Here is a 121896-nt window from a genome sequence, read left to right on the forward strand (position 1 = left end):
GTTTTGCTCACAAAGCCCCCAGGCATTGCTTTACTGTACTGTTGACAATGTATGTCAATAAGGCATTTTATTGAAGTTTTTTTAATTAAAATTCTTTAAAAAAAAAAGTTACAAGAAAATAGCACTGGAAAAAATAAACATAAAATTGAATAATAATAAATTTCTCGTGGCCACTGATGAAGGTTATCAGCAAATTCGAAAGCTTTAAAACAAATTGTTTTCTTTACAAATTGAATGTTTTCTAAAGGAAAACTAAACAGGTGTTACTCAGTAATTTTTACATTGCTCAATCAACTCACAAAATATTTTGCTGTTTAGTTAACGGTTGAAGCTTTGTTTCATATCGAAAGCTCTGAAAATAATTTATAAGGGATAGCTAAAATTATGGAAATCTGGAACATTTGTGAGCAATTCTTTACTTAAATTTAAAATTTTAATCAATATTGATTCATTTAACGACAATGCAAGTTTTATGGATGATAGACAAGAATAATAAGCTCAATATTCAACCTGTTAGAATTCATCGCAATTAATTACATATTATGACGTTTCGGACACGTATAGCTCCTTCCTCAGGCCTGTTTTATTATGGAAAATGTTCAATACATTTCCGAAGCGTTGTAATAATAAAAATGATTAAAACTGAGGAATTTTGAAAGGTCAAAACCTCTGCTTTACCTCTACTACAAGAAAAACCGAACCTTATTTGAAGAAATTTTATTTCATTTAAATTGATTTAAAAGTTTCAATAATTATTAAACTGTTCCTTCATTTGAAAGTCCTATTTTAATTTCTTATTCTGCAATTGCTGTAATCTTTCTTTGTATTATGCTCTTCTTGTGTCAACAAAAACCACAAGACGTCACTGGAAAAGATAAACCGTAGGATTTTTTTTTGTGATGTTTACTTATCATGTTAATGATTAGTTTTTTTTTATTGTTATCATTCTTAGATAATTGAAAGTGAAGTATAATGTATATACAATTTCTATATTATGTATAAGCAAATCATTAAGATTATATGTTTGTTTATTTCTTCTTAACATTTTTTTTAAACATTGCTTCGCCACTCATACGAAACTTGAAACTCAACTCTCTAATAAAAAATAAATAAAGGAGAGAACTTTTGCAGCTTCAACTGATCGAATTTTGCATGTTTTCTCCATTCTCTCTTTTACGTTGAGGAGGGTGGTGGAGTAATGTTGTGAATTTCCACATGAAGAAGCCAACAGCTGAGAGTTTCTGGGCACTATTGATTTTCTTCTTATGTATTAAAATTTAAAGTAAATGGTGAAAAAAGTGCCCGCGTTTCATGACAAACCACTAATAGGACACTCAAAGTTGATTGGAAATTCACACGACGCAACATGCTTTTGTGGAAGTTATCACAAAAAATCTATGGGGGTGTTTTCCATTTTTTTTCTTCAATTATTTCCCCTTTCATTTACATACAATATCAGAGGGATACATTACAAACGAAGAAATGAAAGAAGGGAGAGAGAAATTTTGAATAAATTATAAATTTTTCGTGAAATTCCAAAAGAAAAAAAATTCTGCTAAAAGGTATAATGCTTGAATAATTAATTGAAAGAATTTTTTTTAATGTTCGTGTTTCCAGCATTTGTGATATTAGTCGTCAACTTCATCCTAGCCACCGTATCACTCTCCCTTGTGCATGAGCGATTACCTGATAGGGAAAAGTACGGACCACTCCCGGACATTGTCCTGGATAATATCCAACAAATTGACTGGGCGCTCGATGTCAGTGAAATTCTCATCATGATCGGCGTCAATTCATGCATTATCCTCATAATTTTCCACAAGCATCGGTGCGTATGGATGAAGCCTCTAATCATGCATTAAGATAGAGACAATAATGTTTTTCCCTCCATTTGCAGATTCATTGTGATGCGACGCGTTTTCCTCCTAATGGCCATGCTTTATATGCTACGGTCCATCACAATGTACGTGACAGTACTACCTGTACCCAATACAACGTACTACTGTAGCCCAAAGTCAAACTCAACAACACCCCTCCTCATTGCCAAACGCGTCTTTCAGCTCCTCTCCGGCTTTGGGCTTTCCATCAATGGCAAGCATACCTTCTGCGGAGACTACATCTATAGTGGTCACACCGTCATGCTCGTACTTGCCTACCTCATCATCAGTGAATGTAAGTCAATCACTTTTTGCTTTTTTATTAGATTTCTCTGCAAAAGTGATTAATCAATGTCTTCGGAGATTTTTCTTTCTTGCCAAATATGATTGAATTGCTTCCATTTTCTAATTTGTTTTCTTGATAATAATTTAAATCAAGTGAAAATATTTTTTTTACAATTATGCTTTTGGGTCATAATTTATTAAGATTTTAACTCGTATGTCTAGGAATTTTTTTTTTTTGAAATTTTTACAAAATCTAACTACAAAATTATCCAGTAAAGCATAGTATTGACGTCATTGCTTGGAATTTTATTCAAAATTTGGCGATTTTTCCTAACTAATATTCTACGAGTCTAAAAAGAAATTATTAGCCTGTTGATTTCTGAAACTTTTCGTTTCTCTACGCTCCTAAACTATATAGACTAAACTATGTATATTATCTCAATAAGTAGTTTTGACAAACATCCTAAAAATTCTACGGTAAAGGAATTTTTTCACAATTTAGGGCAGACCGGGGTTAAAAAAGTCACTTAAGGGTTTAGAAAAAGCTCAAAATATCATATTTCCCAAACAGATAAAGCGAAATGTATAGCTCATTTCTTTACGAAATTTACTGCCCTATACAACTCTTTCTCAGATGATTTTGTTCTATCTAGCTAGGAAATATGATATTTTAAGCTTTTTCCAAACCCTTAAGTGACTTTATTAGCCCCGGTCTCCCCTATCGTTTTTTTTTTTTAATTATTCTTAAACCCAGTTCATGCAAAAATAGTTTTGTAGATAATCGGAAAGCATTAAAGGAAAGAACTGAACAGTTTTCTCGGTTTTTTTTTCATTAAGATTTGCTGGAAAATATCCGAATTGATTAATCAAGGAAAAACAAAATCCACGCCCCTATTTTGCCATTTAAAACAAAAATGTAGAAAATGCGGCAAAACTTCATTTAGAATAGATATTTTGTCATAATTCAATAGAAACTGGCTCTAAAGAAACTCAATAACTTATAATTCTCAGCATTAAACTTTAATGAATTATTTTTATGCAAATGGAGTCATGTAAAAAAATATATACAAGACATTCATTGTCAATCGTTTACCGGTTTCTTATCTATGTATTCTACATTATATAATTTTATTATTGCATTAATATATATTTTTATTAGATATTTTGCATTCGAAACACAAGCAAAGGAAATCGAATTTATCCAGAAAGAATCAAAGCCACGCAGGAAGTTCAATATAGCGAAAGTAATAAATAAATTCATGCGATTTTTTCCGCTATTCTACATCAAGCATTAACATTTTTCCCCATGCTGGAAATTATGCAAATTCCCCTCCAAATTAACGCAAAAAATAGCCTTGTTTTTTTTTGTTGAAAAAAATCACCTTTTTGCATGCAAGAGAGCGGATGTATTAATAGATGGTACAATTTTTTCTAATTTAACATTGCAGATTCACCGAAACGCTTCTATGCCATTCACTGGGCAGCCTGGCTGAATGCTCTTGTCGGAATTATCATGGTGAGTTTGCTTTTACATGACATACATAAGTATTCCCTGGGGATTTTCCTTATCAAAAACCTCCATGCCGATTGTTTGTAGTGGGTGATAAAAGTTTTTATGGAACCCAAAGACCCAAAGAGGAAAAGTCATCACAGCCAGGTCATTGGATTCTATATTTAAACAGATTTTTGTACATACTAAGCTAGAGCAGCTTGAACTAAAGCTTTAGCTGAGCTTGGGCAGATGCGCTGGCAAGTCAAAGGAAGGTTTTGTATTTTACAAAATTCTGTGGTTTGAAGAGATTCAGTAGAAAAAAAAAGAATTGTGTGCAAAAAATTGGCTTAGTCATCAAAAAGTTTATTGTAATAAAACAAACGAAAGAAGAAAAAACAGAAAGACGTTTATATTGTTTGGTTCGTTTGGCAAAAGTATTTGTTTTCACCTTTTAAATTATCTACCATGAAAGCGATGAAAGTAGATTTTATTTTATTAATGTAATTTAATTTGGGTGAAATCCAAAATCCGCGGAAATTCTTTGCAAAAAATATTTTTATGTATTGAAGTTATTTTTATTTTCATTTTATATAATGTTTTATAATAGGTTACACCTTTATTTATTTTTTATTAATTTTGAAAATATATTGCACAGAGAAGATTTGGACAAAAGGATCAGTCTACAATAAATTAACTTAAACGACTTAAACTAATAAAATTCTAAAGACAGCCTGAAAAAGATGTAAATAAGACAATAAGAAAACAAGAGAGGCGAGATAGTGGGGCTGTGAGTCGAGATTACTGGGGGAGTTGTCCACATCTCCCATGTGGCGCTCACCAGATCGGAGTGCCACAAAACAAATTAAATTTTTAGTTTTCTAATGCTTAAAAAACATTCTCCAAAAAACTCCAATTCTGTGAGAAAAAAATATATAAATCTTACACATTTACATAAATTTTTCTATTTTTTTTTCGTAGGTCCTTCTGGCACATGGGCACTACACAATCGACGTACTTATCGCATATTACGTGACCACCCGCATTTTCTGGACGTACCATGGGCTGGCCAACAACAGCATGCTCTTCAAGCAGTCGTCCAACAACTACCTGGGACGCGAATGGTGGTTCCCGTATTTTAGATATTTTGAAAAAAATATCCGCGGTCCCGTCCCGCGCCAATACGAATGCCCCATCTCCTGGCCACGGCGCTTCTTTAGTAAGCTACCAAGTCGTGAGAGTTAACACGCGTCCGTGCCACGTTTCTAGAAGTCGTGTGATGAACAGTGTGATGGAACTTCAGAAGACAATTTTTTTCTTACATTGCTTTCGCAGAAAAAAAGCCACAAATTGATTTTTTCTTCATTCATTTTTTATAGGAAACATAATTTATCAATTTCCCTGCGTGTGGAAGTATAAAATGCGCGACAAAGAGAATTTGCTTGTTCTCCATTTAAAATGTATAATAATTTCTTTGTGGAATATAAGAAATGAGATCATTTGCGCAATTTTTTTTTGAGGGAAATTAAGGTGATTTATAAAGATATTTTTGGCAAATAAAATGAATTAAAAAAAATGGAAGGAATAAAACAAGAGAAAGGGGCGATGCTAGAAGAACCTACAAAGTCTGAATTTATTATTTTCTAGTGTTTTGAGTTTAGATTTTTAAATGCTAGTTGTAATTATAGAGATTAAAATATTACTGTAACGGTCATCACTGCTGAAATTTGAAAAAAATTGACATATTAGGAACTGCTGTCAAAATCCAAATGTCATTAATATGTCAAAACTAATCTAACAAAGCAGTATGGCAAAAGAGCCTTTAAAAGAAAGAAAGATTTATAATCTTTTAAAAAAAAGATCATAACTTTTTACAAATCAAAGGAATTGATTCCAAAAAAAAAACAGAACGAGTTTGTAGAAGTTTCTTAATTAGTGATAAAATGTATAAAAATTAGTAAAGTGATAAAAACTAATTCCCTTGAAAATAAGAGAACTAAAACAGTAATGTCTAAATATACAGCCTTGAAAGAAAGAAAAACGCTGCGGAGTCACGAGATATTTTTTCTCGTGCCTGAAACATGAAATAGACCAAATCTTCATCTCTCTACCCCCACTTTATTCTAATCTTCGGCTGAAAATCATTCTTTCAATCAACCCATAGGAACATCCATCATTTTCCGGGTGCACATGATCATGAAAAGTACTTGAGGAGAGACAAGTCAAAGTGCAATTAAAAGAGCCACGCGATAGATGAGAATTTTATCGCAAAAAAAACCAAATACACCAAAAAATGTCCATATCATCCCCCAAAAAAAGAAGATATTTTTCTATCAACAATCTTTATCTGAGAATTTCATTTTATCTCTTTATATATTTTCTGTGAAAGAGGAAAAGAGAGAAAAGAGTTGTACTAGAGACAAAAATAGTTTGTAAGTGAAATAAAGAGAAATTAATATAAAGAAAATGCTTTTCTTTCAATTTAAATGAGATCTGGTATTTCGTCTTCAATATCCTTGCAGTCCTTTACAATGTTCCTGTAGTCAACGCACTTGCTTTTGTTGTCATTACTGAAAGAAAACAAAAAAGGTAAAGAATTTAGAAAAAAAATACAATGAAGGGTTGATTCTGTTAAAAAAAACTTTTCTATTCTTACAAATTAACATTTATATTTTTGGTATTCTACATATAATTAAAAAATATAATATTTTGACAGTTTGTTACATTCTTTAATCGTCTTTATAAAGAAAAATTAAACTTTTAGGGCTCTTTGATCTTTCTAACTAAATACTTTCAGGAACAAACCATTTGTTTTTTTTACTTCTATGAAACGGCAATAGAACAATTATAAAACATCAACTGTCAAAATCAAAAAACAAACAAAGAAAATTTTTATATTATGAAAAATTTTCTTTGTTGATTTTGAGTGCAAAAATAGTCTCCGGAGTCCGGATATTCTGATGGTATCAAAGGACGATGCAGTTTTACTTAAGCAAAGTGTTCACTCATCCAACAAAAACGATCCAAAGTGGCAAAACATAGTAAATCATTCCGAAAACAATTGTTTATCCAAATTCGGTCCTTCCAGAAAGAGAATGTTTTTGATAACTTTGGGAGATTCCTCCAATCAGCTGTATCCAAAGAACTTTAGGAAAGAAACACCAAAATACGGACTATTAATTTGCAAAGAAAAGGAAAATTCTAGTAGCTTATTTCCAAGCTCCTCATAGATAAGCTGATATTTACAGAATAATTTCCGAAATAATTGAGCAAAACAGCCTGACCTAAACACAAATTGTAGCATCAATGACCGACAATGCATTAAACTTGGTCAAAGCATTCAAGGATTTTAGAGTATCTCCTTTCACCATGGACAAGTGCGATGAAGCTCTGGAGATATTTGAGCAGGATGATGCAGAATCGGAGATTGAAGAGGAGCAAGGGCAAGACATAGAAAATGCAGAAGAAAACTGAACGGATTCTCACGTTGTGGATTCAGCAAAGATCCATAAGCATCTTGATAATCGACGTAAGGAGAAGAGTGAGACAATTTCCTCCTACCATTTAACTGGTCTTTACTACAAGAGCTGATAAAGGCATTATGCACTGAGAGAACAAACAACACAATTGTGGCGTCATTGTTTGCATTTTTAAGCAAACTTTCGTCAAGTTTTTCTAGGTAACACCATGAGAAAGTGCCCAGCTACAAGACAACGCATGTCCCGATTCATTCCTCGAAGAAGGTCGACACTTAAACTAATATACGTAAAATTACTTGCTCTAAAACTCAAATAATTCATGAAAGTTCCCTCTGAACCATCCAGGAACAGCCAATTACAACCAGGCTTACAACGCGATCTGGGAGGGTGATTAGAAAACCCGATAGGCTTAATCTTTTCCCATTTAAAGTATTTTAAAAAAAAATTAAATTGAATTTAAATGCTTACTTTTTGTCCTTTTCAACCACCTTGACGGCATCCTTTGAATTAAAGCCGGATTCCTTGACAATTTTCCCATGCAATTTAGGCATTTTTATGAGCAAATGTCCCGTAATATCAGACCTCTGGGACGTGGACTCATCACACTTTACCTCCTCATCAAGAGCGAGCTGGAAGATCTTTTTCTTCACGCTAACTCTTACATAATTCGGCTGAACATCAATGGAAAGGTGTGCTGTGTCCAGGAATCTGTAGACAAGGAGCTCCAGTTCAAAGCTATCAGGTTTATCGCGGAAGTGGAAATCAATTTTGGGCTCATTTATGCAAAAAGCCCGTCCAGAGGAGGAGAAGAGTTTGAGGGTTCTCTTTGGTGGAGCTAGAGGATCGCATGTGGGAGGAATTTCATGGGCTTTGCTGTGCTGTCGTGCGATCTCAACTCTCATCTCGGGGCTGTGTTCACTCTTTGAATCCCAGAAGTGTTTTGTGCGTTCCTCGTCACTGAGATGCTGCCTCGCTTTGGCATCCTCCTCGAGTTGCTGCATGACACGAATTTTCTGCTCATCCCGACGAATTTTGTACTGAACCTGACGCTGAATGATTCCCTGGCGAATGTCCGGAAAGCATTTTGCGGCAAGAATTCTCTCAGTTCGGGTGATATCGGTGCAATCGAGCTGCGTGAGTTGTGGAAGGACAGTCACGACAAATTCGCGGTAGCCTGGGTAGTCTGTACATGGATTACCAGTTAAAATCAATTCTCTCAAATTGTAGTTATCACGCAGACTCTCCACGCTCGTGAGATCTCCAATGAAATTCAACGTAAGATCCAGCTTCTGCAGAGATTCAAGCTTCTCGAGATTCTCAATGATCTCAATGTTATTAATTGCTAAATTTAGGTATTCGAGTTTCTTTAGCTTCCAGAGATTTTCAATTTTGCTAATTAGATTGCTCTGGAGTAAAAGAATCTTGAGATCCTTGCACCAGTTGTGAATATGTTCAATCTTTTCGATGTTTTCTTGGTGCAGAGACAACTCCTGGAGGGTTCCAATCATACGCTCATTGTGCTCAGACCTTTTCCTCACTAACTCTTCAGTAACTGCAAATCGTACCATTTTTAATTTTATAGAAAAAAAAAACTACAAAAAAAGTCCTTTTACTCACTTTTAACCATTTTTGTGTGGAAAATTTCTATTCCTCATCTCACAGACTTATTGATTACAACAAAATTCTTAACCTACGTTGCTATGACTCCACAAGAGAGTCCGGAAGACCCGAAAATTATATCGTATCATCGAAATAGTCCTCTTCAAACTTCTTAAAGTCTTCTTCCGTGAAAATGGAATCTGGTTCCACAGTTTCCTGCTGCGGAGGAAGGACGTAGTGACCGGTTTTGGCTCTCCGGGCGATCTCTTCCGCATCCTCATCCTCCAATGCGGATGAATGAAGTTTCAGTAGCTTATCCACAGTTCTCTCCACCCTTTCCTTGGACGTTTCCATGCGCCTTTGTACATCTCTGATTGTTAATTTCCTTCCACTTCCCTCAATTTGATTTTGCTTATCTGAAAAATTCCCAAACGATCAGCAACATCAGCACAAATCAACTTCCGGATGTATATTCGCACCCCAAAATCTCAACTTACAGATTTTTCCTTTCTTTTTAACAACCTTCATTATCTTGTGGGATTCAGGAACAAAATTTTTCCCCTTTTTCTTCGAGGAATTGCCTGTAAAAATGAGAAAATATGTTTTTTATAATATAGAAAAAAACATTAAAAGTTAGGTTATAAATAAGATTTACCTTTTGAACTACTCGCTTCTACTATTTCGAGACTTTTCTTCAGTAAGGCTGAAGACATTTTTGTCTTTTTCACAAGTTTTCACTAAAGAACTGATTATTTTTTTATTTTTTATTGATTTTGAAGGAAAAATTGGAATATGAGAAGATCTCAAAATAAAAACAAAACAACGTGACTTTTCGTTAATCTTCGTTTTCGCATTCGGATACCGAAGTCTCTCGAAACCTCGAATCGAATAGAATTTCCGGAAAAATCACAACGCGCCAATTTCAAATTTTTAATTCAAGGGAATTTAATTAAAAATTTCAGAGGATTCAGAGCGAAAAAAGCATTCCAAAAAAACAATAATTTTAATATATTTTTATTTAAAATTAAAATCTTACACAAGTCCTTCCCAGTCGGAATGATTTTACATTTTAAAATTTCTCACCATGCTGGATTTTCTGGAAAATAAATAACAAACTTCTTTTTTTTTAATATATACTTTGCATAAATCTTTTTTTTTTTCTCTCTTGAAAAAATGCCACTAAAGATTGCTGAAAAACACGTGGATTATAAGCTGGGTTGTTGGCGGAAGATACGGGAGAAATCCTACATTATTCGCTTCACTGCTTTTTGCTTAGCTTCTGCAGAACTCTCAACCCTTGCTCCTGGTACTCCTGTTTGGACATCCAGAAGACATCCCGATCCTTTGTGACGTCCGCCAAGACAGCACCCCCAATGAAGACCATGTCTTTTCGTCGTGGTGGATCTTCAATGCGTATTTTGAATTTCTGCAAAAAGAGAGGTTACAACGGTTTAGATTGAGAAGCAATATAGATTGCAGATTTTGCGATTAAAGATAAAAAATTCTTCATGAGCCATTCATAAGATTGCTTTTGCTTTTTTTTCATTAATTTTTTTGTTAATTTGCTTCTTTTATTTAGCGTAATAGGAAATCACATTTTTTTAAAAAAAATTTTAATGAAAAACCTCAAACTCTTAAAATTTCAATTTAAAAAAATAATAAGCTTAGAAAAAATGTTAAAATTTTATTCAGCAAATTTTTCTAACTTTTTTTCTTGTATTAATTTTAAGAAATAGCATTGAATTCAAGGCACAAACTCAAAACGAATACAAAGAAAATAATACATAAATAAAACTACCGTAATTGACGGAGCAGCACTCATTATCGAATTTGTCTAATTAAAAATTAAAAATAATAAATCATTTTTAATAAAAAAAAATAATGTTTTGAGATTGATTGAGTTTTCATGTCTTATTTTTGAGAACGGATGAAAGTTTTCTCGCGAAAAATGAGTTCTTAAAAGAAAAACTATGAAATTCTAAAAGAAAAATCATCTACTGAAAGTTCGACATTACCATTTTTCCACTTGACTGGGAAATCGGGTAGATATTCACGAAAAAGTTTATCATAGTTAGTTTTACGATATACACGATTTCATAAATAACAAAAATACCTCTAAATTTTTAAATATTCATAAAGTATTTAAAGGTCTAAAAATATGGCAAACAACTCACCGAAAGCTTATCGATGTCATTCTTGAGCACTCTCTCAAGATAGAGCTGCTTAATCTCGCGCTCCAGGCGACTAGGTAGCCCAGGGTACATTGTCGAACCACCGGATAGAACAATGTGCTTATACAGCTCTGACCTCATATCAATGTCAGCGGCTTGAATTGTTGAAAATACCAATTCGGCAATACCCTGACCTTCGACATTGATTAAATGCGGCTGGAAGAGAGCTTCAGGAGCCTCAAAACGCTCCCCGCCCACCTTAATTACACGCCCATCCGGTAGTGTATACGACTCCACGAGTACAGTCGTCTCCAGCGCCAGGCGTTGCTCCATCTCAATGTCGTACCTTTCAAACAAAAGCAAAATACCTTCGCTACAGAAAGACCCCAAACGCCAAAGAGAAAACATTCTCAATAATTACCCAATGTAGCACAGTTTCTCCTTCATCATCCTCACAGTCTCAAAATCTGCTGAATGATTAAATGCATATCCTCGAAGTAGGAGCAATTTAATGAGATAGCGCGTTATATCTCGCCCAGCAATGTCAAGACGTCGTGTGAGATGCGGAAGGGCAAATTCCTCGTAGACAGGACAAATATGCGTCACACCATCTCCAGAATCAATTACAACACCCGAAATAAGACCCTGAGCGTAGAGCGTCAACACTGCTTGGATGGCAATGTAGGTGGAATCAAAGCCATATTGCTCAAACATCACCTCAATCATCTTCTCACGATTCTTCGTGGGATTCATTGGTGGCTCCGTGAGGAGTATCTTTGTATTTGTTGGGTCAATATTCATCTTCTTCGGACCAAACGTGTAGTCCCACACGTGACACATATCCTCCCAATTTCGTACCACACCATTCTCCATTGGGTACGACACTTCGAGTAGTGAACGCAATTGACTTGCTTCATCACCCACCATTAGATCCTGCAACAATTCCCTTTCTTAAGAATTATAATTTCTTTTTCTTCTTTATCGAGAAGAAATTATGGGGTGAAGATTTGCAAAAAGGAATAAAAATAAAACAACAATGACACCCTCTGTGTCCACAGGAGGATGCAGTAACAAATAAATAGGTAAATAAGAGGAATCAACTACAAACGGTGCTGGAGTAGAGTTGGAAGTGAATTTCTATTGCGAATCATTCTCTATATTTTATTTAATAGAGATTCTGGGATTGATTCTATCAAACTTCGTTCAATTTCTTCTCTTATAGCTTAGAAAAATTGAAAATTTTAAGATTTTTACGGTGGATGTTTTAAAATTGTTCTATTGCCGTTCAAAAAGTTTACTAACAAAAAAAATTACATTTATGTAGTTGTTAAGCAGCTCTAATTATTAAATTAAAAATTAGAATTAAAAACCTCATTTTAAATCAAAAGTTATTAGCTGCGAAAACCAGTAACTAACTTTCAGGGCACTTTACACATGAAAAAAAAAAGTTGTTTTGAAATTGACATATATCCAAGCCAGAAATTCTTTTATGTCTCTGCCACGCATAATTTGTACTCGAGCCAGTTATAGCTCCAGTCTCGGCTACAAAAGAATTTTAACTGTCTCACAAATTTTGTCAATTTTTTTCCAATACACACATAAACATGGTCATTTTCATAAATCATCGGGAAAACTGTGAGATTTTCCGACAAATCATGAGATGTTACTGTAAACGGGGCCACAGGAAAATTGTACTTCTTCAGAGAAAGTCAACAACACCATCCCATAACCTAATTTTTGAATGTTTTGATTTTTCTCTAAAATTTCTGAGCTAGAAATTTCAAATGTCTGGGAGAGACATAATTCATTTCTACCCTGGACATTATTATATTCTAACGCCAAATAGCTGGGAGAAATATTTTTTGTGTCTACCTTGGCTATTTATTTTTTTCCGTGATTTTTTTTTCAGACTCTTGAAAAGATTTTCATCAAGAAAATCAAATAGGAAAAATGCTTTTTTTGAATTCCAATTAGAAAATTTGATTAAAAAAAGTTTAATTTTGCTTCATTTTTTTTAATAAAAAAAAATAGAGTAAATGAAAAAAAAATTATCTTTTATCTATCTTTCAATGCACTTCCAACTCGGGTGCGGTTAATAAGAGGCAATATTTTCGCTGTTTTTTAACAAAACAAATTCAATAGAGAAACGCATTAAAAGAATAAAAATTTATAAGAGAATAAATCAGAGAGTGAAAAAAACTTAATAAATTGTTTAGAAGGTATATTTTGGGAAAGAAATAGAGTGAAAACTATTCCTTACTTACGGGAAGGTTGGCTGAACCAGCGTCCTTTCAACGCAATTTTTTCGAAAATGTTTTCATGTTTATTTTTTTGAAATTTTGGTAATTTCGTGTATTTTATTGAGTTTTTAATTCATTTATTTCAAACGTAGCGTGCAAAGGAAGGCAGAAAGAAAGACATTTAGAGAGATAAGATGCGTTAGAGAGCCATTCCTGCACTCAAAAATATTAAGTTTAATATTTTCTTATCAATTTCTCAGCGTCAACACTGTGATAGTTTTGACTCTCAACCAGTGAAAATTTATCTTTTTTTTAATAAAAGAGTTTGATGCCTTCTTGGAGGAAATTCTTTCGTGTGGAACCTTCGGAAACCAGGATAAATTTTCACTGATTGCAAAAATTTAACAGCAGAAAAATCCGATCCTTTTACAAAAAAAGACAAAAAATAAAACATTGAGGAGTGTTTTAAAAATAGAAAAGGTAAAATCAAGACAATAAAGGCATTAACTCCATTAACTATTTCAAGAAAACGCAAGAAACCAAGAAAATTAACAAGAAAATGCGTGTAATTTTGTGTGTTTTCTGAGGGGGGGTCTGTTTAAAAGTGAAGAGATAAAACAAAGACTTACATCGACATGTAAATCCTGCAAAATAATATAAAACTATTACAATAAAACCATTTTCCCTCCCTTCCGGACATCTCTTTACAATTTCTCTGGCTGTTTTTCCCCGGACTCCAGTAGCCCGGCTTTTTGGGAAAAATCTCTTGTAAAAAAGTAGGAAAACTCACCTTCACTTCAATGTCTCCTATTTTATTGACGGCCCTAATTATGGGTCTCCCGACCATTGAGGGGAAGATGTGGGCTGGAAAGTTGCTTCCGGCATATCCACACTTAACAAACTGCAACAAAAACAAAAGAAAATTTTACCAACAGCGCCCCAATAAACATAACCTAAAAAAAAGGGATTTTCAAAATATCACAAATCCCCCATTTCTCATCACAGACTCTTCCCTGGCACGCCGGAGGTATTCAAGGAGATGGAAATTGTCCGGAAACAAGTAAAAACTGCCCGGGGATGAAGTTAAAATTTCTTATCTCCCACAGAGCCCAACCCAATGTGTCATCATCGACACATTTTTCCACGAAACAAACACATTTTCCGGCTTTTCCTTCACCACCCTACAACTTACCCCGGTTCCATTATCACATACAATTACATTCCGACCTTTACTATCCATCTCCCACCGTATTTATTTACTTTTTAGGACGTAAACTATTTTTTATTATAAAAAAAATCTTTAATTTCACTCAATTGAACGTAGTTTTATTTTGTGGTATCAGTCGGTGGTATTAACCTAAAGTTCAAATTTCAATATTCGTTGATACACTGTTAACTGAACTCGTTAAATGAGAATCTTTCGTTTCAGAATCATTTACTTTTCATTTTGAATATTGAATGTTTGAAATCATTTAAAATAAATTACAAATCTTATTACCTACATGTAAAATAAAAATCAGTCTGTTTGTAGCAAGTGAACTCCTCCAAAACGGCTGAGCCGATCGTGATGAATTTCGATATTCGTTGATACACTGTTAACTGAACTCGTTAAATGAGAATCTTTCGTTTCAGAATCATTTACTTTTCATTTTGAATATTGAATGTTTGAAATCATTTAAAATAAATTACAAATCTTATTACCTACATGTAAAATAAAAATCAGTCTTTTTGTAGCAAGTGAACTCCTCCAAAACGGCTGAGCCGATCGTGATGAATTTCGATATGGTGGTAGAGAGAGCAAATACGAGTTGCAGGCGTTGTACTTATGGTATTTCGCCCCTTTGATCCATTATACTGCTACAGAGACAAATCTTTTCCTTTAATACTGGAAGCGTAAATCCTGTAATGTAACTCACCAACAGAGCAAAGTTTCTTCAGTTAGGGGTAGTTTAGTAAAAAGATAGCTTTATTTACTTCAAATGTTTAACAAAATTAATTCACTTCTTTTCTATATAAACATCTTTCAACAGATTCAGTGATTAGTGACAAGGGTGACAATTTCGTTACGTCGAATCTTCAGAAAATCATTCAGTCTTACAGTTCCATTTGAGATGTAAGTTTGCTGCATAGTCTTAAGATGCATTTTGCATGAATCATTTGTGATTTGACTTTGGCTTCCAACACTTTTTGAGTGGGTGTGAGCAATTTTACTCCAAAAGCATGCGTAAGGTATGTAGAGGAAAGTGACTGACTTTATAAAGCCCAAACAGTACATTGGATTTTCCTCAATGGTTTGCTGCACCTTTTCAATTCGGTCGAGGATACTGCTCAATATAGCGTTGTACTTTTTGTAGTACTCACTGTCGTGAAAGGGTATGCTACAAAAATTACCAGTCCGATGTGAATTCGTACTTTCCGGATTAAACTCAACGCTTTCAAAACTCGTTGATTTTCTGACGAATTCTTTGAGTACTGCTGAATACTTATGAATTTCTTTGTTGAAGAATTCACTGCATGTGACATAGATGAGAGCCTCGAAAATCTCATCAAATTCTTTTACATGTGTGGAATTTGCGAGTGCGATGAATGCTTCCAATATGAGTTTGGATGATGTACCAGGAATCCGATGTTCTTTCATTGTCATGGTGATGGACTTCAGAAAGTCATTGTGGCAGATGTAAATGGGAATAAGGTCCGGATCATTCGTAAAACATTTGTTTATGTACTCAATGAGCGTTCCAAATCTGAGGGCTCGAAGGATACCATGAAGCAGCGGTGTATTCAAATCAGCAACAATTCGTGAGAAAGGAAAATTCTCAAAGTGCGACAAGTAGAAACTCAGTTGACTTCTGTTGCATCTGGACGTACCTGCGAGATGAGATTTAATTAGTATTATCCCTCAACGTCGCCGATGGTACGGGTGGCCGAAAGATGTCCAGATCAACGAGATGTTAGAATAGAATTGTTTTACACACTCGATACTTTAATTCACTGATAATTTATTATAAAAAGAATTCAATACATTTCATGTCTTGACGCGTGAACGAACAATAGTAGAATGACAATGGCGGGTAGAAAATATTAGGATGTCCCATAAGGTTACCATCCAACACCTCCCCCGCCTAAGGAGAATATCGCAGCGGACGTCGGAGGGTATCACGGTTGCGTAGTCCATAACGACGTCGAGCTGATTCGAATGGTGGGCGTTGTAGCGGTGGTGATTCAGGTGTAGCAGGAGTAGGATCCGGTTGCGCTGGTATTGGAGCTGTATCCTGGTGAACCAACCACAATGGCAAATCGTCATCACTCTCAGAATTTTCTGGGTCAGCAGTCTGAGATGTTTGATTTGAAGGAGACTGTGCATCAGAAGAGTTGTGCGAATCCTCGTAGCGTGGTCTCATTTGATTGACATGAGCGCGAATAATGCTACCGTTGGGCAAGCGTACGGTGTAGATAACATTACCCTTTCGCTCAATGATCTCTCCTTCAACCCATTTGAATCTTCCTCCGGGAAAATACTTCTTCACATACACTCCCTCCTTCCTTTCAAAAGTACGTCTCTTTGCACCATGTTTGGCATTGTACTGTTCCTCCATCTTCTGATTGCGCACAGGGTCAGTCGGTTCAGTAGGTGGTGCGAGGAGATCAAAGATTGTCCTCGGTCGACGTCCAAACATGATCTCAGCCGGAGATTTTCCATGAGGAACGTTCTCGTTAGGAGTAATGCGATAGGTTGAGAGAAACTTTTGTAGAGCCACTTCAGCAGAGTGGTCGTTGTCCATTTTCTTCAAAGCGCGCTTGAGAGTGTCCACGAATCTCTCTGCCTGTCCGTTGCTGCTTGGAGTATACACGCATGTACGAATGTGGTTGATGCCATTGGACTTGCAAAATTCACTGAATTGAGCGCTAGTGAATTGCGTTCCATTGTCTGTGACGATGACTTCAGGCAAACCAAAGCGTGCGAAGGTTTCCGTGAGCATGGAGATCGTGTAGCTTGATGTAGTGGTTGTCGTGCGAAAAATTTCTGGCCACTTGGTCAGTGCGTCGATGACCAAGAGGTAGTAACTTCCATTGACAGGTCCAGCGTAATCAATATGAACACGTTGCCATGGACGTGTAGCAAGCGGCCATGAATACAACTCGGATTTGATTGGTGATTTCGCTGCTATCGCACAATCCTGACAAGTTTTCACGACATGTTGCACATCTGCATCCAATCCAGGCCAATAGACGTAGCTCCTTGCAAGCGATTTCATTTTGGTGATTCCCGGGTGTGATGAATGCAACTGCTTAAGGATTTTTGCGCGGTATTGCTGTGGAATCACAATCCTTTCATGATAAAGCACACAGTTGTTGTTCAAAGACAAGGAGTCTCTGATCTGGTAGTAGCGCTTGAGTTCATCATTGGTGATGGATTTCGGTGTACTAGGCCATCCTCCAACAATGTATTTTGAGACCTGCTGAAGTGTTGGGCAATTCTCCGTTGCAGAACGAATCATCTTGTAGCTCACTGGCAAATGAGATACGACGTCATCGATGATCGTTGAGTCAAGGTGCTCTTCGAGTTTAAGTTGGGCAATGATGTACTCGTCTTCAGACCTCGGATGATTTGCAATCAATCTGGACAGGATGTCAGCGTGTCCAAAGTTCTCCGTTGAGATATATTTGATGTCGAAATGATATCCCAAAAGAACCAATGCCCAGCGTTGCAATCGATTGGCTGTATGAACGGGTATGCCTTTCTTTGATCCGAAAATTGTGAGCAATGGCTTGTGGTCGGTGTACAGTGTAAACTGTCTGCCATAAATGTATTTATGAAATTTCTTCACAGCATGGACCAGAGCTAAACCTTCCTTCTCGCTCTGAGAGTACGTTTTCTCAGCATCCGTAAGTTTCCTCGCAACGTGATAAAAAGCCTTCATTGATCCGTCAGGGAACTGATGATAAGCCACGCCACCAATTGCGTGAGACGATGCGTCGGCAGCGATGAGGATTGGCAACTTCGGATTGTAGTGAGTGAGAAGCATTGGAGATGTGAGGATTTCTTTAAATTTCTGAAAAGCGCTCTCACATTCCGCAGTCCAACGGAAAGGTGTGTTTTTCTTCAGCAGAGCATCCAGAGGGGCGCGAAGATCACCCATCGATTTAATGAATTTTCCCCAAAACTGTATGGCACCCAAAAAACTCTTGACTTCGGACGCGTTTTTTGGTGCTGGCATGTCGCGAATAGCAGCGACTTTCTCTGGGTCTGGATGCAGTCCGGATTCATCTACGACGATGCCCAAGAACTTGATTTCAGAGGAAAAAAATTTGCATTTCTCCATCCTAACGTGAAATCCAAAGTTTTCGAGTCGTTGGAGAACCTTCTTGACAACGACAAGATTCTCTTGCTCAGTTTGGGTCGCTACGCAAATATCATCGAAGTAAACGATCACGTTATTTATTCCCGCCAGCATGGTCTCAACAAGTTCCTGAAAAATACCTGGGGCGCATCGAATACCAGGTGGGAGTCTGTTGAATCTAAACAAGCCACGTGTGGTGTGAATTGTCAGAATTTTGCTTGACTCTTCGTCAACAGGTACTTGCAAATAAGCGTCTGAGAGATCGATGTGGGAGAAAACGCGAGTATCAGAGAATTTTGCGAAAAGTTCATCTGGGCCGGGAATGGGGTAATTGTGCGTTTCGATTGACTCATTCACACCTGTAGAGTAGTCTCCACAGATACGAATGCGACCATTTGGCTTGCGAGTCGCGAGAACTGGAGTAGCCCAAGGTGAGTACTCAACTGGGGAAATGACACCAGTCGCTTGAAGTCTTTGGAGTTCTTCATCCACAAGCTCGCGTGCGTGAAAAGCAACTTCTCGTTTCGGACGAAAAATTGGAGTGGCACCCTCCTTGAGATGAATAGAAGCCGTGAACTTTGTACACATCCCAAGTTCCTCATTGAAGACAGCGGGAAAAGAGTTTTGCAACCCTTTCACAGCAGCATCCTTGTCGAAATTCGCGTTGACAGCGTTGCAGAATGCCGTTGGTGCAACATCCCACAAATTGAATGCGCTGATCCACTCAATGCCAAATAGGTTTGCATTTGCGGCTTCCGATACAAATGCGCGAATACGCTTTTCCTGACCACGGAAAGAAACATTGCAAAATAACTCACCGGAAATGTTCATCGGGTTGGTCTGTGCGTCCTTGAGACCAATGTGTGTATTCTTCAAAGAAGGCGAGCCAATCTGTTTCCATGTATCGCGTGTGATGATCGTCACATCCGCAGCGGTATCAAATTGGAATTGGATTGCGTTGTTGTTGACACGCACTGTAAGAAATTTCCTGTCCACGAAGGAAGCAGCATTGATAGAATAAACTGCGTTTGCGTTTCCAGTCTTCTTCTTCTTTTGCTGAAATTTCTTGGGTTTCTTTGATGAATCGTCTCGCGTAGGTGGACAATAAGACGTTTTATGGCCCACTTGATTGCATTCGTCGCAGCGAGAGTTTTTGTGGGGACAGTCAGCTACGAAGTGCATGTCACCGCACTTGAAACATGGGCGAGGCGGCTTCCCTTGTTGGCCAGAAGCTTTGCTTTTGGGTTTGGACGCATTCCCTTTTGCTGCAGGAGGATCCTTTTTGATGGCTTTTATCTCTTTGGCGCCAGAGACACCCTGTCGAGAATCCTGTTTTGCATTGGCCAGGCGTCGCGCCTCATCAGTGAGAAATTCGAGATTGATTTGTTCCGCGGGGAGCGTTTCAAGTTTTGTCAGAAGTTGTTCGCGAATGTACACATCCTTCTCACTCTGTAGACTCAGCACAAAGATAAGTGCCTTGAAGTGATCTGACGGGCAAGATCTGACTTGAAATTCTTCACAGTGCTTGTTGACGATACCAGCGTGCGTCGTGAAATCGTCGAGATCATTTTTCACCAGTTGCAAACACTTGCGTCGGCGGCAAAAAAGAGATTCTCCGCGACTGAAAAGTTTTGTGAGTTTCCGCACCGTATTCTCAAACGAAATCTCTCCTGGATTCTTCGGCAGGACATTGTTAGCGTATCTGTCATAAGCTGAAGCATCAAGGCGTCGCATGAGCAATCGTACACGGGCAGCGTCTGTCAGTGCTTTTCCGTCTTCAAGAAATGTGTCGCGATATCTGTTGTACCAAGATTCGAACGTCGAGCCACTTTCCGGATTGAATGTGAATGGCGTGATAGAACGCGCAAGGCTGTCCACCAAAGCTTCAGGTGTGGCTGTGTGAGATTGCCCAGCCTTGAGATTTTTCACTTCCTCCGTGAGAACACAGAGAGTTTGAAGCATTTGCGCCTGCACTTGAGTTGGGTCGCCCAACATTTTTGCAAAGTGAGGTTATGTGCGTCCGGGAAAGCGACACGTGGCAAAAATTTCTCGAAAAAAGTATCCGGGCGAGTGTGAGGGATCAGTCCAGGTCCTCGTTCGCCAGATGTTGCATCTGGACGTACCTGCGAGATGAGATTTAATTAGTATTATCCCATCCTCGTCGCCAGATGTTGCATCTGGACGTACCTGCGAGATGAGATTTAATTAGTATTATCCCTCAACGTCGCCGATGGTACGGGTGGCCGAAAGATGTCCAGATCAACGAGATGTTAGAATAGAATTGTTTTACACACTCGATACTTTAATTCACTGATAATTTATTATAAAAAGAATTCAATACATTTCATGTCTTGACGCGTGAACGAACAATAGTAGAATGACAATGGCGGGTAGAAAATATTAGGATGTCCCATAAGGTTACCATCCAACAACTTCCAATTGTTGCTGGATCATTTGCTTCACACAATATTTCCACGACAGGAAGGTTTCCCCCCGATCCTTCGACCATACCAAGGTAGTACAGGAGTGAAGAACTGGGATTTGATGCGTGATCATGGCAGGATATATTGGGAATCATAGAAGTTGTGGCACTTAGATGAAGAGCGCTTCCCATGTTGCGGTGAATAAGGTTGAACTGGTCATCAGTGAACAGAACGACGGCCAGTGGTAGGGTCATTAGTCGAATGTACTTATCATTCCTTTCTTCAGCATGTTGAACGCAAATATCAATCCATTCGCATGGCTGTCGCAAGTTATCAGAATATTCGGTGTTTGATACTACAACCGCTTCAGAATACTGCAATTCATATGGCTCTTCCTTGACATCAACTAAAAATACCTCGTCTTCATTGTTAATTACATCCATATTTTGAGTTGATGACTCTGTCGCTTTTGCCAGTTTAGCTTTCCATTCCTCATGCATCTGAGTGAGTTTTTGTTTAATTTTATTTTTACTCGACAACAGATAACGGAGTCGTGCTCGGTTCGTTTGGTCGTCCTCTATGTGACATTCTAAACATATTTTTCTGAGTGTATTCTGAGAAATTTTTTCCTTTTCTTCTGGTGAATCTTTTGTATACTTGAAGAGTACTTTTAACAATAGAACTTCTGAGACATAATTAAGGATTTTTTGTCCCTAAAAATGGAAAAAAATTAAATTACTTCAATTGAATCAAGAATCAGTTATGTGAATCCAAAAAATCTAATTTTTTTCCAGTATAACAATTCTAATTTTTTACAGTGTATTCCCACCCCATGGCACTTGCTATTATAATAACCGGCAGTTTTGTTTTTCTCTAAAATGAAACATTTCGTCTTACTTCTGGTCTTCCGACTCTTCCTCTCATTGACTTCTTCTGAGACTTTTCCGCACAATTTGATTTTTCCATTCTATTATAAAGTTGTTTGTTCCGTATGAAAAATTCAAGTGTACTTGCACACCGATAAATGCAAACTTTTTGAACTGACTTCGATTCTTCTTTTTTTGATTGTCAGATATTTCAGCTGTCAAGTCAAAACCCCATAAAGAGTGTCCATGGACAATCCAATGGATTGTCCATGGATTCGTCCCATGTGTCCCATGGAAATTTCTTGTTTTTTTCTTATATTCTGTCCTACGACAAAATAAGACATCCTCAAAGACATTTTCATGACTTCCGAGTCTTGCTTTCGTACGACAGATTTTGGACAGATCATAGGACTTGTCACTTATTTCCGGTTAGGATTTGTCCAATGTTTACAAAATTTTTTATTGGACACGTCAGGGGACAGTCCATGGACAGCCTATACAAAGAACATAGGACATATCCAGTGTTTAGAAAATTTTTAGAAGACGAGTCAGTGGACAATCCATATGAATAGCATAGGACAGATCCGTGTAGAGTAAAAATCTAGCAGACACCTCAGAGGACAATCCATGGGACAGTCTATACAAAGAGCATAAGACATATCCAGTGTGCAAAATTTTCAGTGGATACATCAATGGACAGTCCATACGAATAGCATAGGACAGGTCCGTATTTAGAAAAGTTCTAGCGGACGCGTCGTAGGACATTTCATACGAATAGCTTAGGATATGTCCAATTTTTTTCTATTTTTTTTTTACTAAAAAACGCTTTGAATTATTTTTTTATTTTTTTATTTAAAAATTATATATATAAATCTTACATGTATGATACTTTGTCCTTCGGCGGTTGAACTCTGACGTCCTGGGTCTTTGAGATGTTCTGCAACTCCTGTATTCCAAGACACGGGATGCTCTGCAATTTCTGTTTTCCAAGACACGGGATGCTCTCCTACTTCTGTTTTCCAAGGCACGGTCTGAAAAGACAAATAATTTTATGAATATTAAGTAAAATCTTCAAAATAAAATGAGATATAATCAATCAATGATAAGTACCTTTTCTTTTCTCCATTCCCTTCGTCATAAATGCTGATAGTTCTCTTTGGCGAGCTTTTGTAACGTGGGAGTATCCGTAAGATAGTTGTCCGGGAACGCCGGGAACATGTAGCTGTAAGAATATTACAGAATATAAGAAAAAAACAAGAAAAGTCCATGGGACACATGGGACGAATCCATTGACAATCCATTGGGTTGTCCATGGACACTCTTTTTGGAGAGCCTGGGAGAGTCCGGAGAATAGAAGTTGTCCGGGAACATGTAGCATGAAAAGACGAATCAATGAATAATAATGGAATAATAGAAAAATTTGTCAAATATTACATACATAATATTTACTACTACTACCCCGACTACTTCTACTACATACTACTGCTACTACTACTGCTATTACTACTACTACTACTACTATTTACAGAAGAGCGCTCTTTAATAAAAATACTTCTCTTTTTACCTGCTTTTATTCGAAAAAAATCTCTCACCTGGACTTGTCGAAACACGTAACCTGTAAAAAAGAAAATTTCTATTTTCGCGTACAATTATATAAATTGCAACTTAATTTCTTATACACATCGTTTAACTATATCCTAATTAGTGTATAATGTACTTACTTTGCTATTTTTCCGGATATTTTTCCCATTTTTCCATTTTCCAACGCTGCTACACACGCACTCTTCACAGAACAAAGACATTTGAACAAACGTAAGACATATCGATGGAAGCATATGTCGAAAGTCCAATGAAAATAGTTGGACTGGCATTAGATATATGAAATTTTAACGTCCTATGATATTCCTTTGGATTAGCTTTGGACGTCTGAATTAGACGTCTTAAGAGATATCGTAGTACAAGATATTATACAATCGTGGGATATATCCCAATCGAATGTTCAATGATGAACTAATGGACTGGCATTGGATACGTCTAACGTAAACTTTCCTCTGAAATTCCTTTGGACTAGCATAGGACGTTTGAATTAGATGTGCTAAGATAAATCGTAAGATTAAACGTTCGACCATCGTTGGACATATCTCAAACAAATGTCCAATAATAAACCAATGGACTGGCATTGGATATGTCCAATTAGAATGTCCTATAAATTTTCCTTCGACTAGCATTGGATGTCTGATTAAAGTGTCCTGAGGTAAACTGTAGGATTAAACATTAGACTATGGTTGAATATATCTCAATCGAATGTCCAATGGTAATCTATTGGACTGGCATTAGATACGTCCAATTAGAATGTCCTATGAAATTACCTTGGAGTAGCATAGGACGTTTGATTATGGTGTCCTAACATAAATCGTAGGATTAAACATTAGACTACTGTTAGACATATCACAATCGAATGTCCAATGATAATCCATTGGACTGGCATTGGAAACGTTCAATGTAAACGGAAATTGGACTCATATAGGACAAGTGAAGGACACGTCCCAAGAAAAATCATTAGACTAGATATAAGACTGTAATTGGACATATCCCAAACGAATGTCCAATGATAATCCTTTGGACTTTCATTGGATATGTTCGCTGAAAAAAGATCACATTGGATTGCTGTTAGACATGTCCATAGACATGTCTACAATAATAGGACAACTCTTTATGGGGAAGAAAGCGCCACCTGTCAGTGCTGTCAGCAAAATTTTTTTTCGTGTTGTAAAAAGTCTTTTTTTGTGAATTTTCCGTGAGAAAGAGCCCCGTTATTTGAAGCATGGACGGAGTAACGCATCTAAAGGAAGCTCCTCCACTGTTCGACAATGTAGATATCACGAGCCCCGACGAGGAGAACGATATTTTTGAATCTGCCGTACAAGTAAGGACTAACATTCCTCTGCAAAATCCTTTCTGGTCTTTCCTCCAGTGCTTCCGCCCCCTTTTCCGGGAACCCATCGCCACGTACTGCCCTCCAAAGTCTGCGGTATATTGCGATTTTTCAATTAATAACCCCGCGTGAAGGTGACGCACGTGAGGAGAAAATCCGTGGCAAGGACACGGTAATGGGACTATTGGATTTTTTCATTGTTCCGGAACGAAAAAACATCCAGGGCGCGACTTCCCGCATCTCTCGAGTAACTTCCCTCAAAAAAAAGCGGAGAAGATGCCGACACGGTGTCAGAGTCATGGGCGTATATCAACAATCCACGATAATTGAATTAATGCAGCTCGGAGTGCCTCTCTGTCGCTCGCGCGTCAATGATAGTCAATGTTTTCTCTCGTTTGCACGTCTTGCGATAAGATATTCTTTCCCCCCGGGGAGATTAATCATATCCTCACCCAGTTGCCAAACGACAAAGCAAGGAGAAGAGGCCAGAAGGGAAAGAATTCGGCTTGTTGTAACATTGTGATTTTTTTTCTTTTCCGGAAAGGAGCCCCTTTCACCGACAATGGAGGAAGTGGAGACAAATGACAACACTGACCAGTACATTGAGATCACAGTCTCAGAGCCACAGAAGATGGGAGACGGAATTGGCTCATTTATTGCCTATAAGTAAGTGAATATTTTTCTTTTATTTAATTTATAGGGGAGACCGGGGTAAAAATAGTCAATTTGCATAAATCCTTATCTGCCGGATTCCCCAAGGACAAGAAAATTTCCTCGATAGGTCATTCTTATAGGAAATTTCCTGGCCTACAACTTTGTCTCAGACCACTTTACTCTATCTCCACGGGAAATATGAGTTTTCGAGCTTTTCCTAAACCCTTCCGCTTCTGACTTTTTGTAGACGCGGCGGGTAAATATAGTCACCAGTTGGCTAAATAAAGTCGGTCGAATTTTCCGACATTTCCAATGATTTTCCACCTGAGAGATTGATAGTAGTTGATAGCTAAACTTCTCACCTTTTGATCCGCGACAAGGAATTTCACTTTTATACGCACTAAAACAGAGAATTTTACGATTTTCTCAAACACGCCATTTTGCAACAAATGAATAGAAAATATGCCAAAAATTTCGATCTCCCATATGATTTACATGGGATGACTAGATCTACCCCAAGGGGTATGTTTTGATTCAAAAAATTGTAGAGTGGTAGGGCTTTCCACCAGAATTTTTTCCGATTTTTCCGATTAATAACTTCGGAGAAATTGGCATTTGAAAATTCGAAAATGACTATTTTTACCCCGGTCTCCCCTACTTGGTAAAGAAAAGGAAAGGCAAAACGAAGATGTTTTGTAGAGAGGTCTCAAGCTACTTGACCCAGAAGATTTCCATCTAGTTTATTTCACCTTAATTTACTTGGGGTAGTTACTCAAAATATAATGAAAATTGTAATAAATATAATTTTTCAATTTGTTTAGAATGTTGTGCAAAAATATTGCTATAAATTGAACGTTTAAAAATTTTATTAATAAATGAAGAAATAACTTTTATTACTCCGGAAAAATTGTTATTAAACATAAGATACTTTTTCATACGATTCACTGTTTTATCACTTTATCTGTATGAGCACTTCTGTATGCGTTAGCTGACTCATGGTAGAGTTGGAGGATGGGTAGAAATTTTCTTTAACAAACAAAGTTCAACGTGGACAGATTGACTTTATGCGTTGTTTTCTCTTCAATACAAAGCTTTTCTGCCATCTCCCATAGGGATGCTTTTACTTATCGAAACTTTGGCACATTTATCCTCTTCCTTACATGGGGTGGGGGGGGGTGAGATGGCCAGCATCCAAGAAGAAGCGCGTGCGAGAAACATATTGAGTAAATTGCATGCATTGCAGGGTAACAACAAACACGAACATAATGAAGTTCAAGAAGCGCCAATTCAGCGTCATCCGCCGCTTCAGTGACTTCCTCGGACTGCATGACATTCTTGTGGGCAAGTACCTTCGCTGCGGTCGGATAATCCCGCCAGCACCGCAGAAGAACATCATCGGCAGTACGAAGGTGAAGATGGCACAGCCACAGGCGGAACCCGGCACAGGGCTCGGTATGGAGTGGGTGGAGAATCGTCGAGCAGCCCTTGAGCGCTATCTCAATCGTACAGCTCAACATCCTGTGCTGTGTGTCGACACGGACTTTATAAATTTCCTCGAGAGCGAACAGGATCTGCCGCGTGCCGTGAATACGGCCACCCTCAGTGGCGCCGGCGTCATGAGGATGTTCAACAAGATGGGTGAAACGGTGAATAAGATCACGTATAAGATGGATGAGAATGATCCGTGGTTCGAGGAGAAGGGTGCCGAAGTGGAGAACCTCGATATGCACATGCAGAAGCTCCATGCATCCATTAAGGCGCTCGTTACCCATCGGCGGGAACTGTCACAGCTCACAGGTGGAGTTGCCAAGTCGGCAGCACTGCTCAGTACGTGTGAGGAGCACACGGGACTCTCGAGGGCACTATCGCAGCTTGCAGATGTGGAGGAGAAGGTGGAACTGTTGCGCTCTGAGCAGGCCAATTCAGATCTCTACATCCTGTCGGAAACACTAAAAGACTACATTGGGCTCTTTGGGGCCATCAAGGATGTCTTTCACGAGAGAGTCAAGGTAAGATTTTTTTATTTTTATGTTCAAATACATAAAATTTTAATGACAGGAAGTGCTATGCAAAATGTTTACAATGCATTTATGCAAATACTAAAAATATATAAATTTGTGGCTCTGAAGTTGCTTACGTTGAAACATAAAGCCTCTCTCTCGCTCTCTTTATATAAACGTTGTGGTTCTCCTTTTGGAGCAATAGTATGGGGCTTACGAGATGCTACAACGTGAGGGCATTTTTTCAGATTAGTGTTTAACTTCTTTTTAATTATTAGAAGTTAATTTCGCTTCTGAGTTCTTTAAAAAAATGATAAATTTCATTCTAAACTGACGAGAATTAAAAAACTTTGATCTATGCCTTCGATTCATGAGCTAATAGATGAATATAAAGCCATCTCTCTTCGTGTTTAAACGTGAAAGAGAGTAAATACTCTTAATACGATTAGTACAACCTCTCGTTTGTTCGAAAACGAGTAGAGTTCCATTTATCTTTTACCTCGTCTTCTACACCACCTATATACGTAATTAATTGAAAGCATTCCAATTGACTCCACCAATTAATTGCAATCAGTAGAACAAGAAGAAAGGTAGGACATTTCTTGAATTTTAAGTGGGGCTTTAGAAACTATTATGTTTAAATTCAAACTGTGCATTTTATTACATTATTGACAATTTTGATTCTTTAAACTAAACAAAAATTCCTAGGAGAGTTTTTTAGGGAAAGTTTAAGTCTTAAATTAGTTGCTTTAACAAGAAGATCTTCAGAGTATTTAGGATAATTGTTTATCTTTTATTTCTTGCCTGAGAGCTTTTGCTTCTTCACAGGTTTTGCTTTCATTTGAAGTAAAGAAATTTTGAGAAAAACAATCTATTTTCATAAACTGAGCTACTGAAGAAGAGTACACGGATAAAAGATATGGAGAATGAGAGAAATGTTGAAGACTTTTCCAAAATTGATTTTCAACTAAATAACTACGAGAGTTTTCAACAGATATTAGTTGGTATACCACAATCGTGGCATACCAAGTATTGTAATCATCGGAAAAACCGACCACCTCAGATCGGACTCAAACTTGGTATGAGCACGTTTTAGACTTCCCACATTACGAAAATGGTGGTGGAAAACTTGATCCGGCCGGCCTTCCGAGCGATGGTCCAAACTTTGCCTTATAGCTCGAGAACGGTAATAGATAGAGAACTCCGGTTTGAAGTTTTCTATGGAAATGTGGGTGTAAATTTTCCTTTTTTTCGCATTTTTAAAATTCAAAATGGCCGCCGTCCGCCATTTTGAAATACCATCAACCAGTTCCCTTATAGCTAGAGGTCTGAAATTGTAGTTTGTTGTAGAGCTCAGTGAGACGTTTTCATCAACAATTCATACTTGAAAATCAGTCAAGCCGTTTAGCAAATATGGCGACCTAAAGCAAAAAGTGTTTTTTCGATATAACTGGAGAACAGCTTGGCCGATTTTGACCATCTTGGTATCAAATAAAAGGTTTAAAGAAGCCCTACAACTGTCTGGAACATTTCAAGTTCCAAAAATTGCCGCAAGAGGCGCTAAATTCAAAAACAAAAATTGCCTAACTTTAAGGGGCAATATCTCCAAACATCTGTTATAGATTTCCTAGTAGCAGGACTAATAATCTTGTATCAGTCCAAAAATGACGAAAATCTATGTCGCCGTTTAGAAGATAAAGCAGTTTGAAAAATTCTTAAATTTGAAAAGTTCTAAGAGCCATATCTTTTGAACGGTCTGTCCGATTTTGCTCAATTTAGTATAAAATTAAAGGTTTTGCAAAACTTTATAACTTTCTAGAACATCAGAAACCTCTAGAAGCTTTCATTGAGGACAAAAAGTGCAAAAAACTGTTTTGGTAGAACAAAAATCCGCCATTTTGTGTTCTGGAGGTGACCTTGAAAAGTATCGAAATATATGTCAGATTATAGCTTATTTCAATACCTTTCTATAACTAATCAAGAAATTTCTGTAGGTCTAATAGAACTTAAGATATAAGCATTTTAATCTGTCAAATTGCTAAATTTTACAAAAAATAGACTTTGCCCACTAATACTACTCTCAAATTAAATTACAACGCATAGACTGACTCATCCGCGTTGTGGTATACCAACTCTAATAACTGGACGCGTTATGATTGACTTTCACTAAAATTGTTTACTTCTGCTGAAGACACTGTACTTTGGATAGAATCTAAAGGATCTGTGGGTAAACTTTGGTGGGAGTACAGCGATGTTACTGCAAATAAAATTAAATTGTGCCTCCATTGCTGGATAATTCCTTTACTTTCCTCCAGCCACATGCAAAAGCAATCTAACCAAAAACTATAACCCCATTCCTTGTGGCATCAAATGCCTTACTTTGCAAAATTCAATTAGATATTGAAGAAAGGGGGGGTTGGGAAGGAAATTTATTGATAAAGTAATTTTGATGTGATTGTCATGCGTTTGGTTGTAGGTCTTTCAAAATTGGCAACATGCCCAACTCCAGTTGACAAAGAAGCGGGAGAACAAGGCAAAATTGGAGCTGGCGGAGCGGAAAGATAAATTGGATCTGGCACAGAAGGAGGTGGAGGAGTGGGAATGCAAAGTACAGCGCTGCCAGAAGGAGTTTGATGATATCTCGGCGGAAATAAAGCGGGAGATGGAGAGGTTTGAAATCAATCGTGCACGGGACTTCAAAGCGACCATCATTAAGTATTTAGAAGATCAAATGGCCCATCAGCAACAGGTAAGCTTTTTATCTTTAATATACCACGTTTTTTTTTTCGTTTGCCAACAAATTTCCTTCCGTCCTCTTTTCCACCCACAAATGCAAGCTAATTCAACTTTTTTTTTTCATTAAATCTCTTTCCTTTTTGTGGTGTGCAGCTGATCAAATACTGGGAAGCTTTTATTCCATCCGCTCGAGAGATTGCATGAAAGTTGGAGGATGATTTGAGTGCATCTGGTGTAAATAGACGGCAATCCAATAAGGTAATTATTTCTACACCTAGAAATAACCTCAATGCAAAGATCGTTATGAGTTAAAACTTTATGAATGCATATCCAAAATGAGGATATAAAATTAAACTTTTTTTCTTAAAATTAAAAAAAAAAGAAAAGAAAAATAAGCAAAAAACGATAAATATTTTGCATTATTATATTTCCATTAATTCAACATTGAATTAATTTATGAGAAATGAAAAATATTATGTGCATACCTAATGACAATTTATTATTTTCACTTTGTTGTAAAGAAGAAATATTAAGGTTAAAAAAAAATATTGTTAGAACTTTTTACAAATTATCCCTCCATCGCACACAATAAGATTATCAATCACAGAGATAAAAAAAAATTGAAAAATAAAATATTTTCTCAACACTTCACACTCCCACTAATTTATAGCTAAACTTTATAATACAAAAATTGATATTTTTGTAATTTTTGAACAACAAAAAATCGCCAAAATGCTGATGCTTTTCTTAAAAAACAAAAATTCTCAGCAAGATTTTTTCTTAAATCTTACTGCAAATGAGAAATTTTCCTCCGGATAGAAGTGAAGAAAATCATTCGACAATTGAAAAAAAAATAATATATCATTCCATACAGTAGCAAGAAATACCTAAAATAATAATAAAAAAAAGAAACTTGAGAAAAACAATGAATATTGCTATGAAAAATATATTGTATTTAAGATTTTTAAAAGAAAAGCTATAAAAATAGATTTAAAAAAATCATTAGAATAATGAAAATATATATACCTACATATAATTATATTTTTCGTCTCGACTTTTTAATTTGATGTAGAAATTAGAAGAGGTAATAATGAACGAATGAAAATACGGACTTTTTTTTAGAGTAAATGTAGTGTTTTGTAATTTGGAGGAAAGTATCGCAAAAATATTTTTAATTTTTTGTTTGTAAACTTTGCAAAAAAAAATTAAAAAGAATTTTTGCGTCTCGAGAACCTCGAGAAATCGAATAAAAAAAGAAAAATAATATCTCTCCAACATGAATGGGAAAGGAATGAGAGAAATGTGAAATAATAGATTCCAAAATATTAATTGTTGTTTCTTGTATAACGAAAAAAAAAGAAGAAATGAAAAATATATTATGAATGATAGATGTGAGGAACTCGCAAAAATTCTTCTCTTGAAATTTTTCAAATTGCGATAAAATGCAGAATATTGTAGTTAAATGAAATATTATATATTCATTTTTTTTTCCTCTGTTGATACTTTTTTTTGCAATATAAGAACAAAAATCCACTGATTTTACAATTAAATAAAAAATAATTGTGAATGGAAAATATATGTTTTTTTTATTAAAAATTTTCAAGATTTTCCTTAAAGCTTGTTGTTTTTCTGTAAAAATGTAGTAGATTTATCAAAATCGGTTAAGTCATTCGGTTTTGGAACTTTTTCCCCTAAGCTTTCGACAATAGCTCTATGAAATGAATGGTTAATACATATAGCAATTTTGGAAAGCTTTCAAAAATCTGTGAAAATTCATTGGGCAGAAAAGACTGTTATTCGAAATGTACCGGACGGAAATGTCTAAAATCGGCTAAACCGATTTAAGGAGGGTCTCTTTTGAGAGCTGATGAAATTCTATTTTTTTATTTTTCTTAAGGTTTTTTTTAAACTTGATTTTCAAATGTTGGTCTCATTTGAAGACTTATTATTGAAGAATAAGAAAATCACTTTCCGCCATCTTAGATGCGACGCCATCTTGAGATTTTCTTCAAAACACAAAGGTAGGTTTTTCTCAGGATCTACTGGATGGATTTTAATGGGGTAAAAAGCAAATGAAAGAGGAAATACCAACGCAAATTTTGATGTACCAGAATTTTGAAATTCCGTTCTGGGACTGAGAAAAGTGGAAAAATGTGACTTCTGTTCAGATTTTTTGACTTTTTTCCACTTTTCTCAGCCCCAGAGATTTAAGAAGATTTTTTGCTAAAAATGTCTTATTTGAGCTCAAAGGAACCCCCAAGAATTATTTTTAGTTCAATCAGCTCGCTAGATTAATTGTGGACCTTAAAGGGTTAATCATCTTTGAAGCGAATTAATTTTTATTAAACTTAGATATATTTTTTTTAATCATGAGGTGGTAATTTACAATTAAATACCTAATTGGGTAGCATTCTGCTTCAAGTACATGTTTAATCAATCTAATTAGGTTTTTTTGTTTCAAATTATCGAACAAAAAATTATAGTTCCCTTTCATACAAAATATTTGCGTACCTAATTATATAAAGCCTCTTCTCTTTTGTTAAGGGAAATCTTCATTTACCCATCTAAATAATAACGTAAAACAAAACCACCCACATTCTCTTACATGAATGACCACTTTAAATTCTATTCAAATGGGAGATCCTTTGGGAAATTTTCTATGAAACAGTGTTCTGTTAGTATAGCAGCAGCAGCAGTTGGCAATTAGAATGGAGAAAATTATCAAGTTAAATACCTTTTATCGTCACTTCTCAATCTCTTTCTCTCTCTTTTTTTCCCTCCCTGACAATTTCCCCAAAGGCAATGAGGAAATAAAAACCATTGCCAAAGGGAATGAATTTCAATGCTATAGAAATGCAAATTTCACCCCACAATCACTTTCTTTTGGCGGCAGAATAAATGATGCGGTTATGGTGGTTTGGATGCAACGCGCAAAGGGTAATTCCAGCCACAATTGTGCAGTAAATTTATATTTTGAACCTTCTCAAAAGGAGACCGCAGGGGGTATCATAGCTAGAGATTAAGATGGAAATGCATTCGGCATTTCATATGCATTACATACATAATATGTGTAGTTCTGCATATACCATGAAATTACCTTCAAAATTGAGTGACAAACTACACCAAGGACTTTCGATCAGACCTACGGGATTACATCATTTGCAATCATTTGCACATGTTAATGAGAAATTCAAGTTTGGTGGATTGATTTGTGAGCTAAACTATAATATGTAGGTAGGTACATCAATATGCCATTTTCCTATATATTGAAGAGATTCTGTGCAATATTTGTTTAATTGAAATTCAATATGGTTTTTCATCCTATTCAGTCATTTTCCAATGAAAATTGAGTTTCCTTTTGCTCTTTAGAATTTAATTGCAATCGATGATTTATATTTTTAGCATTTTCCTGGAAAAGATAAAAATTTCTTCTATAAAAGTTTGTATGCAAAATTAATTGAAAATTTAAATGAATTGGGACAAAATATTTACAAGTTTATCACAAATTAAACTTAAAAAAAAATCTATTTTATTTAGCTCTACTAGGTAGTGACGTAAGAAGACAAATTAGCTAATCAGAGAATTCATTTTCTTCATTTAAAATATCTTTTGATGTGATTTAAATAAAGTTTTAGCCAAAGAAAGGTGTAAATGTCCAGTGCAAGGTTCGTTTAAATAGAGAACATGAACTGATTTAGTTTAAAAGTCGCTTTTCAGAGTTCGGGGCCTATTTTGGGGAAGCCGACTCCTGACTATTAGACACTCTATTATTCCGCAAAGGCTCAGGAAGTGGTTTGTATTCGCGATTACAATTGCTGGTTTAGCAAGTGTTGGGATGCAGACTTCCACTAGCCTTTTAGTAGAATTAGAGTAATTAAAAGAATTAACAGAGTTATCAGAGTAGGGTAAGTTGACTTTTATTAACAGTGTCTCTTGGATATGCTTCTGGATAGTGGCATTGCAGTTTGCAATTTAGATAGGTATCAGATCTAAACCAGGTCTTCTAAAATTAGCTACTTTTCGGAGGGGTATTTGAGGGCCTGTTTTTAGGAGATTAACTCCCGATCAATAGATTTTACATTCCGCAAAGGCTCAGGAAGTGGATAACTAATGCTGGTTTTATCAAATGTTGTAAAACGGGCATCCACTAGTCTTTTAGTAGAATTAGATATATCAATAGAATCAATAGAGTGATTAGATTGTTTGAATAACTGAATGTGAATAAAAGAATTAGGCACAGAAAAATTCAGGATCGTAGAGCAGGAGGTGGCACGAAGAACACAGCAGAGCTCAGCTGCCGATACCTTCAACTCTGCCAGTCAACAATCTACCAATCTACCAATCTAGTTTAAAAGAAACACGACACTTTAATTGAAATCTCATTGTGGCCTGAAAGTCATCGCATTGAATTAAGTCTTATTTTTTTTTAATTGGCCATTAGAAGAAAATTAACATGTTCCTGGAAAGTTTATTTCCCCGTGAAAGCATCCACGTTCCACAAAATTGTGGTTCTACGATGAAATTCATAATGTTAGAGTGACCCTTGTTAGAAGCTTCTACCACCATGGCAGCGGAGAATCCTCTTCCTCAAAAACTCTGCAACATGGGGCCAAAACATAGGGCTCACAGAGCAATTTGGATGGGAAAATATTTAATTAGTTTTAGGAGCAAGGGGTGTTTATCTGAGAGAAAATATTCGGATCTTCGGAAATATTCGAATGATTCGCGAAAAAGAATCAAAATAATAATCGGCAGATAAACATCAGTTTTTTAGTCATAAAAGACAGATTATAGAGTAGAAGCCTTCAAAGTAGCCTGAATTCAAGCTTAAAAAATACTGAATTAAAGCCGAAAAAAGTTATTCACATTTTAGCCTTAAAGATGCTGAAATTTAAGAGGAAAGTTATTTGAAAGGTTCTTAATTTAAATCTAGAAAGCAATAAAATCAAACTGATAAAAGTTTTTCAGTTCTAAATAGGTTCAGTTTAAAGAAAAAAAGCTTTGAAGAAGTTTTTTTAATTCAAGATTGAAAAGTACTAAATTCAAGTTGAAAATTTTATACTGCGTTCTACTAGTACTAAAAAGGTTCAGGTTTAAGACAAAAAGCTTTAAAAAGTTCTGCATCGAAGCCTAAGCAGTACTAAATTCAATCCAAGAAAATAATAAATTAAGACCTAAAATATACTAAATTTTAAGATCTGAAAGTGCTAAATTCAACCTGAAAAGAAGTTTTCCAGATTTTCAGTTCTTAAAGGTTTCAAAATTAAAAAAATCTTATAAAGCTACTAAATTTAAATCCTAAAAAAGAACAAATTAAAGGGGTTTTTAGATGACGGAAATATTAGGATTTACCAATCTTCGGATGATTCGCTGAATTAAATCAAAATATTCGACAGATAAACACCCCTTGTTTAGGAGTAAATTACCACATTAAATGTATAAAAGAGAGATTTCGTGTTATATTGAAGTGACAAATAGTTGGGATATATTTTAAGTTTATACATCAAAAAGATTATCATTGAATTTTCACCTGAAGGATGTTTCCCATGAGATATTTTGTGCATTGGCAACAGATAAATTTCATTTTGGGAAAAGTTGCTTTTTGATTTTACCCAACAAGTACCAACAATAATTCGATTTATTCGTTACCATGGAAAGAGTTTCATTCGTAAACGTATATCAAATCATTTCCGGTACTGCAGTTTCAAAAGCTACTCGTTGCACCCGTTGCACTTAACTGATGGAGATGACATTCTCTGTACTTTTTCATACATAATGGAGAACAAAGTTATTTTTGATGCTTTCAATATAAAGAATTTTTCAAATATTTTATTTAATTTTCCCTTTTATTTAAAAATTAAAGTAAAAATCTCGATTAATCTAAAAGTGAGACCGGGGCTAATAACAGACGAGGTCTAGTGAAAGTTCATGGTTGTATAGTAGATCATATTCTATGTCTTTTGCCTTATTATTTTGTTAATTCCCTTATTCTTACCTATAAAATTCTTCTAAAGTAACAAAGCTGATGTTGTTATGATGATTTCGACTTTTATGTTCCTAATTACGTCTTATCTCAGCTTGAATAAGTCAAATTCTACTAAAAATTGAAACATTTGCGTTTTTGAATTCGACTTTATTTAAAGGATTTTTTGCAAAAATATATATTCAAATTCTTCGAAATAATGTGAATGGGGATTAAAACCTAAAATATTTAATACCGAAAAGACCAATATAGCTACTTAAAGTTTTTGGCAAGTTGCTGCAAAAAAAAGAGAATGATGTAGGGAAAAGAGAGACCTAAAACCAAGCCCTTTTGTAATATAAAACACAACCACATGAATATATTTTATATCCATTCCATTTGCAAATTAATTCAAGGATACTTTTTGCATTTATCTTACATTTGGTGGTATATAGCTCCTCTGTGTGTCTGGCTTTTGTATGGTTCATATAAAACATGCTCTATTGATGATTTTCCATGTAAAACATCCCTCATTCTCCCAACCTCCCATAGTACCTAAAATGTGCCAATTTCCGCATTTTACCCCACATTTCAGTGCACCCCCGAAATTGGAACAATTGCTCTTGAGTGGAGACATAGAGTTTAAAATGCTGTCAAGCTCTATTGGTGCATTAAAATTAACTCGATAAAACTCTCCGCACTTGAAAATTTTCACTCTGTGGCTTTCATTTTGCAATTGTAAAGCACACCCTTTAGAGGGAAATTTTTACCAATAATTATTCGATGTGTGTCAAGTATTAAGAAAAAAAATCTCCTTAAAAATTACAATCATGGATTTGGTTGGAAAATTGAGAGTTAAAGGGCGTCAGCTGTTACACAGTAGGTAAAGTTTCTCATATAATCTACCTTACGTTAGCAAATCATTAACAAAATGCAACGCCTTTCCTGTCCTGGAAGGAAAAATCTCATTAAAAGTTTATAAGGTATTTGTCTTAAAATTAATTCAGCGCACGTGCCGTTCTCTAGAGCTTTTTGCATAAGGCATTTTGAGAATAAATTACTGGTGTGTTGGATTTGTTGTAGGAAAGCTTCCTCTTTTAGTATCTTCTATAAGATATTAAAACGGTACAAAATCGGATCCACTTAATCAAGCCAATCTGCTTCAGTACATTTTGTAGAGAAATTTAATTTTAAAAGGGGTAAATGATCTTTTATTCATATAAAGAAATTTTTTAGGGAAATTAATGCGAAACAGACCCCTTAAAAATCGTTAAATTGACCTGATTCGGTCAAAAGGGCAGCAATCTAATTTTTAATTACTCATATTTTGATTCCTATTAAATAAAACCAAGGATATGCTCCACACATTACTCCTTCTTTTCCAAAACAATGACATCTGCACAGAAATATAAATCACCGCTCGTAAAAAAAAACTTTGTTGGAATAAAACCGCGAAAGCTCCATAAAAGTGCTCAACGAAGCTCTTTCTCGAAATTCTTTAATCTCCAACACATGCTCCAAAGAAATCTTTCCAAGCGAGAAAAATCCAGCATAATTTGGTGTTTCGACAGAACGAAGGAATGTGTGCTTGAGGAATTTGGAGAAAATTCTTCTTCGCAATCTCCAAGGCGTTTTCCCATAAGCACACAAATGACTCGCTAACAAAACATTTTCATTCCAATGAACTTAAATTCCTCACACCATGGGGTGGAAGAAAAACCCTTCTATATTGAGTGAGTGGTGGGAGGAGAGGGGGTGGTATGTAAAGCAAGATGTAGGCGAAAATGGGTGAGAAACATGAAATTCATAAATGGCTTGATTAGATAATGGCAGTTTGAAACACCAAAATTGTATACTGACTTAAATATTCAATTAAAGCCTCATCCTTCGTGAGGAATTTGAGGTTGTCTCGCTGTCTCTCTGAGGATTCTAAGAAGACATTTTCTTATTGCGTCTGGGTGCGACAAACTCCAAGAGAAAGCGTGTGAAATTGCAGAGAAATTAGGGGTTTATTTTTCTTTTAGGTGCTCTCATTACCATGGTGGGTATGTTAGAGGTATGTTTTCTTAGCTCTATGGCAAATTTATTTCAAAGTGAATTTCTAAGAATAAAAATTGAATTTTTACTACACAGATTTTCTCGAGAATTTGCAACAGTGGAAAGCTATTTTGCAAAGGAAAATCTCCTTTTTTCATTCCTAAATTTAGCATAAATTTTTATTGATATTTAAATCGGTTTCTTGTTGGAAGATTATATTGAGAATACATATTAAGTAATAATCTATCTTCTCATAAATATTGTAATTTTGTGTTTTAAGCATTTATGGGGGGAGCACTGCGCAAGTAGATTCAGCACCGCAATCCCGCACCACAACTCATCCCTCCGAGTAACACGTTAAAATCTCTGACGCTTCTATACGACAAAGATTTTAATAGTATGCAAATTTGTGTTTTGAGATAAAATTGGCTGATGGGGAGAAAATCTTCGCCAAAGTTCCAAAGTCGGGCACAAAATTTTCTCCAATATCCATAGCAAAAGGCAGTTTCTCCTTTAATGTTCTTTGCGTGTCAATTTCGGATTGTATTTTCACTTTTACCTTATACATATTGTTTCGTATAGAGCAACGGAAAATAAGGGAGGAGGAGAAACAAAAGGAAAAATCAGCAATAAGCTCCGGTTGTTGATGGTTTTATTCCTTCTATCCGCTTTCACTCTCGCCCAGAAAGCTCAAAAGTTTTCGCACTTTACCATCGCACGTTTTAGGGGCTGTCTGACTTGGGAAGAGCTTTTTTTTTATTCTCTTCTCTTGCCCCTTGGTAAGGTCTTTACCAAGTTAATCTCCCAGAATGAATCGATTAAAGTTGAATAAATATTTCTTTCCTCTTGCGAGCATAAAAGGGCGTTGAAGCTTTAAAGCTTTCAATTGAGTTTTCGATTTCACGTTGGCTGTGTTGAAAAGCAAGGAGGGAATTGTATTTGTTTGATGATAATATTGTGCAGTCACTTGTGCTTCCCACTCTCAGTGTTTTCATACACGCTGTCTCTCTTTCCCATCCTTTTCAGGTGATTCTATGTGGCCCCAATTCAGCTGACAGCCATCCTCTATATCTGCATGGAACTACATATGAAAATCTATATACATATATACCCCAACTGCTCCATGTGCCACCTCATACAGAGTGCTAAAACACGAGATGCGAGAGGCAAAGCAAAAGGGGATGGTGCACAGAGTTAAAGGGGTTAAAGATGAGAAATATTTTATTTTTACATTCAAAATTGAATAAAATTAATTACATTCAATGTATAAAGTTTTTATTTTAAAATCTTTTTATGCAATATGTACCTTAATCTTTTAGTAATTTTATTACACGTTTTTTGCTAGTAATTTGTAATTAAACGAAAACGAAATTTTGTTGTAAACTTCAACACCTCTTGCGGTCATGTTTGACCTTTTGTAATCTATGTAGCTGTAGAGATTTTAAAATGCTTTTATTTGAGTCCAATTTCATCATAATCGGACAAACAGAACCAGAGAAATAACAACTTTCGATGAAAAATTCAGACATTATATCGGCTAAAAAGCTTAACCAATTTAAGGCAGAGCTTTAACACATCTGCTATAGTACTTCTACGTATATTTTTTATATCCTTCATTTCATGGGAAAATGGAGAAAATATCTCTTGGAAAAATTCTGAGAAAACATCCCCCCTTTTAAAGAATTCCTAATTTTCTAAAATTAAAAGAAAAATTTATTGGAATAATTTTTTTTAAAATTATTTCTTCATGAAATCTGATTTTATCTAGTCAAGGATGCTCTTTAGCTCTGTGCGAAAGTCAGTGGATGGCAACTGACATCTCATTGTGTGTATATAATGTTCAAATAGTGGAAGAACGCCAGTCAGTTGGTTGGTAAGCGTCGTAGTCGAAGGTTCTCGCGCGCAAAAGCTCACTCTCGCTTTTTAACCCCGCACATAGGAAGGAGAGAAAAGCTCGTAACAGAGACGAAACATTCTCAAAGCATGGTGCTTCTGGATGCATCTCCATATTATTTAATTCAGTGCTGTGGTGCAAATTAAATTTTCTCTGAGGGTTAAAAAGGAGTCCCTGACTATGGGCAGGATGGATTCAATTGCTCTTGAGTGAAAGTTTCACAGGCGCAGTGAATTGATTGTAAGTGATGCATATCCCCGAGGTTTTGGGGTAGGGAATGGTGGATAGAAAAAAAAGAGAAGAAAATGCTTCACATCAACTTGTAATTTGCTGCTGAATGAATTTTTTTCTCACCACTTGGGGCTCTTTTCCATTTTCGCTCCCTTTACTTTTTTTTCTTTTTTGTTCCGCCGTCTGTGTCACTCCTTTGGCGCGGAAATTTCATTTCCGTACCACTTTTGCAGACACTCCTCTGTATTTTTTTTCCACGTACAATTCCCCCACTTTTGCTGGTCAGGAAAAAATAGGATGGAGGTGGAAAATGCAATCCAGTGAATTAAATGTAATATAAGTCAATTGATGTGAATTTCTGCCACGATGAATGTGGTTCATGGGGTTCATGTTGTAGGGTGTGAGATTTTGTTGGGGGTGAAACCCTCCGGAAGGGGCTAGGCGAAGGAATTGACGTCTTTTCCTTTTCGAATGCTGCTGACGCCAGAGAATGCCTCAGCTCTGAAAGGCAAATCAGTCACGCACATTGGGCATTGCGTGAATGTGGCAAATTGAAAGTGGGCCAAATTTGGGATGAGAAAAGCCGAATAATTTGCATCTAAATTCCAAATTCAACTCTCTTCCAAGAATGTACATATGTGGGGTGATATATCCCCAAATTGATTGAAATAGGGCAACTTTAGATAACCCCCGTAACCCCCAAAATAGCACCAAAATATTTCCACAATTTTCATAATGGAAATTTTACTTCAAACCTCTCTTTTCCCTCCCCCCAAAAAAAAAGGAGAAAGAGTTTCGCGTGAAAAATTAAATATAATTACCCCTAATTTATTATTCTGAATGAGGACTCCAACTCTCATTTGCAGAGGTGGAATGAGTTAGACAACGCTCGCGGGGACGAAATGGAAAATCCCAAAAGAGTTACAAAATGAATTTAATTACACAAGAATAAATATCAACAATTTTAATGATTTTTCATCTCACTGCTTTTTGTCCGTGCAAAGCAGACAATTGGAGCAATTTCGTAAAACATTTTATCAGTCGTCCGGCTACAGCATTTGAAGTCTATACGGCAAAAAGAGCATTTATGAAAATTAATTTGGAAAATATTTTAATGTTTAATTTAGTGTATTAAATTTTTCGCAACATTCTAAAATGTTTAGACTTTGTAATGGAATTAGTTTATGGTTTATTCTTATGTAAGTTTAAGAGTTCTTGTAAAGGTTTTTAATGATCGTTTTCACATACAAATTTTTGGAAAATTTCCATGAAAAAATGCCTTTTAGCTGTGTTTCTTTCAGACACAGCTTTTGTGTACCGAGCAAAATCGAAAGTCGTCAGATCGGGCTCAAACTTGGGATGAGCACGAATTAGGGTCCCCACATTCCAAAAAACGTATGCGCCAAAAAAATTTTTTTCCGGCCGTCCGGCCGTCCGTCCGGCCGTCCGTCCGGCCGTCCGTCCGCCGTGGTTCAACCCTAAATTGCAAGAGAACGGTAATAGATAGAGACTTGCGGTAAACGGCAAAGTTTAAAAGTCGACTGGAAGACGTCCGATTATGATGTCAAATTTTACCCCCCACCCCCGCGTCCGCCATTTTGGATAACCTCAAAATTTTGTTTTCGCTATATCTCAGCCCCTGTAATAGCTAAAAATCTGAAATTTTGATATGTTGTAGGGGCCATCAAGAGCTTTCCAACGATGCCTCATTTTCGAAAATCGGTCAAGCCGTTTAGTCAATATGGCCGCCACAATTTTTCATCGAAAATCGACCATAACTCGAAAACGGCTTGACCGATTTTGATCAACCCGGGGTCAAATGAAAGATCTCAACAAACCCTACAACTCTCTAGAACATCCGAAGTTTTAAAAGTGACCGCTAGGGGGCCAAAAATCAAAAACAAAATTTTCGATGAGTTTTCGATGAATATCTCGAAAACGCCATTATCGATTTGCTTCATTTTTTGATATGTTATAGCTGACTATATTATCTAGCTCCATGCCAAAAATGAAGAAAATCTATGTCGCCGTTCTCGAGATATAGCCTTCCAAAGTTGGCATGTCATATCTCGGGTTCTACAAGTCCGATATTGATCAACTCAAGCACAAATGAAAGGTTTCGAGAAACCCTACAAATGTCTAGAACATTGAAACTTCGAGAAATGACCGCAAGAGGCGCTAAAGTCAAAATCAAAATTTTCGAAAATTTCGAACTCGAATTTTTCGAAAATGCCATTATCGATTTACTTCATAATTTAATATGTTATAGTTGAGGTTAAGACCTTTCCAACGATAGCTCAAACTCGAAAATCTATGGAGGCGTTCCCGAGATATGGCGTTTTAAAGATTTCTTGCGGGATGACTTCAACTTTTCCCGACTTTGCGCGTATTTAAATGAATTTGCGTTCTAGTTTGCTCTCACAAAATTGGTACACTGAAAGAAACACAGCTCTCGTAAGCTTGGTCAGCTTACCAGTACATTTTTAATTTATTTATTTTTTCATATAGATCATAAATAGGTATTTTCAGAAAGATTTAGAAATTAAATATTGTATTTTTATCCAATTCTACATTTTTGAAAAAGAAATATTACACCCCTTAAATTCACATTTTCCACAATAAATTTGAAATTTCATGCAAAATTTCACAGAGCCCATCTTTCATTATTTTTTAATAATCCACCCCTTGCCAGAATTTCCTACCCTTCCTCTTCAAATTTGCTACATTTATATTTGAGAAATGAAATGTCTCTTCCAAAATGGATTTTCCTGCTGCGTAGCCGTTAGGGATGTGAAGATTTTGTCTGAGAAGGAGAGTACTGAATGCAAAAAGGAAAGAAAATTGGGTTGAGTGGGGTTTTTCAAATTGACGAAAGCTCTCAACAAACTTCTGGCTCTGACTTATACAAAAAAAAAGTAGAACTGAAAATTTATATCATTAAGGAGTCGCGTGATTGGAGGGAAGAAAATTTCCGCCCTTGCCGCGAAGTGTGCAGCATCAGCATGTGAGAGATGTTGCAAAAAGAAAAGCCACACAGTGGCTTTGGCGCCATACACCGCAAACTTTCAACTTTCCACCCCCAAACTTTCCCTCATTCACCCCATTCTCCCCATTAAACCCGAGGCATGTGTGTGGCTTCTTCCAACTTTCTTGCGACTCACTGTTTTGTAGTGGCATCCCCGGAAAAGGGTGTCCTTGCAATATGCACTTGACTTAATGATATTCGCAATTTTAATGAGACTTTCAAACTCAAATGGAGGATAAAATGGTTAAGTGAGGAATATGAGATGGTATACACATAATATACCCAAGATATAATGTCACCAAGAGAGGGTGGATAATCCACCTTGTCTCCTGAATTAATGACAAAAAGGGACGAAGGGAAAATACGGGATTTCCGAAACAAATTTCCTCACTCAGTATTTTGTGGAATTTCAGCTTTTTCTCGTGTGAGAATTTTTATACTCCCCCTGGGGGGCCTCGGAAAGCTTCAAAGCTCAAAATCAATTGTAGACGTTTTGCGTGTAAATTTTTCCTCTGGCTCAGTTTCCTTTTTTCCTATGTTTTTCTTTTTATTTATATACCTTGAGAGCCCACCTCATAAATCCTCCAAATGATTTTGGTACACGAACAGCAAAAAACGAGAGACACGTGAATTGCGTGTGATGTCAATGAAGCAAGAAAAATGTAAATCTTGTGGATTTTTTGCCTTTTGCCAGAAAAAGAAATGCCTTCTTTAAACACCACCATGTTTTATCTTCTATCTCCTGCACTTCATATTTTTCTTTTACGGCGCCCCCCCAACTCCCGTCACACATAGTGTGTGTCTCTCTGTAGAGGACTTGGGCGGGTGGGTGAGCGGAAAGCCAGCGACAAATCTCGAGAAAAAGCCAAAAGAGGGATGTGAAACCAAAAAGAAAAAAAAAAAAACGTCAACCACCCCCCTTATATTTTTTGTGGGTTTTTTATGTCTTTCAGAGGTCTTTCAACTTGCAAGGCGCGCTGGTTTTTTGTCCACACCCACCATCTTCAGAGGGGAGGATTTTTATTTCTATTGAGTCACCAAATAAAAGCTCTCCCTGGGAGTATTTATCTACAAAACCATGGGTATTTTGCAACTCATTCACTGGTATTCAGCCCCGCGCTTTTCCGTTTCCACCCTCCACATCCATGATCCTCGTGTTTCTCTCACTGTTATTTGTTCAAGCAGAGATAAATTTTATTACGTTGTTGAGAGACTTAAAATTTCATCCCTGAGATTCCTTTTGGGTTATTTTTTCATGTAGAATCAGAGTTGAAGAATTTTGGCGCGCTACGTGAAAAGTTAGACAAAAGTTGCACCTTTTAGGCAAAAAAGTAAAATACATTTCATTTAATATCTGGCGGAAAATCATATTTGTTGAATGAAATTTTTGTACAGTGAAAGATAAAGTGAATACATAAATAGATTCAAAGGAAGTTTGCTTATTTCTTTCATGATATCCTTGAGGATATTTATCTAGGATTATATATCAGGACGCAATATTAGCAAAGTTTCTCTTTTTATGATTTTTCAAAAGCGTTTGTACTCGTGGATTTGAAATTTCATTAAGATAATTTCATGATAAAAGTGTGGAAGGATATTTTTGAAAGAAAACAAACGCTAGAAATAATTTTGACGGAACTCTTACCAAAAGTTGTTTAATCAATTAATCAAACATGCATTTAAAGATAGAATAAATATATTGATGACGTTATTGTTAAATTTCTGGGTAATAGTGATTCTGATTTTTTTTGCGTGTACCCAAATTGGTCCAATGAATACGACTTTCTTCATATAGAGGTAGTGCTATAGTTATTTTATTTAGATAACAGCAAGAATTTTACGGTTCGAAGTATCTACGATCTTTAGAAAGAATAAACAATAAGATCTTCAAGAATCTATTTTTCCACTTTTTCAAATATTTCCTTAATCGATTTTGCGTCACTCTCTAATAATTTAAAAATGTAAAAAAATATTTCAATTACTAATTTTTGAAAGTCCCAGACATTGCTTCAGCAAAAATGGCGAATAAATAAATTAAATTAAATGATTCCTAAAGTAGGATTAACTTTATAAATTCGTGCCAATCTGTTCAATTTTACTAATTCGTGTATTTTTGAAAATTATTCATTTTGATTATATTAACCCAAATTCAATAATCCCATTTTAGCTCTACATATGAGCCGACCAACTCCCGCACGTGGAGGATGGATGATTTTGCTTTTGCCAATAAAACGAAAATTCACCAAATTGAAAATCGATTCATTTTCCACCTTTTATCGTATATCCGTGAGTTTTCCAACCTGTCCCCTCATACCCCAGTCGCATTTCCTTCGCCACGACAATCGTGAGGGTGAAATGTAAACAAATCTCATTGCTTTTCATTGGGGGTGTAGGTAGCATTGGAAAAAGTAGAGCACGAGTGGCGTTGAAAGGGCTGTAGGGGGGAAGCAAAACGTAATTTCATGCAATATTTTCCAAGCAGCAAATACACTACCCAACCTCCTCATTATCAGTTCACTGACGCCATTAAATTGCGGGAGAAATTTTCCTCGTGCAAATTTTGCCTTCTATAGGGTAGTAGGGGTGGTGTATCTGTTGGGAGATGAGGAGGAAAGCCCCTTTTCGATCGCAGTTTCACTCCAATATTTGTGGAAAAACTTTCTTTCGAAATTCATCCCATTTGATTTTCTCGAAACAAGGTGCTCTCACAGGTTTATCTATTATTTAGATAACAGGAAAAGTTTTGGATCATTCTGCGAAAATTGCTGGATATGTGTTTCCCAAGAGGAAACTGCACAATTCATGGTTTTACTTTATCTTCTCTCATCCCATTTGCCACGAGCTGTGCTAATTGATGTGAAATTTGAGAAAGACATTGAATGGAAAGAGAGAGAGTGAAGCCACCATGCAAGGAGAATGAATTCCTCGTATATATATTTAATTATAACCCAGAATTGATATTTCTAAGGATTCTTCATCAAATTCAATACATATAAAATTGTTTGGGGAAGAAGTATAAAATTTTATACACAACACGAGCAAAAATGTGTAGTCGAAAAAAATTGTATGAGTGAAGGAAAAAGTTGTGAAAAAGTTTGAGGGGGAGTGTAACAAAAAAAAAGCACACAGAGATGGATTATATAAAGGAATTGGATATACGCCTGGACAAAGAATTCTACTATGCTGGCGAAATACTCGTGGGACGAGTGATACTGGACACTTCGGAGAACTTCAAATTGAAATGTAAGTGGAACACAAAATATTCATGCTCTTCTCATTTCTTTTTACTGATATAATGCTTCAGCGAAACAATTTTGGTGCTTTTATATTAAAAATTTCTTCTTCGAATGTCAAGAAAATCCCACAGGGTGTTTTTAATTCCTCCTTTAGAAATGCTTTGAAACCCTTGTATATACCTACTACAGTCACTGTTGCAGAAAGATATGTACGTACATACATATGTCAAATGGGGAAAATAGAAAAATCTTTATGAATACAAAGAACTACATATATTTTCAATTTTAATGCTTTTAGTTTCTCCAAAATATTGTTAAGAGAATTTGGACTAATAAACACTGAGCTCTAGAAGAGTTTTGCTTTTATTCTCCATATTCAAGGATGTAGAATTTTGGGTGCTGTTTCAAATTACCCCAGTTGACAGTAGATAATAAACTAAATATAATAAAAAAGACATGTGTACAAATATTTAGCACACATACCTTTAATTTTTTTAAACAGAAAAATAATGCTATAGCTTCTGACAATTTGAGATTAAAATAAAATAGATATTGAAAATTCGACAAATATGCAATCAATTTTGAATTGAATTTCCACACACACATTAAATTGACTATAATACCTGCGTGCAGCTTTTTCTATAAATATAATCACGATTTATTATGATAAAAGCTCAAAGTTCACAGTAGTGCATCGCACTGCCGAATGAATGCATAAATATCGTTCACGCTTCAGCTACACCAACACAGATAGAATTTATCATTAATTTTAATTCCATCAAAAAACCATTATAATTATAAAATATCAAAAGTCAAATTAAAATTATCATAAAATGAAATATAAGTTTAACCCATGCTGGTATATAACTCTTTTATTTATTATTGATAGGAAAAACCAAAATTTAGATTAAAAGTTCACAGTTATCTTTTAAAACGTTGTGCACATATAAAGTAAAATCTAAGATTTAGAAGAATTTTGATGATTTAATTCTATAAATTTAATTTTTGAGAATCAGTGGTCAGTCATGGCATATGGGCGACCCAAAATTACTTGTTCAAGAAAAAAAATTTCAGATTAACTAAAGTTTTTTAGCACTTCCACAATCTTTTGTAATTCTAGTGGCTGAAGTGACAAAAATTTCATTATGAAAAATAATAAAGATGAAAAGACATTTTCTTAAAATATGTATTTTATCCATTCTTCCAAGTGCAGAAGGCTCAGGCAGCACCTAAAACTTTTGAAAAAAGCTTTTTGTTAAAGAAAAGACTTTGTTGTAATAACTTCTTCATTACGACCTCCAGAAACTTCATCACCTCATTTCCAATATGAAAGTTTTTCACTAAAACTTTTGGTCGATACCACAAACTTCTTTAAATATTGAGACATTTTACCTACACATATTTTCCATAAAATCTTCTGTTGTTATGTACAGAAAACCTTCCTCCTATCCGGTTGGGATTATCGAAGTTTAATCCCCCAAAATGTTTCGCAAACTTTTAAGCAATTCCTCGATTCTTCCCCTCGTAAAATTTTCCCAAATAGTTACGTGGATTATGGGGAAAAATTCATCTGAATAATTTTCCAATTTTTTTTTGTGACGCTATTCGAGTTTCCCGCGAGCGTATACATTGAGTTGAAAAAAAAAGCAATAGTCTGTGCAATGGCTGCGTGTCTGTGGGAAGGGTGAGAAAATCGCAGGGGAGCTTTTATGTGTTATTAGGAGTTAATTGAACACATAAATTCACGTCGTGTGGTGAGAATTTGCTCAATAAATTTCACTCGCATTATATCCACTTTAAATATTTCAACTCAACTTTCCTCAGCAGTTGATGAAAGTTTGTCTATGAGAAAGTATGGGAAAGATAATTCACTCCAATCACATTTTTTTCTCAACCAAGAAATCCGATTTTTCTCTTCTTGTGAATTTATTCATGCGGGGGTGTGGATTATGCTTTTGTCTAAAATAAATAATCCATGTTTCACGGAATTTTTCTCCCTTGTCAAACAAAATCAATTTATTGCGAATTTTCTTATCCCCCTCTTGCAAATAATTAAGAAATTTCACTCAATCTCCATTTGGTGACACCCCCCTCCCCCAATTAATATTTCAATTGTGCTGAAATACTCACAGAAACTTCTTGGAGAAGTTCGTGATTGAGATCTCATGAGAAATTTCCCAGCAATTAGGAGCAATTTCTGCACGCATTGCCACCCTCCCACCCCATCGTTATGGGGTGTGAGAGGAAGCAGCAGACAGTGAAAAATATATACACATATAAAAGTAAAGTAAAATATATATAAATGCATGGATATATACATTATATATACATATAAAAATGCAAAGATAAATATATATAACTGCAAAGATAAAAATTAAATATAACATGGATGGAACAGTATAAAGCGAAAGAACGGTAAGTAAAACTTACGGGCTGTGATTCTTTCTTTGTCAGTGAAATGTGAAATTGACGGAAAATTGAGGATGGGCAAATTTTGAGGAAGGCTTTCTCGCGCACCGAATCACAGCCAACGCGCAGATAATTTGTGAGAAGCCTTAATCGTGGGCGTTGGCTGTGATTCGGTACGCGAGAAAGCCTTCCTCAAAATTTGCCCATCCTCAATTTTCCGTCAATTTCACATTTCACTGACAAAGAAAGAATCACAGCCCGTAAGTTTTACTTACCGTTCTTTCGCTTTATACTGTTCCATCCATGTTATATTTAATTTTTATCTTTGCAGTTATATATATTTATCTTTGCATTTTTATATGTATATATAATGTATATATCCATGCATTTATATATATTTTACTTTACTTTTATATGTGTATATATAAAACGCCCCGCTTCGCGGGGCATTGGTCTTATGTAACTCAAGATATAACATGTTAACTTTAAAACGCAATATCTCCGGAACGGCTACATAGATTTTCTTCATTTTTGGCATGATGATAGATTTTATAGCCAACTATAACATATCAAAATTTGAAGCAATTCTATAAAGCGGTGCTCGAGATATTCATCGAAAACTCATCGAAAATTTTGTTTTCGATTTTAGCGCCACTTGCGGTCATTTTTTTAACTTGCGATGTTCCGAGCAGTTGTAGGGCTTGTTGAGAGCTTTCATTTGACCCCGGGTTGATCAAAATCGATCAAGCCGTTTTCGAGTTATGGTCGATTTTCGATGAAAAATTGTGGCGGCCATATTGACTAAACGGCTTGACCGATTTTCGAAAATGAGGCATCGTTGGAAAGGTCTTGATGGCCCCTACAACATATCAAAATTTCAGACTTCTAGCTATAATAGGGCCTGAGATATAGCGAAAACAAAATTTGGAGGTTATCCAAAATGGCGGACCGAGGGGTGGGGGGTCGGATTTGACCTCATAATCGGATGTCTTCCACCCGATATTTAAACTTTGCCGTTGACCGCAAGTCTCTATCTATTACCGTTCTCTTGTAATTTAGCAAAAGGTTCCGGACGGACGGCCGGACGGACGGCCGGCCGGACCATTTTTTGGCGCATACGTTTTTTGGCGCATACGTTTTTTGGAATGTAGGGACCTTAATTCGTGGTCATCCCAAGTTTGAGCCCGATCTGGCGACTTTGCATTTTAGAGTGTACACAGAAGCTGTGCTTCTTTGAAGAAAGAATCACAGCTAAATTCTTTGAAGAAAGAATCACAGCTAAATTCTTTGAAGAAAGAATCACAGCTAAAATGGTCTATTAATTCGCCCTTCCTGCTGCGTCATCAATTTTTGCGTGAGCGGATGACCGGGAAAAAATCCCATGAATTTATTAAAAGCTCCCGAAAGCAAAAAATCATCCCGAAGTCTGTTTTTTTTCATCCCATGTCGCTCATCCTCTCTGTGTTGAAATTCAGTGTTTATGCGGAATATCCAAAAGGTATATATGGCGAATTTACTGATTTTATTCCTAAATGCGCACGGGGTTGGGGAATAAATTTGGAAAATGTTTTGCCCGCATCTGTTGTTTTTATGATCCATTTTTTATAGCAGAGTTGATTATGATGGCAGAAATTGTAGGTAGATAAATCAATTATGAGATTAATGAATTTGCTTTTGACATTTTTTTCTACCTTCATTTTTTTCTATTTTAAAAATTCATTAGAATAATGTGATGAAGTATCTTCATTAGGACATTAAAATAGAAACACGAATGAATGAAAATAATCTTTCAAAGAATTCCTAGAAATAATTCATACTGCCAAAGTTAAAATATTAAAATCCATATTTAATCTCTCAATATAGAGTTCGCTGTATGTAAAAAAAAAACATATAAATAATGTAATATTCCATTTCCATGTTGGCAGAGCTTTTTTATGAACTTTCCTTTATCAAATCCCTGCAATTTTCCGCATGTAATAATTTTGAAAGACAAATAAAAGTGCAAGCAATAAAATTGAGAGAAAGACATTCGAGTGGAAAAAATAGAGAACATGCAATAAAATGTATGATTGAATTTCCAATGGGGATGTTCTTTGAAGTTATGCACTCCTTGGGAATATTTCATGTTGCTCCCCATAAAAGTTTTGCTCCTTTTGCTCCACCTTCTCCAACACTATATACTTGAACACACACACGACTCAAGAAGATATTTTGATTAAATTGAAAAGAGAAAAGGAAGATTTTTTGGGGAGTATCTAAATTTTCTTTTAAAAAACTGGTTTCGCAATCCCATAAATTTTCCCACAGCCATTCGTTTGGTGCTGCGCGGGAAAGCCCATGCAGAGTGGAAGGTGATTGTATCCGGAGACAAGAGAACCGTGAAGGATGATCAGTACTACATTGATGAGAGGGCAGTAATTTGGGGTCAGCAGTCAAATGATGGGGATCACGGAACAGTGCCCATCCTCCAGCGTGGGCATCATGAATTTCCATTTCGATTCTGCATCCCAGAGACGAATCTTCCGTGCAGCTTTGAATCCCGCGCGTGTCAGATTCGGTATTACATAAAGGTAACACTGGACATCCCATACGCTTCTCCGCCTCAGGGCATCAAATACTTCACCATAATTGGGCCCCACATTGATTGCATGGAGGAGCAGTACCTGGTAGGATTTTTTCGTTTAATCTTCCAGATCATCACTGGACAGCTTAACATTCACATATATTTTTTTTTTAATTATAGAAACCAGTCAGCGGCCAGGATAAGAAAGTTAAGTGCTGCCTGTGTTGCGCAAAGGGCCCCGTTACGCTCAGGTGAGGTATAAACCTCTCACAATCTCACACCAGGTGCTGATGGAGTCTCTTTTCTGCAGCTGCTCACTGGAACGAAGCGCCTACTGCTGCGGTGAGACGCTCAAGCTAAAGGCCGTGATAGATAACCAGGGAGAGGACAGTGCAAAGCTCAAAGTTCGATTACTTCAGGTCAGTGGTATATACACATATGTTTGAATTTTCCACCCTGACCTCCCCATCCAAGAAAAATTTCACGCTGACCTTTAGGATGGGAATGAAGTAGAAGGCGCAATTTGCAAGATTTACGGAACCGCCTTCTTTCTCTTTGCAGTTTTGTGACTTTTTTGTAGAACGTGGCGTTCTGGGCGTCACGAAGGATGTGGAGCATCTGGTGCTCGAGTACAAGGGAGAATCCATAAATCCCACGGAAAAGTCGGACACTGTTACTAATCTTCGGATCCCCACACTACCCACAACCATGATTAATGTTTGTCGTCTTGTGCAAATCTATTATCAATTGGTGGTGAGCATTTTTCTCTATTATCTATTTCCAGTCTAGACTCTTACGGATTAGAGTTGCTGCTCAATGCGAAGAATATAGATAAAATCGGATGAAATAATTCTTTTTATTTTTTTAAATTCTATAGCGAAAAATTTATAATCTTTTTTTTATATCTCTTATTTTATTAATTACAAGTTTTTGATAAAAACCAGCAAATATATGCCTAAAAATGCATAAAATGACGTCACTTGTGTTATTATTTACTTTTAATTCATGATGCGCATGAAGCATAAAAAAACTTTGTCAGCCTTAACATAATTGCTTCGTATGCTTTCTTTTATTCAGCAAATTCTCTTTGTTTAAAAGTAAAAAGAATAAAATGATTAAGAATTTCTTTAATCAAATTAAATCTTTGCAGGTCTGCTTGGAATTCGATAAGACTGGTGACGATTTGCAAATAATATTTCCAATAACAATCGCAACAGTTCCATTCAGAATACCAAACAGCAATCTCCAGCCGATTCTCGGATACGGTGAGGGTGCAAAATATGATTTATTTATCGATCTTTTTTCTTTCTTTCTCCCATCTATGTACATATGAGCATTTAGGAGGGAAGTTTAATTAAAATTGACCTGATTTTTGCGGGCTTCCTCTGCATCCATTTTGCCTTCCAGATTTGGCCTGTGATCATGTTGAGGGTGGCATCTATATAGGACCGGAATTTTTATTAGGCGAAGTTTATGACGGTTTTACGAGCAATGAAAATGAACCACGTGAGATATCACCCCTCTATCGTCCCGTCTACATCACAGTGATTAAAAGTTCACAGCAAATGGCATCAAAATCTGCTGATAAGAGACTCAACAAGAATTAATTTATCGAGAGTGCGCCGGGAAACATTGTTAACCATTTCACACACGCAATAAAAAGTAAATATATAATATGTATTATGTATTGGAGAGATGGGAAAAAAAGGATCCTCCCTGTGTCCCGTTTTTGTGTATCTTTACACCCACACAGCAATTGTTACGAAATGTATTTTGACTACATTGTAAAAGAGATCGACATGATAAAATTAAATAAAGGATATTTATTCGCAATGAATGCCCCAAAGGAAGATTATTTTTTTTCTTGGAAGGAAACAAAAATGGTAAATATTGAATGGATAAATATTGTCAGTATTCCAATATTCCCAAATATTGCAGTATGAATGATAAATTTTATCCATTGATTAAAATGATTTATTGATACCCCAGTGCAATTCACGCAGGACCTCCAGGACAAAGGGGAAAAATATATGAGTTCAATTTTGTATAGGAGAGGATGACCCAAATGGTAAAATGAACTACTTTGACCACTCTGACCCATTTTGAACTTTATAATCTCTTTGTAATCCTTTTCGGTATTGTACATAAATAGGGTATAGTGTATTGGAAATCTCATATTAGGCGACTTTACCCTATAATTTGATGGAAAATTCCTTGGCCCCTTTAACTGATCCACAACATTTATAAATACTTTAATTGTTATAAAATAACTTTTTCTCTAAATTCTATTTTATTTTATAATGTTTTAAACGATCTATTATAATTCTCTACATTCTCTTTGAGAATATGTTCTGTTCTTCTAATAGTTCTTATTCAATGTTTTATTCTTTTCCACATTTCTTTCCTAAGAATTAAAGAAAAACCGGAAAAACGCATTAGTATCCGTTGTAACGGACATTTTTTTCAAAATGATTGAACTGAAAGCATTCAGCGCCACAAGTGTGGGTTCTGCAAAGTAAAAGTGACACTTTTCCCAAAATGGCTAACTTTCTATTTTTTTCTTAATCATTTTCCAATAACCCACGTAAAAACTCTTTTTCCCGTGGAAAAACCCTCGAATTAGTTGTCATTTTGGTGGTGAGTGGATAGTGTGTGCTGTGGAGAATCTCAGGGTGGTGGAGAAGGGCATTTGGTGTGGCTGTGCGTGCGTGGGGTGAGGGTGAAAGTGGTGGAGTCCCGGAATGGACCAAAAGTCGTCACCATCGAACGCAGCAAATGGACGGGGAAAGCTCCTGACGAACGAGAAGACGCAGAAGGCACCCGAGGAGGCACCAACATCCGACAAGGCACCATCGGGCAGTGGCAACACAGCAATGACAACGAATACAGCTGAAGCGGGAAGGTCCGGGAGTGTTGTGGATGACACCAAGTCCGGAGAGAAGCGCGTTGGATGTGCGCACTACAAGAGGCGCGCCAAATTCGTGGTAAGTAATCCCCACGTACATTGGGGGTGATGAAGGAATTTGTAATGGTACAATTTGGGATTGTTCTTCCAGACTCCATGCTGCAATAAGACGTACATGTGTCGCTACTGCCACGATGAGCACGAATCTCACTACTTCAATCGCCGGACTGTCACACAGCTCATCTGCACGGAATGCGAGACACGCCAGCGTGTCCAGTCAGAGTGTGAAAAGTGTGGTGTGCGCTTTGGGAAGTACACATGCCTAGTGTGCAATCTCTTTGATGACGAAGAGAAGGATCAGTACCATTGTGATGGATGTGGCATCTGTCGTGTCGGCGGGAAGGATAGATTCTTCCACTGCGAGGTGTGCAACATGTGCTTGCCGCTTCAGCTGAAGATTGACGGGCACAGGGTAAGTGTGATAGCAATCATATTGCTTCTTGGTGACCTTCAAGCTCTAACCATCCGTGACCTCTTGCAGTGCGTGGAGAATGTTTCCAGATCCAACTGCCCCGTCTGCCTGGAGGACATTCACACTTCAAGGATTCCCTGTCACATTCCCGACTGTGGCCATCTCATCCATCGTACGTGCTTCGAGGAATTGGTAAGAATAAATGCATTTTTTTTCTTTCTTTATGTTATGTGAATCCCCAAAAATCCACCCACACACGCACGCCAAAATGCAGCCGTGTAATTTTTGCACAAAGTGCCAACACGGAAAAGAAATTACCCAATGTATATTTGGTGAGGCAATGCGAATTTCTCACGAAAAGTGCCCCATTTCGCTTTCCTATTAAATGTCTCGCGTCTGCAGAAGTGAATTAATTGAGGTACGATTGCGTTTAATTGAAACAAACATCGTGCCTTTCATTGATATTGTGTTGGAAAATTTTCGGCGGGACGGTGGGATATTTCTTGGTAATATTGTTGGTTGAGGAAAGGTAGAGTGCCTCGAGGCATCCCCAGAGTTCATTGGACACAATAGAATTTATATCTTAAGAAGTCACAAAGATTGCATTGAAGAAGCAAATTCTGATAAGGACGTCCAGGGGTTATTGACCCGAATTCATCAACAAGTTCAAGGCTATTCTGTACATGACAATAATTGGTGGTTTACCACTGGAATGCAAAAACCTTGTAAGCTTATTAGGCTTATTCGTCTTATTTCTCTTTCCTCCCGCTCCTCTCTTTGTGGTTTTGCAATCAACTGGATTACTAATTGAGATATCTAAAGAGAAAAAGAGAATTTTAGCAACGAGCTTTATCCCTCTGCGGTATTTCCCTGAAGTGTTTTCATTTCTCTGGTGTAATTTATGTTTAGTTTTGATTCAAATTAACTTTGCACTTAAGCCCTACCTTTAGATAGAACGTTCATTTAAATTAACCCTCCGTATACTATGAGGGGTAGGTGACCGACCCCAGAGCTATATTTCGATTAATTGCGCTTTAGTTCTTAAAGGTATAGAACCAAGCTTCTGGAAATAAGTACTTTGGTTATTTAAGAAGATTCTGCAAAAATTTCAGGTCAATCCGACCACCAGAAGTAAAGTTTTTAATAAAAATGTAAGAAGAGGGAATTCAAAAATTGGGGTAGAAGATTCTAACCTCAAAAAACTCATTGAAAAATTTATCAAAAAATCCTTTTAAAATTTATTTTTGTGTTCTAAAATGGACAAAAGACTTCTTGGGAAGTACCAAGGAGTCTATTAAAACTCATTTGAACGAAAGAATTTACTTTTTTGTGAAAAATTCTATGGGGTCAGTCAGCTACCTTAATAGTAATGCGCGTAAGTGTTTTGGTCACAGTATACGAAGGGTTAAACCTGCAAAATTAATTGTAAATGACAGATAAATGAAAGAATAGTTTTATTAAAAAAGAAATCTATTGGACAAATTCAGAATTTTCATTGGCTTCCACTTGCCCATAAGGTGGAGCCTCAATGCAAGCTTAATTTGAAAGGAGTGTGTTTATCGTAACTACCCTACAGTGACCTTCACTCTCAGTCCTCACTATTTTGTGTCAAGACTCATGAGCATGAAAAACTGCTGATTTTTAACAAAAAAAAAAGAACTTCAATCTGAGCTACAAAATCCACCTGATCTCTATAGAGCAGGTTAACATTCACTACAATTTTTTTTTAGTACCAATGAGTGTTAAGAGTAAGAAAGAAATCTCTAAAGTCTTTTTGTGTTAAAAAAAATCTAACTTTCGGGTATATTCTTTTGTGATTTATTTGCAAAAGCTGAGCTCTGGCCACTATGCATGTCCCACGTGCCAGACATCAATGATCGACATGTCAAAGCTGTGGGAGTATCTCGATCAGGAAGTGGAGAATTCGCCAATGCCAAAAGAATATGAGAACTACATGGTGGACATCCTGTGCAAGGATTGCCACAAGGTGAGACGATACTTTTCCTTCGCAGCTGTGGTGGAATTATTTTACTAAAAGAAAGACCAAAAAAAAATAACTTTACTTTGCAGGAATCAAATATTCCTTTTCATGCCGTTGGGCTCAAGTGTTCTTTCTGTGGCGCCTACAATACGTGCCAGACAACGAGATCCGCCGATCGTGTAGCCTCTGCGGCAAATGCCGATGGGGAAGGCAATTGAGAATGCTATACGAATGTTTAGAGAGTTTTGAATTCTGATTGCACAAAATTCCGCATTCAGAATCCCATCTAAATGTTCTGTACAAAAATTGTGTACACACATTTCCCGCCTATCGCTGTATCTTTACAGGACTTAGGCGTTTCTTTTTTCTTCAAGCATGTTTATTTTACAATTTTTTTCTTGTGTTAGATTTTACTTCCGATAGGGAAATTGAAAGAAAAAAAAAAGACGATATGAGGATATTTCCTCAGGATATTACTCAAAATACATCTTACAATATAATACCTAATGATAAAATGATAAATGAAAACAAAGAATTAGAAGACACCCAAATTGATGGTGATTTATTTTTATGCAAAGAGACAGTTTGAGAAATTATATTAGGTAATAAATAAAAAAAAAATAAATAAATAAAACTCAAAATGATAAATAAATAGATCTTTGAAAAATCAATTTGAGTGTGTTCATTAAAAAAAAAGAAGAGAAACACACTCAATATTGACGAATTACCTTCTGTTAATAGAAAATATATAATCATGATAGATTTATTGATATAAGAGTGCAGAGAATTTTTCCAAAATCTCCCTTTTTGGGATTAACTCAATTCGGGGGGAAGACGAGGCAGGTGTCGAGCGTGCTGTTGTAGAGGAAAAAGTGGATTAAATGCCCTGAAAAAAAATAGGGTAATAGCGCTGATTTCCTCTAAAAATTTTGAAAGGGTGTTCCATGGTAAATGCACAATTTTAATTACATAAATGTTTCTTTTATAAATTAATCCGAAAAACAATAACAGAGTATGGAAAGTCCTAATCTCAGTCCTAAAGCAATTTTTGTAGGAACTTTGTTGGGTGAAGGATTGGTAAGATAAAATTTGTTTGGAAGGTTGATTGTAAATTACAATTCGTAAAGACCGCTTTGAGGGTTCTGAGACTGGTTGGTTTGTATGAAATTGAATCTCCCATTATCTAAAAAACTTAATATATACACTATATACATGAAAAACTATTCTTATTTCCCCTTAAAATAAATATTGGATTGTACATATTCTGATAAAAATCTTTTCTTTTCTTTTATAACAACTTAAAAATGGTTGCAAGATTTTGACAGATGGTTTTTTATTTTAATCGTCCTAAAAAGAAAGACAGAATTTTGTCGTTCTAGAAAACAGCTAGAAAGATCTTTCTTTAAGGATCCTTGGAAAAGTAATTTCCCTTCAAAAATACGATTAAAGAGAGAAATAAAATGTCAAAATCTTTTAAAATTATTTTCAGAATACCAAAAATCTTATAACTGACGAATTGTAAGGAAAGAAAAGAAAAGATTTTTATAAAAATCTACCTTGTTGATTAAATTATTTCTATAATAGGCCCACTGGCCTTTTCTTTCTAAAAAAATCTTTTAAAAATGCATAAGATTTTAATAAAAATTGATGACTAAAAACTAAAATAATATAAAAAATGCTTGAATTTAATGCAAAACACATGAAGACTATTTTCTTTTCGATAAAGTGAAATCTTACAATCATCGAACTGTTAGAATATACAAGAAAAGATTTTTTTTTTAAATTCTTAAACATTCTAGAATATCAAGTATAAAATTATAAAATTCAGTAATTAACCCGTTATTCTCTGTATAAATATTTGGAGAGAAAAATGACGTGAAATTATTTTTGTGCATTTAACATGAGCCACCCTACATTGTGTATGTATAAAAAAAAATATTTCTTGTTATTCAATGTATAGATTAATGATGCCACTAAATGTCATTCAGAGAATGAATAAGATTATAAAATATATTTGCTGTTACACTGAAGGAAAATGATTACATAATTAAACAAAAATAAATATTCTAAGAGTTAAAAAAAAATGCAAAAAGGACTTTACATGATATTCAATTACTTTTGTGTGCAAAGATCTTTTTTTTTTACATGCCTCAATGTCTATAAAGAATTATATAGATATGATTAAAACACCATCCGTTGAATCTCTGCAAATTTCCACCTCATATTGTTGATTTATAATATATTTTTGTTTTTATCTTTTTGTTTTGTATTTTAAGTGCTAAACCGAAGAATCAGCGGATTCAAAGAAGCAAAAATTAATTAAAAAAAAAAGTAAAATTCTTAAAAATACAAAGAAGGAATGAAGCGAGGCAATGTTGATGTGATGAGGGGAGTGATGATTGTTAGTTGATTTTGATTTATTTAAGAAAAAATAAAAAAAAATATTTCTTGGAAGTTTCGGCTTCTTTAAAGCTTTCATCAGGCCTAAAAACATAATAATTAATTATTGTAAGAAATCTCGACAAAAATTAAAATAATAATCTTTTTCTACTTACAAATTCGAATCAAAACTTTATAAAGAATCCTCATGCAGCAATAATTTTTTTTTTCTTGTAAAAAAGGCTCTGATGAAGATCTGCACAGATTTGGCAGCTTTGAAGTTTTATAAATGAAAATTTATTAACAGTCTATGGACTCTCCTGCCACACATCTAATCCCGATAACGCTGCAATTTCTTCACAAAGCGATGAAGATTTACTTTTAGAAAAAAAAGAAGAAGACTAGAAGTATAAGAAATCACTGCAAATGAAGCATTATTGATATACTTTTAGTGTAGATAATTTTTTTTCTGTTTTATTTTCATGTAGGTATGTAGAATGAGAGAAAGAGAATTAAATTGATAAAGAAACATTCCTAAAAAAAATATTGTATAAAAAACGATGATATCTCAATAAAATGATTTTCAGTTGATCCTGAAAGACTTTTCTTAAAGAAAAAACCTTTTTTTCTTCTTTTCATAAACCAATTTATTATTTCTTAATTTTTTCTACAAATTCATCAAATTAATTGGGCATAGTTTTCACTGAATTTACAAAACAAATCACATTTCTAGCTATGAAAAAAAAATTGATGGAAGAAAAGTGTTTGTATTCGTGCTAACCTTCTGACTAAATTTAATTTTTACAGCTTTTTCACACATTTTTTGGTGGCAAGGCTGAGTATTGCATGTCATTCATTGCACTCTGAATTTGTCTTTTTATTTTACTATTTTTTTAAAAATCAAATCCTAAAAAAATGCAATCAAATGAAGATTAAAACTTTTAAAATAAAATTTAAAAATCAAGCTAAGAATAATGTTTAATCGTTGATGAATGAAGACTGCAAAATTATTTTTATTTTAATAATATATTTCGAATTTATATTAACGTTTTTTTTTAATTTGTTTATTGTTAATATTATTTTTCTTACGTCTGAAGAAAATTTGATGGATAGGTACTTGAAGAATGAATTTTTTTCTTTGTAAACTGGGAAACTGATCAAAATCAATTCGAAATTGTCAAAAAAAATCTTTAAAGAGTTTATGCATAGGTCATGTAAAAACTTCCTCTATCGCAGAACAATTTTGACCCATATCATCTTGTCGAGAATAACAAAAATAGAAGAATCGCGAGAGAAACTCCCCAAATATCCACTAGGATCGCATAGTAAAAAATGCAAAAAAAAGATTTCCAAAAAATACGAAACATTACGTCGCCATTTGTAATTTTTGTCCCTCTAAAAAATGTTTCAAAACTTTTTAGACTTGTTAAACATTTTCCATGGAGGTGTTCTTTTTCAAATTAGTAATAAACATTTATTACATTAAAATTGACGCTTTTTTATTGATTATGCAAAATTAATTTGAAAAAAAAATCTCCGCGGAAAATGCGCGATGTCTACAAGAGTTTTGAAACAATTTTTAGAGGAACAAAAATTGCAAATGGCGACGTAATGTTTCACATTTTTTAGCAATCTTTTTTGCACTTTTCTATGCGATCCCAGTGGATATTGGGGAGTTTCTCTCGTGATTTTTCAATTTTTTATTTTTCTCTAGAAGATGAAATGGGTAAAAATTGTTCTGCGATAGAGGAAGTTTTTACATGACCTATGCATAATCTCCCTTGTTCATTTGACACAGATTTGCTACATACCGTTTTGAATCATATTCCAAGATAAACAATTTACCCTACATTTCTCACTCGGTAGGGGTAACTGGGGTAAAATGGTGAATTTGAAAAAAAAAATAAAAATTAATATCTCAAGGAGTGAGAGCTAATCTGTCTAATTTCGTCAGTAGTTACACTTCCTACCCCTGCCTAAGCCTAGAAAGTTTCATAACAATTGATCCAATATTTTGGTTTTTATTTGAAAAACAAATTTTTCGAACCTCAAAGTTACTCTGACCACTCAACTATAAATTCAGTTTTGGCGAAATTCTCTGCAATATTTTTGATCCAAATGCATTTTCAGACAGAGTAACTATTGCTAAACACGAATCTAATCTGAATTTTCCAAAAAAATTTCCGAGTTTTCCCGTAAAACACTGATAGTAAAAAGTACCGCTTGGGGCAAAATGGTGAATTTGGTGTTTTTTTTTAAATAACTTTTTAAATTTTTGAAAAAAATAATTTCTCTTAATTAGTATAACTATTATATACAATTTGGGATGGTTAATCACTTACTATTACCAATTTTTATAAACTAAAAAAAATAAAAAAGGCAATTTCTTAAATTTAACGTTTTTTTTAATTTTTTGTATTTTTTTTATTAAAAAAAAGTTTTAATTGGTACACAAATCCCTCATTCTCAATAGATATTATAGTGTCTTGCTAAAATAATTTCATTAAATAAAGATTAGCGAACAAAAAACGCAATTAACCGTTTTACCCCAGGATTTTTGGAACAGGCAAAGGAAGGGTTTGGAAAATGGCCTGAAAAAGCATTTTCCCGTTGAGATAGAGAAAAATCGTCTAAGACAAAGTTGAAGCCCGGAAAATTTCCTATAAGATAGTTCTCATGGGAAATCTCAAATATTTCCATGGAACTCAGGAAAAATTATCTCCCAAAAATTCACCGAATTACCCCAGTTTCCCCTATGTTGCACATCGTCATGGGTCATTTTAAAGTCACAAATTTTTCAAATTTACAATAATCCAATGATTCAGAAAAATTAAACAAAATAATAATAATAAAGAAATAAATGAAATAAGTTCATAGAAACTGTTTAGATATTAATGAATTCCTAAAATATCTTTTAATTAACCAATTCATGGGATTAATTTTATTTTAACACAGTAAAGTGTGGGATTAATTGGTGGAGGGTTCATGGGATACCCTATATATCCAAATTCCTGTGGATATCGTTGGGATTGACTGGGATACTCAAACCAAAATTAGCTACTCTTCTCTTCTTTGGGCTTTTCAGGTCTCTTTCCGCCACCAAACACTGCCCTGGAGATCTTGGGCCAGAACAACACAATAACATACTGCACGGCCCAGAAGCAGTAGCCAAAGTGAAAGACTGAATTGTAGTAATTCCAAATGCGCCAGAAAGTGATGAGCTGGAAGGCGACAGACATGTAGGAGAAGGCGAAGAACTTGCTGATCCACACGCAAATGTTCAGCCACAGTGGGAAGGGTTTTCCGGATGCTTTGAGGCGTTTCAGGGTGAGATCCTCAATGGCTACGTAGAAGGGAGCAGCAAAAATGCAAAAGTAGTAGCCAGGATTGACACCGTGCCAGTATGCGGAGACAAGGAGAGTGGCTCCAGTGCGGAGTTTGCGACTGGGGAAGCGTTTGTAGACAATCATTGCCAACCAGTACTGGACACACATGTTCCAGCTCTTCATTGCCTCGCGGAAGGTCCAGCATGTTTCGGTGGTGTAGACATCGCTGTTGTTGATTGTGGTGAAATCGTACGTTTCCTGCCAATCTTTGAGTAGTTGATCATCCTTTGTGCGTGGGCCACCACCAGGAGTAGATTGGAAGACCGTTGGGTAGATTCCAACGCCAGCAGCGGTGCAGACACATTCCGCCAGCGTCAAGCCAATGTAAATTCGCATGCGGAAGATGAAGAATACGGGCCAGACGTACCACAGGCGGTACAAAATTGACTCATCAGTGTAGAATTCATCCGTAAAGATACGTCCAATGGGCCAGAGATAGCTCGTAGCGAGATAGAGGACAAGAAAGATGGGAATTGATTTGAATTTATCAAGAGTAGCACGATCGCATGCTTGGAAACTCTTCTCATCGTGAGCGTATTTCTCCACAAAAGGATCCCTGTACGTTCTGTACGTCATGTAGGGTCCTGTAAGGACTCCAACATAGTTGAAGCAGTACCCAAAAATGTTCTTCAAGCTAATTTCTGCCAATTCCCGCTCATGATACGGCATCTTCTCAAGTTCTTCCTTCGAGGCAGTCTTGCACTTCAACGTGGCATCATTCACCTCAAATGCTAATCCCACGAGCTGGAACAAATCAGAAATTTTGAAACTCTTCCTGATTCCCATGACGATGGTGAACTTACTTTGAGCGTGAGGATCATCTGGATGAGATTTGTATGCCCCGGTGGCGATGGAAGGTCAAGATAGTGAACCATTCGGAAGAAGAGGAGGTAGAGAAACATGAAAACCGATATAATAATATGGCTCTGCCTGTGAAATAAGAGAGACAAGGATCAGCATGTGCCACTACTACATCCAATGAGCGCCACAGATTGTCAAAGAAAAAATCCACACAAAGACTAATCTTCCTTACAATTGCCTGTGCAGGAGGATGATTCCAGCAGACACGGCGAATGAGATGAAAATGTGGAAAGAATGGAAGCCGGAAACAATGATTATAATGGCAATCCCCAGGCGATTCCCAAATTTTTCCTTCTCATCGCAATCAGTGATTTTCCTGTAGTATTTCCCGACCACGATGCAGGACAACAAGACGGTGATGTAGATGATGTCATCACGATTGTTAATAATCAAATTTAGAAGGTTTAATGCACTCTCACTCATCTTTTATGACCTTCTTCGAGGAGGTTCACATCAAAAACACAAAATCCCTCTTATCATGTGTTCCCTCTCTTGCTCCAGTGCAATGATTGCAAAATGCAAAGCACAGCTATTGTATTTGAGTAAGGTTACAGAGTATGTAGTAATAAGATAAGACTTGGGGGGTGTGCTATGGAACTCATTACCATCATTACTATTGTCCGAGGACTTTCCTCGGACATGTCGCGAAGGAAATGTTTAGTGGGAGTTCGATTTCATCCTTTCTCTCTCTTGTAAAATGAATTCCGATGCGCACGCATCTCAAGCAAATACTCGTGAATTTATATCTTTAATTATTTATTGTTAAATTAGTGAAATAAAACTGTTAAGTTGTGAAAAAGGAAGTGTTGATCTCTATGACTGGGGAAGTGGTGTCAAAAGGAGTGGAGCAAACAGCGTTCCGGGGCTTTTCATCGCCTTCCCGTGGAAGCCATCTTGACCACACCGCATCGCAAAAATCCGGTCAATTCTCACCGGAGAATGTACTAACGAATGTATTTACAGGTGTGTGAGTCAACTACAAGTACTTATCTGTTATCTGGGCATTTGAGGTTAATCTAATATCTCATTTCTTTCCATCCATAACCTATAAGGTGTGTGTCAACAACATGGTGAGATACAATGGGTACAGACGGTACAGACTTGTGCTAATCTTCCCTTTTCTTTTCATCTGCTACCTATAAGGTAAATCTCTCAACAACTATCCGGATCTACAGAATTAATCTTATTCTTAATGAAATTTAAAAGGAAATATAATTCGGTAATTCTTCGAACTAGTTGATATCTAATAAACAAAGAAAGCTTACATTACGATCATATTGGTCGTATTCTGTGACCAAGAAATGCTTGAAATCTTTAAAATTTCAGTAGGGGAGAGCGGGGTTAAAAAAGTCACTTAAGGGTTTAGAAAAAGCTCAAAATATCATATTTCATAAATAGATAAAGCGAAATGTATAGCTCATTTCTTTAGGAAATTTACTGCCCTACAACTCTTTCTCAGATCATTTCGTTCTATATAGCTTGGAAATATGATATTTTTGGCTTTTTCCAAACCCTTAAGTGACTTTATTAGCCCCAGTCTCCCTTACAAATTTCAAATATTGTTTTTCAAGGACCTAATAGCAGAATATTTCCCAATTCATCTTGGAAGACCCAAAACCAGACCTAAAACTATGAAAGCTATAATTAACACCGGAGGACTTTAGTGGTACTTGCTACCAATTGGAACCTTAAAATCGCAACAGAATAAAATCTATTGGACTTATCTCGATGAATTTAGCATCTATGTGTAGGGAATTTTAAATACTTTTAGATAGAAGAAAGAAAATCTCGAGAAAAGTCTTTTCTTTGGAAGATAATTGAGATCAAAGTCAGAATACAACGTGGAGGATCAAATTGGTAATAACTACCAATCAAAATTCCATGCATTTTTGTCATTGTTTTGAGGTTATGTTTCCCCATATTTCCCAAATAAAAAACTCTTGTTCACTTTCCCTTGGTGAAAATCATTAATGTGGACTAATTTTATTGCCGGAAGTGATTAAAAAGTTACTTGAAGAATCAAAGTTTGTGATGATTTAAGCGCAATAATAAATTATGAAAAACTGCAACTAAAAAAGTCGTTTGAATTGGCAATTTTGCATCGATTCTACGCAATTTTTTTTCAGTGACGATTTTCTCAATTAAATATTTAGTAATTAGGTGCAGGAATACTTGAAGGAGATCAAGAATTAGTGAAACTTTCGATCCTCGTTCAATAAACTGATTAATAATTAATTATTGAGCATATTTTATTGGCTGGTACTTATAACCAATTTGATCCTCCACGTTGTGCCAAATGTTGGGTCCTCCAAGTGTTAAATAAGTACATTATACCGCTAAAGTATGTAATGCACCAAAACGAGTTAAACCATTTTAGGGGCTTCATGAGAATCACAATATAAAATTAATAGGTAAGGTTTATCATGGATCTAATCATCATAAGCATCATAAGCGTCTTACCTTCAAGTCGCAGCATATGCATCATCTAAATCTGTTTGTGATAAAGCGGAATTTTCAAAAATTCCATTTGGTGGTAAGGAAATCAGAAAAATTGATTTTTTATATTATAATTTTAAACACAATTTCTTAATTTATTACATTAAATAGTATACCACAGTTTTTAAAATTAAGAGTGATTTCAGTAGCAGTGTGACACAGGAATTTTGAAGAGAATTCTCTTCACAGAGAGGCATGAAAATGCACAAAATTCAAATATTGACGTTCAATTTGATCAGTTTTTTTTTGTGGATGCTTCAGCTGAGGGGTGGAGCTGGTTCAGTACAGGCTGGTTTTCTTCATAATCCGCAGGAATTCATCCTGATTCACTTCGCCATCCCCATCGAGATCAGCTTCATCAATCATTTCTCGTAGCTCTTCATCCGTTATGGTTTCCCCGAGCTCTTTGGCAACTCTTTTGAGATTTTTAAAGGAGATCCTTCCTGTTTCATCATCATCAAATAGCCGGAAGGCTTTCAATATCTCCTCTCGGGTATCCTTCTCAGCCATTTTCACTGACATGAGCTGAAAGAATTCGTCATAGGAGACCTTTCCGGTGCCTTCTTTATCAATTTCCGCCACCATTTTCTTAATCTCTTCCTTCTTGGGTTCAAATCCTAGTGCCCGGATGGCCACTTTGAGCTCTTTCACGTCAATGAAACCACTTGCTTCTGTATCGAACAAATCGAAGGCTTCCTTGATGTCAGCTTTCTGCTCATCCAATAGCTCAAATTTCGGTCCGGACTTCTTTCTTACCCCTATTACGCCACCTCCGGCACCTTTCTTGCCACTCACTGACATTGCAGGAGCCAAGGATTCCTAAATGGGGTGAGGAATTTATTAGAAAATTGCCCAAAAATTTATCACAATTTATCGCAAAGTGGTGAAATAGTGAAACGGAAAAACAGATGGAGAGTCTTCTAAAGGATTTTCTAACCGATTTTCCCTGAGATTCCATGAAAGGATGCGTGAGAAAGATGTCTGAAAGTGTTGTAGATGCGATAGTGTGTGATAGGAGTGTTGAGAAAAGCGTGAAAATTGTTTATTTGCAAACTAACTTGATTGTTTTTATTGAATAAACAACTTTTGTGAAAAACACACGTGTGACAGAGATGGCAAAGTTTTTTTGCTATTTCACTCAACCGATAGTGCACGACGCGAACCGAATGTTTAGCCGAATCGGCATTCATTCGGGTTTTGATTATTTTTCCAGATGGCGCCACAAATTCCCGTAAAAATAAACACTTCCTTGTCCGGAAAGTAAACGCGTAGAAGGGTGTTTTTGTCCTCTAGCGCCCCTTTTTCTCAGTCATTTTAATGTGGAACTCCTTCTTTGGCATGTACCGGTGTGGACAACATGTGTAAGTGCCCGTAGAAATAGTCTTCCTGCGCTAAACAAAGACAAATAACCACAATTTTTCAACAAGTTTCCCAAGGTCTGTGTACAGAGGAAGTCTTTCAGGCAGCATCAGATTCCTCAGCAATGCGGAAATTGCAACTGCTCTCCGGCCATTCTACTTTGTGGTACATCCGGATCTCTTTGGACGCTTTCCAGATCAGCGGGTAAGTGGTAGTCAGTGAAAATAATCTCCTTTTCATTAAGAAATAAACCAATCTTGGGTAATTTCCTTTGCAGGCAGTGAATGAAGAATCCCTGAAACTTCTGAGTGCTCACCTTGAGGCCCTCAATAAACGGCGAGTGCTTCAATCGACACCCACCATACTGCCATTCTACCTGAGATCATCCCAAGCTAATAATCCAGGGAAGATGGTGAGGGTGCCCGTTGAGAGGTCAGCCGATCCCAAGAAAGTCCTCAAGAAAATACTCCAATCGTGTGATTTGTCCACTGAGTACCTGGATAAGATGCCTCAGGCACCGGAGAGACCTGAAAGACGGCGTGTCAATTACACCTTTACGCAGCAGCAGCAGGATGATGTCTTTGAGGATGAATTTGTGATATTTCAGAACATTAACAAGGCTAAGGACGACAAAACCCTCAAGTAAGGATCATCTCTTTTGATTTATTTATTTATTTATTCTGACTGAGGGTATCCGGGTGTCATTGTTGACCTTTGCGACCTTCGCATAAAATTAAAAGCAAAGATATGCCGGTTTTGAGATAAAAAGCAGCAAGAAAACTTTGCATAATACTCGTTTTACGAGCTTTTGCTTTTACTCTTGACTTTAAACAAGAACTTATCATTCCAGTGGGTGGATAAAGAACAATATCGACATGGCGCTACAGCGGAAAAATAATCTTTTAGGCCTTCGCGAGGAGATCAAGAAATTAGAGGTAATTTATTAGCTCTATTGACTCTATGGAAGGAATCTCTGATTAACCACCCCTTATTTCGCAGGAAAAAGTAATTGAAAGGCTCAATTTGAAGGATCTTCGGTATGAATGCGGATGGAATGTTGAGCACTACAGAGCCTGCCTTCGTAGCCTTGAAAGTTTAGCAAATCTTCATCCAAAAGATTTGTCTCATCTCGAAAATCGCATCTTGGTGTTTGCTGCCTTCACGGGAATCAGTCTCGATGGTCACGTAATGCTCTTTACAGGCGATGTTCAGCACAATTGGATGGATGTGAGCTCTCTATTTATTCTTCTTATTAGACAATTTTAAATTGAAATTTGTGGGATTTTCTTTTTCTGTTTTATTACTGAAGTTTATAAGAAACATCCCGAAGCATGATGCTTATTTGAAGAAAATTCCAGCGTATGAGTACGCCTTGTCGCAAATATTGAGAAAAATCAAAATTGGACGGAGGAAATTTATGCCAAAGACTCAAGCGGGATTCTATACAAATCACCTAAGGAAGGTAACAACAACGCTTCTCGATTATTTGGGGAGGCAGCAGTATCCCACGTCATGGCCAGAGGATCTAAGTGAATACGAGATTGTGATAGAATCGTAAGTTTTTCAAGTTTATCTGGCGAATATTTTGATATTTGAGATTTGAATATTTGACTTGACAATGATTTTGAAAAAACTGAACAACTCAAAACCGAAAAAATCCAAAAACGTATTTAGAACTTTTTGGTTTGAATTTAATCATTTTTTGGGTTCAATTTACAACTTTTTTTTAGCTTTAATTTACTATTTTTCAGTTTAACCTCTAGGCCGCCAAGTGGGGTCGTTGAACGACCCCAGCCCTATATTTCGTGCTATAACTAAATAAATATAAAATTTAGCGTTCCCATCTTTTGAAAATAAGTTCCTTGGTTATCTGAGGAGGTTGTGTAAAAATTTCAGCTCAATCCGACCACCACAAGAAAATTTATTAAGAAAAATGTAGAAGAAGGGAATTCAAAAATTGGTGTAACGGCCATGCTGCGGAAAATTTCTTAGAATGAACCCGTCACCGTAAATCTGTCGATGTAGAGTCGATTTCGAACGACAAAATCGAGCATATCAACAGACGATTTGCCGACGCATAGATCGATTCGACTGCCGACATTTAACATTGAATGCCCTATCCCCGTGAGACTTTTTTTTGGTGCAAAATCGGTCAATTAATTGGTTCGAAATCGACCCCAGTCGGCTCGAAAATCGACCCTCCCATTGTGACGTCACAACCGATACCGTCTGCAGACCGTCGATCTATTTTTTATTAAAAAATCGGGTTTTCTTTATTTTTTTCAGTTTTATTTAATAGATAATAGAAAATAAAATACAAAATAATAACAATTTTACATAAAATTTATAAAAATTACATGTTTCTCATCTTAGGATGAATTACATTAAGAATTAAATTAGAAAAAAAACCTATTTATATTTTTTAAACATTTTTTAAATCTTTTTTTTTCTTTTAAAATATTTTTCAATTTATAATTATATTTTTGTCTTTGATTTTTTTTATAAATCATCATAATCAAATAAAAAATTATCATGTTTTACACATGATCATCACTTTTTACTCAAAAAATGATGATTTTTCACAATTTTTCTGGATAAAATTATTATTACGGAAAATAGGATATTTTGGAAAAAACCCGTCACCGTAAATCTGTCGATGTAGAGTCGATTTCGAACGACAAAATCGAGCATATCAACAGACGATTTGCCGACGCATAGATCGATTCGTCTGCCGACATTTAACATTGAATGCCCTATCCCCGTGAGACTTTTTTTTGGTGCAAAATCGGTCAATTAATTGGTTCGAAATCGACCCCAGTCGGCTCGAAAATCGACCCTACCATTGTGACGTCACAACCGATACCGTCTGCAGACCGTCGATCTATTTTTTATTAAAAAATCGGGTTTTCTTTATTTTTTCATTTTTTTATTTACATAATTTTTTTAATTTAATTCATATATATTTCCTTCGTATATATACTTATAAATCCTCAAATAATTATTATAATAATGTTATTTTTTTAAAGTTACTTTCTAATTCATGTACTACATTTTGTTTTCTTCTTTTCTTTTTTTTTCTTTTCTTTTCTTTTCTCGTTTCTTCTCTTCTTGTTTTTTCCTCTTTTTGTATTTTTGTTTTTCAGCCCGAATCTTTGTTTTTTCTAATCACTACCACTCTTCTTGTTCTTATTATAATAAAAAATTTAAGTTAATTATCTAATTCTAATTAGTACGTTTCGTTCTTTCTCTTCTTTTCTTGTTTTTTCTCTTCTTTATTTGTTCTTTTTCTATTCTTTTTTTTTTTTGAATTTTTTGAATTTTTTGAATTTTTTTGTTGATTTTTTTTGTTTTTTTTTTATCCTTAATCTCTTTCTCTAATTACTAGCACTCTTCTTGTTCTTATTATAATAAAAAATTTAAGTTAATTATCTAATTCTAATTAGTACATTTTGTTCTTTCTCTCCTTTTCTTGTTTTTTCTCTTCTTTATTTGTTCTTTTTTTTCTTTTCTTTTCCTGTTTCTTCTTCTCTTATTGTTTTTCTCTTCTTGTTTTTTTTTTTTTTTTTTGTTTTCTTTTTTATTTCTAATTACTACAACTCTTCATGTTCTTATTATAATAAAAAATTTAAGTTAATTATCTAATTCTAATTAGTACGTTTCGTTCTTTCTCTTCTTTTCTTGTTTTTTCTCTTCTTTATTTGTTCTTTTTCTATTCTTTTTTTTTTTTGAATTTTTTGAATTTTTTTGTTGATTTTTTTTGTTTTTTTTTTATCCTTAATCTCTTTCTCTAATTACTAGCACTCTTCTTGTTCTTATTATAATAAAAAATTTAAGTTAATTATCTAATTCTAATTAGTACATTTTGTTCTTTCTCTCCTTTTCTTGTTTTTTCTCTTCTTTATTTGTTCTTTTTTTTCTTTTCTTTTCCTGTTTCTTCTTCTCTTATTGTTTTTCTCTTCTTGTTTTTTTTTTTTTTTTTTTTGTTTTCTTTTTTATTTCTAATTACTACAACTCTTCATGTTCTTATTATAATAAAAAATTTAAGTTAATTATCTAATTCTAATTAGTACGTTTCGTTCTTTCTCTTCTTTTCTTGTTTTTTCTCTTCTTTATTTGTTCTTTTTCTATTCTTTTTTTTTTTTGAATTTTTTGAATTTTTTTGTTGATTTTTTTTGTTTTTTTTTTATCCTTAATCTCTTTCTCTAATTACTAGCACTCTTCTTGTTCTTCCTTCGGGCGGCCTGATCAACCTTATCTTTTGCTTGTTTAAGTTGATAAGCAAAACTCATACTAATTTGGGATCCCAGAATATCTGAAAATAAAGAAAAAACATTTAACTAAAAGAGAAATATTGCAATTAACACTGGGAGGATTTTTGTGGACACCGTGGCCATTTCGGGGTTTTTAAATCGTCATAAATTAAAATGTATTGAACCTATCGTGATAATTATCACGTCTATGTGTAGGGAATTTCAATTACTTTTAGTTAGGTAAAAGAAAAAAAAGGGAAAATATTTTTTCAAGGGTTTGGAAATGGCCCGAAAAAGCATTTTCCCGTTGAGATAGAGAGAAATCGTCTGAGACAAAGTTTTAGCCCGGAAAATTTGCTATAAAACTCAAATATTTCCACGGAGCTCAGGAAAAATTATCTCCCAAAAATTCACCATTTTACCCCAGGTTCCCCAACATCTAATTCAGCGAAAAATAACAGATTGTGGGCGTGGGCTCAGATTATTATTATTATTATTATTATACAATATTTTAAAAAAATTTACCCATTGCGGTAGAAATTATCCCAAGATCCAACAAGCCTTTCTTGTTCTCGTTTGGCTTCAGATTGAAAGAACAAAGTAGCTCCGCCTTGATCAAATTTTGAAGCTGGAAGGTCTTTGCCGGGTCCAATATTCTCCTCAACTGGTTCTCCTTAAGTGAGAAAATAAATAACTTTTAACACTCGGAGGACTTTACTGGTACTTGCTACCAATTGGAAATTTAAAAACGTCACAAAATAAAATCTATTGGACTTATCTCGATGAATTTAGCATCTATGTGTAGGGAATTTTAATTACTTTAAGATATCAGAAAGAAAATCACGAGAAGTCTTTTCTTTGGAAGATAATTGAGGTCAAAGTCAAAATCCAACGTGGAGGATCAAATTGGTAGTAATTACCAGTCAAAATCTCATACATTTTAGTCATCGTTTTGAGGTTATGTTTCCCCATATTTCCCAAATAAAGTACTCTTGTTGACTTCTCCTCGATGAAAATCATTAATGTAGACTAATTTTATTGCCGGAAGTTACTAAAAAGTTACTTGAATAATCAAAGTTTGTAATGATTTAGGCGCAATAATAAATTAAGCAAAACAGCAACTAAAAAGTCGTTTAAGTTGGCATTTTTTCATCAATTATACGCAATTTTTTTTCAGTGACGATTTTCTCAATTAAATATTTAGTAATTAGGTGCAGGAATGCTTGAAGGAGATCAAGAAGTAGTGAAACAGAAGATAAAAAAAAACTTACAATGTTTGCCTTATTCCCTGAATCCGACAAAAGTTCTTCGATTTTCTCCAAGTCCTGCATTGTCCCAATAGGAAATTGCATCATGTTTGAATTGTCTCTCTCACCAAATTTGCAATCAAAGCTGGTTTGCAGCACGGCTATTTTCTTCTTGAGACCTGTTTTTTTTTTTAAGAAAAGAAAGGTATTTTTTACATATTTTTTCACACACACACACACACACACACACACACACGCACACACACGCACACACACACACACACACACACACACACACACACACACCCACACACACACACACACACACACACACACACACACACACACACACACACACACAACTTACCCTCTTGCTCCTTAAGCAACAAATCGATCACACACACACACACACACACACACACACACACACACACACACACACACACACACACACGCACACACACACGCACACACACACGCACACACACACGCACACACACGCACACACACACGCACACACACACACGCACACACGCACACACACACACGCACACACACACACGCACACACACACACGCACACACACGCACACACACACGCACACACACACACACACACACAACTTACCCTCTTGCTCCTTAAGCAACAAATCGATCTTTGCTTTCATGGCGAATTGTTCGGCTTTGATAGCTGAGAAATCCTCCTTCATTCCCTCGTGCTCTTTAACAAGAACCTTCAGTAACTCCAACACCTTTATTACGTTTGTGTTCAGGTCATCGTAAACCAGAAATTCCACACCTGTATCCTCATCCATTGCAGTTTACTACAGGAAAAAATAAAAAGAATTAATAAAAATAAATATCAATATAAATAACTGTAAATTACTACATTTGAATTTCTCTAAATGAGTTAATTGAGCAATTTCTCATCGATTCCAAGATTAAGGTGCAGAACAGTTATGAGTAGAAAAGAATCGTCGAATGGGAGCCGCATACACTTGCATGTAATGTCCTTCAGAGAAAATACTTCTGACTCCTCACTCATACGATTAACTTTCATGACGCCAACTTCCAAGGAGTTTATTGGAAAACCATCAATAGGCTCCGGATCAATATAACGGCGTGCCACTACTACAATATTTTCATCCTCTTTCTGAAATTCGACGATCCGTACTGGTATATTTCCATGTATCATGGCAAATGAATCGCTGTCGTTGATGTTGAAAGAAAATTTGTTGTATTGGCAACTTTTAAATGCCATTCCACAACCGTAATATTTACTTTTTATTCGATTGGACAACTTTGTATCTGGTGGTGAGGTTTCTGCAAATTTTCTCTCTTCCCAAATTCTATTATACAGTTGCTCCAGAATTTTGGATTTGCGTTTGATTAATTTTTTAATGTGCTGTAGAGCATTTTCAAACTTGAATGCAGAGAAGCATGAAAAATTTCCAAACAGCCGCACACAATCCGAAATATGCAGGAGAGCGTGTACATTGAAGTGGACACTATTAGCTCCATAAAATTGATGATATTGATCAACAAATGTTTGGAGTAGCTTCTCTGCAACAGAGATGTGTCCTTGTGGGGGATTTTCCGCAGACAGGAGTCTTATGGCAGTGTAAAGATGTAGAAAGTGAACATAATAGTCCCATGGAAGATATTTTCTGAAGACAAGGAGTCCTGTGTAACACCCAAACAATCGGTATTCTGTAGCTTTAAAATGGGTTAGCTCCTGAGTGAAGGATCGTGGTTTTCTTACGAAATCCGATGGAATGAAAGGTTTGAGTGCTGTGTAAAAAGATGAAATTACTTCCATTCTTTCATCGGTGAGTTTAAATCCGGAACATTCATTTCTAAAGATATACTTCAGTATTCTCCTTACAACCCCCAAGTCGATAATATGCATCGGATCTAGTACAAAGTCCGATACCATCCGAATTCCCTTTATATTCTCAACGCCAATCGCTGACATTGACTTATGATGTCCAGGATCCTTTCTTGTTGTAAAAGATGCATCCGTTCTCAAGGCTCCACTTGTACTTTTGAATACCAATTTCTTCTTCTTTTTTGATACTCCCTTTTTCACTACATTGTCACCAACACAAGGACCTAATTTTTTCCCTCTTTGATCGCATTTTGGACAACCAGCTGAAGCCGTGTGCCCAAGAACATTGGTTATAAAGGATCGTGCAGGAGAATCGCAGATGTATTTCACGATTTTGAACTTTTTAAAAATTCGTTTTTTTGTAACAAATACACCGTTCCTTCTGTATAGGTGATTCACTTCAGCTATAAAATCTTTCATGAAGTCCTCGGAGGAATCAGGTTTACCATACCCAACGTAGGCACCTACTACGAATGGAGCAATATCTTTTTGGTCTGTGAATGCAGCTAAAATTGGCCACATACACAATTTCCCATTTGCAACAAGTGGCAGTCCATCTACTCCAATGTCCAAGCAAATAGTTTCCACGGTTGATGGATAGGAATTGTCAGGAAAGTTAAGTAGTGATTCTTCGATGCCAAAGTGATAATAGTGTCCAGGGGGCACCTCTCTTAACTGGATTTTACTTCTAGGTGTTCCAAGCAATGTCTCTTTAGTTGCCGGAATTTCTGGATGCCCGTGTTCTCTAAAAATTTTCAGCATACTTCGACAAAATTCGGAAGTCGGAGAAAAATCCAACACCAGTTTTGTTAGTGCCATCCTTAGATTGCGACCTTTGGGGGAATTTTCAGAACTGCAGTTATCCGCCTCTTGAGACTCATCAATAATATCACTTTCGGTTTGCGCATTATCATCATTTTGCAATTCGAATTCATCGTCTGTTGAGAGGGGTGCTTCGCAATCACTATCATTTTCGCAAAAACTATCATTTTCAGCATACGAACACTCTGATTCGTCTACCTCATTTTCAATTTCAATCAACGAGGAATCACTGTTTGAGGGGCATATTGACTCTTCGATTGGCACGAGTGAGGAGCATGAAGGAAGAGTAGCATTTGCTTCATTCTCCTCTAAATCTTCATCGTTTTGGAGATTTTTTTTAAGCTTTCTGAAGAAGGTAGATTTACTGCACCCAAAGTAAGACCGTTTCGGCATACTTAAAATTTAAAAAAAAAAACAACAAAACAAAAATAGAATTCTGTGCCATCATATTTGGAACTAAGCTATTTGGTTATTACTTGAGGAATTAAAGAAAGTGAGGATTCTGGTGCAATAAGAAAATACACAAAATTGAACTAAAAATTGACAATTTTGTATAGATTCTACACAATTTTACTCAGTTTCCATTTTATTAATAAAATATTTAGAATGAAGTGCAGGAATACTTGATCTAGATAAAGAATTAATGAGACTTTCGATCGTCGTTTATAAACTGAGGCAGAATAGATTAATTATATTGAAACCCAGCAATTTTTTCCCTCCGCGTTGCTCCCAATGTTGGGTCCCCCAGTGTTAAAAAAATTATCCTTTTTCGTGATTAAATGATAAACCATGAATCTTAAAGCGTAACACGCGGCAAGGATCAAGATCCTGCCGAGAAAAATTCAATAAAACACCTAAATTTAATGAGTTATGTGAACTTATTGGAGACTCTGAAAAACACTGACGCCAAGAAGGCAAATATGAAATTGCAGATTTGCATCATTTATTGGCCGGATTTTCAGAATCTTCCACGTTCTGAACATAACCCAGCATCTAAACTAAAGTTTTCTTTACATATTTTTCACTAATTCTACATCTAAATTAAATATTTTAATAGAAAATACAAAAACTCACCTTGTCCTTTGCTTTTGCACAAAATCTTTGACATACCGACATAATCGGCAGACATCGAGACCGATGTCGGCCCATTAAAAAGACACCGACATGATCGGCAGACGTCGAAGCCGAAATCGACCTATTTAAAAGACATCGACATGATCGGCTGACATCGGGACCGATTTCGGTCTACGAAATCGGATGTTAATGCCGACGGAATCGACGAGCCGATCCCATACGGTGACGGGAAGGGTATGATTAGGGTATAGAAAAGGGCACATTTGATCAATTTTGATAAGGTAAATTAATTTTGGGCTTATCTGCATGTGAATCCCATGATGCATGCTGTAACACGAAGATCTTCGACGACGGAAGCTTGAAGAACGTCGTTTTTTTTTTTTAATACTGAAGAATTGCGAGTGCCTCTGGTGCCTCCGACGGTATTCCCCTAAGGGGCAGCTAGACTCCCATGCAGAGTTGTGGATGTTTCCGTTGATGGTATCCCTCTAAGGGGCAGCTAGCTTCCCACGTGGATTTTTAAAAGTCACAGTCGCGTGTACGTTGATATGGACACCCCTTGTAGATGCTTCCGGCATAGAAAGACAAGCAAAAATTTAATCATTAGATAAATTAAAAACAAAATAATTTCTAAAGTATATGTACCATTTTTCAAGCCTTCGTTTTATGACCTTTCGACCCATCCGTCTGCAAAATAATCGACAAAATTTACTATTTAATTTAATTTTAATTTTACATAAAGGAAACGTGTAAACTCCTTTCTCATAAGATAGATTGGAATGGGTAAATGCAGCCGTGAAATAATAATGTGAACTTACCGGGGAAATGGGGTGACTTCTGCTCCCATTGCAGTCATCTCTTAGCCAGATTCCGCCTTGGCGGTGACTTCCTTGGCTGACGTGATACTCCCGTAGCCCTTAATGAGATACATCTCTTCTTGAAGAGCTGCGCAATGTCCATGGGTATTATTGAGGAGAGATTTCGATGGGATATATCACACATTAAGGCAGGTGACACCACATGTGTCGTTCTTCTCAATGCACACGGCCTGGATAAAAAGAAATTTATCAGTTCTTACTGAATCAAGGAAACAAACCAAACTTAACGTGTTTCGTACCTTCATCTCCAACTGGGCAGCTTTAATAGCAGCCAGCCTCCGGAACCGGAACCAATGATCACCAGACCAACTTCCTCACCACATGGGTAGTCGCTCTTGCCCAGAACACTCAGTGCTGGTCGTTGATTCCGCAACACGAAGATTCCACCATAAATCTAAAACCATCACACACTGCAAGAATCAAGATCATGCCAAGAAAAATTCAATAAAATTTACCTAAAAATGAGGGTTGTATGAAATTGTTAGAGACTCTGAAAAACAATGACCCCAAAGAAGGCAAATATTAAATTGCAAATTTGGAAGATTTATTGGCCGGATTTTCAGAATCCCCCATGTTCTGACCATAATCTAGCATCTAAACTAAAGTTTTCTTTACATTTATCACTAATTCTGTATCTAAAATAATTATTTTATGAAAAAATAGAAAAACTTACCTGATAATTTTCACTTTTGCACCAAAAAATTGACATACCGACGTTATCGGCAGACGTCGAAGCCGAAATCGACCTATTTAAAAGACACCGACATGATCGGCTGACATCGAGACCGATTTCGGTCTACGAAATCGGATGTTAATGCCGACAGAGTCGACGAGCCGATCCATACGGTGACGGGAAGTTTGAATTTTTTTTTGAATTTAATTTTTAATTTAATATTTAATATATTTAATATAATATTTAATATATATATAATATATATATAATATATATTTAATATAATATTTAATATATTTAATTTTAATTTAATTTAATTTAATTTTTTTGATCTTAATATAAATCTCTTGGGAGCATCTTCTCTGTGCTCAGCTTTTTCTAATTTTATACAGCTCAATAGTTTATATTCAGTTCCTTTCCATGCTACCAGGCTTAATTCTTTGCTTGACCTAATACTCTTGCCTGACAGTATTAAAGACAGAATTCTAAGCAGTGGCCAGTTTCCGTGCCCTTCTATATCAGATCATGATCTAATATATGTCTCATTCAATTATAAGCTCCCCAGATCAACTGATAAATTTAGAGATGTGTATCAGCTCTCTCGTTGTAATGCTCAGGAGGCTATCTCAAGGGCATCTGAGATTGGCTGGTATAATCTTGCACTTATCCCTGACCCATCTGAGCGGGTGTCTGTTTTCACTGACCTTGTGCTTGATCTATATGAGGGTGTGGTGCCTAAGAAGCGTGCCCTAGTTCGTTCATCTGCTACCCCTTGGATTAATTTGTCTTGCATTAATCTCATGCGAAAACGCGACAGAATGTTCTCTAAATCTCGTAGGACAAATTCTCCAAGACATAGGGCTCGTTATTGCAAGCTGAGAAACCGTGTGAGAAATCTCATTCGTAAGTTAAAAAAGAATTACTTCTCTCGCTGCTTAGATCCCAACCTTCCCTCTGGTACACTTTGGCGAAACATTTCTAAACTTGGTCTCAAGCCGACAGTGGGTACCCCATCGGGAGTCACTATTACTGCTACAGATCTTAATTCTCACTTTGCTCAGGCTTCAGGTATACCTGCCTTGGTTACTACTACCTCCTTGGACAGTGCGCCTTCTGACGGCTTCAGCTTCTGCTGTGTCTCTGAGAATGATGTTATTATGGCGGTTCGGCGTGTGAAATCTGATGCATTGGGAAGTGATGGGCTTTCCCTTGCGTTTGTAAGAATGATTCTACCTGCTATTCTTCTGCCACTCACTGATATTTTTAATCAAGTTCTCACTACCTCCTCTTATCCTGCCTCTTGGAAGCTCGCAATGGTCATCCCGGTTCCGAAAACTTCTAATCCTAAGCATACTTCTGATTTCAGACCTATAAGTTTACTTCCCTCGCTGAGTAAGGCTTTCGAGTCCGTGCTTCATGACCAGATTTCTTCTCATCTTTCGACACACAATCTACTTTCAAAATTCCAATCCGGATTTAGACCTCAGCACGGCACAACAACTGCTCTCCTAAAGATAAACTATGACATAGCTAAGTCACTAAATGAAAATAAATTTGTAATTTTGGTCCTTCTTGACTTCTCCAAAGCCTTTGATAGTCTTCCACATGATCTCTTCTGTCACAAACTAAAGAATATTTTTAATTTTTCCTCTTCTGCTGTCTCACTGCTAAAATCTTATTTCACTGATAGAAAGCAGTTTGTCAAATTTGGGACTGAATTTTCCACTAAACTTATGCTCAAAAGTGGCATCGGCCAAGGATCCATCCTGGGGCCTTTGCTCTTTTCGATGTTTATAAACGATCTTCCGTCCCATCTGTTTAACTGCTCCTACCATCTCTATGCAGATGATCTTCAGATATATGTAGAAGGTGATCCTACAAACTCTTCTCCAGCCTTTCAACTCATTAACTACAATCTTGATCGTATTCATCAGTGGTCCATCTCTAATGGTCTAGCTCTCAATGCTAAAAAATCCCAGGCACTAGTGATTCACAGACGAACTCAAATCATCGCTACAGAGCCTCTTTTCCTTAACGGTGAGCTAATTGCTTTCTCAAATTCTGTGAAAAACTTAGGAATTTTCTTCAACACTACACTCTCTTGGTCAGACCAGGTCAGTGCAATCTGTCGTAAAGTTAATTTTTCTCTGTTCTCCCTAAGACGCTTCAGTGACTACACACCCCAAGTAACTAGACTTATTCTTGCTAAAGCTCTTCTTATCCCATTCTTTACATACGGAGCGGAACTCTTCTTCTCAATGGATAGTGAGTCATTGAGGCACTTGTCTGTGGCTTTTAACAATTGCATCCGATATGTTTTTCAATTACGCTCGCGTGATCATGTATCTCGTTTTCGTGATGCGCTTGTTGGGTGTGACATCCAAGACTATCTTAAAATGAGGGTTGTCATTTTCATATATCGGCTGCTGAGAAGCAATACCCCTGAGTACCTTTCGTCACTTCTTACTCGGGGCACATCCGCCAGAAGAGAATGCCTTATGGTGCCTACCTCATCTATTGACCTTTTCTATAAAAATCTCTTCGTCCAGGGAGTTTCTTTGTACAATGCGCTCCCTCGAGTGGCGAGGATCTCCATCGAGTCAATTAAGGGACATTATTTGCGCGACTGGGATCCAGTTTAGTACCTCTTTTTTTTACATTTGCAATTTTTTTTTCATTTCTTTTTCTTAATTATTAATTTTTTCTATTTTTTTTCTTTTTTTGTAATTCTTTTTTCTTTTCGTTATTGCTCATTTTCTTTTTTTTAAATTTCTCTTTCACAACAAAATATTGTAAGAGGGACAGACCCTAAATTTTTGTTGGAAATAAATAATAATAATAATAATAATAATAATAATAATAAATAATGCCCAAAAGTACAGAAAACTATACTAGAACTAGAAAATAAACTAGAAACTAGAAACAGAAAAGTTAGTCACATCATGAATCATGTGGTTTAAGGGGTTGAAGGGTTTGCTTTTATTTCTCACTCTACCTTCTCAGTGGCAAAATTATCGTGAATAAGTAGCATAAATCGCATAAAACATAGTCAGAAGCACATAAGTGTTGAAAAGAATAAAGAATTTTCTAGAAATATTGCCATTTATTACGGTGCGGGAAGTGAGGGGAATGTGGGGAAATAATGAAAAAAATTAGCAGTTGCGGTCAACTTCGTGGCAAATTTCTCACGAAGAAATTGTGAAAAATGAGTGAAAAAAGTTTTTCCCTATTATCTTCTTCTGCGTGTTTCCGGGTGGCGAATTTGTGGTGCAGGGGGCAAGAGGACTATATAAGGAATCTATAGGCACTAACCCGACAACTCCAGGTTGTATAGTTTATGAGAAAATCGACTTCCTTTTTAGGGTCGTTCAACGACCCCACCTTGGCGCTTTAAGGAAGTTCAAAGGTCTTGGCGGCCTGCAGGTTAAATTTAGTCCTCTTTTTAGGCTTTAATGATTTTTTTTTAAGTTTTGTTCCTCAATCTTTGTTGTTTTGGGGCTGAAAACCAAATATTTATCGGCTTGAATTTAGTCTTTTTTTGGGTTGAATTTACTAATTTTTGGCTTGAATTTAGAACTCTTCGACTAGAATTAAGTCTTTTTTTGTTTGAATTTAACATTTTGAGGATTTGACTAATATTTAAATTTCCTTGGCGAATCATACGAAGATCCTAATAATTTCGTTCAGATAAACTCCCCTTGAAGTTGTTCTTATTTATTTTTTGATTAATTGCAATAGTACTCCACCTCGAAAGGGAAGCCTACGATTTTAACAGCTTCTTCCGCATAAAATTAATTCGCTTTTTTTTAAAATTTATTTTCCTTTTCAGAGAAGCTGGACCATTGATGGTGAGCCCAACGGGGCAATTTATAGCACCCTCAACGTGTCCTGGATGGATCCTTGTGGATTTCATCACAAACAATTTAACTGAAGCACGAGATCGTTCAACACTCTACAAGAGCAATAAACACGTTGAAGTGGATCTACATGAGAAATGTGTAACTAGTCTGAGGCTAGCGAGCCTAACAAAGGACGACTCTGTGACTCCGGATAAGATGATAAAATGCCTGGAGCGACTTCTTCCCGAGAGTCAATTAAACTTTACGGGATGTGATGTCTTCATCACGCACTACTACTCAGTTTTATCCGACGGGACCGTTTGTATTCCATGGGATTGGAAATTGTAAATAAATTTTAGTTCTTCCAAAGGATTTTCTATTCGTTTTTATTTTATCTTTTGCTTATTTTCGAAAAGCTTTATAGTTTTTCTTGGGGGCTAACCTGAAGCAAGATGGAGGAGAATCCTTGATCAGGCCAAGGCTGGAGATCAGCTTTAGCGCCGGTTAAGTAAGTAAGTAACCTGAAGCAAAAAAAATTGATTTTATAATAGGATTCAGCAGGCCAACTGCTAAAATTTTTTAATCATTCCTATTAATTATTTTTGCCATGTTCATTTGCCGTTTTCTTGGAAATAAAAACTTTTTATAGGTTCTTTAACATTTACTGAATTTTTTACATTGGAACAGGGAGATGTTATAAAACGTACTAAAATATAGGTAGGGGAACATGGCCCGATTCGGACCCCCAAAGGTCCGCGCAGAGTGAGAAAAAATGGTACATATAAAATAAAAATCAATATTCTTTTTGATACCAATGATTAACTCCAATGATTTTCTACATTTAAAGTTTTATCAGTTTTAAGTAAAAGCGTATTAAAAAAAAAGTCTTAAGAGGTCAGAATTGGACCACGTTCCCCTATATGGGTACAATAAATACTTCAGAGTTTAAATAAAGTGAAAATTTTAGTTGATCTTTAGAAGTTGACTTGACAACAAGTCTTTCATATAAATACTACAGTATTAAAATGGGAGACATTGCAATTGATTTAGTGACTAGAAGTGAGAGAAAAAGTATTTATTTCGACAATCTTTGCTTCTCTGTGTCTAAACCTGAGAGAAGTAGGTTGAAATTAAGTTGGACAAATCAAACTTCTAGCATTTTATTCTATTTGCCAAACTTTCAGTTGATATTCTGAAGAATCTTCGTGGATACTTCAATGCAGGACGACTTAGTGCAATTATTGGACCATCAGGAGCTGGAAAGTCGACTTTTCTCAATATTTTATCTGGTTTTAAGTAATTAAAATCATCTTTTACATATTTGTTTTTATTACAAACATAAAATTAATGTTTTTTTCGTTTTTATAGAAAACCTTCTAACGAGAGTACTTTACTAATAAACGGCGAAAGAATTAGTCAGAGTTTTATTAGGAAAAATTCAGCATACATTGCGCAGGATACAACGTTTTTGGGTAAACTCACAACGAAAGAAACGTTGGAATATGCTGCAAAATTTAAATTACCAACAAATACTTCAATATCCGAAAGATCGACTATAGTAAGACTTAGAAAATAGAAGATTTATTAATTTTTGTGGTAATTGGCATCTGTCTTGTTTCTAATTTTTCTCAGAAAATCTCATATATTCTCATTTATCTTGTAATTTTCTTTACTTGGGAATTAATTATTTTATTCTGATAATAAAATAAGATTTTATTAGCTTCAGCTGAACATATTTCCTTTTTTTTTTTGTTAAATTCGAATCTAGGTTATTTAAATAGAAGAATAATTTAAAAAAAAATTAATGACCACCTCAATTAATTAAGGAACAAGACAAAAACTGATTTTCACATTTCTTTCTTCATTAACATTTCCGTAAAACATTCCATTTAAATATTTTTATATCTTCAAAATTTTTTTTAACATAGATTGACGATATTGTGAAACTCCTAGGTTTAGAAAAATGCCTCCACAATCATGTTGAGAAGCTTTCAGGTGGCGAATGGAAGCGCTTAGCAATTGGTGAGGAGTTGATCACCAATCCTCCTGTTATGATCTTCGATGAACCAACAAGTGGTCTAGATAGTGTCTCAACGATACAAGTTGTAAAGCATCTGAAGGATCTAGCACAATCGGGTAGAACGGTAATTTGCGTGATTCATCAACTCTCATCGCTCGTATTGGAGTACTTTGACGATGTCTATGTCCTTTCAAATGGACAGTGCATCTACAATGGGTCAGTTGAGGACATAGTTCCGAGATTTCAGGAAGCTGGCTTCTACTGCCCTCAATACTACAATCGTGCCGATTTTATTCTCGACGTTGCAAGTGGGCAGCGACAGGGAAATCTTGAGCTTCTCCTCTCAAAAGCCAGAGAGAATATCCAGATGCAAGATATGATTGAAAAGAGTTTTCATGCTATAAATACTAGCACAAATGGTAAGTTGATAAAGTAATCTTTGATACAATATGTAAGTTATTCCTCGGTAGTATAGTGGTCAGTACCAAATCCATGTTTAATTTTTTTTATTTGATGATTGTTTTATTTTTGTTTAAAGAAGTAACACCAGTTGGGAGTAAAGATGATCTTCAACTCATAGAAAGCTCCTACTCTGTTACTCAATGGGGGCAATTTTGTATTTTACTCTCTCGAGCTTTCTTATGTAACCGCAGAGAACTTGTGAGTATTTAGATTTCTCTTCCATTAAAAACCTATTTCGGATAAAAACGTTTTAAATCCGCGTTTAATTAGACTTTTTATGTAATTAATCGTTTTTTACTTATTTTTCACCATATTTCCATATTCACCATTGAATTTCACCATCATGCTAATCTCGTGAAATACGCGCCAAATTCAAATTAAGTAATCATGATTATTTTTTGTAATTTGCAGAGCACCTATTTTAAGTCAGTTTTCTTAAATTTTGCAGATACTAGCTCAATTAAAATTCGTTATAAGTTTATTGTGTGGAATCTTTTTTGGTTTAACTTACTACAATATCGGTGACGATGCTTCTAAAGTTTTATCCAACATTTCCTTACTTTTACTTCTTTTATTGTTGGTTTTCTTTGGAACCTCTGTTCCCATTATTCTACTCTGTAAGTCAGAATAGTACCAGAAATTACGTATTTTTGTTGAATTATAAATTTTGATGTTTTTCAGATCCTTCAGAATCAAAAACCTTTCATAGGGAGTACTTAAATAATCGTTACGCATTCCTGCCGTATTTTTATGCAAAAATTGTGGCTGATCTGCCAATTGTTATTGTCTGCACATATGCTACTTTCCTACCAGCTTACTTCTTGTCCAGTCAACCTGATGATGTCCCCAAAGTCTTGTACATTTCCCTGATTTTCCTGTTTTTGGCTATAAATTCCCTCTTTTGTGGCTTAACCATTGGAGTTGTTTTTGGAGTTAAAGTTAGTTTAAAATTTTTTAAATAATGTTTTAACCTACAATGTAATTTTTTTCTTTCATAGATGGGAATATTCATACTTCCTGTGACTTCTATTGCAAAAATAGCATACTCAGGATACCTTATTCGCTACAGAGAAATACCAATTTATCTGAAACCTCTCACTTACTTTTCCTTCATGCGATACTACTTTGAGGGGATTATGCAGATAATCTACGGATTTGATCGCAAGGAGCTATCATGTGAACGACTCCTTTGTTTATTGAAGTCTCCAGAAAGGATTCTTGATGAAGTGGACATGGCAGAGCCTAACTATGCATTGGATATTGTGGGAATTATTGTTTGGATTGCAATTTTTAAATTAGTTTCCATGTTTGCCCTTAAAAGACAACTAAAGAATTTACTTAAATGATCCCCTGCATTTCTTTATTTTGTGTGTGAAGAAGGATTTTTTTACAAAACCGATTCGACTTTAAGTTTGAATAAAATCGCTAGAAATCTGATTCACGCTTTTTCACCTTGTAGATTTTTTTTTTAATTTTTCCTTTTTTGCTGGATCGCTACAATAAGATTAATAAAAAACACTTTTTTTTAATGCCATTCAATGATTTATTGTAAATCCTGCATTCGATTAATTCCAAAATTTAGCAATCATTCACATAGACTGCTACACTTTGAGAAATAAACGAACATTGTAAAATCAACAGAAAAATATTGGATTTTTACAAATATTTTAAAACATAATTTAATTTTTCTGAATTACCATGATGCATTAAAAATTAAAATGAGATTGCTTATCATTCATTAAAAACTCACAAAAATTTATATTCTGATTTACTTTTCTTCTTAAGTTATAAACTTAAAATTGATGAAAATGGCATTTGTTTTTTTTTTTCAATTTCTTTCTTTTCATTGTTACTTTTTTTGCTGTGACCTCTTTTGTGGTTTTCAAAAATTAATATACTGATCTTTTTTTTTTAAATTTTAAAGTCTTCCGAAGTGATGTTTTTTTTACTTTGAAAATTTTCACTATTATTATATGTATAGATTTTTGGTCACAGATCTTTTTTTTTCATATTTGCTTTCTTCTATTAAAAAACTTTACCAAGATTGTGATTTTGTCTTTTTTCTTTTTTTCAAAATATTAATAAAATAACTGATATTTGACAACCAATCGATGTTAGTTTTGATTGTTCTCTTTATTTTTGCAAATTTCTTTTATTTATCGTCTTTATTAGCTCACAATTTAGAGCGAAATTTGCTAATTAATCCCTTACAAAAATCACATAAAAGGGATCTGAAAAGGGATTTTTTTTATCTCAAAACTGTGAGCATCTCCGTGGATTTTTTAAAATCATTTTCATCTCATTTTTTAAGGTTTGGCCAGTTGACTAAATATTTCTTTTTTTTATCTTTATCTTTCCGGAACTATTAAACCAATTGTTTTAACTCCATCGTAGCCCTTTCCCTATGGATTAATAATAAACAGGTACTTGATTTTGTGCCTCTAGCACCTTTCAATATTTCCTCTCCTATCCTTTAATATTTATTTTTGGAATTTTCTTCTTTTTTTTCATATCATTATCAACCAAACCTTTGCGACACAACTTTATGAAGATTTCTCATCTTAATGGTAAAATAGAGAAAATTCTACGGATTTTTTTTTCTTTCTATAAGTACGTTACTGTGAGAAAAATGGTTTTGATTTTTGTTTTCTAAATACCCCGAAAAATTATTTTTAAATTATTTTTTGAAATTTAGAATTAAAATTTTCTTTTCAAAACAACTTTTCATTCATTCTCAGGAGTGAAATCTAAAATCTTATCAGTTCACGGAGATTTTTTCTTATTCTTTGATATAAATTATTATTTTCGAATCTCAGAGACGATAAAATGAGATTCAAAATGAAAAAATGTTGGACTAACTGATAAGTTTTTGAATTCACACCTACGTGTAGATATTCGAAATGAAAGAAACTAGAAATTCATGAAATTTCAAAAATCTCTTCTGTAATTTTAACGATTTTAAGAATTTCTTGGTCGTAAAATAGGATCCAATTGTTAAAAACGCTTTTTTTTTTTTAAATATTTTATACGTAATCGATATGAATTTAAATAATAAAAAAAACGAAAGTATTTTTTATCATAAATTAATTTCCCATTTTTTTTTTGCAAACCTGATGAATGAAATAATGATACCGTAAAATGGGGTGTATAGGATCACTGGGGTGAATAGAATCAGCAATCTGGGAAAATCTTTGATCGTAAATTTTGACCAAAATATGTTTTTAAATTTTGAAATCATACCACCGAAAGAAACATTAGACTATATAGAGTTAGTTAGTGAATATTAGAATTTTTTTCAAAAAAAATTTTCTTACATTTTTTAATTTTTTTAAAATGCTGTATTTTACCCTAAATTGGTTAACCCATAAAACTTTACTTGTTCTGAAAAGTACGAAAGTTCTAAAAATATAATTCTACTGCCATTCAACGCTCTTTTTATTCAGGAAAAGAGATTAGTAAAGACATTTTATATAAAAAATTATTTTTTTCTATTCTTAGTGCTTTTTTGATTTCATGTTACTTAATTTAAAAATTTGGGGTGAATAGGATCACTAATTTTCATACTTCAAGGGGCTTCTAAAATGATTATTTGACTAATGTGCTAAAAAATGAGATAAGATATGAGATGTACAAGCAAGAAGAATGTTGAATCTGAAGATTTAGTCCTTTACCCTTAATCCTTTAACCCTTTAAGGACCGATTGAACGTTTTCGCAAATATCTCGATTTTGAAAATTTCTTTTTTTAGCTAGTTAATCTTTATATATTTAGCTAGAAATAATGCAGAACTATGTCTTAATGATCATTACACATTTTGAGATCACAAAAGAACATCCCCAAGGACTCACAGGATCAAGAAGGACGAAAAACTGAAAATTCCAAAGTTGAGATTTTTGGCCAAAAATGTTTTATTTGAGTTCAAACTTCCAAAATTTATTTACACGCCATTCCAGAATCTTTGTGGTCCTTAAGGGGTTAAGGACTAATGAAACATTTTCGGATCATAGCTTATTTTTGAAAATGGCGTAAGTTTAATCCTAAAGACTATAAGGATTTCAGCGGGTGCAATCAAAAGAACATAAATTTTTGGGATATCTTATGGTCCTTAAGGGTTAAACTCATGCCATTTTCGAAAACAAGCTATGATTAAAAATGTCGCCCTTCGATCCTTAACTGCCTAAGGATCGTAAGGACTCCAGAATGGCGTGAAAAAAAATATTTTGGAGGTTCTTTTGAGTTCTAGTATGACATTTTTTACCAAAAATCCCGATTTTGAAATTTTCGGTTTTTCGTCCTTTTTAATACTCTTAGTCCTCAAGGATGTCCTTTTGTGATTTAAAAATGTTCAGTTGCTATTACAACTTAGTTCTCCATTATTTCTGGTTGAATAAATAATAAACTTGTCAAAATTAGGCATTTTCAAAAACGAGCTATGGGACGATAACGTTTTATTGGTCCTTAAACGATTAAGGATCACCAATTCGCTCAAAGCCTGGCTAAACTGGTTAAAAATTAAATTGACATTAACTAAAAATGATTTTTCTTACAATAATTAGTGATTTTCCACGTAAAAATCGCAAATAAAATAGGTGATCCCATTCACCCCAAGGTGGGGTGAATAGAATCAGGACTATTTTTTTTAAATTAACGAAAAGGAGCACCATGCGGTGAAAAAGTGAAATAGTATCCTCAAAGTAGAAGGAGAGACCCATAAATTCGCTTTTATTTCATAGGTCTAGCTCAAATAGTTTTTTAGTTACAGCCTCTCAAAGTTGAAAACTGATTCTATTCACCCCATTTTACGGTATTCGAAATGTCAATGAATTTTATTTAGACTTTTGGAATAGAAAAAGCTCTTTGTTGTGTCTTTTCATTTTTCGAATAGAGAATGAATGAAAATAATTTTATTGTTTTATTGGACATTCAAATGTTAATTTTCATTTCAAATAGCAAAAATACATTATTCATGATTCTTTTTCTGTAGCCTAAAAAAGTGGGTAAATGTGGCTAATTTTTACGAATTTTTAAGTGAGAAAATCAATTGTTTTCAAAATCGACTAAATACGGGTTAGTATCCCCATAAAATATTATGGCAACCTTTCCCAATTAATTCATCTTCTTCGCATTTCAATGATTTTCTCCCAAAATTATGTTGATTTTCTGTTTTAATAATTCATTTTAACATTGCTTACAATGTGTTCAATTTTAATTTGTTTTATTTTTCCTTTTTTTACTTTTTAGCAAAAAGAATTTCTTTATTCCACGCTCAAAACCCAAAAAAAAAAAACATTCTTTCACTCGCATTCATATATAAATCCCACCCTTATCCCAATACAAATTGCACGCACTTTTTTTTCTTCATAATTCATTCATACACAATGTACACACGCAAAAAAAAAAAGATATCCCACCCACTTGCATCCCAACCATGCATTCTAATCTCATAAATTGTGGCAGAAAAAAAGAAATTCTTTGAGTTAACTCTTGTTTTTTGTTTTACTTTAGAATTCTATTTACCTTTAGAGAATTTATATATCATCTGACAACATATAAATCCTTCTACTCTCATCAAATTTATCATAATTAATTTAATAATTCTTTCTTTTTTATAAGAAATAAAAGACGTTGATTTGACTCACAATCATTCATATCCCATAAATTCATGCACTCTTACACACACACATACGGAAAGAAGGCGTTAAAAGTCTCGCAGAAAGAGACCAAAAATTTCTCCTATAATCTTTTTCATTGTTCTTGGCGATATTTTTTCTTCTGCTTTTTTTTAAATTCACATTTGCCACTTGTTTATTGATTTCTCTTTTATTATTATTTGTTTTATACTGATTTCCTCATCATTTATATTTCTTTTCTTTTATTTTCGTAAGACAAATAAAGTTTAAAGTTTTCAAATAAAAATTTTACAGCAAAATTGACGATATTTTAATTATTATTCTGGTTTTTTAAACATCTCACGTTGCTCAATATTAATGGTTCTCGTGAGGTTTCTTGAGTTTTATCTTTAAGGAGAGTTATAAATGAAAAGTGCGACTGCAAAAAACCAGAATTAAAATATAAAAATTTTCTGTTGGATTCTGTAGAAGTTTAATGTTGATAAATTGATAATTCTGACCAAGGAGCAAACAGCTAAAGCCCAGACTTGACGAGATTTTTCATTTAAAGTTTCAAAATTTCATGTAAAACTCATTTTTTTATCCGTATTCTTTAGCTTTTTTGTTCCTTAATCTTGTTGTTTATTATTTATTTAGAGAGATATTTGCAAATATTTCCATGATCACAGAGCATTGATCAAATTATAGGAATTCATATTTAACACTAATGATTTACGTAATATAAATCTTAACACGAAAGGCATTGAAGGATTTCACACTGATTTTAAAATCTAAAAAAAAGAAAAGTTTATTAAAAAGAGAGAAGAAAACAAAAGGGATAAAAGTTGAAAAAAAAAATTAAAAGAATAATAGGAAAGAAATTTAATGCAATTAACACTCTCTCGCGTCCTTTTTTGCCCATTCATCCTCATACTTCTTGGCAATGTAAATCTGGTTGTTATTTTGCTCAGTTTTACAAATGTGATTTCTTGATTATTCCCACACTGTCCGTTTCATTTTTCCTCTTGTTTTCATTTTTTTTTTACAAACTCCCCCTCCCATATCCTATACAGACTTTTCATTGATCATCGTGGATTTGAAAACTAGTATAGAAAGAGAGGAATGCAAAGAGAAAGATTTATCGCTAAAATTAAAGAGGTTATAAGAAATTGATATAGAATATAATGAAATGAAATAGTAGGTTGAAAATTTCAGGATATTGAAATATTTCAATTTTTTTTTTATAGATTTATTTCAAACAATCTAAAACGTTGTTTGAAATTTTAACTATTTTTTGAATAAAAGAAAATTATAAACAATTCAATAATCACGATCTTTCATTCAAAACTGTTTTTTACTCTTTACCTTTCTATTGAAAATAATTTAAAAATAAAATTCTGTGAAATGGAAACTTCTTTATTCTTTTATGCGCGTGGCATAGTAGTCAGCACTTCAGTTTACTATCACTTTTAGCCCGAGTTCAAATCTCGAATTATTTCTGTTTTTTTTTTCTTTTTCTTGATTAATCTGTCAATACTAGAACTGATCTTGAATTTATTCAACCAGAATCTTTTAATATTTATGCTCATGATATTAATTTAGAGAAGATTTAGTGAAGACTTTGACTGGAAATTCTCATTATTTTTGTCATTAAAGAATAAATTAGTTTTTGACATTTAATAAAAATTTTGTGACCTTAAGAATTCACTTTCAAACTTTTTATCGCCACATTTCAGCATTAACTTGTTGGTTAATGATTTTACTTAGCTTTCCTATTTCTCGGAAACAGACAAATATGTAAAAATTAAATATTTTTAAAAGAGAAATCTTTAGGTTTTCCTTGTTCCTTTTAAGTGAAAAAGATATTTCTTTTGAGCAATTTTCAAGGTTTTCATGAAAGGATAGTTCAAGGATTTCCCAAATGAAACTTTCTGCATCATTATTAGTTAATTTAAAATTTTCTAATAAAGACAACTTTATTTTGCACCTCTCCAGAACATTCTATGTGCTTCCTATTCCCGAGAATGTTTTACTCAATCAATAGTTTTTCAAATTATTATATTTTGTTGTGAATATAAATTAAAGATCAGACTTTGGGGTTTTACTTTTAGGGATTCTCCGCAAGAATTTTTAAGGTCCCAAGACAAGATTTTTGGAGTCTCTTAACCACTTGAAAATTCACAAACGTTTAGAAAAATTGACAAAGACCCATTTCCCCCTAAATTCAGTACATCATCTATTAATTTCTTAGAAGTTTCCTTCTTCTAAGATTCCTCTAAACCTTACCAATTTCAGTCCAGTTCCGTTAACCTGTCCAGCTTTAGTTTTGAATCATATTTTCTTTAATAAACTTTCCCTCAATCTCTTTGCATTCCCCTCCCTACCAGCTTCTTTTTTTTTTTTAACTTTACCGGCTTTAACCACTTAATTACCGTTAGCAATTTCCCTTAGCGAAAATTTTCGCAGGAATATGTTTTCTCTTTCATCTGCTGACTTTTCTTTCTTCCTGTCTCGCAAGTTTCTACTTTATATTTTTTTTTTCACTTAAAATTTAATTTTGTATATTTGTTATTTACAAGTCTTATATAATTATTTTTTCTTTATTTATTTATAGTCTGTGTGTGAATTTCTTCTTTTACTTTTCTTTTAAAATGTACAAAGATTTTTTATTTTCATCTCATTTTACATGTGTGTGTGTTGTTTACGGGACTTTCATCCTAATATTTTTTTAAATTTGTTTTCTCAATAATATTCACTAAGTTTTTTTTTCGTTCCTCTTTCTATTTCTCCATCTTCTCTTTCGATCTGATACAATTTTACTAAAATTTTTTTTTCTTCATTTAATATGATTTGATTTGTGATTTTGTCACCAAAATCCTTCACATTTCTTCCTCTCGATGGATGGACCTTTTATATTACTTTTGTTTTTTTTTCTTAAGATTTTTTGACAAAAAAAAGAAACGAAAAAAAAAATTCAAACAGATTCTTTGTTTAAAATTTGCATAAATGTCTCAAATGTTTGTTTATTTTTTCAAGTTTTATTCTGCGAATATTTAATTTATAATAAATTTTTAATAAAAAAAAAATAGGTGGTTTCCACAGAGGAAAAATCAGTGAAATTTTATACACTTTTACAATTTTTTTTTCTCAAAAAAGAAAAGTTACAATGATTGGGATGTTTTGTTTTTGTTTTGCTTTTCTCTTTTTTCTTTGTATTAAATACAATTTTTCCCCTTTGCATTCCACATGCTTTGAAATTCAATGAAAATTCTTTTTTATCTTTTTTTTTTCCTCTAATTTTTCTTCTATACAAAAATTCACTATATTCCTCTCAAGTTGAAAATTCTTTATTTTTATCCCTCCTTCCACATTAATTCACTTTTTAAATTAAAAAAAAATCACTCGACACAGAAAAAATGTAATCAATACAAAAAAAAATACGTTGATAAATTAGTTGTTTTCTTGATCTTTTGATTTTCCCGCAATGTAATCAATTTCACGATTTTTCTTGTTCCCCATTCAATAAATTGTTGTTGTTTTAAACTGATTCAGTGCAAAAAATATAGTTTTTTTTTTCAAATAAATTTCAACAAAATCTTTTTAAGCAATATTTCTTCTTCTTCTTTTTTTTTCAAATGAAATTCCTTGAGTTTTCTTCCTTCTCCTCTTCATTATTATTTTTTTCTTCTTCTTTTAATTGCTCTGGGCTATCAAAGCATAAATTAAAAAAAAAAAAAACTCCTTCTACCTTCCCCCCAGAAAACTTCAGAGAAGTATAGTAAAGAAAATAAACTATCACGCTAATCCACCCAGATAATTTGCCACACGACAGATATTTGAGGTGTTTGTGGAGCCCTCGTGGAGCTTCCGGGGAGACGGTGGATGATAAATCAGTGTTCACTTACTCACATTGCCCTCATCGTTGTTCAAACTGTTATTTGGATCATTCAGTGAGGTCGCCACATACAGTGATGGATCAATTGTTTTGGGAATTGGCTTTATTTCCGTTCCCAACTCCTTCTCAATGCGATGCAGATCATAGCGATCGTCGTATGTGATGAGATTGATCGCAATACCTGAAATAAAGGTAAATTTTTTCATTTAAAATTAAGTCTTTTTGACAATAAAAATAATAAAATTTCGATTTTTCTTTATCAAACACGAAAAAAATGTACTGGTAAGCTGACCAAGCTTACGGGAGCTGTGTTTCTTTCAGTGTACCAATTTTGTGAGAGCAAACTAGAACGCGAAATTTGTTTAAATACGCTCAAAGTCGGGAAAAGTTGAAAAGTCATCCCCCAAGAAATCTTTAAAACGCCATATCTCGGGAACGGCTACATGGATTTTCGAGTTTGAGCTATCGTTGGGAAGGTTTTAACCTCAGCTATAAGATATTAAAATATGAATTAACTCGATAATGGCATTTTTGAAATATTCGAGTTCGAAATTTTCGAAAATTTTGATTTTGACTTTAACGCCTCTCGCGGTCATTTCTCGAAGTTGCAATGTTCTAGGCATTTGTAGGGTTTCACGAAACCTTTCATTTGCGCTTGAGTTGATCAAAATCAGACTTGTAGAACCCGAGATATGATATGTCAAAGTTGGAACTCAATATTTTCAAAATGGCGACATAAATTTTTAAATTTTTTTTTATAAATAGATGTTATAATAGGCTATAATATATCAAAAAATGAAGCAAATCGATAATGGCGTTTTCGAGATATTCATCGAAAACTAATCGAAAATTTTATTTTCGATTTTAGCGCCACTTGCGGCCATTTTTTGAACTTTCGATGTTCCGAGGGGTTATAGGGTTTGTTGAGAGCTTTCATTTGACCCCAGGTTGATCAAAATCGGTCAAGCCGTTTTCAAGTTATGTTCGATTTTCGATGAAAAATTGTGGCGGCCATATTGACCAAACGGCTTGACCGATTTTCGAAAATGTGGTATCTTTGGAAAGGTATTGATGTCTCCTACAACATATAAAAATTTCAGATTTTTAGCTATAACACGGGCTGAGATATCGGCAAAACAAAATTTTGGGGTTATTCAAAATGGCGGAAACATGAAGAAATCGGATTTCTTCATGTCGATATTTAAACTTTGCCGTTTACCGCAAGTCTCAATCTATTACCGTTCTCTTGCAATTTAAGTTTATGATCCGGCGGACGGCTGGCCAGAGAAAAATTTTTTTTGGCGCATACGTTTTTTGGAATTTTTTGGGACCCTAATTCGTGATCATCCCAAGTTTGAGCCCGATCTGACGACTTTCGATTTTGCTCGGTACACAAAAGCTGTGTCTGAAAGAAACACAGCTGAAATCCCATGAATAGTTACTAAAAGAACAAACTTTATCAAAAACTTTGCAAAAGATTCATTTACAGTGTACAAAATGTTTTGCAAATAAAGAGTCTCTACCACAGGAAATGTTAATCATTCTTTCTCTTTTTTTTATCGGAAAACTTCGTTTGAAAGGTAGAGAATAGTGAGTTGAGTTTAAAATCCAGCTACAACTGGTTTTTATTCATAAGCTCAAGTAAGAGAGATAAAATTATCAATTCAATTCAAATATAGAGCATATTGAGAGTAATAAAATTCCTTCTTGGAGGAAACATTGAAACTTAACATGGATTGTGGAGAAAATTATTCATCAAATATTATCTTTAGCAAATAACATAATGAACGTGTTTTGAATTTCTTTTTCTTACTACATGAAAATATTATTAAATGTTATGTTTTTGCTCGTTTAGCAGACAAATCAAACAATGATGATGAGATGAATTTAATTTATTGTTGTTGTTTGAAACATTTAAAGGTGAGGAGAAAAGAAAAACATTTTATAAACTTACCTAAATGTCCAAATCGTCCAGATCGTCCGATTCGGTGGAGATAGGTCTCGGCCATTTTGGGAAAATCAAAATTGATAACAACATTCACAGCCTGTACATCGATACCACGTGTAAAGAGGTCAGAGCACACCAAATTCCTGCATAGACCCTGCCGAAAGTCATGAAAAACACGATTGCGGTGCGCCTGAGCCATTTTTGCATGGATGTAGTAGCAGCAATAACCCAATTCAGTTATCTTCTTTGCAAGCAACTCAACACGCTGTGTTGAATTGCAAAAGATGATGGATTGATTTATTTGCAATTTCGAAAAGAGCGTATTGAGGCAGTGCACCTTCTGGCGCTCCTGCACAAATGCATAGTACTGCGTAACACCCTTCAGTGTGAGCTCCTCCATTAAATTTATCTCATATGGCTCACGCAAATGTCTTTCCATGAAATTCATCACACTGACTGGGAATGTTGCAGAGAATAGCAATATCTGACGTTCCTTCGGCAATTTCATTATGACATGATCCAGCATGCCCTTAAAGTCCTGCGATAGCAGCTTATCTGCCTCATCTAATACTAACATCTTGCAATGTGCCATATTTGCCACCTCTTTGTCCATTAGATCCAGTATACGACCAGGCGTTGCAATAATCACTTGTACTGCAATTATATATTTAAAAAAAAAACGCCCTCAATTCTATTAATTTCTCGCTTTCATTTTCAAATTTTCTGTTTAATAATAATTTTTTTAAAAAAAAATCAGCATCTTTAGATTCTCATTAATTGCTTCTAATGAAGGGGAATCCAAGTTATCATCATTTTGATTAAATATTCTTCAAAACATTTGAAAATAAGAGATATTTTAGCAATCAATATTGCAGTCTATGTGGAAATAACGTGCTAGTTGAAATGTCAATTTTATTGAGATACGAACAAACCATAAAAAAATTTGCTGCTATTTTTATCAAGTCGAGAGGTACTCGAACTCCAGCCTTCAAAAATCATATCAAATTTTAGTCGTATAGTCGTCAAACAAAAAAAAAAAAAACATTAGGGGAACCTGGGGTAAAACGGTGAATTTTTAGGAGATAATTTTTCCTGAGCTCTATGGAAATATTTGAGATTTCCCATGAGAACTATCTTATAGGAAATTTTCCGGGCTACAACTTTGTTTTAGACGATTTTTCTCTATCTCAACGGGAAAATGCTTTTTCAGGCCATTTTCCAAACTCTTCCAAATTTGCCTGTTCCAAAAATCCTGGGGTAAAACGGTTAATTGCGTTTTTTGTTCGCTAATCTTTATTTAATGAAATTATTTTAGCAAGGCACTATAATATCTATTGAGAATGAGGGATTTGTGTACCAATTAAAACTTTTTTTTAATAAAAAAAATACAAAAAATTAAAAAAAAAAACGGTTAATTTAAGAAACTGCCTTTTTTATTTTTTTTAGTTTATAAAAATTAGTAATTGTGAGTGATCAAACATCTTAAATTGTATGTAATAGTTATACTAATTAAGGAAAATTATTTTTTCAAGAATTTAAAAAGTTATTTAAAAAAAAAACACAATTCACCACTTTGCCCCAAGGGGTACTTTTTACTATCAGTGTTCTACGGGAAAACTCGGAAATTTTTTTTGTTGGAAAATTCAGATTAGATTCGTGTTTAGCAAAAATAGTTACTCTGTCTAAAAATGCATTTGGATCAAAAAAATTGCAGTGAATTTCGCCAAAACTGAATTTGTAGTAGAGAGGTCAGAGTAACTTTGAGATTCGAAAAATTAGTTTTTCAAATACATAAAAGCCAAAATATTGGATCAATTATTATGAAACTTTCTAGGTTTAGGCAGGGGTATAAAGTGTACTGACAAAATTAGACAGATTAGCTCCCACTGCTTCTTGAGTTATTAATTTTTATTTTTTTTTTTCAAATTCACCATTTTACCCCAGTTACCCCTATCGCTTTTCCATTACAACATTCAAAACTTGGTTATTTGATAAATTTTGTAAGTTTTAAGCAGAAAATTGATTTTTTTTATGATTCATTGAGAAAAAATTGAGTCAAAGGATCTTATTTTTCTCTTGTAGAATCATAATTTGTCCTCGTCAATCAAGAAAATTAATAAAAGACTTATTTCCAATTCCAATTAATAAAGAAAATTCCTCAAAATGAATGGAAAATTCCTAAAACAGCAAAAACTGACAGAAATGCCTGAAAAGTTGCCCACAGAATGGTTGACAAACTTTTCACTTCACTGTACTTATCAATCCCCACACACATTTACTTTGCTTTGCTACAGAACTTGCAATATGTATGGAAATTTTCAGCTGCCAGTAACATAATCCACACATTTTAAAAATAAATAAATTTCTTGTATCTCACAACATGGGTTATATCTTTTGTGGAGAAGTTTGTTTCTCTCTTGAGAAATAGATAAAATTATATAGAATTTTGTTTACACCATCAGCACATAATCTCCTTCCCTTTTGTCGGAGTTTTATGTTACATTGTGATTATTACTTAGTAACTACAGCAGCTCAGCTCAGCTCACCCTTTGTACATCATAAAAAAATTGAGGTGATCCCCATTTAAAGGAAGAAGAAAGTTTCTTCATAAAAATAAAACAGAATTTAATTCAATGAATCGTAAAATATTCACCTCAAAGTTGAAAATAAAATTGAAAGTTTGTCGCGTTTACATTCTCTTTTGCACGTTACTTCCTTTCCAGGTGTACGTAAAGAAAAGTTTTCGAAAAGAAAAGACGAAAAAGGAGGAAAGAAACTTACCTTTCTGGTAAATTCGCATAATATCATCCTTTAAATTGGTACCACCAGTCGTGACCATAACACGAATGTCCATGTGCTTGGCCAGCTCAATGCAAATCTGCGATGTCTGGAGGGCCAATTCACGCGTTGGCACAATAATCAATGCTTGAATGTACTCCTTGGTGGTGTCAACTTGCTCCAGCACCGGAATCGAGTAGGCTCCTGTCTTGCCCGTACCGTTTTTAGCACGTGCCAATATATCCTTACCACCGAGAGCAATAGGTATGGCGGCCTCCTGAATGGGTGACGGCTTCTCCCATCCTTTCTCGAAGATCCCCATCAAAAGTTCGCGCTTAAGGCAAAACTCCTCAAATTCATTTCCTCGTGTGTCTGTGACATCCTACAAAATTATCCCAAAAATAATAAAAAAAAATTCCAAAAAAAAAAGATTTTTTTTTCTCTACTTACACTCGTTTTAATTCGATTATCTTTTGGTGGAATTTTCAATTTTGCCTTCCACCCCAAGTCGTCACCTGCCTTTTCACTGCCATACGTGCTGATTTTGCAAATTAAAAGAAAATGATTTTGTTGTTATTTTGTCAGAGAAAATTAAATGCAAATATGCTGAAGAAATTCATCGAGTCAGCAGTATTTGGATAAAAGAAGTGACAAGAAGAAATTTATGTGTGGTTGTTGAGTATAAACAAAAAGTAGGTCCCTCCAAATTAGACTCTAATTTTTTACTTTTAATTTTGGAAATTGTAAATTTCTTTTTATTCATTCCATTTAAAGTCTAAAACAATTAAAACTAATTAACTGAACAGTTTCATATATATTTTTTTTTAATTTTTATCAAATTAAGCTAAATATTTCGACTATTCAAATTCTTCTTTTTATGACCTTATTCGTGAGGCGTGTGTAAAGAAATCGCATACTTTGTAAGAAAGAAATAAGAAAAAAATATGTTGAACCGTCCCTCGCATATTTGAAAAAACATTAAAAACAATTTAAAAAATATATAAAAATCAGTTAAAAAAAAACTTACCCCTTCTGGGGGCCGTGATTATTCAGATGATTGTTTGCCATGCTAAGGTTTTCAGTCATCATCTTTCTCTCCAACACAATCTCTGGATTTACTGGTCACTGCTGCTTCTTTTTGCACAACGTAAAATTATTACCCTTTTGCACAAAATCACCCTTTTTATTATTTTTTCAGTTTCACTTTGCAATTTAGGTGCTTTTTTATTCTTACAAAATAAATTCAAGTTTATGTGTTTTTTTTTTACAATGTCTCACTTTCACGTTGGAAAAGAATGAAAACTTGCAAAATTGTTTTCTTACACTTAAAATTTTCTTATGTTTGTTTTTTCACTTTGTCTTTGGTTAATCTCTCAGGATTTTTTTTTCTATCTTTGCTTTCTCTCAAGTCTCTAGCACTTGTCTCTTGTAAAATCTCTCTGAAACTTTCTATGGGAGACACGATTTCAGTTAAGCGTCCTTTTTCTGATCCTACTAAAAAGAGTCCTTTCTAAGTCTATGTGCTTTATTTTTTGCGTTCTTTTTTTTCGAAGATTTTCAGTGGGTTTTTAATCACTTTTCTTGATACATTTTTACTGTTTTAACGTGATTCAATTTTCACCCAAAACTGTACACATTTTTTTTCTCTTTGTAAATTTTTTTTGTAATAATCCTCTGGGACTGTCGCTTGTGTTCTCCTTTAAAAAAAAATTGTAAATTTTTCCTTTTAGCTCTGTCTTTCTCAAATTAATCTCTGATATTTTCACTTTTCGATTCTCATTTATTTATTTATTTTTTTATTATACCTGCAAAAAAGAAGGACAATTGGGTATTGTAGGTTTTTTTTTAAACAGCGAAAAACTTTGCAAAAATTTTCTCTTTTAGTGAAAAATGTGACTCGCATAACGGTTTTTTATGAATCCCAATTTTTATTTAACACTTGGAGGACACGAATTTCTAACCTTATACTTTGAGTTTAATTTTTTCTATTATAAAGAAAACTTTTTTCCAGATTTTCTTTCGACGAAATTCTAGTATTTGAAGTCGCCTATATACATAGATGTAGAATTTATCAAGATAAATTGGATAGATTTTAATCTGTGGTGGTTAAAAAAAGTCAAATTGGCAGCGATTACCATTTTTGTCCTCCAAGTGTTAAAATCTTTTGCCATAAAGTTCAATTGCACGCCACTAGCCATCATCCCTCTCGCTCTTACCCATGTCACGACAAGCGGGAAAGAATGAGACAAGAAAACTTTTTGCTTCACGAATTTCAAGCGAAATGAGAAAATTTTGGATAAATTTTAAGAAAATCGTCCAAATTTCCTATCCTGAAGGAGACAAAATCATTCTACTTGAAAATTCTTGGAAGGATAAAAAGGAAAAATCTTCGGAAATTCCAGAAAAAAATGTTCTAACCGTGTAAACTTTTGTTTCCGGAACTTTTGGGAAAAATTTTCACCCCCCAGCTCGTGAAAATTCCTCGAGTTTTTCCGAATTTCAAACTCATTGCTCTTTATTAGCAGAAATGGAGGATTTCAAGAAACAATTTGAGCGTGAAATTGTAGGGCAGGAGAAACTTCCTGAGTCATTTTGGTTGAAAAGAAATTGAAGCCACGCACTGAGTCTCCATTGTCTTGGGTACCTCTACGAATCACCGGAGTCACCCCAAAGTTTGAGCCCCGAAATCACCGCTAAATCCCAATCCCGCGAGAAAACTCCGCGAGAAAAGTGTTACTTGATGACCAAGGAGGGGTTTGGGGGATATTTTGTGAGTAAATTTTAGGAAATAAATAGTGAAAATTGAAAAGGAAAATCTGTATTACCTTGTAAGATTTTATCCACACTTCACAATATTCAATATGGCTGCAGTTAACCCATCAAAACAAGTTTCGCGATAATCAGCGAAAAATCGTCTGATAATATCTGCAGAACTAGCTACGATTATTTTTGTAGATATTTTCCGAAATGAAACAACCTGAAAATCTATTAAATTGCAGAATTCCTCTTTATTTTAACCATCAATGTTGCTGTATCAATACTAATAGTAAAAACTTTAAGCTTGTGAAGCTCTCAAAGAGAAAGAAAATACATTATTTTTGTGCAACGCCGATTTTATCGATGCAGATATTCAAATCATTTCGGCATTTTTCGCATTTGATTTTTCGATGTTGTTTGTCAAACTGACAAAGTTATTTGGCGGCAAAATACGCGTTTCGTGCTCTTGTGCAAGATTTTCTTTTGTGCCTCTCCCAGTGAATTTTGACCGATTTTATTCAAGAAAAACTTATAAAGTTTGTGAAAAACACCTTTACATCCTCACCAATTATTTTTCCACACCAGACGATAAAAGAAAATAGACGAAAATGTTTGAGGCACGATTGACTTCCGCAACAACCCTCAAGAAAGTCTTGGATGCTATTAAAGATCTCCTGAATGAGGCAACCTTTGATTGCAATGACTCTGGGATTCAGGTGAGTTTGGCATTGATTGGAAAATTAAGAAAATCCCCCACGGAAGAGAAGTTAAGAATATTAATCTAACCTCACTTTCTTCCCGGACAGTTGCAAGCAATGGACAATTCTCACGTTTCCCTCGTCTCCCTGACGCTACGGGCAGATGGATTTGACAAGTACAGGTGCGACAGGAACCTCTCGATGGGAATGAATCTAGCCAGCATGGCAAAAATCATGAAATGTGCCAACAATGACGATACTGTGACCATGAAGGCGCAAGACAATGCTGACACCGTGGTCTTTATGTTTGAATCCCAGAACCAGGAGAAAGTCTCAGACTACGAGATGAAGCTCATGAATCTCGACCAGGAGCACTTGGGCATTCCCGAAACTGACTACGCATGTGTCGTCCGGATGCCGGCAATGGAGTTTGCACGCATTTGCCGTGACCTTTCGCAATTCGGGGAATCTCTGTCGATCAGCTGCACCAAGGAGGGTGTAAAGTTCTCCGCGAGCGGTGATGTAGGTTCAGCCAATATCAAGCTGGCCCAAACGACGAGTGTGGACAAGGAGGAGGAAGCTGTCATCATTGAGATGCAGGAACCAGTATCTCTCACCTTTGCCTGTCGCTATCTAAATTCCTTCACGAAAGCCACTCCACTCACATCACAGGTTCAGCTGTCTATGTCTCTGGATGTGCCACTAGTGGTTGAGTACCGAATCCAGGATCTCGGCCACATTCGCTACTATTTGGCGCCCAAGATTGAGGATGATGAGAATTAAGGTATATTAGCCCGGACTGTCCAGTGAGATCATACAGCATTTTTGAACAATCCGACTCTGTCTTGTAATTCGTCGTATTCAAATTGAAGGAGAAATTCATAACTAATTTTTAAGATGATAATAAAATAAAATTATTTCACTGAATATTTCTTTTTATTTCACCCATTTCACCAATATTCTTTGATTTTTTTTAACATTAAAAGCGCTAAAACTTAAATACGAAATTCTTTCTTTATTTCCTTGTAAACGAAAGATTACGGCCACAAATCTTAAAGAAAGTGAAAATTCCAATTTCCTTTCTATTTATTTTTTAGGTCCTTTAATGTGACCCAATTATTAAATTCTGTTTTTATAAGTAAAAAAAAAAACAAAAACAAAAATGATTTGATTAATTCTAAAATTAGAATTTATGTTGTCCTCATTGTTTAATTTTTGTTATTTAGAAGATTTTTTTTTCAAGTTCATGGCTTTAAATTTAATAAGATAAATAAACAATTTTATGAGGTTTCTTTTCATTACGGTTAATTATTACGCAATTAAAAAAATTATTTGTCTTAATATTAACGTTTTGTCTTAACTATAAAAGCCAGGAAAGCAATCATAGTTCCTCATAGTGTTGAAGTTTTACCTTTTGTGCGCATAAAACGTTGAGGAAGTTTAGGATAAATAATGGAACAGTGGAAAAATCGTGTGGCCGTTGTAACAGGTGCCTCTGCAGGTATAAATAAGAGAAATAATTTAAGAAAAATTGTGAATAAATCAGAAATTTTGAAACAGGAATTGGTGCCGAAATTGCAAAGGATCTCATCAAAGCGGAAATGGTGGTAATTGGTTTAGCTAGAAGGGTGGAAAAAGTAGAAGCCCTGAAGAATGATTTGCCGGAAGAGTTGCGCAACAATCTCTACGCAGCCAAATGCGATGTGACCAAAGAAGATGATATCGTGAAGACTTTCTCTTGGATCGATGCAAAGTTCAATGGAATTGATGTTCTAATCAACAATGCTGGAATAATTCGACACACTGAGCTAATCAATGAGAATAATTCAGACATGATTCGCGAAGTTGTCGATACGAATATTCTAAGCGTGGTGTTTTGTACGCGTGAAGCTTACAAATCAATGGCAAAGCATGGAAGGAATTCTCATGTTGTTCACATCAATAGCATCGTTGGCCATAACATTCTGCGGGATTTAAGTATGGCTTCACAAAATATGTATCCACCGAGTAAGCATGCAGTAACTGCAATGACAGAGATTCATCGGCAGGAATTTATCCGAAGTAAGCACCACATCAAGGTTTCTTCTGTGAGCCCGGGGGCATGCAAAACAGAAATGGTACCAAAGAATGTTGTAGAATTGTATGGAGAGCTTACCTTTCTGGAGCCTGAAGATGTTTCCAATAGTGTCCTACACGTCCTGGGAACCCCTCCACATGTACAAATTCATGAGCTAATTATTAAGCCTTTCGGGGAAAAATTTTAGTTTATTAGTTGGTGTTCCACTTCGTGGCCAACACCAAGTATTTTTTATAAGCATTGTTATTGCTGTTTATATAATAAAAAAGGTAAAAGAGGTTTAAAAAATTAAAATCAAATGATTGTTCTAAAATCCGATCCCCTCAGATCGGGTTAAAACTTTAATTAATGGTTTAGGATTTAGCATTTTCTCAGGTGGTCTACAGGTTGGAAAATGATGTACATTACATACCACGAATGTGGCATATGCCAACTAATTACGTAGTTTTTTAGAAGATTTTTTTTTCCAAGTTTATAGTTTAGATTTAGTCGTATAAAAATAAACTTGATTAGTTTTTTCTCTTATGATTACCAACTAAATATTTTTGCTTGTTAAAATATTTTAGTTCTTTCTTAACTATAAAAGCCACGACAATAAACAACTCCGCATAGTGCTGAAGTTTTACCTCTTGAGAGTATCAAAAATTAAGAATAGTAATGGAACAGTGGAAAAATCGTGTTGCTGTTGTAACTGGTGCCTCTGCAGGTAAATATTTGAAGAAAAAAAAAAGATTTCGTAAATAAGTTGAAAATCTTAAATCAGGAATTGGTGCTGCAATTGCAAAGGATCTCATCAAAGCGGAAATGGTGGTAATTGGTTTAGCTAGGAGGGTAGAAAAAGTTGAAGCCCTGAAGAATGATTTGCCAGAGGAATTGCGCAACAATCTGTATGCAGTGAGGTGCGATGTGACCAAAGAAGAGGATATTGTGAAGACTTTCTCTTGGATCGATGCAAAGTTCAATGGAATTGATGTTCTAATCAACAATGCTGGAGTTTTTCGTCTCACTGAGCTAATCAATGAGAATAATTCAGACATGATTCGCGAAGTTGTTGATACGAATATTCTAAGCGTTGTGTACTGTACGCGTGAAGCTTACAAATCAATGGCGAAACATGGAAGGAATTCTCATGTTGTTCATATCAATAGTATCGTTGGGCACAATATTCGGCAAGATTTAGGAATGGATTCTCAGAATATGTACGCACCAAGTAAATACGCTGTAACTGCAATGACAGAGATTCATCGACAAGAATTTATTCGGAGTAAGCATCACATCAAGGTTTCTTCTGTGAGTCCAGGGCTTTGTAAAACAGAAATGATACCAAAGATTGTTGTAGAATTGCATGGAGATCATCTCTTTCTTAAACCTGAAGATGTTTCCAATAGTGTCCTACACGTCCTGGGAACCCCTCCACATGTGCAAATTCATGAACTCATCGTTAAACCTTTTGGAGAACCATTTTAAATTTTTTGTGCATCTAATTTTTTTTGATCAATGTTTGTAAAAGAAAAAAGCTTAAAGAATTAAAATCAATTTTTCTCAACACCTGAGATACCTGAGGAAAGACTTACGATATTTTAGATAATGAAGAAGTGAACAGCAAGTTGTGATATTGTTCTAAATTCTTGCCTGGATTCCTACCTGTAATTTCCGTTAAACAGTTTTGATGAATTTGAAGAGGAAATAACATGGAAGAATCACCAAAATGCAAATCCTTTGGCAAAATTCCCTCAATCCACACCCTCAAAACTTGGACAGGTGGGGTGGGTTGCCAATGACACTGTGTCGTGCATATTGTTGGGACATTAAATTGACGAATTGCACATTTGAATCTCATATTTCGATGCATAATCCACATATGGATTGAGATGTGAGTTCCCCAAAATCCCCGCAGTATCCTCCTGTATTATTATGTGAAGTCTCCCAGTGTGGTTTTGGGGGGTGTGTAAGGTGGGGAATTCTGGGGTAAGTAATTTCCCTTACAAAATGAATCAATACAATCACCACACACAGATCAAGCAATGAAGGGTAGAGGAGATGCAATGTGAACAACCTCCAACATTTATATATGTAGTTCAACCTTCATTTGCAATATACGCATTATCCATTGGAATGCGAGCATCCTCTGGGAACAGTGAGGGTGACTGTGTGGGGAAATAGAGATTTCGATGAGATTGCTTTGAGATGCAATTCAGAAGGGCGAGTAGTCGCAAAGAGGGTACCCCCCCCCCCAAATATCTATTGTGTGTATGTGGACCAAAAGCAAAAGGGAGCATTCGACTGTTGGACATACACCACGTAGTAAATTAAATCCCACACAGCTTCCAAGAAAATCCCCCAATATACCTAGATGAGATGGGAATTTTTGAGATCTCTCCCACTGTGGAGCTTCCTACCTGACGCGTGGGAAGTGATCGAGGAAATGAAAAGTGCGCGCGTGGCGTGCATTCCACAATCACTCAATCAATCACTGATTTATCACCAAATTTTAACCCTCAATGCCATATGCGGGAGGTGAGACGATGAATTATTAACTTTGTTGCACATTTCCACTAAAGCCACTCGTACATGAGTCGGGAAATAGAATTCTATCGCTTTCTGAAAATCCCCACAAAATTCTGCCGCGGGGGGAAAATCTATAAATTTTCCTTGTTTATTTCAATGACCCCGCGGCGATTGTTGGGTTACTCGAATGCATACGAATGCTACCCTAAAATGCATAAATTCCACCAATAGTAGCTACACTAGGTAACGTGGTGTGCTTGGAAAATTGCCTAACACATGCTTGAATTTCAGAGGATGATTTAATAAAAAAAAAATTAAAGTTTATGGGATTATTTTTGAATAATTTTTCTTTTTTATTTAGTTTTTAAACATTCTCCTCAAATGGTTTTGCTTAATTCAAAAGCTTCCTACTATAATATTTCAACCCTCAAATATTATCTTTAAAATTTCTTTTGCAGAAGACAAAGTTTGAGATTTTCAAAAATCCTCTCACTTTTCATCACGAAATTCATGACAAGCAACGAGGAGAGTCTCCCCCTTTTTGGGTTTCTTTAGGTCCCACCTCTAAAATTATGAAGCAAATCTCCCGAGTGAGAAGTGATTTCCACGCCTTGAGCATGCGACTCGTGAATTTTAAATAGGAAAATTGATATTCATCTGAAAGTCCTTACTTGCGCCAATGGGTCCACCCCATCGTATTTATCTGTGCAGAAAGGGAGCGAGAGTGAAAAAAAAATGAGAGGTGGAAAATTTCCCACGTCAGACACGTGAAAACGGCTCATTGTCGGTGTTGGTTGATTTTTAAATAGCTGCAAGGAAAATTGACGCGCTCGTGACTTTATAAAACTCCTGGGAATCCTGGCAGATGCCACGATAATTTTCGCTGTGTGCCATCACCAAACAAAAACATCACGCGCACAGAGAGCCATTTCCCACATTTACAGGGCGCTACGGGGGTGGATGGGTGTGAGGGGTGGAAAATCTGTATAATTGGTAATTAAGAATTAGTGGCCTCATGAATGACAAAATTATGTGCGGTAGCTCAAGAGGCACTGTGCGATGTTTGCAACACCCTCCGCGTGGCACAAAATCATGAAATCCTCAACCTTCCGAGGATGCCGTCATGGACTCTCCACCCCCTCGAAGAATATAATCTGGATTTCATTTTGTGAACGAGGAGCAACTAGATGCATATTAATGCAGAAGATTCTGTGCCACACAGTTTGGGGGAATTCTCATGAAATAATCTGATGAGAAATCATCTTCATCTGATTACCATAAATCGTTGAATTTGTGCTATATATATTCTCCACCACCACACTGTGGAATTGAACTCCTTCCCCCCTTAACTTGTGCTTTTCGCACCTACGAAATGAAGATTACCTCTATTTTTCATCCAATCGATCTAATTAATAAATTTATCAAAATATAGCAATATTTCCCCTAATGAGGTAATTTGATTTATTTCAACCTCCAGCATCATTCATTTGTGTCACTTTACCGCAGCTCCCCATCCCCCAGCACGTCCGCCCATGCACGGCACAATGGGCCGAGATGTGATGAAAGGATCCCCATGGGATGCTTCATTAATTACGCTATATATTGGTTAAATAAACAAGGCACTGGGGAGTACAATAATTCACATAGAGAATATTTCTTTCATTTTTCATTTTCATTACTACCACATCAACTATACCCCATTTGCTGATTCTTTCAATACTGATGTCTTTTACCCACGCGGAGATGATTTCTTTGATTCATTCACCAAACTCCCCATTCCTTGTTCCCATTTATTTGCTTTTCCAATTGATTTCAAGCTCAAAGCCCAGGGGTTTGTGGAGACTCCCAAAATTGTGTGTTTATTGATCGAGGACAGGGGACACATGAGCAAATATTTGACCTAATGCCATCAATTCTTGGAACATATCCGGGGAAAAGCTCATGTATGGATAATTTACTCTTAAATGCCCCCTATTGACTTTTAGTTTGACTTTGCACTGAAGTGACCTTCTCAGGAATATTAGGAGGGTTTTGTCCCCTAAATTGGGAGGTTTATCCACACGTAATAGTTTCATAGAGCTCACGAAGGTAAACATTTAGAATGCATTTTAATCTTTTATTAAGTTTTTTAAGCTTATCAACTTTTTATACCTTACTATTACAAAATCTTATGACCAGAATATCTTTATTCTTAGATTTTTTTTCCTCAATTTTCTCTCAAATTGATTTCTTTATGTGCATAAACGAAGCTCTGGTTATGAAAATTGTTTTAAGATTTTAATTGCTTTACTAAATTATCAATAAAAAATTACTCATTACAACCTACTCTTCTACATATTTCTATAAATTTTCCGTCATTCAATCATTTTTTTATGCTATTAATTCATTACTGCTTCCCTCTCTGTACTACATGTAATAGAAAATGCTTAATTGATGTCAAATCCAATTGCAGGAAATCTTTTACAGTGGAGAATTGTATCTAATTTATTGCGATATCGAACATCTTAAATTGCATTCATTGAATAAACTATCTGGGAATCATCTCGATGCTTAATTACATCTCAGATTTGCAATTACGTGTTGTCTTCCTCTCAATGCATCAACCCCCAAATCCATACGACAGAAAATTGGTAGCTCTCTGATGGGGTGTGCAGAGCGGAGATACCGGCATTACCCTTGACAATTCAATGCAAATGCACCGCATCCAACGTCTCAGCAATTGAATCTCACTCATCCGTTGAGTAAACAAACCTTGAGACAATCCCCCATGATGTTCACCAGATTAAGTTTCAATAGATCGTGTTGTCCCCCAATGCGAATCAAATGATTGTGGCTTCATACCAAAAATTACAGAGGAAAGCCCGTCGTAGCTTATTCAAAATCCAGGGGTGTATTTGTGTGCTTCTCTCAATAATTAATAAAGTTTATAAATTACCCAAATGTGTTTATCTCGCACTCTCATAAGATTATTAAGACCTCCCCCGCCTTACTTCTCTTCGTGCGAGTAGTTCAGTTCCTTGTCTCTGCAGAATCCACCACCTAAGGAATTTTCACTAAAACACTATAAACAAGAAAGAGCAGGAGATTCACGTGGGATCAAAGTGTGAGCCACAATAGTGTGTCATAATTCCCTCCCCAGAATTCTTAGCATCTCCACGACACTGCCAAAAATAACAAAGTTGAAATATTGTAGATTATTCATTTTTTTTGTTTTTTACCCACCTTAAGCCCCAAAGATTTTATTTTTTTATGCATAAAAAATAAGAAATTCTTCAGGTAACTTTTTCTGTAAAATCACCAAGCTTTGCTTGAAATTAATAAATTTAAGGTGTCTGTTATGTTTATCGAGGGGGGCGAAGCGAGTTCTTTTATCTGTGTTGCATCGGACACTTTTTCGGATACAACAAAGTCTCCAAAACAAAGTTCCGCAAACCCTCTGAGCCTCAATATAAAGTCACTCAAATTCTCTTCTTGCTTTTGTTTCGTACAAAAAAAAAACTTATGGCGCTCTGAATGAATGTTAAATAGGTAAATAGGTTAGTACACATACATACATTACTTTTTAAATTTTTTCAGATCCTTATAATTTCGTTAAATCTTTAATCTGTAATCTCTTACACTCTGTTAGTGTATTATGTATTTTGTGTGTACAAATTTAGGGGATATAAATTCATATCGAAACACTGATCTAAATAGCATTTAACATGAGTGGGTGGTAAAAGCGTGCTTACAGCAAAACCTCCTTATATATTTTATCCCAGGCTCTTAGAAGGAAGCTCTCACAGAAATCTTCTGTTCCCACTACTTAGGATTTGTCGTGAAACAATTTTGTTGCGATGCCAAGACACACTGATCCCGAATTATGTGGCTGATTCTGTTTAGTCACTCAACATTCTTGCCACTTTTAGTATGTATGTGTGTGTGCCACCCTTAGTGCCATCCACCTAGAAGTCGACTGATTTTCCGGATGAGCAGATGTGGGACTTGCTTTTGGGCGCCCCCGGGGTGCAAGAAAATCCCTCGAGCCATGTGGGGTGCATGAGTTGAAATTTGGCAATGTGCTGAGCACATGGGTGATATGGTATTCAGAATGAAGGTGATAAATCCCATTGGGGATGTCGAAGACTGTCAAAAGTGACGAAAAGGGGATGAAAGTTTCACCTGCAACAGATTGTTGGGATCGTTGGGACAAACATCCAATACTGAGTGATTCTTTCATACCTCTGTGAAAAATCAAATGACAAATAAACTGAAGATAAAAGAGATAAAATGGGATATTTAGAAAGGAATATTTTTTTTTAGAATATGGCTATTTGTTGCTTTTTAAATTAAATAAATAAAATATAGGTTCAGTAAAACAAGTAATAATTATTAATTTTAATTAATTTTAAAAGTATTAAGTAAAATGTAAAAGAAATATCGAATTTTCCATCTCATAAGTAGAAAAGTCTGTATGGAAATTGAATGATTTGCGGACAAATTTTGATAGTTCTCTTTTAGCTTTCACACCCTCAAATACTTCTTGAGAGAGCTATTTTGTGGTTTGGTTTCCGACACAATGTGAAGAATGCTATACTTTTGTTGTCTTCGTTTGACCCATTCCCCTCTTGGTATTTTTCATGCAAACCTCGACGGAGTGATGGGACAAATCTCCTTACAACAACTCTATCTCCAAACCTAAGGCAGGGAAAATCATGGAAAATGGTCACGTAAGATGTTGAAAATAAACTGAAAAGCTCAACAAATACAATCTTCATGGAGGCATGATGCGAAAAAATGAACAAAATCTTCGTTAGAGGAAAATTGGCAGCCAAATTGTCCCTGCGTGCCATGAAAAATTCAATACCACGAATTTCTCACCACCACCAATAATCCCCCATCATGCATTTTGTGACAAAATTCCATGATGCTTTGGCTCGTGCCAGAGTTTTTTTTTCATCCCCCTACTTTGGAGATTTATCTCAACCATTTATCGGAGGATCATAAAGTGCAGACTCGAGATTTCTTATGCCACATTTTTTCTCATGCTCATCTTATTAATTTGCAATTCTTACCATGGGGAATGTCATATTTTGCAATCAAGGGGATTCGTTTAAATTGTGAGGAATAATGAATATTGATAGCATAAAAATCAATCCTATTATACGGAATTGACGGAATTCTCATGAGAAGTAATTTTTATGTAAAGTTGTGTTGGCTTAACAACTGCAGTGGGTTTAGTTTAGTGAACTATTTATGGATAGTAAATAACATTTTATTAATTAAATTCTCTCCATAAAATCTCAAAATTAATTGTTATATATGGAAAATCATAAAATATTTTGAATTTGAATAATTTATTAGGTATTTCGGGAATTTCACTCTCATATATTCATGATTACAAGCTTTCCAACAGTTTGGAGATAACAATCATCTCTCCAAATAGCTATTTTCCTGGCTTTTAAAAACAGAAAAAATTACGAAAACTTTTAAGCAATGATGTAAATATTTTTATATTTTCTATAGATTTTCAAACATTTATGGAAATAACAAATTCTATCCCATTTATTTGACCCATTGACCCTGTTTTGCTTTTAGGCTAATTTTCACTGCAAACAAGCACAGGGTTTAATTTTCCTGCCCATGTTTGTCAAATTACCTCCAATGTGCTATATACGCTAAATCTGCCAAACCACCAGAGAAATTTGATGGAATAATATTTCCTGAGGAATTTCCTGTATTTAAGTCAAGATGAAAAGGGGGAAGGAAGTATTTGAGTTGGCAAAAGGGGTTGGGGGGAAGGGATTAATTTTAAGTGACTCCCTGAGTGAGATAATCCAATTGCATTGATTCAGATGAGAGGGAGATTGCCATTGAGGTTGAGCGCAAAAAGAGTGTGAAAATCTGCTTGGAATCATCCCCTGATTAAATTTTCGTGCTCGAAGGAATCGACTAGGACAGAATAACACACATGGGGGTGGATTTGAGCCTTTTCCATCTCCACGTGTGTATGTGTAATCCTCAGCCAGTGCCTTTTATTGTACGGGGTGACATGAACGAAACACTTTACACTTTCTTCCCCTTTTCGTCCCGACGTCAATCCCTGGTGCGAACGTCTCGGTGGCGTTCTTGCTGGAGTTTTTTTTTTATATCTGACTGGTGGTGCTCCAGAAGGCAAGAGATTATGACTCCCCGACGGAGAATCAAAACAATCCCCAATTGGGGGGGTGGTCGATGCGAAGAAGGATCACATGGAGGGCTCCTTTTCACCAACACTTATTCCCCAGCGTGAACAAATGTTATTCGATCTCTTTGCTTATTTTGGCTTTCGCAAATTTCACCCAGACACCACCACATTTTCCTCCCCTGACGTCTGTCCTCAATTTTCACGCCACTCACCAACCAAATGGGATTCTCCGGAGTCGCAATAAAATCCTATGCGTCTCAAATGTTTCCTTTTTCTCATCGTCATTTCTCGTGCCACAGACACCAAATTCATTCTCCACACCGTTTCGCCCTTTTTTTCGCATCACCTACCCTCCTTCGCATGCTATATATGCAGATGGTGAGATGGGGGCTCTCCGCAATGCTTTTCATTTTGCGCCACATTCACCCCCATCATCCCCCGGGGTGGCTCAATGAATTTTATTCCAAGAAGCTGCAACATCGCAAAAAAGGGCGAAACAAACACACCAAGGGTGGCTGTAAAAGTGGATTTAAACGAATTTTATTTTCCTGTTTCTACATCTTTTCCCTTCACCCGTAACTGCCCTGGCTTGTCACTCACTTGACTCCTTATTAGTCCCCAAATCATCCTATCTGATCCACGGATCATGGGTCTCTTCATTGAATCTTTATCGCAAGCAATATTTTCCATGAGATTATCTCAAAGTTTTATGCATTTTTTTTCGTACTTTAATTCCTTTTTTTTTATTAAAATTCTTTTTTAACTCTGCGCAGTGCTGTAATATTCCAACAGGGACACTTGAGTTAATTAACTATTATACTTACTCTTGTCTAGTTATTTCACAAACATATTACAAGGAAATACTTAAAAAAAATTACCTCAATAATTTAAATTAATTAATTAAATTATAATTCATAAATTTGATTTTTGATCTCACTTTTAAAATATTTTGAGAAGTTAATTAATTTTTAATTCATTTTTAACATGTATTTCTTTGGAAAATCTGAAGAAGAAGGATCTAAAAAACGCTATAGTGACGTCATTGTGAGCATTTTTAGGTAAATATTTTTAGACTTTTTTCAGACAATTCTAGTGTAAATAAAATGAAAAGTCTCTTTCGTAAGATTCCTACTCTTTTTCTGACCCTCAATTTTAATATTATGTGTATCCTGATTGTTTCATCAAATCAGGGACTTTCTCATACGGTAGCGAATAAACTCCTTCCTAATTTTTCTTAATAATCGACACATCCTTATTATAGCTTTAAAAACGTAGTGCAAAACAGTAACATATAAACATCTCGGTCAGATGCAAGTTCGTCACTCAATATGTACTGTAATGGGGGTATGTTCCATAATGAATATTTGAAAATGTGCCAGGCTTGAATATTGCATTGAGCATATGCTGCATCTCAATGCACAAATTGTTGTGTGTATGTCGCTATTTTCCATTTCCACAACAATAGCATGGAAAATTCAATGAAAACAACATGTTTGGTGCGGGAGGACGAGAGTGATTCCACAGCATAGAGTGTTATAGTAATAATGACAAAACACTTTAGAATAATTAAACGCATATACTTTAAATGTAAACACAAATCTTGTATTCTGCTGCATTATCTCATTTTCATTGTATATAGCATTTTGCCTCAGTCTATTTCTCCTTTTGCGAACATGATCCTGTTTTTAGTGCAAAAATAGTGTAAATGTTTGCGAGTCGCGGAACGTGCGGTATTTGAAGTTTTTGCACCACTTGTAAACCGAGATGAATGATCCATCAAAAGATATACACAGTGAGATGTGTACGATGGGAAACTCACGTGAAAAGCTCTCAATTGTTTTCTCATCCTTTTCACTTTTCTCTCTTTCAATTGACTTGCTTTAGTACCGCACAACCTTATTGTGGATTATTAGGGGGTAAGTTAGGTTTGGCTGATTTTTTTAGATTTCACAATTAAGCTTCAGCCCACTGGTTTTTTTTATAAAGTTTATAAAGAATGACGAATAAAAGAAAATAGGAAAATCTAAATTCAATTAAATTTTGCTTTTTCTAAATTCAAAGTGTACCTAAAGAAATGTCTTTAACTCTGGTATTTATCATAAAAAATGCAGCCCAACTGAATCTGATGCTCTGAGTTCATAATCAAAAACGATTCTTTTCTTCGTAAAGCAGTTTAATTTTTAATAATTTATGTAAAAAGGTCTTTTTGTGGAGTTCTTTACCCCTCGGTTTTTCTCACCGTTCGTTGTGTACTTTCCATTGAAATTGTGTAAATACCACATGGAGAGAGTGATGGCAAAAGAAATACACAACTTGCAACAATAAGACGACAAATACCTGGGTGCTTTTCCCTTTTGTACTTCTTGCACAATTTATGAATGTGACGGGATTTGCTGAAGGACGAAAGATGTTGGGAAAATCTCGGGAAAAATGCCTCTGAGCTATTTGCAAATGAAATTTTTTCCACGAATGTTTTTTTTACTCAGCCCTCATGTAATTACATGTGCAATTTCATCCCTTTGGCTGACGCGGAAATGAATAAACTATTCATCAGTGAAATAGTCTTGCATCCTCCGAGCCTCCTTTCAGAACTTTTTTTCTGTCCATACTGCTGGTTGCAACGTAATCATTTTCTATTTGGTATATGTATGTGTATGGTAGGGTATTTGCAAGTGGAATGAAGAAAAATTATAGATGAGATGCGCACATACGACGTGAAAACATAAATGAGAATTAGGAGGAAAGATACAACATGTACAGAAAATGATATATAGGGGGGTGGGGTTTTATTGAAATATTTGCGTTTGATATTTAGAATGTATAAAATGGAGGGGATAGAAGTTGCACATCAGAGGCAATGACTGAATGGAAAAGCTATTTAAACGAGAGTTGTGATGGTTTTGCACAAATGGAAAATAAAACCTTTTCAGCATTTCCCACCACACACACAGCGTTTGCAGAGCAAAAGTTACCCCCAGGAACTGCATATCTTTGAAGTGAATAAAACAAGATGCAAAATATACTTCAGAAAACTAAAGATTTTTATCAAATGCTTAAATGCGTAAATGTTTCATGGGAAATTCATTTAGTGGATCATAGAAATTTTGAACCACAGCACTAAAGCTCTATATAGAGGACGAGAAATCAAATATTTTACTTTCAGACAACTCAAATATGAAAGTTCAACAGTATTATGTTGAAAGTTGAGGTGGGAAATATGCTGAAAATCTATTTGCTATCTAGAGCACCTAAATTATGAATTAATAGAAAATCATTTAATTCTACATTGTCTGGAAAAACATATTAGGTATATGCTTTGTTCAGAAACTCAATTATTCCTAATTAATTATTAAATTTTTCAAATTTAAATTTATACATTGATGGTCATTGGACTCAATTCAATGAATTTTAAATTCAACAAATATTGCTAAAGCGATTTGGCTTTGAAAAGTCAAAAAGCAATTTCTATATAGTCTGGCAATCAGTAATTGTCCCTATGTATCAAAAGTACTAATATTTTCCTCCCTTCCTATAAGTGTCTGAATACTTTGGAAGTTTCAATTCAACTTGAAGAATTTCGCGACGTTGAGAAGGAATTTATATTGGTTCGTTTCCTTTTATATATGAAGAGGATTTATGAGCCTTTTCGGCGTTATCAATTAATTTTCGTTTGCAGGCCTATAAGGTGGCACCTTAACGACGTTATTTAGATAAACAAAATTATTTATAAATTTCATCCCTTCCACCTATATATAAATATCAGTTTGCTGGGGTGTACAAATCGATGGATGTGTGATTTGTGTGCGTGTGTGATTCATTCAATTATTGCTAGAGTCACGAGAGGGTCTCAATTTTCCACCTTTTTTTTTGTCCAAAGGCCTCACACAGTGAATTGGAAGGGGCGGAGTGGAAAATGGCGGGAAAATGTGAAATAAGGGGTGAAAAAACTCATGCACAGGCAAATTTTCCTCTCACAAGGCCCTATTCTTCCTCTTTGCATGAATTTGAGGAGTTTATTTTTTCTTTCGAATGAGAAAAAAAAAGAATAACCCGGAAAAGCTTCGGACGAAAGAGTACGACAAAAAAAGGAAGGGAAATCAACAGAAGAAAATTGCAGAGGTAAAATTCAGTGGGAAAAATTTTTCAATTGGGAAAAATGTGTGGGAAAATTTTGATTTATGTGGCATGTGTTTTTCCTCTCTGTCGCCTTTTCAAATCCTAACCAACCCCCAAAATTTTTCAGAGAGTGTAGGGTGGAAGAAAAAAAACTCGGAAACATATCCCATCGACTGAGGAAGTGAAACAAATCCTTTCAATTCGTCGCTTTTATGACTTTCTAATATGCATGAGTCTCAATGGGAAAGTGAGACGTGCATGGAAAAGATGGGGAAACGATGGGGGTGAAATGATACAATAAATATTGTCATTTTTTGCCCTCTATCCATGACGTTTACATTGCCACCCCCGCATTCCCCCGTCACCCTCTTTCGACGGTATTGCACACAATTTCCAAATGTATGACACCACCCTCCTGGTTGCGCGATGTAAGCTTTTTCAATAAATACCATTGGAAGGGGTTCTTATGGCAGTGATTCACCCCTAACAGTCCTCCCGCGTACAGCAATTTACGGAGGATGAATAGACACACGTTTAAATTCCAATTGAGACACATTCCATGCTTCATCGTTTTTTCATTCAAATATTTACCTACACCCCCCTTCTTCAGTTTTTTTTTTGAAACCAAGAACACGTTTTCTTCATATTTAAGGCAATTTTCAAACACCTTATTTACTACTTTGAGTTTCCCAAAGAGGGTTTTTCGACGACAATTGGATCGGTTCTTTGGCTTCTTGAAGCAAAAGCAGGAATTGTCGATCGAAAATAAAACGTTCAGCTATTTATTCGTATTTCTTCCCAAATATTGTTTGAAATTTTACATTTAATAAAATATTAGGATAATTTTAATTATTGAAATTTACATACTTTACAAGAAATCCAATATTTTTCCCAATAATAAAATTTTATTAATAAAAGCTTAAATCAAGATGAGTGCTTGTAATGTAAATTAAAAAAAAACTAATCTTTTTTTTATTTTCACGATTCTACCAATTGGACCAATTGGTTTTACAAACTTTCAAAAGTGTATCTTTAAAAGTTTCCCGACATTTGATCTTTTTCTTTTATTTGTGTAAAAAGAAGCCTAATTAATTAACTTATCATTTTTTTCGTGTGGGAGGGTTCTTTCAATTAGCTATCAATTTGTTCTACAAACTGATTCCTTTTTTTTTACACAAATTAAATACAAAAGTTTTTTATTTGACTTATACACCTTTCGTATTCTGTCTTTTTACCTTTTTTCTTCAACTTGCTGGAGTATAAATTTTATTTCCGGTGTGGGTGGTTGAAATTTTATTATATTCTCTTCATTTTTTTTCCTCTTTTTTTGGGCCTAATATTTCTCAGACATCTTTTTTTTTTTCTTACGACCACATTTGTGTGTGCCAATGGGCCCGGAAAAATACACGTAAATTCTCAACTTTATACTTTGTGTCCAATTTACCTCCTTCATTTCACTCAAATACACTCAAGGAGGGTAATAATTTTTAGGGGATGTGCCTGGTCCCTGCCTCCGTAGACGGGGTGTATAGCACCGACTTAATTAGAAGATGTTTTGAGTTTTGAGAGAGATTGCCTATGAATTTATTAACTTTGATTTTACACCCTGTAATTGAAAATGTGTCATAGATAAGTGATTTTGTGGTGAAGACCCTCCTTCTGGGGTGCTTTCAAACTCATGAGAATTCATCTGCGTATACCTACCTCCTATCATATCCTCAACAGAATGATGGATGCTCACATCTGGAGCACAAATTTGCAAGAATGGGAGGTGCTCCAAATTAGACTCCTCACTCTCTACGGTCAAGATATCGCATGAAATTATGTGACAGACGGCATTCCTGGATCCTGACTACGTGCGTATATCTTTCACTTAATCAGAAAATTGAGTTATTCTACTGATATTGTGGTGATAGAATGAAATGACAGAGATTTTTGCATTACACTGCAGAAAATTTTCAATTAATTATACTGTGTTGACATCGCAAGAGTTGGAGCCTTTTTCTTTTTATGCGAATTCGGGACTTCATTAATTATTCTTTCTGCATAGAGAAGCACACATAGACTGCGAAAATTGATGATGCTTAATTACCTAACCGAGTAATATTGATTTAAATTAGCATCTTCCTCCCATGACTTTTTCCGCATCAACTCTTCACGGAGATGAGCTCTTTCACGGGTGAAAAATTGCAATGTTAAGCAAAACAATTAGCTCGGTTAAGATAAACATATAATACATACATATATACTTTAGCACATTTACACAGACGGAATGAAATTCATCTCAGCTTACACCAAATTTTCAATCAATGTGGAAAGATAAGCACAATACATACTACATACATAATATGTATGTAGTCTTAATAATTTGAGACAAGCATTCAAAATTATACAATTTATTCAATCAATAATTTGATTTGATTTAACCCTTTAAGGATCTGAGTTTATCAATTAATTTTTTTATGAGGTGACTAAAATAATCTAATAAACTTAATGTTTTTCTTTATACATATTTGTAATTTTCGTAATTTATTCACCTTTTTCCCGACCACTACACGAAAACCTGCATACGTCTACCTTCCAATACCTACATATACATATATAACTAATTAATATTAAATTCTTCTCTAGGGAAAACCGAGAAAAAAGTTACTAAAGAGTTTAGATAAAAATAAATCAAAATTCCACCAAAAACCATTCTAAACAATTGTTTTAGACTACTTTGCCTAAACTTTTTCTAAACCCTTGAGTGTTTGTTTTTTGCCCAACTATCCCGTAAAATTAAATATTTTTATACCAACGAATTGGTTCTTATAACACCCGCTAAGATAAAATTCACAAACAACATGATTAGATTCACTATAAACTCCATGTTTAGTTTCTGTGAGTATTTAATACCACCAACACCCTCTGTAAATTCTCTTCCAGCAATTCACAGAATTACTCCCAAATGGTGTCATTTTCATTCTCCTGCCAAAACTCTTTAGGTGAGGTGGAATGGGGTTTCATGTGCGTGTCTCAATTTTAAATGACATTCAACGCTAAATATCAAGCGTCTCTTGGTGCGCCTGATAATTGCGAATTGTTGTGATTTCGTTTTGATGCTCCGCAGCACATATATACGTGAAACAATAACAAGGGAAACCTTTCGTGGGGACACACGGAAAGCACTCCGACCTGCAGAAGGGGTGAATATGTGTGCAAAATCATGCTCTTGATGTTGTGTAACGTTAAAAGCGTGGAATAAAATTTGCATAGCAAATGATTTCGTCGACTAATTGTGACTTTCCGGTGGTTGTAATTTTGCTGCCGCCACTTTTGGGCCAAAGACTAGGGAAAGGGGTGTGTTTTCGTGATAGATCACAACCAATTGCAAAACTAATTAATTGATATCTCATTAAATAATGCTTTTCAGGATAACAAAAAATCATATATGCGAGCCCATCAATTCAATGGGTGTATGTATTTTTTTTTTATTCAAACTTATCTCCTTTTTCTGGTTAATGCTGATTTTAATTCAACCCTCTTCATCCCCTCCCTTTGATATTGTTAATTGTATTGTTCTATTTAATTAACTCTTTTATTATTAATCTATAAATGAGAGGATGGGGTAGAAATGTGGAGGGGTAAGGGGAATTGAAGATATAAACAGGAGTTAATGAATTAATTATTTAGAGAACATTTTCATGTACATAGCTATTATTGCGATTCAGCACTATTGACATTTCTGCTTTGCCATTTGGTCCTGATAAGCCTAGGCTTACAAAATTTCATTCATTGCTCTCCGTTTATGTTCAAACTGAAATATTCATTCACGGCTTTAGGTAAATTGTCTGATTTTCCAAATGATTTGCAATGTGCTTTTCCATATAATGTCCAATTAAATTTTTAAAAACTATTTCACCACAAATTCCATAGTAATTTTATACAATCTCAATTCCAGCCCCCTTTGTAATTGACCATAAAGAATTTCTTGAGAAATTCTCAGACAAACAGAACACTTTCGTGTTAAGAAAGTCATTACACTCGATTACATTCTGGCCGACTTTTCATGTTTCCTTGTACCTATAACTCCTCCATGTGTATAACAATTGAACACGTCAAACCAATTAAGACGGATTTCTACGGGGTTTTTAATACTCACATACGGTTTTTTATGCGGAAGAGACTCTTCTTGGAAATTTCAACACCAAATTGGGACTCATTAAAATTTTTATTTTCAGCACTTTGGCTTGTTATGCATAATTGGTCTAATTGTGTTTTACCTACCTACATATACATATGTATATTGAAAGAAAAAAGATGATTTTCTTGTCAATTTTGACTATTTCAATCTTATCTATTTTAACTACATATTATCCATTTTTAAAGAATCTTTTTTGGATGATTCAATGATTTTGAAAACTACAGGAAAAAATTGTCTCACAGGAATTTTTTTCAATCATGAAGTACCTATACTGTACTAAATTCAAATTAACTAATATTTTCGATGTGTTGATCGGTAAATCGATACTAGAAGATTTTCGATAAAGAAAACTTAATTTCATTCTTAAAAATTTATAGTTTAATAATTTATTTTAATTCAAAATAATTATTTTGTTCAATGAAAAACAATTTTATTTCACCCTTTGCAAACTGGTGCTCAAGGGCCAAATTTAATTTGTTCAAAGTCTTTTTGAACACCTCGTGTATTTTCTATGGGTCTCTTTAAAGACAACACAGCATTTTCCTTGAAATACAAGCTGTTACTTCTAAAGCAGGCACAAACCGCAAAAAGCTTTAAGCATGCTAATTTATGAGGTTTCCTCGTGCAACACAGCCTCTACGGGGACACGTAGGATATTGCAACGAGAATCACTGGAAAATTCATGGGATTTAATTGCATCCGAAAGGAGGCATTA

At 35.1% G+C, this 121896-nt stretch overlaps 17 protein-coding genes and 2 long non-coding RNA genes across 37 annotated transcripts in view; 9 read left to right on the forward strand and 10 right to left on the reverse strand.

Moving 5' to 3' along the window:
* The window catches only part of LOC129789726 (phosphatidylcholine:ceramide cholinephosphotransferase 1-like), a 23911-nt gene extending 17793 nt beyond the window's left edge, over positions 1-6118 (forward strand). For all 5 annotated transcript variants that reach the window (XM_055826742.1, XM_055826745.1, XM_055826746.1 and 2 more), the window contains 4 exons: positions 1618-1828; positions 1898-2172; positions 3611-3678; positions 4633-6118. In XM_055826742.1, the coding sequence (XP_055682717.1) occupies positions 1618-1828; positions 1898-2172; positions 3611-3678; positions 4633-4896 (818 nt within the window). In that variant the 3' untranslated portion in view covers positions 4897-6118. The remainder of the gene's footprint in view (positions 1-1617; positions 1829-1897; positions 2173-3610; positions 3679-4632) is intronic.
* Positions 6119-6122: 4 nt separating this feature from the next.
* Positions 6123-9493, reverse strand: LOC129789698 (protein tilB). 3 transcript variants are annotated; one of them, XM_055826703.1, is made up of 5 exons: positions 9385-9493; positions 9227-9310; positions 8748-9145; positions 7599-8682; positions 6123-6221 (listed from the first exon to the last, which is right to left on the reverse strand). In XM_055826703.1, exons 3-5 carry the CDS (start codon positions 8755-8757, stop codon positions 6134-6136), a joined length of 1182 nt encoding a protein of 393 aa, XP_055682678.1. In that variant the 5' UTR covers positions 8758-9145; positions 9227-9310; positions 9385-9493; the 3' UTR covers positions 6123-6133. The 3 variants fall into 3 exon arrangements, with proteins under 3 accessions (XP_055682678.1, XP_055682679.1, XP_055682677.1); XM_055826704.1 differs by having other exon boundaries at positions 9209-9310; XM_055826702.1 differs by lacking the exons at positions 8748-9145; positions 9227-9310; positions 9385-9493 and having other exon boundaries at positions 7599-8698.
* Positions 8865-9442, reverse strand: LOC129789258 (active regulator of SIRT1-like). The gene is made up of 3 exons (XM_055825910.1): positions 9385-9442; positions 9227-9310; positions 8865-9145 (listed from the first exon to the last, which is right to left on the reverse strand). The coding sequence occupies exons 1-3, from the start codon at positions 9440-9442 to the stop codon at positions 8865-8867; spliced, it is 423 nt and encodes a 140-aa protein (XP_055681885.1).
* Positions 9494-9727: 234 nt separating the features above from the next.
* On the reverse strand, positions 9728-14468 carry LOC129789699 (actin-related protein 2). The gene is made up of 5 exons (XM_055826705.1): positions 14333-14468; positions 13931-14041; positions 11322-11833; positions 10904-11246; positions 9728-10155 (listed from the first exon to the last, which is right to left on the reverse strand). The coding sequence occupies exons 1-5, from the start codon at positions 14378-14380 to the stop codon at positions 9988-9990; spliced, it is 1182 nt and encodes a 393-aa protein (XP_055682680.1). The 5' UTR covers positions 14381-14468; the 3' UTR covers positions 9728-9987.
* A 1726-nt stretch (positions 14469-16194) lies between these two features.
* LOC129789569 (uncharacterized protein K02A2.6-like) lies at positions 16195-20825 on the reverse strand. Its single transcript, XM_055826444.1, has 2 exons — positions 20670-20825; positions 16195-20605 (listed from the first exon to the last, which is right to left on the reverse strand). The coding sequence occupies exon 2, from the start codon at positions 20475-20477 to the stop codon at positions 16263-16265; it is 4215 nt and encodes a 1404-aa protein (XP_055682419.1). The 5' UTR covers positions 20478-20605; positions 20670-20825; the 3' UTR covers positions 16195-16262.
* Positions 20826-22007: 1182 nt separating this feature from the next.
* Positions 22008-24490, reverse strand: LOC129789798 (uncharacterized). 2 transcript variants are annotated; one of them, XR_008750495.1, is made up of 3 exons: positions 23364-24490; positions 22882-22993; positions 22008-22802 (listed from the first exon to the last, which is right to left on the reverse strand). It is a non-coding gene; the product is annotated as an uncharacterized LOC129789798 (long non-coding RNA). The 2 variants fall into 2 exon arrangements; XR_008750494.1 differs by having other exon boundaries at positions 23336-24490.
* Positions 24488-31670, forward strand: LOC129789678 (sorting nexin-2). The gene is made up of 5 exons (XM_055826680.1): positions 24488-24697; positions 25251-25372; positions 26604-27369; positions 29837-30109; positions 30250-31670. Exons 1-5 carry the CDS (start codon positions 24596-24598, stop codon positions 30298-30300), a joined length of 1314 nt encoding a protein of 437 aa, XP_055682655.1. The 5' UTR covers positions 24488-24595; the 3' UTR covers positions 30301-31670.
* An 8285-nt stretch (positions 31671-39955) lies between these two features.
* On the forward strand, positions 39956-53299 carry LOC129789707 (arrestin domain-containing protein 3-like). Of its 6 annotated transcripts, none has more exons than XM_055826715.1 (8): positions 39956-40229; positions 45974-46488; positions 51198-51556; positions 51634-51704; positions 51764-51872; positions 52015-52206; positions 52604-52718; positions 52861-53299. In XM_055826715.1, the coding sequence occupies exons 2-8, from the start codon at positions 46377-46379 to the stop codon at positions 53058-53060; spliced, it is 1158 nt and encodes a 385-aa protein (XP_055682690.1). In that variant the 5' UTR covers positions 39956-40229; positions 45974-46376; the 3' UTR covers positions 53061-53299. The 6 variants fall into 6 exon arrangements, with proteins under 6 accessions (XP_055682690.1, XP_055682692.1, XP_055682691.1 ...); XM_055826717.1 differs by having other exon boundaries at positions 45981-46488; XM_055826716.1 differs by having other exon boundaries at positions 46088-46488.
* A 646-nt stretch (positions 53300-53945) lies between these two features.
* On the forward strand, positions 53946-58873 carry LOC129789731 (RING finger and CHY zinc finger domain-containing protein 1). The gene is made up of 5 exons (XM_055826754.1): positions 53946-54437; positions 54510-54830; positions 54900-55022; positions 56662-56817; positions 56901-58873. Exons 1-5 carry the CDS (start codon positions 54195-54197, stop codon positions 57027-57029), a joined length of 972 nt encoding a protein of 323 aa, XP_055682729.1. The 5' UTR covers positions 53946-54194; the 3' UTR covers positions 57030-58873.
* A 3200-nt stretch (positions 58874-62073) lies between these two features.
* On the reverse strand, positions 62074-63938 carry LOC129789665 (lysophospholipid acyltransferase 7). The gene is made up of 3 exons (XM_055826658.1): positions 63610-63938; positions 63380-63506; positions 62074-63320 (listed from the first exon to the last, which is right to left on the reverse strand). Exons 1-3 carry the CDS (start codon positions 63858-63860, stop codon positions 62244-62246), a joined length of 1455 nt encoding a protein of 484 aa, XP_055682633.1. The 5' UTR covers positions 63861-63938; the 3' UTR covers positions 62074-62243.
* Positions 63939-65998: 2060 nt separating this feature from the next.
* LOC129789770 (uncharacterized) lies at positions 65999-67047 on the reverse strand. 2 transcript variants are annotated; one of them, XM_055826821.1, is made up of 2 exons: positions 66992-67047; positions 65999-66752 (listed from the first exon to the last, which is right to left on the reverse strand). In XM_055826821.1, exon 2 carries the CDS (start codon positions 66732-66734, stop codon positions 66213-66215), a length of 522 nt encoding a protein of 173 aa, XP_055682796.1. In that variant the 5' UTR covers positions 66735-66752; positions 66992-67047; the 3' UTR covers positions 65999-66212. The 2 variants fall into 2 exon arrangements, with proteins under 2 accessions (XP_055682796.1, XP_055682795.1); XM_055826820.1 differs by lacking the exon at positions 66992-67047 and adding an exon at positions 66871-66984.
* LOC129789668 (T-cell activation inhibitor, mitochondrial) lies at positions 67021-82334 on the forward strand. The gene is made up of 7 exons (XM_055826661.1): positions 67021-67294; positions 67361-67496; positions 67570-67934; positions 68143-68227; positions 68292-68519; positions 68602-68846; positions 81953-82334. Exons 1-7 carry the CDS (start codon positions 67251-67253, stop codon positions 82308-82310), a joined length of 1461 nt encoding a protein of 486 aa, XP_055682636.1. The 5' UTR covers positions 67021-67250; the 3' UTR covers positions 82311-82334.
* Positions 69934-76606, reverse strand: LOC129789604 (uncharacterized). 5 transcript variants are annotated; one of them, XR_008750477.1, is made up of 5 exons: positions 73678-76561; positions 73417-73612; positions 72814-72968; positions 72068-72215; positions 69934-71604 (listed from the first exon to the last, which is right to left on the reverse strand). XR_008750477.1 is itself a non-coding variant. In XM_055826542.1 (5 exons), exons 2-5 carry the CDS (start codon positions 73601-73603, stop codon positions 71495-71497), a joined length of 600 nt encoding a protein of 199 aa, XP_055682517.1. In that variant the 5' UTR covers positions 73604-73612; positions 76573-76606; the 3' UTR covers positions 69934-71494. The 5 variants fall into 5 exon arrangements, 3 of the variants coding, with proteins under 3 accessions (XP_055682517.1, XP_055682515.1, XP_055682516.1); XR_008750478.1 differs by having other exon boundaries at positions 73675-76561; XM_055826542.1 differs by lacking the exon at positions 73678-76561 and adding an exon at positions 76573-76606.
* LOC129789800 (uncharacterized) lies at positions 76813-78292 on the reverse strand. Of its 2 annotated transcripts, XR_008750498.1 has the most exons (5): positions 78124-78292; positions 77690-77860; positions 77391-77620; positions 77218-77259; positions 76813-77140 (listed from the first exon to the last, which is right to left on the reverse strand). It is a non-coding gene; the product is annotated as an uncharacterized LOC129789800 (long non-coding RNA). The 2 variants fall into 2 exon arrangements; XR_008750497.1 differs by having other exon boundaries at positions 77690-78292.
* Positions 82335-82987: 653 nt separating the features above from the next.
* Positions 82988-84418, forward strand: LOC129789259 (ATP-binding cassette sub-family G member 4-like). The gene is made up of 4 exons (XM_055825911.1): positions 82988-83081; positions 83147-83258; positions 83331-83532; positions 83891-84418. The coding sequence occupies exons 1-4, from the start codon at positions 82988-82990 to the stop codon at positions 84416-84418; spliced, it is 936 nt and encodes a 311-aa protein (XP_055681886.1).
* Positions 84419-91418: 7000 nt separating this feature from the next.
* LOC129789676 (ATP-dependent RNA helicase me31b) lies at positions 91419-100507 on the reverse strand. The gene is made up of 5 exons (XM_055826678.1): positions 99701-100507; positions 99124-99211; positions 98677-99055; positions 95902-96549; positions 91419-94128 (listed from the first exon to the last, which is right to left on the reverse strand). Exons 1-5 carry the CDS (start codon positions 99760-99762, stop codon positions 93950-93952), a joined length of 1356 nt encoding a protein of 451 aa, XP_055682653.1. The 5' UTR covers positions 99763-100507; the 3' UTR covers positions 91419-93949.
* Positions 100508-101852: 1345 nt separating this feature from the next.
* LOC129789746 (proliferating cell nuclear antigen) lies at positions 101853-103055 on the forward strand. Its single transcript, XM_055826790.1, has 2 exons — positions 101853-102146; positions 102237-103055. The coding sequence occupies exons 1-2, from the start codon at positions 102039-102041 to the stop codon at positions 102909-102911; spliced, it is 783 nt and encodes a 260-aa protein (XP_055682765.1). The 5' UTR covers positions 101853-102038; the 3' UTR covers positions 102912-103055.
* A 525-nt stretch (positions 103056-103580) lies between these two features.
* Positions 103581-104392, forward strand: LOC129789752 (farnesol dehydrogenase-like). The gene is made up of 2 exons (XM_055826795.1): positions 103581-103629; positions 103689-104392. The coding sequence occupies exons 1-2, from the start codon at positions 103581-103583 to the stop codon at positions 104390-104392; spliced, it is 753 nt and encodes a 250-aa protein (XP_055682770.1).
* Positions 104393-104862: 470 nt separating this feature from the next.
* LOC129789753 (farnesol dehydrogenase-like) lies at positions 104863-105672 on the forward strand. Its single transcript, XM_055826796.1, has 2 exons — positions 104863-104911; positions 104969-105672. The coding sequence occupies exons 1-2, from the start codon at positions 104863-104865 to the stop codon at positions 105670-105672; spliced, it is 753 nt and encodes a 250-aa protein (XP_055682771.1).
* The last annotated feature ends 16224 nt before the right edge of the window (positions 105673-121896 follow it).

The sequence above is a fragment of the Lutzomyia longipalpis genome, chromosome 2, assembly GCF_024334085.1.
Source record: "Lutzomyia longipalpis isolate SR_M1_2022 chromosome 2, ASM2433408v1".
Classification (NCBI taxonomy): Eukaryota; Metazoa; Arthropoda; class Insecta; order Diptera; family Psychodidae; genus Lutzomyia; species Lutzomyia longipalpis.

Coding starts and splice junctions, on each gene's coding strand:
- LOC129789746 (XM_055826790.1), top strand. CDS start 102,039: ATGTTTGAGGCACGATTGACTTCCGCAACAACCCTCAAGAAAGTCTTG. Junction 102,147..102,236: donor GCAATGACTCTGGGATTCAG/GTGAGTTTGGCA, acceptor CTTCCCGGACAG/TTGCAAGCAATGGACAATTC.
- LOC129789258 (XM_055825910.1), bottom strand. CDS start 9,442: ATGTCTTCAGCCTTACTGAAGAAAAGTCTCGAAATAGTAGAAGCGAGT. Junction 9,311..9,384: donor AGAAGCGAGTAGTTCAAAAG/GTAAATCTTATT, acceptor TCATTTTTACAG/GCAATTCCTCGAAGAAAAAG. Junction 9,146..9,226: donor TAAAAAGAAAGGAAAAATCT/GTAAGTTGAGAT, acceptor GGAATTTTTCAG/ATAAGCAAAATCAAATTGAG.
- LOC129789770 (XM_055826820.1), bottom strand. CDS start 66,891: ATGGAATCTCAGGGAAAATCG. Junction 66,753..66,870: donor TGGAATCTCAGGGAAAATCG/GTTAGAAAATCC, acceptor CACCCCATTTAG/GAATCCTTGGCTCCTGCAAT.
- LOC129789699 (XM_055826705.1), bottom strand. CDS start 14,380: ATGGATAGTAAAGGTCGGAATGTAATTGTATGTGATAATGGAACCGGG. Junction 14,042..14,332: donor TATGTGATAATGGAACCGGG/GTAAGTTGTAGG, acceptor TTTTTGTTGCAG/TTTGTTAAGTGTGGATATGC. Junction 11,834..13,930: donor TAGGAGACATTGAAGTGAAG/GTGAGTTTTCCT, acceptor GAATTGTTGCAG/GATCTAATGGTGGGTGATGA.
- LOC129789707 (XM_055826715.1), top strand. CDS start 46,377: ATGGATTATATAAAGGAATTGGATATACGCCTGGACAAAGAATTCTAC. Junction 51,557..51,633: donor GCATGGAGGAGCAGTACCTG/GTAGGATTTTTT, acceptor TTTTAATTATAG/AAACCAGTCAGCGGCCAGGA. Junction 51,705..51,763: donor AAGGGCCCCGTTACGCTCAG/GTGAGGTATAAA, acceptor TCTTTTCTGCAG/CTGCTCACTGGAACGAAGCG.
- LOC129789259 (XM_055825911.1), top strand. CDS start 82,988: ATGGGAGACATTGCAATTGATTTAGTGACTAGAAGTGAGAGAAAAAGT. Junction 83,082..83,146: donor TGTGTCTAAACCTGAGAGAA/GTAGGTTGAAAT, acceptor CCAAACTTTCAG/TTGATATTCTGAAGAATCTT. Junction 83,533..83,890: donor CGACTATAGTAAGACTTAGA/AAATAGAAGATT, acceptor TTTTTAACATAG/ATTGACGATATTGTGAAACT.
- LOC129789752 (XM_055826795.1), top strand. CDS start 103,581: ATGGAACAGTGGAAAAATCGTGTGGCCGTTGTAACAGGTGCCTCTGCA. Junction 103,630..103,688: donor TGTAACAGGTGCCTCTGCAG/GTATAAATAAGA, acceptor ATTTTGAAACAG/GAATTGGTGCCGAAATTGCA.
- LOC129789668 (XM_055826661.1), top strand. CDS start 67,251: ATGTGGAACTCCTTCTTTGGCATGTACCGGTGTGGACAACATGT. Junction 67,295..67,360: donor TACCGGTGTGGACAACATGT/GTAAGTGCCCGT, acceptor TTTTTCAACAAG/TTTCCCAAGGTCTGTGTACA. Junction 68,847..81,952: donor TACGAGATTGTGATAGAATC/GTAAGTTTTTCA, acceptor TTTCCTTTTCAG/AGAAGCTGGACCATTGATGG.
- LOC129789698 (XM_055826702.1), bottom strand. CDS start 8,698: ATGGTACGATTTGCAGTTACTGAAGAGTTAGTGAGGAAAAGGTCTGAG. Junction 6,222..7,598: donor GTGGTTGAAAAGGACAAAAA/GTAAGCATTTAA, acceptor GTTTTCTTTCAG/TAATGACAACAAAAGCAAGT.
- LOC129789676 (XM_055826678.1), bottom strand. CDS start 99,762: ATGATGACTGAAAACCTTAGCATGGCAAACAATCATCTGAATAATCAC. Junction 99,056..99,123: donor ATAATCGAATTAAAACGAGT/GTAAGTAGAGAA, acceptor ATAATTTTGTAG/GATGTCACAGACACACGAGG. Junction 96,550..98,676: donor TATGCGAATTTACCAGAAAG/GTAAGTTTCTTT, acceptor ATATAATTGCAG/TACAAGTGATTATTGCAACG.
- LOC129789569 (XM_055826444.1), bottom strand. CDS start 20,477: ATGTTGGGCGACCCAACTCAAGTGCAGGCGCAAATGCTTCAAACTCTC.
- LOC129789604 (XM_055826542.1), bottom strand. CDS start 73,603: ATGGATGAGGATACAGGTGTGGAATTTCTGGTTTACGATGACCTGAAC. Junction 72,216..72,813: donor CAGGGAATAAGGCAAACATT/GTAAGTTTTTTT, acceptor TTCTCACTTAAG/GAGAACCAGTTGAGGAGAAT. Junction 71,605..72,067: donor GATAATTTCTACCGCAATGG/GTAAATTTTTTT, acceptor CTTTATTTTCAG/ATATTCTGGGATCCCAAATT.
- LOC129789753 (XM_055826796.1), top strand. CDS start 104,863: ATGGAACAGTGGAAAAATCGTGTTGCTGTTGTAACTGGTGCCTCTGCA. Junction 104,912..104,968: donor TGTAACTGGTGCCTCTGCAG/GTAAATATTTGA, acceptor ATCTTAAATCAG/GAATTGGTGCTGCAATTGCA.
- LOC129789665 (XM_055826658.1), bottom strand. CDS start 63,860: ATGAGTGAGAGTGCATTAAACCTTCTAAATTTGATTATTAACAATCGT. Junction 63,507..63,609: donor ATCCTCCTGCACAGGCAATT/GTAAGGAAGATT, acceptor CTTATTTCACAG/GCAGAGCCATATTATTATAT. Junction 63,321..63,379: donor AGATGATCCTCACGCTCAAA/GTAAGTTCACCA, acceptor GATTTGTTCCAG/CTCGTGGGATTAGCATTTGA.
- LOC129789731 (XM_055826754.1), top strand. CDS start 54,195: ATGGACCAAAAGTCGTCACCATCGAACGCAGCAAATGGACGGGGAAAG. Junction 54,831..54,899: donor TGAAGATTGACGGGCACAGG/GTAAGTGTGATA, acceptor GACCTCTTGCAG/TGCGTGGAGAATGTTTCCAG. Junction 55,023..56,661: donor GTACGTGCTTCGAGGAATTG/GTAAGAATAAAT, acceptor TATTTGCAAAAG/CTGAGCTCTGGCCACTATGC.
- LOC129789678 (XM_055826680.1), top strand. CDS start 24,596: ATGGACGGAGTAACGCATCTAAAGGAAGCTCCTCCACTGTTCGACAAT. Junction 24,698..25,250: donor TTTTTGAATCTGCCGTACAA/GTAAGGACTAAC, acceptor TTTTCCGGAAAG/GAGCCCCTTTCACCGACAAT. Junction 25,373..26,603: donor GGCTCATTTATTGCCTATAA/GTAAGTGAATAT, acceptor CATGCATTGCAG/GGTAACAACAAACACGAACA.